Raw genomic sequence first — 140,705 nt, 5'->3', positions numbered from 1 at the left:
CCAGCTGGAACTACTGCAACCTTTTGAAAGTGAACCAGCAGATGGAAGATCTTTCTTTCTCTCACGCTCACTATAACTTGACCTTTCAAATAAATAAATTCTTAAAAGTGTAATCAGGTGCTAGAAAGTGCTACATTTAACAGGAAAGATGTCAAAGAGAGGGATGAATGGATTTGTTCTGTATTTTATGAAGAAGACCATCATAAATGTCTCAAATTGCTTTTTTTTTTCCTATTGTACAGGACAACATGAGGCAGCTGCCAGTCTTGGAGCCTGGAGACAAGCCCAGGAAAGCAACATGGTAAGGAAGGATTCAGACGTGAAAATCTGACTTTCTAATTTATAAGTAGTTTCCTAACAGATCTGATCATAAATGAAAAAATAGGGATGAAACTGTGGCATTCGGTAATTAAAACCCAACTGTCTAAGAAGGTCTTCGGAGGAAGGGGGTGGTCATTTTCACAGAGCAGATATTGATTTTATTAAAATCCTCTTATTAGGAGAGTAAGGCACTGGCCAGCTGCCAGCCTTAGCTCCAACACTGACTTTCCCTCAAGCTGCGACTCGTTTTTAAGATTGTTTAGGGAGTCGGATTTGGCTGAAGCTGGCTTCACTGGTGGCTCGTTTGACCAAACTTCATTCAGCACCCCACGCGTGTCTGTCAGGCAGCTGCTCTGTGGGGTCTAGGGGTCCAAAGGCAGCCAGGCCTGGGTGGTGTCAGCTGCAGAAGAGCAGGTAACGGTGATGAGGGGGTCTGTACTGCAGCCGGGCACAGAGAAGGCTGCTGGGGGAGGGCACCTTTGCCTTGACCTTGAGGTAGATCCTCCCACTTCGGTGATCCGTCCAGTGCTAGGCTGAAGTACATTGTAATCATGGCGTTTCCTAGTGTTAGGACCCTTCTGTGCTTCCTTGTTGGTCTTAGGATAAAAGCAGACTCCTCAAGCAGGGCTCTGCAGAATCCATTCCTGCCCATCTTTCCAGCTGCAAACCTTGTTCCTCATGTGGTTGTTCTTCTCCCCATCCTTTCCCACGTTGTGCAGCTGCCCCACTTGGGACCTGCTTGTGCTGATCCTGCTGCCTGCGCCAAGCACTCACAAAGTCAATATACAGAGAGGAAGATCTTCCATCTGATGATTCACTCCCCAACTGGGCTTGAAGTGTTTTCTCAAGGAATATTCAGAATAACTTTTCAGAATGGAAAGACCCAGATCCTTATTTGATTTTTTTTCCGCAAAAACCCTGGCTTTGGATTTTTAAAAAAGATTTATTTATTTTTATTGGAAGGGCAGATATTCAGAGAGCAGGAGAACAGAGAGGAAGATGTTCCATCCAATGGTTCACTCCCCAAGCGGCCGCAACAGCTGGAGCTGAGCCTATCCGAAGCCAGGCGCCTCTTCCAGGTCTCCTATGCGGATACAGGGTCCCAAAGCTTTGGGCCGTCCTCGACTGCTTTCCCAGGTCACAAGCAGGGAGCGGGATGGGAACCGGAGCTGCTGGGATTAGAAACAGTGACCACATGGGATCCTGGTGCTTTCAAGGCGAGGACTTTAACCACTACGCTATCGTGCTGGGCCCATGGTTTTGGTTTCTCATAGGGTAAACTCTGTGAATACTCTAGAAAGGCTCTTAAAACTAGCAAATTCAGGAGAATCTGTCAGCTGACAGGAGCACTGTGGCTGTAGGTTTCTATAAATGCACATCAAGCTGTCCCCACCATTGGCTGGATCTCTTCCTGCACGCCTGCGAGGCCGCATCTCACATCCACTTTCAGGATAAGAACTGTATCTATTCTCATTTGTGAAAATGAGGAAATTGAAGTTCACAAAGGTTCCCACACTGGAGAGTACCTGAGCTAGGATTTAAACGAACTCTGAAGTCACAAACCACGGTCCTTGCCACCACCTTGTGCTTGGGCATACCAGTCACTACTGCTGGTTGTGTTTCTCAGACTAGCAGGTAGCACAGCAGCCCAGTGACGCCACGGAAGATGAAAGTGTGACAGAGCTGGCAAGTCGAGAGCTGGGAGCTCAGGGCAGGTGCTGCCCCCAGGATCATGGAGGTGCTACTCGGCTGTATGCAGTGGGAGACTGTTCATTGTCACCACTTCTTAGGAATGGAAAGAACGCGCTGTTTGTTCTCTGCTCAGGTACACCTTGACTCCGTCCGGAGAGATCCCCTGTGCTCGAGTTGGCCACAGCTGCTCATATTTACCTCCTGTTGGTGGTGACAAGAGGGGGAAGATCTTCATTGTTGGGGGAGCAAATCCAAGCAGAAGCTTCTCGGATGTGCACACCATGGATCTGGGTAAGCCCTGAGGCTGTGGGGCACAGCTGGCTTTGTGCATGGACCGTGACATCAGCATTTCTAAGCATGAGAGTTCAGGCAGGGCAGCAAATTTATTCCTCTATAAAACAGTACCAAGCGGGCCTGGCATAGTAGCCTAGTGGCTAAAGCCTCACCTTGCACACGCCGGAATCCCATATGAACATGTCCCAGCTGCTCCAGTTTCCTGCTTGTAGCCTGGTAAAGCAATCAAGGATGGCCCAAAGCCTTGGGACCCTGTACCCGCGTGGGAGACCCGGAAGAAGCCACTGGCTCCTGGCTTCACAACAGCTCAATTGCAGCTGTTGTGGCCACTTGGGGAGTGAGCCAATGAATAAAAGATCATTCTCTCTGTCTCTCCTTCTCTCTGTAAAGCTGACTTTCCAATAGTAAATAAATAAATATATCTTTAAAAAAAATTGCTATGGACAGGTCCCAAAGATCTCTGCAAGCCCCTGGCACACATCTACCTGATAAATGCCCCCCTGTCTTAGGAAGAAAATCCTTATGGAGGCCTGACCATCCAGCCATCCATCGAAGAAATAGTTCTCTAGGAAAATGTAAATAGAGCCAGTTAACCACCAAGTTCTCAATGTCGCGCATCTTCATAATTGCTTATCATTTCCACCACCTCTACCGCAGTGTGGGGCTATTTCTTAGACTTAGAATATCCTGACTTGAAACCCATTGTCCAAGGTGTTTTCCATGCCTAGCCAGGTAGTCTCATTTTTTTGTTTGTCTATTTGTTTTTATTGGAAAGTCAGATATACAGAGAAGAGGGGAGACAGAAATGAAAACCCTCTACCCACTGATTCATTCCCCAAGTGGCTGCAATGGCCAGAGCTGAATCAATCTGAATCATCGGACGGAAGATCTTCCTCTCTGTCTCTTCTCCTCTCTGTGTATCTGACTTTGTTATAAAAATAAATAAATATTTTTTTAAAAAAGTAATAAAGCAAATGTGCAGGAGCTTAATTCTGGAAGTAGTTTGTACTTGTACTGATCATATACAGCAATAAGAGGCCTTCATGTCTAATTGCACAGTAATAATTCTTTGGAGCTGAGCTGCCACCTGTGTTCGGGGCTCTCATTCTCCGATGTGCCAATGTGCCATTGTCCCCTCGAGTCCTGTCTGGGCTTTTGAGTGCCTGCTCTCTGCACCAGGAGATCCAAGGCAAGTTAAACCCCTCCCAGTGTTCAAGTTGCTCACTGCTTAGCGCAGTTACGTGTCTATTACAACCCATTCCTGACTTCGTAATCCCAGCCAAACTGTCTAAGTCGTCCATCATCTGGGCCTCAGCGTCCTGTCACGCGGGCATGATAATTTGCTTCACTTGGCATCCGTACTCTAGCAACGTGGTCCCCAACAGTCCTAGCTAAGTGGTTTACTAAAGTAAAATAAGCGATAGATGGCCAGAGTTTGGCCTAGCAGTTGGGATGCCAGCTGAGACACCCACATCCTATACCAGAGCAACCTGGGTTTAAATTTCAGCTCCAAAAATTAAAAATTCTCACTTCTTCCAGTGCCCCTGGGAGGCAGTGCCGATGGCTGCAGTAACTGAGGCACTGCCACCTGTGTAACAGACCTGGGTTAAGCTCCCCAGGCTCCTGGTTGAGCCCGGCCCGGCCCGAGCTGCTGTGGGCGTTTGGGGGAGTGAAGAAGGGAGGAATTCTCTAATGCTTGTCCCTTCTTCCTTCTCTCTTCTCTGTCTCTACCTCTCTCTCCTCCCTCTCCTCTGTTTCTGCCTGTGTTTCTCTCCGTCTCAAATAATATCATTTCTAATAAGTATCAATTCTGTGAACTTGTTTTAGTCAGAATTCATTTATTCTGGAAAACAGCAATCCACTTAAGCCAGCGATGAAAAGAGGAATGACACAGCTACAGGAATGTTTGACAGAAGTCAGGGGCAGAGAGCCAGCACATCCCTGGGAGGGCGTACAGGCAGTGGATCGTGATCGGCCCATTTTGAGTCAGGTGGCTACTTCTGGTGTCAAGTAGGATCTTCCCAGGTGATTGGGAGGATGGAGGAAGTTTCCATAGAGGGTTTGTGGACGAGGTCAGCAGTGCCCTGAAGCGTCTGATGCCAAACTTTTTGGGGCTTGACATTGTTATTTCAAAGTGACATGGTGGCTATTCCTGTGGGCTCTTGGCATGTCTCTCCACAAGTTGTCAATCTGGAGACACAGTTAGCAGCCTCCAATCTAAGGACTGGTGACCTGTTTTCTAGGTGCACACCGATGGGCCCGGGCCCGCTTGGAGGGCCTTCTGGCCCGGTATGAGCACGCCAGCTTCACTCCCTCCTGCTCCCCTCACAGCATCTGGGTGTTCGGAGGTGCCAACCAGTCAGGCAATCGGAACTGTGTGCAAGTCCTGAACCCTGGTAAGTAGCCCAACATTACTTTATTTACATACATACATAAAGCCAGTGATAATTATAGTATATTTGGATTAATTGCACTGATTAATCCATTTAACTCTACCTACCTCATAGATAACAGGAATTCTAACTTACAGTGAAATCTGAAAATAATAAAGTTGTAGTTTTTTTTTTCCAAGTAACATACACAATTATCAACTCCTTAAGTGTCAAAGCTGGAGAAGATTTCAGAAACCAGCTCTGCTACATAGACAAGCTTGTGGAGAGGGGAGGTGACAGAGCGCATCCAGAGCCCAGATCATCCAGATCTCCAGTGGGGACACTTAGACCCCCTAGAGGACGTTAGGCCTTACCTAGAAACACTTCTGGTTATCGCAGTGCGTGTAGAGAGTGCCTCTTGATCTAATGGGTAGAACCAGATATGTTGCTGTATGTCCTAAAATGCCCAGCTGGTGCATTTGGGCCCCGGCATCACAGTGGGCATGGGTTTTGACAGGTGTGGGCTCCTCTGAATGGGGCATAGGCGAAGCCCATCAGCAAAACAGGATAGAATTCAGAGAGCACAAAGTCCTCTGAAAGCAACTTGAACATCCTTCTTTTATGTTCAACATTTTTAAAAGATGTTTTGTTTGTTTTTCTTGAAAGGCAGCCGTACAAAGAGGGGAGAGAAAGAGACCTTCCATTCTCTGGCTCACTGCTCACATGGCCACAATCACTGGAGCTGGGCTAGTCAGAAGCCAGGAGGCAGGAGCTTCTTCTGAGTCTCCCACATGGGTGCAGGCACCCAAGGACTTGTGCCATCTTCCACTGCTTTCCTAGGCCATTAGCAGGGAGCTGGCTCAGAAGTGGAACAGCAGGACTCGAACTGGTACCTGTATAGGAGGCCAGCGCCACAGGCTAAAGCTTGGCTGGCTATACCACCACACCAGCACTGTACCTTATTCTTGATTGTACTTGTGGCTCTGGAAAATTTTGGTCTGTCTGGGAAATTCTAAGTACCACCCTCCCTGCTTGACATTTGTGCATGTGAATATGGGATTAGGAGTTGAAAAGTGACCCCCTCCAGCTCAAGAGTCAAGATCTTAGCTGGATGTCCATCTTCTCTCAAATCAGAAAGCAGGTCTTGGACCACACCGGAAGTGACAAGTCTGCCCCCATCTCCGCGCACATTCCACACCTCCTCGGCCGCCATCGGGAGCCGGCTCTACGTCTTTGGGGGAGGAGAGAGAGGATCCCAACCCGTGCAGGACGTCAGGCTGCACGTGTTTGACGCAAGTATGGACTGAGGGTCTCACTTCGAGGCCTCACTGGTGTGTCCGTTAGCTACAAACTTCTTCCCACCACAAACCTTGTACAAACACAGTTGAGACAGTCACATTAGAAAATGTACAGAGTACACTTTGTACAGGAACAGTCGTCCTTTTAACCTGTCCGTGCTGGTCCCAAGACAGATGGACACAGAGAATAATCCCTGCCATCTCATTTCCGACTTCCTTAAGTATTGGTCAAACATGTTTCTAAATATATGCCTATATATGAGTTTTCTGATTTTTAAAAAAAATTACACAAAAGTTTTTAGACCACACACAAAGAATCCAATTGTAAACAGCCACACAGGGTTGTGTGGCTTCCTCTTGGGGCACAGGGTTAGTAGATATTAATTACATGTGTAAACTGCGAACTCCGATGGCCTGACCACACACCAGATCTGACAATGCATTGTGCTGCTTCAGACCAATAAGAGCTTAAGGCTCTGGGTCTTGGTCTGCTGGTTTGTAAAATGAAGTTTATAATAGTCTTTATCACACAGAGTTGTAAAGTTTCATTGAGATAATAGGATATTCTGCATATCGTACTGCCTGGCACATTGGAAATACCTAATAAGTATTAACTGCTAATATTACCACTTCCTCATACATCAAGTCAGGACCGATACACATGCAAAGCGGCCTCTGTGGGTGCTCCTCCTGCAGCCATTCCCCTACAGATGTACTTTTGGCTGACCTTGGATTCATGTTGCTGAGCACTTATAAGAGTCACAAATATTTAAGCAGAATAGATGTTAAGAAGTGCAATTACTGAGTTGAAACGGTGCAAACATTGAATGACATACTTTTAAAAAACTATTTTGTCTTATTTGAAAGGCGAACTGACAGGGAGAGGGCTCTTCCATGTGCTGTTGCACTCGGCAAATGGCCACAGTGTCCGGAATGGAGCTGATCGGAAGCTGGGAACCAGGGGCTCCTTCACGTCTCCCATGTGGTTCTAGGAGCCCAAACACCTATGCTATCCTTTACTGCTTTCCCAGGCCAAAGGAGGGAGCTGGCTGGGAGGGGAGCAGCTGGGACACAAATCAGCGTTCATACAGGATGCTGGCACTGTAGGCAGCTTGACCCATTACATCACTACACTGACCTTGGCATTATCTTACAAAGCAGTTCATTTTTTTTTTTTTTTTAATAATATTGCTTTTTGGGCAAGTGCCCACATGGGATCCTGGTGCTTGAAGAGGGGATTAGCCAATTGAGTCTTCACAACGGGACCTGATTTTTGTCTTAATTTTTTGCAATCATGTGTTTTATTTCATTTTTACATACTTTATTTTATAATTGACTGCTTTCCCAGGCCACAAGTAGGGAGCTGGATGGAAAATGGGGTTGCTGGGACTAGAACTGGCGCCCATATGTGATCCTGTTGTGTGCAAGGCGAGGACTTTAGCCATTGGGCTACCTCACTGGGCCCAAAATTTTCTCAATATTATCTCAATATTTCATTCATACTCATTATATTTTTTGGTACTCTCTGTATATATTAATTACCACTTTTTTTTTTTTTTTGGCAAATGGAAAAAGAGGCACCTCAATGCATTGTTGGTGGGAGAGGAAATTAGTGGAACCATTATGGAAGATCGTGTAGAGATTTCTCAGAAATCTGAAAATAGATCTACCATGTGACCCAGCCATCCCACTCCTGGGAATGTATCCAACGGAAATCAAATCAGCATTTCAGAGTTATCTGTACCCCCGTGTTTATTATAGTAGCTCATGTCACAATAACCAAGAGACGAAATCAGATGCCCACTAACTGATGACCAGATAAAGGAATTTTAGTGTAAATGAAGAATGTACTACTACTCACCCTTTGAAAAAGAATAAAATCTTGTCTTCCACAACAGAATGGCTGCAGTCGGAGACCAGTCTGATTAGTGAACTTTAACTGCAGGGCAAAGGCTGGCTTCCTGATGCCAAGTAGAATGGGCGTGTTAAATTGGTGGGTTCTGCAGCTCTGAAAACCTGCAGGCAGAGCTGGACAGGCTGGTGAGGGAGGGAGCCTGGGCGAGGTTGGTAAGTTGGGGGTGAATGACTTCCTAGTCTCCACCTGCTTGTCGCATTGCCGCTTCCCAGGAGGTGACAAGAGCCCTGTGTGTGTTTCCCATCTCCTTGCTTTCCTAGACGCTCTGACATGGTCACAGCCAGAGACCTTTGGAAGTCCTCCTTCCCCACGGCATGGTCATGTTATGGTGGCAGCGGGAACAAAGCTCTTCATCCACGGAGGCCTGGCCGGGGAGACGTTCTACAGCGATCTCCACTGCATCGATACAGGTAAGTCAGGAGGACGGCACAGGCCTGTGAGTGTGAAATGCTTGGGAATGGATTTGAAAGGCCCTTGATCTTGCCTGCAGGTGACTTGGCCAGCTCGTAGAATCTTCACTAGATTCTGCCAAGTTTTTTTTTTTTTTAAGATTTATTTATTTTTATTGCAAAGTCAGATATACAGAGAGGAGGAAAGACAGACAGGAAGATCTTCCATCTGTTGGTTAACTCCCCAAGTGACCGCAACGGCTGGAGCTGAGCTGATCCAAAGCCAGGAGCCAGGAACTTCCTCCAGGTCTCCCACGTGGGTGCAGGGTCCCAAGGCTTTAGGCCATCCTTGACTGCTTTTCCAGGCCACAAGTAGGGAGCTGGATGGAAAGTGGAGCTGCTGGGGTTAGAATTGGCGCCCATATGGGATCCCAGCCCATTGAAGGAAAAGACTTTAGCTGCTAGGCCACTACACCAGGCCCTGTTTGTTTTTGTTTGTTTGTTTTTCTTAATATTAACATATTTTTATTGGAAAGGCAGACATACAGAAAGAAGAAGAGACAGAGAGAAAGATTTTCTATCTGCTGGTTCACTCCCCATGTGGCTGCAACAGGCACAGCTGAGCTGATTCAAAGTCAAGAGCCAGAAGCTTCTTCTGGGTCTCCCACACGGGTGCAGGGTCCCAAGACTTTGGGCCATCCTCTACTTCCCTCCCAGGCCGCAAGTGGGGGCTGGATGGGGAGTGGAGCTGCCAGGACACGAACTGCTGCCCATATGGGATCCCGGGCATGCAAAGCGAGGCTTTAGCCACTAGACTATCACGCTGGGCCCATTCTACCAAGTTCTACTAATGAGCAAGAACAGGGGTGAATGGGCACTGCTGAGTACTTACTGTGGCCTTAGGTGTTTACCGTCTTTTATCCCTCTGACAACCATGCCCTCTTGTTGCTATGTTGTCTGCTGTGCTTTTGTGTTCCCCAACTGGATTTCTTTAGCCAGTAGCCCCTGAGGGGCCTGGATTGGTGCAGTGTGGATCAGGAGGTGGGTTTGCAGCACTGGCACATAAGGAGTGCATGAGAATTGTCTTTGGGCATGTGAAGGGCCTGTGTGCCATGAAGTGTTGGGTTCTTTCTGGATTGTTCTCTTGGGCCATGTGCTGCCTTAGGGCCGGGACTTTGTCTCTGGTCTCCCAGTCTCTTTCCAGCGCTTAGCACAGTGACTGGTAATGAGCACACTCCTGGTCATGTGTGGTCACATGGACAATGGAACGTGTTTCCTGGTGGCTCCGGGCCGCTCGAATTGGAGCAATGGGCAGAAGGCACAGGAACGCTGATGCACAGGAGGCTGCCTTGCCAACCCCGCGTGTTCTGACCGGGTGACATCTGAAGCCAGGGGACCTTGCATTGGCTAGAATTTTGGCCTGACTGGTTCTCGCCTCCTAGCCTGAGTTGCTGGGTCCCTGCTTTGCAATCACAGATGGAAGCCATCTTCACAGAACCAGGCAGCCCGATTAGAGAGAAAGAGAGTAAGATAATAGGAAAGATAACTAAAAAAATTATTTATTTATTTATTTGAAAGATGGCAAGAGCAGGGTAGAGCTCTGTGTCTGCCATCCACTGGCTTCCTCCCAAACATGCCCGTCACAGCCAGCGCTGGATCAGGCTGAAAGAGAGGAGCTCCATCCGGGTCTCCTAGGGGTGGCAGGGACCCAAGCGCTTGGGCCATCATCAGCTGCCTCCCTTGATACACATTAGCAGGGACTTGGACTTGAACAGCATTTATTTTATTTAGAATAAATCTTTTATAAAAATTAAAAAGCAGTGGAGCAGCCAGGGCTGAGATCTGCTCTCTGATGGAGGATGCTGAGGGAGACAATACCAGCTTCCCAATGTTCATTTTCTTTAAAAGATTTTTTTATTGGAAAGTCAGATATACAGAAACAAGGAGAGGCAGAGAGGAAGATCTTCCGTGCGTTGATTCATTCCCCAAGTGGCTGCCATGGCTAGAACTGAACCAATTTTTAAGCTTCTTCTGGGTCTCCCATGCAGGTACAGGGTCCTAAAGCTTTGGGCCATCCTTGGCTGCTTTCCCAGGCCACAAGCAGGGAGCTGGATGGGAAGCAGGGATACTGGGATACGAACTGGTGCCCTTATGGGATCATGACGTGTGCAAGGCAAGGACTTTAGCACTAGGCTATGGCACTGGGCCCCCAATGTTCATTTTTTAAGAACAAAATACTTTCCTCTCTCTCTCTCTTTTTTTGCTTTTATTGGAAAGGCATATTTACGGAGAGAAGGAGAAACAGGAAGATCTTCCATCTGCTAGTTCACTCCCCAAATGGCCACAACAGCCAGTTGAGCCAATCCAAAACCAGGAGTCTTCCACATGGGGCATTAAGTTTTAAGCCATCCTCCACTGCTTTCTCAGGCCTCAATCAGGGAGCTAGATGGAAAGCAGAGTAGAGCCACGCAAACCGGTGCCCATGTGGAATGCTGGCACTTGGAGACAGAGGATTAACCAGTTGAGTCGTTACACTGGCCCAAATACTTTTCTCTTATGCTGAGAAACTGCTTTGCTTTTTTTCTACCTATACAAGTGGTTCTCTAAACCTTTAAAGTCTATTGATATCCTGCCTTATTTAAATGCTTGTTTGAATGGGGCCAGTGCAGTGGCATAAAGGGATAAGCCACTGCTTATAGCACCGGCATAGCTTAGGTTGTGTCCCAGCTACTCCACTTCTGATCTAGCTCCCTGCTTATGACCTGGGAAAGCAGTGCAGCATGGCCCAAGTGCTTGGATCTCTATACCTACATGGGAGACATCAAAAGAAGCTCCTGGCTCCTGGCTTCTGGCTTCAGATCAGCTCAGTTTCAGCCATCACAACCATTTTGGGAGTGAATCAGCAGATGGAAGATCTTTGTCTCTCCTTCTCTATATATAACTCTGCCTTTCCAATCATAAATAAATATTAGGAAAAAAAAATTGCTTGTGACAGGCTTTTGGCCTAGCAGTTACAGATGCCCACGTGCCATGTTGGAGTTCCTGGGTCCGACCCCTGCCTGCCCCTCGTGCCTGCAGGATTCCTGCCAATGCACACCCTAGTAGGCAGCAGATCGCTTCAGTAATTAGGTTCTCATCGGGCACAAGGGAGACCCGGGTTGAACTCCCAAGTCTGCTTTGACTGTTAGAGGCATTTGGGAAGTTAGCCAGCAGAAATGACAGCTCTGTCTTTATCTATCCACCTGTCATGTATTTTAAAAAGAAGCACAAAAAGAAAAATCAAAAACGTCTCCAAAACGTGCTTACAGCTGAGGGGCAGGTTCGGAGGCCACGCAGTTCCGCAGCAGCAGACCTGGGGTTTAGCTTCCACGCCGAGTACACGTCACGCCCTGCCACTCCCAAGCTGTGGATGAGCGCATCCGTCTGTCTAGGCCTGCTTGCTCGTCCCCAGGAAGGGGTAGCAGCGGACGTAACGGCACTTTTGAAATGGCTGTCTTAAAAGCTGACAGTATGAAACACACACCCCCTTACCTCTCTGTGGGCAGTTGAGGAACAGTTGAAGATGAAGGCCACCCTAAAACAGGATCGCGTTTCCGTGTACCCTGGAGACCACCTGCAGCAGTCACCTGGATCACCAAGCCTCTTCCTACCCGGGTAATCCACGCGCACACTACACCCTGTTCTATTACATCTCACCGTCCTTAGTGACTGTCAGTGTGATGTGTTTGTAACGGTGGTCGGATCAATCTGAAACCACACTGTAGCCCACTTGTGTCAAGACGCGTCTTCTCTCGGCAGGTGACATGAAGTGGCAGCAGCTGAGTCCCACGGGGGCTGCGCCCGTGGGCTGCGCCGCCCACTCCGCTGTAGCCGTGGGGAAGCACCTGTATGTCTTTGGAGGGATGACTCCCACAGGAGCACTGGACACGATGTACCAGTATCACATAGGTGAGTTGGGGACCCTCAGCCCCTTTCAATACCGGAATGTTTCTTATAAACTGACACCGTGCCTTGGTTTTGATTTGACTCTTCTGTGTAAATCCCAGGGGATGCTTAGCTCCGGCCGTTTTGGCCACTTGACAAGTGAACCAGCACACAAAAAAAATCTGTCTCCCCTTCTCTGTGTATCCAATTAAAAAAAAAAAATCTTACAAAAAGTCCAAGGGATGGCACTGAACTTGTAGGAAATGACTTCTTTCAAGCAGTAACTATATTAGTAGGCTTGTTCATTGTATTGGCTGAGCATTTCTGGGAATTTCTCGACATGAACTGAACAGGGCCTTTTTTCCTGCCCGACACAGAAAATCAACACTGGACCTTGCTGAAGTTTGATGCTTTCCTCCCCGCCGGGCGGCTGGACCATTCCATGTGTGTCATCCCATGGCCGGTGTCTCGTGCTTCTGAGAAGGAAGACTCAGGTTCTGTGGGTGTGAGCTGTGAGGCCGAGGGGCCCACCGCCGGTGACAAAGGACTGACCTGCCGTGATGACGCACATGAGGAAAGTCAGAGCGACATGTGGCTCTGTTTTGTGTTTGGTGGGATGAACACAGAAGGGGAAATTTATAATGATTGTATTGTGACTCTAGTTGACTAATAAAACTCAGGTTTGTTTTTTTAAGTTTTATTCATTTTGATTGGAAAGGAGCGTAGGTGGGATGCAGACCCAGGCATTGCATGGTGGGTCATGACCGTCCCCAGTGGCATTTTTAGCATTGTGCCAAGTGCCTGCCCTGGATCTAATGGGCTTAAAAAGGGAGAAGACTTCAGGATCTTGAAGTTTTTCCCTTCTTTGATAAGGAAAGTGCTTGCACAGGTAAGAAATATTAGCTTGCTTCATCTGTCTATCTACTTATTTTTAAACAAGACATTTTATTGGTAAGGCAGATATACAGAGGAGACAGAGAAAGAACTTGTTTGCTGACTCACTTTCCAAGTGGCCACAATGGCCAGAGCTGAGCCCATCCAAAGCCTACAGCTGGGAGCTTCTTCAGGGTCTCCCGCACAGGTGCAGGGTCCCAAGGCCTTGGGCTGTCCTCAACTGCTTTTCCAGGCCACAAGCAGGGAGCTGGATGGGAAGTGGAGCTGCCAGGATAGGATCCGGTACCCATATGGGATTCCGGCAAGGTGAGGTCTTGAGCTGCCAGGCTACCATGCTGGGCCCCCCCCCATTGTTTTTAAAGATTTATTTGAAGGATGGGGGCCGGCGGTGACACAGTTGTCTTAAATTCTGCCGGTTCACTCCTGAAATGAGTATAATAGTCAGGGCTGGGTCAGGCTGAAGCAGGAAGCCTGGAACGTGATCCAGGTTTCCCACATGGTGAGCAGGAGCCTACCAGGCATTGGGTCATGCCTGCTCCTTTCCCAAGTGCGTTAGCAGGGAGCTGGACTGGAAATGCAGCCACTGGGACTCACATACATGGGCTCCGGTACTGCAGCTGGTGGCTTCACCCACTGTGCCACAGCAGCCCCCAAAATCACTTACCCACAAAACATTATCTTTTGCACTACTAATTCACATGGCTCTCAGCTACGGAGGTACATGAACAAAAGAAGTGGGTAGCCAAGTGCAAGGGTTTTACCAGTATGAGCTAGACAAGCGACTTGCAGCTGTTAATGAAAGGCAGCAGACCTTTTCAAGGCCGTGGGGATCCCCTGGATCCCCATCAACTGCATCCCTAGGGCACACAGCATTGCAGGTTCATTTTAGTACCTGTCCTGGGTCTAAACTGCATACCTGCTGTACTGTATTCCACAGAGGCAGGTATTGGGCAGTGCAGCCAGACCGCAAAGACAAGGGCAGGATCGGGCCCAAGGTCTGTGACCACCCCTCGCAAATCCATAGCCATACAGGTCTACCCCTGGGCAGAATTCCTAAAGAGCCTGCCCTGTACTGGTGGCCAGCATTCACCTAAGCCATTCCGTTCCTCAGAAACTCTACCCAATCTCAAACCTGTCTTGACAAAATGTAGTCCAAGTGTAAATCCAGGAAACTACAAAGCTATAATAAAAATACTAAAGCTATAATAATAAAAAATCCAAAAGGAAGTAGGGTTTTCCAAGCAGGTGTAAGAGCCTAGGGCGTTCTGAAATGGCCCTTGCCTAGACAGGCTGTGGGTGAGCCCGTCCCATGCTTAGAGGAAGGGCAGGCACAGTCCAGGAAAAGCAAGGGCTGAATGGAACCTCTCCCAACATCCCAAGTATCCCCCCAGCCTAAGTTTTAGTTACTTCCTGAAAATAAACCATCTAATGAGAAAGCTCCTCACAAAAATTAGACCAGTGTAAATAACAAACATTTATTGGTGTCACTTATGGTAGAAAAAAGTTCCTACACCATATGCACATGACCCAGTTGTTAAATAGAACATTTCCAGGTGAACACGCCCCCTAACCAAAATGTTAAGATAGCCAATTCCTTTTGTCCCCCCACCCCATGATGTGTGAGCAACTGCTAATGAAAAGCAGTAAACAGCCACTTGGGCTATAGCATTTTCAACTCCACTCTGAGGTGAAGATTCCAATTACATTCGAGACTTAAGTTCTCTCAATTTTCTCCTAACAAAAGTTCCTGAGTCCAGTATTTACAATGTACAGCGTCAGCAGATCAGCATCTACAATTCATCCTTTTCTGTTGTATCCTCGTCACCAGTTGGAGGAGGGCCTGCGCTTCCATAGAGTTTGCTGATAATTGGCTGAACAATTTCTTCTAGTTCCTTCTTTTTAGCTTTGAAGTCTTCAATGTCAGCATCTTGGTGGCTTTCCAGCCATTCAATCTTCTCCTCCACGGCTTTTTCCATGGTCTCCTTGTCTTCAGAGGAAAGTTTGCCACCCAGCTTTTCTTTGTCTCCGATCTGGTTCTTCAGCGAGTAGGCGTAGCTTTCCAGCTCGTTTCTGGTGTCGATGCGCTCCTTGAGCTTTTTGTCTTCTTCAGCGAACTTCTCGGCATCGTTGACCATCCTTTCGATCTCCTCGGGGGTCAGGCGATTCTGGTCATTGGTAATTGTAATCTTATTCTTGTTCCCTGTACCCTTGTCTTCAGCTGTCACACGCAGAATACCGTTCACGTCGATCTCGAAGGTAACTTCGATCTGCGGCACGCCACGGGGAGCAGGAGGAATTCCAGTCAGATCGAATGTGCCCAGGAGGTGATTGTCTTTGGTTAGCGGTCGTTCACCTGGAAGTGCACACAGAACCTGTCAGTGACTCACTCACTCACACACACACACACACACACACACAGAGCGCATCCTGGACCCTGCGTGTCAGTCAGAGCCTAGAGTGACAGGGCACTTTGTCAAGCTGAAAGAGACTGATACATCATTAACTCAGTCGCAGCTACTTTCCATCATGAGAAACCCTTTTCTTGTCCTATATTCTAGAAGCTGGCACTGAAGTCATTTTTAATGGGAGAGTGCTAAACAGCTAGATAAGTGCTGACAATGAAACTCAAGAGTGGTCAAATATTCTCCAAATCTAAAAAGTAGCAGTTACTGGGGGGAAAAAAAAGGCAGTTAATTCATTCCTTGGCCATTGTAAGAGTGAGCACTAAATAGGGGATACTTAAAACAATGCAGGCAATTACCTTCATAGACCTTGATTGTGACAGTTGGCTGGTTGTCGGAAGCGGTAGAAAAGATCTGAGACTTCTTGGTGGGCACTACAGTGTTCCTTGGAATCAGTTTGGTCATGACACCTCCCACAGTCTCAATGCCAAGGGTAAGAGGACACACATCGAGCAGCACCAGATCCCCTGCAAAGACAAACAATTCCAGGGATGTATGCAGTGCCTACCACACCTCTCCACATGCTCTGCCATCTGGGTGTCAGGATAAGTTCTGGGCACAGGCCATCTTGGGGGCAGTAAATGAGATTACGTGCCGAGGACTCAGACTGCCCAGGCCCTGCTTCATGGCACTCTAGCAGTGTGACCTTGCTGCCAGCCTTCCTCCCCATCAAGCCAGGGAAGCACTGCTGGGGATGCCAGTGACCTACCTGTGTCCTGATCGCCAGACAGCACTCCAGCCTGCACAGCAGCACCGTACGCCACGGCCTCATCAGGGTTGATGCCACGCGATGGCTCCTTGCCATTGAAGAACTCTTTAACCAGCTGCTGAATCTTTGGAATTCGAGTAGAACCACCAACGAGCACAATTTCATCAATGTCAGATTTCTTCAAATCGGAGTCCTCCAACACTTTCTGGACAGGTTTCATGGTAGACCGGAACAGGTCCTAGAATGACAGACAGAGTCAGCGTGCTGCCGGCGAGGCCCACACACTGCCTCAATATTCCTCAAGTCAGAGTCCAAGTGGAACTCATCAGCAAAGCAGAAACCAAGAAACATACCATGTTCAGCTCTTCAAATTTGGCCCGAGTGAGGGTCTCTGAGAAGTCCTCTCCCTCATAAAAGGACTCAATTTCAATTCTTGCTTGATGCTGCGAAGACAGGGCCCGTTTGGCCTTCTCCACCTCCCGCCGGAGCTTCTGCACGGCCCTGTTGTCTTTCCTGACATCTTTGCCAGTCTTCTTTTTGTACAGCTTGATGAAATGCTCCATGACACGCTGGTCGAAGTCTTCTCCGCCCAGGTGAGTGTCTCCATTAGTGGCCACGACTTCAAAGACCCCGTTGTCGATGGTGAGGAGAGACACATCGAAGGTTCCCCCGCCCAGGTCGAACACCAGGATGTTCTTCTCTCCCTCGCGCTTATCCAGGCCGTAAGCAATGGCAGCTGCGGTCCTGTCAGAATCAAAGGGGGAAAGCTCAGGCCAGTTCTCATCTTCCCTGCCTGGCGAGGGGGCCCCAGCCTGGAGTCTCACTTACGGCTCATTGATGATCCTCATGACGTTCAGTCCAGCGATCGTCCCAGCATCTTTGGTTGCCTGACGCTGGGCATCATTGAAGTAAGCGGGCACTGTGACCACGGCATGGGTAACCTACAGGATAAGCGGAGCTAAGTAAGGATGCTTCTCACGTAGCTTAGCCTTTACATGATAGCCAAGCTAGCGCTTTACTATGTAAGCCAATTCTTAGGTAAGTACAACCCATACAATTTCACACACATGGAACACGCCTAGTGTTTTGTCTGACCTACAATAAAAGCCCCCCTCCAGCCTGACCCACATGGGTGACATCCAAATTCCAATCTGAAAATCAAGACATCTCTACATAAATCAATTAATAAGAACAACACACCTAGCACTGATTGAAAAATCCTCACCTTCTTCCCCAGGTAAGCCTCAGCAGTTTCTTTCATCTTGGTGAGAACCATGGCAGAAATTTCTTCAGGAGCAAACGTTTTTGTTTGCCCACCTCCGATATCCACTTGAATGTATGGTTTTGTTTTCTTCTCAACAACCTATTTTAAAGAATATTACCATTTTTACAAACACAGCTAATGCTATTTCAACTGATTTTTTTTAAAGACACTCTTGTCCCTACCGCTGGGTCCCTCAGAGCCAAATATCGACCAACCCACACAGGAAGCCAACTCTTAGGAAGGCATCTCCACTCCCAATCAGCGTCTCCATCCTAAACTATTGTGGGCAGACTTTGTCCTAAACCTTCTAATAGGTTGGAATTATTAAGTTAAAACAATACACGTTACATTCATTCTCCAAGCCCCCTCCCCTCTAATGCTCTGCTCCCTTGGGCCTCCATCTAGAAGATTCCGGGTCAGACCTTGAAGGGCAGGAACTTGATGTCCTGCTGTACCGACGGGTCGTTCCACGTGCGGCCGATGAGCCGCTTGGCGTCGAAGACCGTGTTCTCAGGGTTGGACGTGAGCTGGTTCTTGGCGGCGTCCCCGATGAGCCGCTCCCCTTCGGGGGTGAAGGCCACATACGACGGGGTGATGCGGTTGCCCTGGTCGTTGGCGATGATCTCCACGCGGCCGTTCTTGAACACCCCGACGCTGTGGATTTAAGGGGGAAAAACAGAAAAGCAATGAGCATCGCACGGTCCACGCCAGCTTGGGGGCCCCGCCCCACCCGCCCACACAAAAAGACCCCTCACCAGGAGTAGGTGGTCCCCAGGTCGATGCCCACCACCGTGCCCACGTCCTCCTTCTTGTCCTCCTCCTCGGCCCGTGCTGCACTCAGCAGCAGCAGCACCGCAGCCACCAAGGGGAGCTTCATGTTGCCGGGAGCCAATCGGATCGGTCAGCAGGTGGACAGGCGGGTGTCGCAAGCAATCGAGCCACAGGCCGCAGCACAAAAACGCAAACGAAGAAAACGACCTGAAAAGCGACAGGCACCCCGGGTCAGTAGGAGCCGCCAGCGAGACCCAAGGCCGGCCCGGAAACGTGGGGACCAGGACCGCAGGCCGCGGCGCTTACCTCTCCCGCTGGCAAGAAAAAAAAACAACCACCACGAAGCTTCTGCGTCTCTGCTGTGTCGGCCGGTGTGGACCGCGCCGCCGCCGTGCGGGCTTATATACCCTCCCCCCAGCCCCGTCGTGGAGGACGCTGATTGGCCGGGACGCTGCTCGTGGAGGCCGCTGATTGGGCCAGACCACCAAGCTGGCCACCGCCGATTCGAAGCGGCCTCCTCCGCAACTCACGTCACCCGTACGCCTCCTGGGCGGACTTCTGGGCTGCCGCTTGTTCCTGAAAGTCACCAATGAGAGAGCCACATCCGTCCTGCGCGCTGCCCTGATTGGTTCAGAAGCTGCCTGTCTATCTTGCGAGGGCTCAGTGCCTCAGGCGGTTTCCGCCGGTTGCGGCTGCAGGTCCCGCCTCCACGCTGGGGCGCCGAGGGGCAGGATCCCGGTCCGGCGTCCCGCGTCCCTCGGTGCTGTAGCGCCTAGGTCTCTGCTCGCCTTACACGCTCTGTCCTTGATCCCGAAGGCGGCAGCGCAGGCCTGTCCTCCCGGGGTCTGTCCTGAGCATCCATGCGTCATCACTTCAGAACACCTTTCTCTCCTCTCCGAGGCCAAAACCAGCGCTGGGATGTCCGCGCCTCGAGATCCTGTGTGGCTGGCGACTCCTGGCCTGATCCGGGCCGGTCGGCTTCTCTGGGCTGTGTCTTTTCCCTAGCTTACCGCTCCGCCCGTCTCCGCCCCTGTCCATGTCTTCCCTTTGGAGTTCAGGTGGTCCCGGACCTGCCTCATGCCCGAGAGAGCTGACTTTCTCCCGCCAGGGAACGAGCGTGTCACAGAAACAAAAGTCTTGGTAATGCTTTGCTTGGGCGAAACAGCAAAAACAATAATTAATAGAGGCCACCATTCGTTTCAGGCTTACTATGGTCTAAAGCATTGTTCTTGCAGCTTTTTTGTGTGTCATTATTAGACAATGAGGAGGCATTAAAAACATAGACCAAAAGAGATGAACTAGATACTGCATCGGGGATGGTGAGTGATGGAGTTAGGGTTGATAGGAGGACTGACAAAACTCATGGAGTTTACCCAATGCCCCTAACAACTTTAAGGCAAAACAAATTCATTCATTCATACAGTGTCATGACTCAACAGGCTAATCCTCCACTAGCAAGCACCAGGATCCACAATGGGCACAGGTTCCAGTCCCGGCTGCTTCATTTCCATCCAGCACCCTGCTTATGGCATGGGAAAGCAGTCCAGGACGACCCAAAACCTTGGGAGCTGCACCCACATGTCTGCACCCTGGCTCCTGGCTTCAGATTGGACCAGCTGCAGCCAATGCATTTGGGGAATGAATCAGGAATGGAAATTCTCTGTCTTTCCAATAAATGATTTGTTTTTTGTTTTTTAAATCAACAACTGCTTTTGGAGTCCTTGCTATGAACGAGCCCAAGCCCCAATTAAAAAAAACAGAAGTGATGCTCTCTCAGTGGCAGATGATCCATGCTTTTCTCACTGAACATGGAAATACTGTATCCAAATAGCCCAGGAGACAATTTGCAGTTCTCCAGTAGCTTGAGCCCATGAGTCAGCTCTCAAGAATCTTCCCGTCTCCTGGAATGCCCCTCTGAGGTGGTGCAGGTGACTCAGAGCCGGCTCGGTCCTTACTACAAAGCTTGCATCATGCACGGGGCTTGTCACCCAGCAGCAATCGGAGACTTCATGGGATTGCATCAGAACAGCGTCCGAGGAGACTTTGATCTGCAGCCACTGATGGCTTCCATGCAGCACTGTCTGTTTCCACTGGAGAGCAAAGCTCTCCATCAGCCTCGCCCTGACTGGCAGAGTAACTCCTCCAAGTCTTCCTTTTTCTAGCTCTGGCTAACTTACAAGGAGAACTAAGTATACTGATATAGTGTCTTTCTAAAACTAAGAAGTTAGGGCCCAGCAATGTGGCACCCTGGGTTAACCTGCCAGCGTCCCATATCTGAACATGCCGATTAGAGTCGTGACTGCACTGCTTCTGATGCAGCTCCTTGTCTGAAGACACAGGGAAAGCAGTGGAGAGCAGCCCAGGGGCTTGGCCCACTGCGGCTCCCCTAGGCACCTGGGTAGTTTTCCTGGCTCTTGGCTTCAGCCTGGGTCTTGTGCCCATTTGGGAAGTGAATCAGCAGATGGAAGTGTTCAGCTTCTCTCGCGCTCTCCCTCCTCTTCCACCCACCACAGTTACTCTGCATTTCAAGCAAATAATCTTTAAAACAGTTTTACGTAGACCAATGCTATGTATATTTTGTACTCCAAAGTGACATTGTTTATGCATAATAGCAAAGTACATGGACAAAACTCACTTGGGGGGGCCCGGCGCAATAGCATAATGGTTAAGGTCCTCGCCTTGAATGCGCCAATTCTAATCCCAGCAGCCCCACTTCACATCCAGCTCCATGTCTGTAGTAATGAGCTCAACGACAGCCCAAAGCCATGGGTTCCTGCACCTCTGTGTGGGAGACCCGGAGGAAGCTCCTGGCTCCTGGCTTAGGATTGGCTCAGCTCCAACCATTGTGGAGAAGCGACTGAACCATCAGACAGAAGATCTTCCTCTCTGTCTCTCCTACCCTCTGCATCTCTGACTTTCTGATAAAAATAAATTGAACCTTAAAAAAACACTGACTTGGGAAACATTACATGTTAACATTACATGTTAACCTGCTTGTGGCCTGGGAAGTCAGTCAAAGAGGCCCAAATGCGTGGGACCCTGCACCCGTGTGGAAAACCTGGAAGAAGCTCCTGGCTTCTGGCTTCAGATCAGCTCAGTGCTGGCCATTGCAGCCACTTAAGATGTGAACCAGGGAACACAGGGAACAGAAGATCTTTCTGTCTGACTCAACTTTTCTTTGTAACTCTACCTTTCCAATAAAAATAAATGAACCTTTGTACCTCTTCTTCTTCCTTTTTTTTTTTTTTTTTAAGAGATACACGATTTAGAAACGCAGAGTTACAGAATGATAGAGAGAGATACATCATTGATCCACTGGCTCACTCCCCAAGCAGCTTCAACGGCTGCAGCTGTGCCAATCCAAATCCAGGAGCCAGGAACTTCTGCGTCTCCCACCTGTGTGCAGAGGCCGGGGGATCTGGGCCAGTATCTCTCTCGTTCTCAGGCACATTAGTGTAGGGAGATGGATTGGAAACAAAGCAGCCAGAACTATTTTTTTTAAAGGTTTATTTTGTTTTTATTACAAAGTCAGATATATACAGAGAGGAAGAGAGACAGAGAGGAAGATCTTCCGTCTGATGGCTCACTCCCCAAGGGACTGAAATGGCCAGTGCTACGCTGATCCAAAGCCAGGAGCCAGGAGCTCTTCTGGGTCTCCCACACGGGTGCAGGGTCCCAAAGCTTTGGGCTGTCCTCGACTGCCTTCCCAAGCCACAAGCAGGGAGCTGGATGGGAAGCAGGGCTGCCGGAATCAGAACCGGTGACCATATGGGATCCTGGTGTGTGCAATGCAAGGACTTTAACCACTACGCTATCATGCCCAGCCCCATCATTGCTTTCTGATGATATACACTTTTGGAAATCTAGTGAATTCATTCTAGCCTTTCATTCTGGTTTTAATTTCTCTAACTACTAATAAGAAAATACATTTTAAAACTATTTTTGTTAGTCATTTGGATTTCATTTGTGAAATTACCCATTTCTCTATGGAATATTTTTATTTTGTGACTTATTTTCTAGCCTTAGTAATTTTCAGTTATATATATATGTATATTTTAAGATTTATAAATTTGTGGGCTCTGCACGGTAGCCTAGCGGCTCAAGTACTTGCCTTGCACGTGCCAGTATCCCCCATGGGTGTCGATTCTAATCCTGGCAATGGCACTTCCCAGGCCTGCGTGTGGCCTGAGGAGGCAGTTGAGGATGGCCCAAAGCCTTGAGACCGTGCGCCCGTATGGGAGACTGGAAAGAAGTTCTGGGCTCTAGCTTCGGATCAGCTCAGCTCCAGTTGTTGTGGTCACTTGGGGCATTAATTAAGAGATGGAGGATTTTCCTTTCTGTCTTTTTCTCTAAATATCTGCCTTTCCAATAAAAATAAATAAATCTTAAAAGAATTATATATATATAAAGATGTACTTATCTATTTGAACGACTGAGCAAAGGAGAGGGAGCGACAGAGATCTCCCCTGCACTGGTTCACTCCCCAATTTTGCAGGGTCACACTGAAGCCAGGAGCCTTCACTCCCTTTTCTGGTCCCCACAGGGCTGTCAGAGAACTGGGCACTTTGAGCTTGAACTGCAGCTTCCTGGTGTGCTGGGGCCTAGAGCCAGAGCTGAGCTGCTCTGCAGGGTTTCTGCAAATCCTTTGCAGTTCCTTGGTTTTCCAAAGGTGACCTATTATGTTAAATAGACACACGCCCGCCATCTGAACAGCTACCAACCCAACTACTAGAGTAGCTTCCTTGGGGCAGAACTCCATGGCAAAAGGAGCTTTTGTTCGGACTTATTTGCATTTTGTTATAAGAATTGATTCTTATTTGTTATAAGAATGAATAAGAATGGATTCCTGAACTCACTTGTTTGATTGAAAAGAATTTCAGAAAAACAATGTGGTGAACTAAAATATGGCTTACCTTATCAACTACACAGAATGCTTTAAACATTTGGTTTTGCTGTTTAAACCAGGGCATATTACAATTTAGACGTTTTTGGGCCCGACACTGTGGCCTAGCAGCTAAAGTCCTCACTTTGAACACACTGGGATCCCAAATGGGCTGGCATATGGGCTGCCGGTTCTAATCCTGGCAGCTCCACTTCCCATCCCTCCCTGCTTGTGGCCTGGGAAAGCAGTGAAAAACGGCCAATGCTTTGGGATCCTGCACCCAGGTGGGAGACCTGGAGGATGTTCCTTTCTCCTGGCTCCTGGCTTCTGGTCGGCACACCACCGGCCATTGCGCTCACTTGGGGAGTGAGTCATCGGATGGAAGATCTTCCTCTCTGCCTCTCTTCCTTTCTGTATATCTGACTTTGTAATGAAAATAAAATAAATCTTTTAAAACAATTTAGACATTTTTTATTTAGGAAGGGGCCACAGGATGCTATTTTTTTAAGTCTTTATTTTATTATTATTATTTTTTTAAAGGCAGATATATACAGAGAGGAAGATCTTCCGTCCAATGATTCACTCCCCAAATGACCCAACGGCCGGTGCTGAGCCCATCCAAAGCCAGGAACCCGGAACCAGAAACTTCCTGCAGGTCTCCACACAGGTGCAGGGTCCCAAGGCTTTGGGCCATCCGGGCCACAAGCAGGGAGCTGGATGGGAACTTGAGCTACCGGAATTAGAACTGGCTCCCATATGGGATCCTGGTGCATTTAAGGCTAGGACTTTAGCTGCTAGGCTATTGTGCGGGCCCTATTTTTAAAAAATATTTATTTATTTTTATTGAAAAGTCAGATACACAGAGAGTAGGAAAGGCAGAGAGGAAGAGCTTCGTCCGATGGTTCACTCCCCAAGTGACCACAACGGCTGGAGCTGAGCCAATCTGAAGCCAGTAATCAGGAGTTTTCTGGGTCTCCCATGTGAGTTCGGGGTCCCAATTATCTGCGCTGTCCTAGACTGCTTCCCAGGCCATGAGCAGGGAGCTGGATGAGAAGCAAAGCTGTCTAGATTAGAACCGCGCCCGAATGGGATCCCAGCATGTGCAAGGCAACGACTTTAACCACTAAGTTATCGTGCTGTGCCCTCTATTTTTATTTTTTAAAATTTATTTATTTTTCCCGAGAGACTTCTGTGTTTCCTTTTTGTCATGCATGTGTTGGCTATTCAGTGGTGTTACTTTTTTTCAGGGTGATATACTTTGTTGTCGATGTTGTTGGTATTGTTGTTGATGTGGTTGTTATGAATTGATGTCAATCTGAAACAGTAATATTATTTCAACCCCAAACAACCTGTATCTCATGCAATAAGATATTGTGAAGTAATCAAGGAATCAATAATCAATATGAGTAGACTGCTTCTGATCTACATCAAAGAATTGTAAAATTGTAAGGCTCTAAACAAGATGGAAGAATCCACCATGGGGGGGGAGCGGGTTTTGGGGAGGGGAGGGGGGAATCCCAGTGCCTGTAAAACTGTGTCTCATGATGCAATGTAATAAAATAATAATAATAAAAAAAATTATTTATTTTTTAATGCAAAGTCAGATTTAGAGAGAAGGAGAGGCAGACAATAAAGATCCTCCTTCCTCCGATGGACTCCCCAGTGGCCGCAATGACCGGAGGTTAGCCAAAGGGAAGCCAGAAGCTTCTTCTGGGTCTGCATGCTAGGACAGGATTCCAAAGCTTTGGGCCCTTTTCTGCTGTTCTCCTTGGCCGTAAGAAGGGAGCAGGATGGGAAGTGGAGCAGCTGTGGGACAAGAACCAGTGCCGATATGGGATCGCAGTGCTTGAAAGGTGAAGATTTAGCCAATAAAACTATTGTGCCAGGTCCTGCTCTGAAATTCTGAGACAGAACAGTTTAATGGAAGGTATAGGAGTCTGTAGCACAGACCTCTAATCGTGGTAGAGTATGACTTTTGTGATTATGAATATGTAACTTGATATGCCTGTTGTGTCAAAAAATGTTAGAAGGTGAAGTAGAAAGAAAAGGGCTTCGGGGCCCGACCTGGTAGCCTAGTGGCTAAAGTCCTTGCCTTGCACACCTAGGGATCCCATATGGGTGTCGTTTCTAATTCTAGTGGCCTTGCTTCCCTTCCAGTTCCCTGCTGTGGCCTGAGTAGGTAGTGGAGGACTGCCCAAAGCCTTAGGACCCTGGGCCCATGGAAACCTGTAAGAAGTTCCTGGCTCTTGGCTTTGAATCGGTACAGCTCTTGCCATCGCAGCAGCTTGGGGAGTGAATCAATTGATGGAAGGTCTTCATGTCTCTCCTTCTCTCTCTAATCTGACTTTGCAATTAAAAAAAAAAAAAAAAAAAAAAAAAAGAACTTATCTAGGATCCCACCCAGAGCTAGCTCCTTAGCATAAGCTTATAAAAAAAAAAAAAGTAAGGTCTGGTTCCAGGCTCCTTCCCCGGACTGGCTCAGCACCAGCCTCTTGCGGCCACTTGGGGATTGAATCAAAGGACCAATTGCCTTTCCTCTCTGTCTCTCCTCCTCTCTGTATATCTGACTTTCCAATAAAAATATATAAATAAATAAACCTTAAAAAAAAAAAAGCAAAAGTGTTTCAGAAATGGCTTCTAGTCTTCATCCCATTCACTTAAAAAGTTAAGATGGGCAGTTGCCCAGGACGGCAGCTTGCATTACATGGTTTTAGGGCAGCTGGTATGTGGCTTTTAACGTACACTGCAAAAAGCAGCTTCGCATGGTTGAATTTTTGTTTGTGGTTTTGCTTTTTGTGTGTTTGATGATTTGAGACCCCGCATATTAGTTGACTGGTCTGAAACGAACCCCTGTAGGGGCTGGGTTTTCTTTAGCCTGGTTGGAGGGCTGCTCCTCAGTAGCCTTAAGCAATACTTGACAGAGAACTTGGCTCAGATTGGGCTTATTAAAATCAACACATCCGAATTTAAAAGAAGCACCATTAAATGCTTAGCCTTTACAGGTGGTGGAAACAAAAATTAATATTTTAAAACTTTAAATATCCACTATTGCCTTGGAAATCTGGGCTGGCTCCTCAGACAGGGAGGATCCCAGGAGAAAAGTTGGATCACCCAACTGTCTCATCGTGTCACCATCAGCATCAAAAGCAATGTCTTCTTCGAGGTTGTCAGGCTCCAATCAGATGACTGATACCTTGTTTGGCAGACTCCACAAACTGTGGGACCCAGCACCACCTCATTCCCCACCAGAAGCCAGGGAGCACCTTGGCCTCAGCACAGCCCGGTCAGCACAAGGAAGAGATTTAGAACCAGCTAAAAATGGAAGCTTGGATGTTGTGGCTGACAGGGTTACCTGCGGTTGGACAGAGCCTCCCTCCCTCTCTCCTCCAAGGCCAAGGGCATTTTATTCAAGGCCATCTGCTCTGTCACTGCTCAGTGCCCCAACCCAGCCCCTCCTCAGCTTCTGGTCTTCACTCAAGTTCATGTAGGACCAATGTTCTTAGAAAGAGATCTAAAAAAATTATCCATCAAAAGTATCATTTTGTAAACAAAACTGCCGTTTTCTATTCTTCATATGAACTCTTTCTATTGTGTTGGTCTAACAAGGCACTATTTTAAAATGTTTTCTTAAAAATTTTTTTCTCCCATAGCACTTAAAAGATTTTGTAAAGACTTTGATATAAAGATTTTGTAATAAAATGGCCTAAGGGCTCTTTCTTCCCCCAGCATTACTATTTTTTTAAAAAAGATTTATTAATTTTTTTTTAATTGGAAAGGCAGATAGATATACAGAGAGGAGAAGAGACAGAAAGGTCTCCATTCGATGGTTCACTCCCCAAGCGGCTGCAACGACTGGAGCTGAGCCAACCCAAAGCGGGAGCTCTTCTGGATCTCCTGGCACCCATATGGGATCCCAGGGGTGGCAAGGCGAGGAAGGCGAGAATTTAGCCACTAGCTAAAGTCCTCTCCTTGAACGTGCCGGGATCGCACATGGGTGCTGGTTCTAGTCCCGACAGCTCCACTCCCCATCTAGCTCCCTGCTTGTGGCCTGGGAAAGCAGTCGAGAACAACCCAAAGCCTTGGGACCCTGCACCTGCGTGGGAGACCTGGAGGAGGTTCCTGGTTCCTGGCTTCAGATCGGCTCAGCTCTGGCCACTGTGGTCACTTGGGGAATGAATCATCAGACGGAAGATCTTCCTCTCTGTGCCTCCTGCTCTCTGTATATCTGACTTTGTGATAAAAAAATAAAATACATCTTTTTTAAAAAGAGAATGGCAGATTTACAGAGAGAGGAGAGACAGAGAATGTTGTTGTACCTGCTATGTCACTGCCCAAAGGGCAACAATGACTGGGACTGGACCAGGCCTAAGCCAGGAGCCAAGACATTTTTCTGGGTCCCCCATTTGGGGTAGGAAACCAAGTATTTGGACCATCCTATGCTGCTTTCTCAGGCACATTAGCAGGAAAGGAACTGGAGTAGTTGGCACCCATGCGTGATGCCAGTGCTAGAGTGGAGGCTTCACCTACTACCTCCCAGCGCTGGCTCCTAAGATGCTTCTTAGGACACTCACGACCCGTGCACAATGGCTGAGTCAAGGTCCAGCCCTGGTCCTCCTTCTAGCTCCCTGCTAGTGCACACTCTGGAAGGCAGATGGTGCCTGCAGCAGCTGGGGCTTTGCCATCATGACATGGATTGAGATCCTGGCACTCAGTTTTGCCTTGGCTCACCCCCAGCTGTCACACGCATTAGGGGAATGAACCAAAGGATGAAAGCCATGTCTCTGTTTCAAATAAATAAAATAAATACAAAGATAATAATAAAACAATAAAAAGTTACATTTTATACACTATGCTAGTGAGACTGTTGAGTTCCCTGTCTTCAGGCAATAGGATTTATTGACTTGAATAGATCTTCACCTCTTGAATTTACTTTCCTCTGTGTGAAATTTGGTGAGACTGGTAGCCACTTCATGCTCTGTAAGCATCACTGTTGGGCTCCAGATTTGTCATAACAGGCTTGTATTCCATAAGCAGAAAGACTGAAAACAGCCTGTCCTTCAAAGTTGTGCATTTGAATTTTTTTTAAAGATTCGTTTGAATGGCAGAATTATAGGAGAGATGGAGAAAAATGTGTTTCACGTGCCAGTTCACTCGCCAAGTGGTCCTGACAGTCACGAGTTGGCCAGGCTGAAACCATGAGTCAGGAACTCCACCCAGGCCTTCCACCTGCAGGCGCCTGCACCATCTTCTGTTACTTTCTGAGAGGCACTAGCAGGAAGCTGGATCGGAAGTGAAGCAGCCAGGACTTGAACTAGTGATAACACGGGATTCCAGTGCTGGTTCCACAGCATCGACCCCTCAAAATTCTTCATTTGCAGGTAATGCAATTGGGCTTAGAACAATCAATTGACAATTCCACTTCTCTCTCTTCAAAGATTTACTTACTGAATTTATTTAATTTTTTTGAATATGTAATTATTATGTGAAAGGCGGAGTTTCAGAGAGGAGAGACAGAGAGATCATCCAACTGCTGGTTTACTTCACAAATGGCTGCAACTGCCAGAGCTGGGCCCGTTGCAAGCTGGAAGCCAGGAGCTTGTTTCAGGTTTTCCATGGGGGTGCAAGGACCTAAATGCTTGAGCCGTCCTTTGTGGTGTCTCAGCGCATAAGCAGGCAGCTAGGTTGGAAATGGAACAGCCAGTACACAAACTGACGCCTCTGTGGGATGTTGGCACCAAAGGTGGAGATTTAGCCTACTATGCCATGGCATTAGCCTCTATCTAATTATTTAGACTATAATATTCACTCATTTTTAAAAAAGATGTATTTAGTTGTATAGGAAAGTCAGATTTACATAGAGAAGGAGAGACAGAGAGAAAGATCCCCCATCCACTGGTTCACTCCTGATATGTGATCTTGGCACATGCAAGGTGAAGACTTTAGCCACTAGGCTACTGTGCCAGGTCCCCCTATCTATTTATTTAAAAACAGAATAACAGAGAGAGAGAGAGAGAGAGAGAAAAGATAAGAGTGCACTTGCCATCCACAGGTTCATTCTCTTTTTATTTTTCTTCTTCTTTTTAATATATTTTTGACAATCTTTACATAGTTAACTAGGGTAAAAAGGTTCAAGAGCTACAGGAAAGTGGATAAGAGTATTATTTCCATATTGTTTCCTTCACGTATCTGAGGTAAAGGGGGATATTGAGAGAGAAGCCCCACCCCACAGGTTCATTCTCAAATGGCCAAATGGGCCAGGCCAAACCTAGAAGCCCAGAACTTCACATCTAGGTCTCTTGTGTGGTTGCATGGGCACAAGCCCTTGGGCCATCTTCTGCTGCCTTCCCAGGTGAGTTAGCAGGGAGCTGGATCAGAAGTGGAGAAGCCAGGGCTTGAACCGGTATGCATATGGGACACCGGCATTGCAGGGGGTGGCTTAACCCAGTGTGCATCCTCCAATTCTTTCTTAACTTAGCAAAAATAATATTCTCTCACGGTCCTGACTTGTGACTCCTGCAGCTTTCCCACCCCCTTTCCTGCCCTACGTTGCAGACCGTTTAGAGCATGCCATGTTTCAGAACACACTGTCAATGTGTCCACTTTTCTCAGGCTAGGTCCTTCCTCAGCGAGCCGCAAAGGGCCTCTCCTGTGTTGAAACCCAGCCAGCTGACATCTCCCCGGGGTCACCTCCTCCCTGAGGTCACGGCCTCAAGGTCATGAAGCCTCCTTCTCTGGCTCTCTTACAGTGCTTTGTGCCCTGGCTTGTTCCGGCTCCTCAGCTCTGGAAGTTTCTTTCCGCCCTAGTCGGTAACATTTATTGCACTTCTGGGCTGGTGGCCATGAAGCACAGCTGATAAATAATTGTTAACTGCACTGAATTCTTGAAACAGTTGGGCGGCAGCATGGCGGCAGTAACACCTGACCAGCTACCGGAAAATGCGATTGGGGTAATAAAATGAAGCAACACATAGAAAGCAAATTCTGGCCTTTTTTTTTTTTTTTTTTTAAAATCTTTTCTTATTTAAAGACTCATTTATTTTTGTTGGAAAGTTAAATATACAGAGAGGAAAATCGTTTGTCTGTTGATTCACTCCCCAAGTGGCTGCAACGCCAGGTGCTGTGCCAATCAGAAGCCAGGAGCCACGAACCTCTTCTGAGTCTCCCACTCAGGTGCAGGGTCCCAAGGCTTTAGGCTGCCCTCGACTGCTTTCCCAGGCCACAGGCAGGGAGCTGGATGGGAAGCAGGGCTCCTGGGATTAGAACTGGCAGCCCATATGTCAAGTTCAAGAGAGGACATTAGCTGCTAGGCTACCGTGCCCCATCTAGTCATTTCTAAAAGGGCCCTACCAAGGAGGGTGAGATGGTGGAAAGCTTCTGATGAGAGCCAATAGCAGGGGAAAATAATTACTACTACTTTTGTAAAATAAAAAACAAATCCAGGGAGAGTGGTATGGTGGCTCCACTAACAGAACTGGCATCGCTTTTGCATGCTGACTCATGTCCCGGCTGCTCCACTTCCCTTCCAGCTCCCTGCCAATGCCCCGAGAAAGAAGTGTAGGATGACCCAACTCCTTGGGATCTTGTACTATATGGGAGACCCTGAGGAAGCCTCTGGCTCTTAGCTTCAGATCGACTCAGCTCTGGCCATTGGGCTCACTTAGAGAGAGAGAAGCAGCAGATGGAAGATCTTTCACGCTCTGTCTCTCCTCTCTGTAAACCTCCCTTTCAAAGAAAAAAAAAGAAAGAAAGAAAAAACATTGTTGCCTGGAAGCATCCTGCCATAGGAGGGCACAGTCACCGTGAGGACTTGCTAAGCTTTAGAGCTTGTCCAACAGACTGCCGCCTGGACTCAGGACTTTAACGTGAGTTTAGAGAAACTTGAATCACCCAAGCAGCAAACCCGGCCGGCCGGCTGTGCCAGGGCGGGAGCTGGCCTTGAGACTGTCTACAACTGCTCAGGGCTGTCTCAAAAGGCTGTCTCCAGTCACCTGACTGGTCCCGAGCAAGCCATACTGGCTCCCATGGAGACGCCCGGCGGGGTTCCGACAGTGACAGGCGGCCTCCACCCAGACGCGCGGGCACTGCACAGAAAGGGCGGGGAGCCTGGTGAGAGGAGCCAGTGTCACGGGCCGGCAGCCCGGCAGCAGCTCCGGAAGGCGGAGGGTCACTTCACACACACACACACCGCCCCGACGCGGAAGCCAGGGCCCACGCCTGGCCAGCACGCTAGCGGAAGGCCGTTGGCGAGCCCTCACACGGCCGCCCCACGGCCGCCAGCAGCGCGGGCGCCGGACCTCCGATCCCAGGGGCCCCCGCGGCGCCGCGCACGCGCGCTGGCGTGGCAGCAGCGCCGCCGCAGGACGCAGGAGAGGCCGACCCGCGAGTGGCGGCGGCGGCGGCGGCGTTTCGCGGCCGGACTGACGGCTCCGCGGCCGAGCGCTTGTCGGGCGGACACCTCGGGCCTCACTGCTCGGCAGGCGCCCCTGGGTGAGTCCCTGTCCCGGGTTAACCCGCGGGACGCGCGGCGCTCCCTGCCCATCGGGGCAGGCTCCGCTCCGGCCTAGGGCCGCAGCCGAGCGCCTGACGGGGCTGGCCGCCCGCGGCCCCTGCTGACCCCGAGGGGCAAAGGAAGGGGCTTCTGCAGACCCTTCCGTCCCGTATCGGGCGACGAGAGTGTCCCGGAGGTGGAAGGGGACACTCGGAGGCGAGGACCGGAGGAGAGCGCAGGGGGGACCCGGGGCCGCCCGGGCGGGTGGACGGGCGGGAGGGAGGGACGCGTGGGGGATGGGATGGGCAGGGGCCGAGGACCGCGCGCGGGCAGGCTTGGGGGCGCCGGAGCCATCCCCCCAGAAGCTGGGGAGGCGAGTCCCGGCGGCCAGAAGGAGCTGGACCGCGGCCTCGTGAATCTTGACGAGCTGGAGCCGCAGGTCTGGGGTTTGGGGGGAGGGCACCCCACCTGGCCCCGACGCTCACACTGGGCTTGGCAACTTCTCACTGGCTGGCCGGTGGATCGCATCCCTTCTGCTTCCACGTTCCCAGACAGGCACAATCGTAGTGTGGGTGCTGTAGCCTGCCCACCCCGGAAAGAAATAGGGTTTGGCTTGAGAGTCAGGTGACAGCTTAGATCTAATTTGGGTGTTTTCATCGCTGGTTTTGGAGCCGCTTTTCAACCACGGAGGGTTTTTTTTTGTGTGTTTGTTTTTTGTTGCTGTTGTGTTTAGCCTAAATTCCTCAGTGGACAGAATCTGAAGGGTCTTTTAAGATGTGTGTGTGTGTGTGTGTGTGTATGTAAGCAGTAAATTATTGCTGGCTGGAATGTTTGATGAACTTTGAATTTGTGCTGTTGTTAGGCACATCTCTTACTGTAACCACTTAAAAAAAATCACTTTGCAAATAGTTCAGGTTAATTGATTCCTTTGGTAATCCCAGGGATGCCTGCGATGCCCATGGCACAAAAAAAAAAGAGTAGGGACTCCTGAGATGGGTTTTAGCTTTTGGCACCAGCAGGGCTGCGTCGAAGAAGGATCCTTGCATCTCTAGATGACCAAGAAGGCAGGGCAGGAGGGATGATCAGGTTGGTGAGGGAGATTTGGCTGAGAGCAGAGTCGTTTTGAAAATTTCTTTCTTTTTTATTGTAAAGTCAGATTTACAGAGAGGAGAGGCAGAAAGGAAGACCTTCCATGCGCTGGTTCACTCTCCAAGTGGCCACAACGGCCAGAGCTCAGCCGATCCAAAGCCAGGAGCCCAGAGCCTCTTCTGGGTTTCCCATGTGCGGGTGGGTGCAGGCTTTGGACCCGCCTGTTTTCCCAGGCCACAGGCAGGGGGCTGGGTGGGAAGCGGGACAACCGGGACACAAACTGGCACCTGTGTGGGATCCCTGTGCATACAAGGGGGACTCCAGCCACTAGGCTACTGTGCCGGGCCCCAGGAGAGTTGTTTTTCACAGCTAGAATAGAGCAGGGCCGCTTCAGTCAGGCCTCGGGGTAATCAGCAAAGTCATGGGGAAGAAAGGGAAGTGAGTGTTTTGGCGACAGAGTTTTACTAAAGGCCCCTCCTAAGCTGGTTCTAAGGGCTTGAAGTACCCCAGTCTTGTGTAAGCTGGGAAATGTCTGTGCTTGCAGGCCAGGCGTCTGGTGGGAAGGTGGGGGGCGGGGTTCTGTCTTGGGTTGACAAGCAGCAGGATCATTCTTCAGCTGTCCTCCTCCTGTGTGACAGGAAGGACACCCACAGACTCCGGGAGCAGGGCGCAGAGCCGCTGGCTCCCCAGGGTGCTGGTGCAGGTGCCCACAGTGCTGCTGCGGCCACCCAGGTTGTCTCGAGGGCAGAGGAATCTGCATAAAGTACCTGAGATTTTTTAACCCGTCTGTGAAGTAAAAGCAACAACAGAAAACAGCTGCCACACACTTTTCCTGGAAACAAAAATAAAGGGTGAATATGAAAAGGTGAAAGCAGTTGTTTGACAAAACAGGAAACTGGTGTTGGAGCAGTTTATTTTGTGAGCTTTGCCTTTTTTTTTTTTATCTTGGAAAGTCGGATATACAGAGAGGAGGAGGGGAAGATCTTCCATCCGCGGATTCACTCCCCAAGTGACCACAATGGCTGGAGCTGAGCTGTTCCAAAACAAGGAGCCAGGAGCCTCTTCTAGGTCTCCCACGCGGGTGCAGGGTTCCAAGGCTTTGGGCCGTCCTCGACTGCTTTCCCAGGCCACAAGCAGGGAGCTGGATGGAAAGTGGGGCCACTGGGATTAGAATAGGTGCCTATATTGGCTCCTGGTGTGTGCAAGGAAAGGGCTTTAGCCACTAGGCTACCACGCTGGGCCAGAGCAGTTTATTCTGATTGAACACGCCATGCAACTGTGTGGAAGAGGTGTTTCTGCTTGCTCTGTTCCCTGACCGGCGTCCTGTGCCATTCTTTGCTCTGTGTCCTTTATCTTCATTATGGAACAAATCCTTCTTGTGTTAGTTCTGTGTGTATTTGAGTTGTGAAAATCTTTTTGTTTACTGTTTGGCCGTCGGCTCTGTAAGCATAGGGACTGTGTCTTTACTGCTCGGCAGTAGGGTGCTCAGTGAGTATTTGTTAAATAAGTGAGTTAATTGATAATTTTTTTATTTCTATGTACAAAGTATATCTATTATAAAATTATTTTAAAAGGTTTTTTTTTTTTTTTTGAGATTTGTTTGTTTCATAGGCAGAGTGATGGAGAGAGAGGGAGAGACAGAGAGCGTGAGTTCAATCTTTATGCATTGGCCAACTCCTCGAATGGTGGTCAGCTCTAGGTCTGGACCCGGACAAAGCCGGGAGGCAGAGGCCCAAGCACTCAGGTCATCTTCCTTCGCAGGTGCATTAGTGGGAAAGTGGATCGAAAGTGGAGTAGCCTTTGGGCTGGCGTTGTGGTATAGTAGGTTAAGCTACCACATGAAATACCAGTGTTCCATATGGGCACTAGTTTGAGTCTTGGCTGCTCCACTTCTGATCTAGCTTACTGCTTATGGTTTGGGAAAGCAGCAGAAGATAACCCAAGTGCTTGGACCCCTGCGCATGCGTGGGAGACCAAGAAGAGCTTCTGGCTTCAGCCTAGCCCAGTGCTGGCTGTTGGGACCATCTGGATAGTGAACCAACAGATGGAAGATTTTTTTTTCTCTCTCTCTCTCCCTCTCTCTCTTTTATGCTAATTTTAAAATAAATACATAAGATGAAAAAAAAGCCAGTGGAATAATAAGACTTAAGCTGGCACTGCTATAAGGTATGCTGGTATTGTCTGGCTCTGTCTATATATATATATAAAAGATTTATTTATTTTTTTTAATTGGAAAGGCAGATATACAGAGAGGAAGAGCAATAGAGAGGAAGCTTTTCTGTCCAATGATTCACTCCCCAAGTGGCTGCAATGGCTGGAGCTAAGCCAGTCCGGAGCCAGGAGCTCCTCCAGGTCTCCCACGCGGGTATAGGGTCCCAAGGCTTTGGGCCGTCCTCGACTGTCTTCCCAGGCCACAAGCAGGGAGCTGGATGGGAAGGGGGCCGCTGGGATTAGAACAGCACCCATATGGGATCCCGGCGCATGGAAGGCAAGGACCTTAACCATTATGCTATCATGCCAGGCCCCATTTATGTTTTTTAAAGATTCATTTATTTTTATTGGAGTCATGTTTATAGAAAGAAGAAGGGGAGACAGGAAGATCTGCCATCCACTGGTTTACTCCCCAAGTGACTGCAACAGCTGCAACTGAGCTGATCTAATGCCAGGAGCCAGGAGCTTTTTCTGGGTTTCCCACCTGAGTGCAGGGTCCCATGGCTTTGGGCTGTCCTCTGCTGCTTTCCTAGTTCATAAGCAGGGAGCTGGATGGGAAGTGGAGCAGCCAGGACACAAACTGGTGCCCATATAGGATCCTGATGCTTGAAGGGGAAGGATCAGCCATCAGACCGGGCCCTGTTCATATTTTTAAATTATGAAAATAATATGCATGCTAAGCTGAAACTAAATTTTTGTATCTTACATATATATATATATATTTTTAAGATTTATTTATTTATTGGAAAGTCAGATATACAGAGAGGAAGAGAGACAGAGAGGAAGATCTTCCATCCGATGATTCACTCCCCAAGGGAGCGCAACAGCCGATGCTATGCCGATCCGAAGCCAGGATCCAGGAACTTCTTCCGGGTCTCCCACACGGGTGCAGGGTCCCCAAGGCTTTGGGCTGTCCTTGACTGCTTTCCCAGGCCACAAGCAGGGAGCTGGATGGGAAGTGGCGCTGCCAGGATTAGAACCGGTGCCCGTATGGGATCCCGGGCGTGTTCAAGTTGAGGACTTTAGCCTCTAGGCCATGCCGCTGGGCCCGTATCTTATATTTTTAATTTTAAAGATTTATGTAATTGAAAGAGTGACAGAGAAGGAGAGACAGAGGCGTTCCATATACTGTTTGTTTCCTAGATGGCTGCAACAGCCATTTCTGGGTCAGGCAAAAGCCAGAGGCAGGCACTCCTTTGTGGTCCCCCACTAGAATAGCTGTGTGTGGTCCATCTTCTGCTTTCCCAGGGAGCTGCATCAGAGGTGAAATAGTGGGTCCTGAACCAGCAGTCAGTTATGGGATGCTGACCTTACAAGTGATAGCTTAAAGTGCTGTGCCCCAACATCGACCCTATGTCATATATATGTATATATATATAAAATTTATTTTTATTGGAAAGGCAGATATACGGAGAGGAAGAGAAATAGAGAGGAAGATCTTCCATCTGATGATTCATTCCCCAAGTGACCTCAATGGCCTGAGGTGAGCTGATCCAAAGCCAGGAGCCAGAAGCGTCTATCCAGGTCTCCCACACGGGTGCAGGGTCCCAAGGCTTTGGGCTGTCATCAACTGCTTTCCCAGGCCAGAGGCAGGGAGCTGAATCGGAAGTGGAGCTGCCGGGATTAGAACTGGCACCCCTATGGGGTCCTGGCATGTGCAAGGTGGGACTTTAGCGCCTGGGTTACCATGCCGGGCCCTAAAAAAATTTTTTTTAAGTGTTGTAAGAAATATTCTGGGAAGTGATCATTTTTATTATTTCTTAAGAGTTCCAGTTTCTTAATAGAAGTGTTCGTGTGGAAAGGTAAAGGAGGTGTGGGGTGCAGATACTGTTCCGTGTGGACGTGGGGAGGTCTGTGGAGTGCTGTGTGTGTGGGGAGACAGCATTTGAGCTGCACCTCAGGCCTGGATGTGATTGGCTGTTGGACAAGGGCTCCCATTCCAGGTGACAGCTTGAAGATAGTCTTGGACAGAAAATTTGTAAATTGATTGACAGAACATTCCGGTTTCTAAGGTATTTACTGTGTGAAAGGGAAATATGGGAACAAAACTAATAAAGGTGGACTTGTTGAACAATTGCTGGGCAATCTGGACCACACAGCCTCTCCTCACCATTATAACTAGTTCGTTGCCTTAGAACCTTTTCTGAACACCTTACAGTGTCTCGTTTACGGGGAACCGCAAGTCAGAATACTGTTTTTTTTTTAAGATTTATTTATTTTTATTTGAAAGGCAAATTTTACGGAGAGGAGAGTTAGAAAATGTCTTCTTTCCACTGGTCCACTCCCCAGATGGTCAAAGCTGAGCCGATGTGAAGCCAGGAGTTTTTTCCAGTCTCCTATGTAGGTTCGGGGTCCCAAGCTTTGGGTCATCCTCTGCTAATTTCCCAGGCCATAAGCAGGGAGCTGGATGAGAAGTGGAGCAGCTCTGACATGAACCAGTGCCCATGTGGGATGTTGGTGCATCCATCCGAGAGCAGAGGATTAATGTGCTGTGCCACCACACAGGCCCTGGTCAGTCTACTGAACCAGAGAGATAGTAAGAGAGTTTGTCAAGAACTAAACAAATTTACGTTTGTGTTTCCTGCTGCAGTATGACCTGGCTTTTCGGGACCTCTTCCCTCATCTGTGTAACGGAGGTGCTAGAACCCCAGCACACGGCATCTCGCTCTTCCCCGTGGGACGCGTTCCGGACTTCTAAACAAGCCTGTCCTTGCAGTGCCCTGAGCACTGTCACAGTGCTGTGCCTTGGCACCAGTGCTCGCTGGCCGGGGCAGGTCGGAGCTGCTCCCCAGTCCCGGCACTTATCCCGGGGAGAGGACCTGCCTTCTGGGGACTGTGACCCTGGAGAGCGACTCCTTGTCGGTCCAGCTCTGTAAAGCTAATAGACTTCAATTAAATTAATTTGCTTGAAAATTACCTTTAATGTGTTTAGAAATCTTTAAGAGCGAAGTTAGATACATTAGTAGTTGCACAACATTCACTTTATTCTTTCTCTTTTAGGGTGGGTGTTTTGGAGACAGTTCATTGCATATTCTAGGAATCTCAAAGGTAATGTATTTGTTTTCAAGCTTGGTGTAAGTTTAATTTCTCTTTCTTTGGGAAGATTAGTACTTGAAATAAATTCTCAAGTACTTAATTATTTTTTTCTTCAACTTTGTGAAGCAGAAAGCTTTTTTGTGACCTATGGTATTTCATTTTTTGGAGTTAATTTTTTCTTAGGCAAGGTGGATTTCAGTTGCATATCTTAACATTAGAACTGTTTAATCTTGTGTTTGTGTAGTTATTACTTTAACTCCGTAAGTAATCTTTACCAAGATGCTTCACTGTAAAGGAACGTGGCCAGTACTGCCCGTGTTGTAGTCTAGGAGTTTTAGGCGTCAAGCCATCAATTAAAATAGTTTTCTTTATGCTTACCCGTATTTCCTCATTTTGATTGGTGAGATTAGAGAAATTTCAGGTTGTCTTGCAAATTTCAAAATACATTATGATTTTGTAATAGAAATTTCAGGCCTATTAGCTTTTATCCCTAAGCTGAAGCTGTTTTGAACTCTGCAGTGCTATGGTCAGAGGAGGAGGTGAGTGTCGATTTTCAGCCTCTCATTTGATAAATGGAAGTGAATGGCTGAATAAATACATGAAAGAGAACGGTCGCGTACTTTGCAGGGAGTTCTGGACAGTGTTTTCAAGTTTGAAGATGAGTTGATAAGAAAAATATAGCTTAAATTCAGTCTGCGTGTATACTTTCTCTGAAGCCATTGTTAAAATGTCGCCTGGCTCTCAGCGTGGTGTCCCCACTGCGGAAACGGGCCTGGGCCCGAGGCCTCGCAGGCTCTCAGGTGCTCGCTTGGTCTCGTTCCTGTGCTGGAGGTGGTGGGAACCATCTGGAAAAATGTGCTCAGTTATTTTTTGTTCCTAATTTGTCTTACTGATTATTTCCCTGTAATTAAATTAATTAATTAATTATTAATATTTATTAATCATTTGGAAGGATTAAGCCATAGTTTTTCTGTTGGAAAATTTAAAAATCAAGAAAGTTAATCAATGTATGTCAGCCTTTTTCCAAGATCAGAGTGAGGTAGTATCCAAACCATTTTTTTTTTCAAAGATTTATTTTTATTGGAAAGGCAGATATACAGAGAAGAGGAGAGACAGAGAGAAAGATCTTTTGTCCCATGGTTCACCAAGCGGGCTCAACAACTGGAGCTGAGCCAATCTGAAGCCAGAGCCTCTTCTGGGTCTCCCATGTGGGTACAGGGTTCCAAAGCTTTTGGCCGTCCTCGGCTGCCTTCCCAGGCCACAAGCAGGGAGCTGGATGGGAAGTGGAGCTGCCGGGATTAGAACCGGCGCCCATATGGGATCCCAGTGCGTTCAAGGCGAGGACCTTAACCACTATGCTATCGCTCTGGGCCCTATACAAATCATTTTAATTTGACCAAATACTTACTTTTTTAAAAAAAGATTTATTTTTATTATTATTATTTTTTTTATTGGAAAGGCAGATATACAGAGAGGAGAGACAGAGAGGAAGATCTTCCGTCCGATGATTCACTCCCCAAGTGAGCGCAACGGCCGATGCTATGCCAATCCGAAGCCAGGAGCCTCTTCTGGGTCTCCCACGTGGGTGCAGGGTCCCAAAGCTTTGGGCTGTCCTCAACTGCTTTCCTGGGCCACAGGCAGGGAGCTGGAAGGGATGCAGGGCTGCCAGGATTAGAACCGGCGCCCATATGGGATCCCAGGCGTGCAAGGCGAGGACCTTAACCACTTGCGCCACCGCGCTGGGCCCCAAATACTTACTTTTTTTTTTTTTTTAAAGATTTATTTTTATTATTTTTTAATTGGAAAGGCGGATATACAGAGAGGAGAGACAGAGAGGAAGATCTTCCGTCCGATGATTCACTCCCCAAGTGAGCGCAACGGGCCGATACTATGCTGATCTGAAGCCAGGAGCCTCTTCTGGGTCTCCCACGCGGGTGCAGGTTCCCAAAGTCTTGGGCCGTCCTCTGCTGCTTTCCCGGGCCACAGGCAGGGAGCTGGAAGGGAAGCGGGGCTGCCGGGATTAGAAGCGGGGCTGCCGGGATTAGAACCGGCGCCCATATGGGATCCCGGGCGTGCAAGGCGAGGACCTTTAACCACTTGCGCCACCGCGCCGGGCCCACCAAATACTTACTTTTAAGAATTATCCTAACTAGACCCAACTTAGTTCTTAATCCACTCTGTCTCCTGGACACAAAACCAGAGTTGCCAGGACACAAACCAGCACCCATAAGGGATGCTGGTACCACAGGGTGGAGGATTAGCTTGGTGCAGCACTGGGCAGACCCCAACAGAATGCCTTGTAATATTCATAATTTAAAGTTGTGACAGGTCCATTTCTATTCTTTCTTTCTCTTTTGTTTTCTTCTCTCTCCTTCCCTTCCTTCCTTCCTTTTTTCCTCCCTCCATCCCTTCCTCCTTCCCTCCCTCCCTCCTTCCTTCCCTTCCTCCCCCCTCCCTCTCTCCCTTTTTTCCTTCCTTCCTGCCTGCCTGCCTGCCTGCCTGCGCTAACAGAGAGAGGGCAAGACAGAAAGATCTTCGGTCTGCCGATTCACTCAGTGCCAGCAGCCGGGGTTGGACCAGGCCAAAGCCAGGCACCAGGAGCCCTGTGCGCACCTCCCACGCATGTGGAGCTCTCCAAGTGCTTTGATCATTGTTGCACCTCAGGCATGTCAGACAAAGCTGGGTCCAAGCAGAGGTGGCTGGGCCCTCCTCTGTGACTTGGTGGGGGAAGCTGCAACCTGTAGCACTTCATCCTTAGTGGGCATGGGCTCGAGACCCAACTGCCTCATTTCTCATCCTGCTTTCTGCCCACAGATCTGGAAAAGCTGCTGGAGATGGCCTAAGTCCTGGGGCTTCTGCCACTCCCTTGGGAAAGCTGAATGGTGTTCCGGGCTCCTGGCTTTGGTCTGGTCAAGCCCTAGCTGTGAAGGTCGGCTTGGGAGTGAACCAGCAGATAGAGTATCCCTTTCTCTGTAAGTGCCTTCCGAATAAATAAGTGGCTTTTGTGTTTTCTTTTTCATTTCTTCACCCATGCGTTGGCTATTCAGTGGCGCGCTTTTTGACTCCATGGTGTTGTAAATTTTTTGTTTTAACTTCATGCCTGTGTGTGGGCAGTGATGCCTTCCTCTTAGGTGGCTATGAGGGCTCTGGATTGTCAGTTGTTTTGCTTATCTTGGTTTCAGAGCCGACATTGTAGTGAGGAGTCATTTGAGACCGCTGAATCAGAGATTAAATGGTTATTTAATTTCAGAGTAATAAAATTATTGGAGGTTCATCTAATTGTGAAAGTTTCTCATACACATTTCTAATGGAGTGAATATTTTGTGTCATTTATGTCCTCTGGGTAATGAAGTAGTGAGATTTTTTTTTTGTTTTAAAGATTTATTTATTTTTCTTGGAAAGGCAGAGGAGATACAGAGAAAAGGGTCTTCCATCCGCTAGTTCACTGCTCAAATGGCTGCAACAGCCAGAGCTGAGCTGATCCTAAGCCGGGAGCTTCTTCCGGGTCTCCCACACGGGTGCAAGGTCCCCAAGGCTTTGGGCCGTCCTCGACTGCTTTCCCAGGCCACAAGCAGGGAGCTGGATGGGAAGTGGAGGAGCTGAGATACAAACTGGCACCCGTATGGGGTCCTGGTGCATGCAAGGTGAGGACTTTGGCCACTAGGCTATTGCGCAGCGTCCTGAAATCAGATTCTTATTCCGTAAAAAGCTGGAGTGTTTTTGAAAGTGTTTTCATTTTTTCCTGCTTCAGAGATTTTGAGTCCTAGCAGTCTTAGTGTTTATGGTAGCTATTTCCTCTGGAGTCCGTAATGTGCTTTGTAGAACAGATTTCACTGGGTCAGGATCTGCTTCCCCTCCTGTTCTGCATGGAGTAGCTGTGCCTGCTTATCAGGAGCTGGCAGACTTGCTCTGTGTAGGCTGGATAGTAAACGTTTTAGGTGGGTGGAAAATAGGGCTTGTTTAGTTCTGTGGTCCTCGGCTGCAGATGTGTAAACAGCTGAGCCTGGCCATGTTGCAGGAACACAGACAGGGAGCTGGGCTGGAGGGGAGCACCTTGGATGAACTGGTGCCTAGATGGGTGGAGTATTAGCATGTTCAGCGACTGCACTGCTCAGGCTGTTTTCTTGTTAGCATAAGATATACACATTAAAGACAAAAATGTAAAACATCTCTAGATTAGAGGTATGGATAACCAGTCACTGAAGAGTTCAGTTAGATTTTATCACTGGAGCAGTCTGTGTCATTAGGAAGGCTTTACTGATCCATGCCTTGGGAATCAGAACAAGTGTGTAATATAGGGCCTGCTGTAAATAACACATTGAAACATAACAATGGGGGCCGTTGCAGTGGTGCAGCAGGCTAATCCTCTACTCTGTGGGTGCTGGCATCCCATATAGGCACCAGTTCAGGTCCCAGCTGCTCTGTTAGCATGCAGCTCTCTGCTTATGGCCTGGAAAGGTGGAAGAGAATTGTTAAGTCCTTGAACCCCTGTACCCCTATGGGAGACCTAGCAAAAGCTCCTGGTTTCTGGCTTTGTATCAGCTCAGCTTTGGCTGTTGCTGTTTGGTGAGTGAACTAGCAAATGGAAGACCTTCTCTCTTCTGTGTCTCCTCCTTTCTGTAAAATCTGCCTTTCCAATAAAAATAAATAATCTTTTAAATTAATTAATTAATTAATTTTATTGGCAAGTCAGGTATACAGAGAGGAATGCAGACAGAGAGGAAGGTCTTCCGTCCGATGATTCACTTCCCAAGTGGATGTAACGGCTGGAGCTGAGCCTAACCGAAGCTAGGAGCCAGAAACTTCTGGGTCTCCCACACGGGTGCAGGGTCCCAAAGCTTTGGGCCGTCCTTGACTGCTTTCCCAGGCCACAGGCAGGAAGCTGGATGGGAAGTGGGGCCGCCGGGATTAGAACCAGCGCCCGTGTGGAATCCCAGTGTGCTCAGGGTGAGGACTTTAGCTGCTAGGCCATTGTGCCATGCCCAAAATAAAAAAAAAGAAAAAGAAAAAGAAAAAAAAAAAACGCATTGGCTGTAGCTGGAGGTTTTGTGTATTGCACAAAACAGGAATTGAGGGACCTTGTGCAGCAGCCTAGTGGCTAAGGTCCTTGCCTTGCATATGCCAGGATCCAATATGGGCATTGGTTCATGTCCTGGCTGCTCCACTTCCCTTCCAGCTCTCTGCCTGCGGTCTTGGAGGGCAGTGGATGATGGCCCAAAGCCTTTGGACCGTGCATACACATGGGTGATCTGGAAGAAGCTCCTGTCTCCTGTCTTTGGATTAACTCAGCTGCAATCATTTCAGCCACTTGGGGATGAGCCTTTCTCCCTTTCTGTCTCTCCTCTCTAAATCTGACTTTCAAAAAAAGAATCTGAAAAAAATATAGTTTACGTAGTTGAGAGAGGGATGCATATATGTGTGGGTCTCTCTCTTTTTTTAAAGATTTATTTATTTATGTTGCAATGTCAGATATATACAGAGGAGGAGAGACTGAGAGGAAGATCTTCTGTCCGATGACTCACTCCCCAAGTGACCGCAACAGCTGGTGCTGTGCCGATCTGAAGACAGGAGCCAGGAATCTCCTCCAGGTCTCCCATGCAGGTGCAGGGTCCCAAGGCTTTGGGCCGTCCTCGACTGCTTTCCCAGGCCACAAGCAGGGAGTTGGATGGCAAGTGGAGCAGCCGGGATTAGAACTGGTGCCCATATGGGATCCCGGCGCGTTCAGGGCTAAGACTTTAGCCACTAGGCTTCACTGCCGGGCCCCAATGTGGGTCTGTAATTTGGATGGGGAGGGTCAACTTAAGAAGGCAGGTGAACAAAAATTTTGAATTTTTTTCATGTATCCACAGGAGGAAAAGGAAGGGGTGCTCCTTGCTGTCAGACTATATCGGCCCTCAGTGGTGGGGGATGGTCATTTGATGATTCCTGGAAGACACTAATGTGGGGAAGAATATTCCAAGTGTGTTACTTGAATGGTTTTGATAGTTCTGAAACATTGTCAGCTTCGTTGTACTAGGGTTGAGAAAATTTTTTCAAACTCTGGCTGGCCAAGTCCACCTTAGTGCATCCAAAGGCCCAGGAACTTGTTGCAAGCTCGGCTGGGAGTCGTCCAAGCTGTTCTGTTTTCATCCTCTAACGGGGCGTTTGCTGTCCTCCCGGCCTGTAGGAGCTGGCTGTCATCTTGTGTGTGCATCTGGGCGCTCTGCGCTGCACAGGCCTCAGCAGGTGAGACGGCGCAGTCCCAGTGCATGTTTTTGCTTTTATTTTAGAGAGATGAACTGTTTTAAAGGCAGAGCAACAGAATAGGAGAGACAGAGACTAGGGGATTGTCAGCCATTGGTTCACACTCTAACTGGCCCCAGCAGGCAGGTCTGGGGCAAGCTAAAGCCAGCGGGGACAGGGGGCAGACGCGCAACTGGTTGGGCCATTTTCTGCTTCCTTCCCAGGCACATTTAGCAGGAAGCTAGCTTGGGAGCAGAGTAGCTGCGACTTGAACTGGCAGCCTGATGTGGCACGCTGGTGTTGTAATGGCAGCTTAGCCCCTTGCACCACAGCGCTGGGCCTGCGCATTGTTTTGAGGTTAGGAATCTGCCATGACAGAAAAAGGACTATCTGAAATAATTGCTAGTTTTAGGATGGAAATCATTGTGTTCTCTTTTGAAGATTGCTCAGTCTTTGGGGACTGGACGCTGGTTTGGCTGCTGTGTACTTGCGCTTCCTTGCGCTTCTGGTTTCACAGATGACCAAGCTTTATGAGGACAGAGGTTCTATCTGTTGTAGTTTGTGGTGTGTGATCAATGCTGGCGTTATGAAAACATTTCATAATATATTAGTTGATCTGACCTGAATCGGAAAAGGTAGCTTTTTTTTTCCCTTTTATGATTCACTTGTTTTTACTTGAAAGAGTTATGGAGAGAGAAATGGAGAAACAGGGGCAGATCTTTCATCCGTTGTGCATTCCTGAGATGGTTGCATGGGCTGGAGCTGAGCCAGTCCGAAGTCAGGAGCCAGGAGTTTATTCTGGGTCTCCAATGCGGGTGCAGGGGCATAAGACCCAGGTCATGCTCCTAGGCTTGCCCCAGGCCACAGTCAGGAGCTGCATCAGAAGCGGGGCAGCTGGCACTAGAGCCGGCGTCCGTGTCGGATTCCTGCATCCAAGGGGGAGGATTAAGCCTGCTGTGGCCATGTCAGCCCTGCCTTTTTTTTTGTTGTTGTTGTTAATATTTATATATTTCTTGAAAGGTATGGCTACAGAGAGGGAGAAACAGAGAGATTGTCTACCTGCTAGCTCGTTCCCCATGTGGATCCAATGGCCAAAACTGGTCCAAGCTGATGCCAGGAACTTAGAGCTTTGTCAGGGTCTTGCACCTAGATTGGAGGTTGAACAGCTGGGACTGATCCTTGTGCCCGTATGGGATGCCGGTGTTGCAGTATTGCTTTCTCTACCATGCTGCCATACTGGTCTCCAAGTGTACAGTTTTTTGGTTAAGATTTATTTATTTTTGTTATAAAGCCAGATTTACAGAGAGGAGAGACAGAAAGATCTGTCTGCTGGTTCATTCCCCAAGCGGCTGCGATGGCTGGAGCTGAGGCATTCCGAAGCCAGGAACCTGGAGCTTCTCCAGGTCTCTCACTTGGGTGCAGGGTCCCAAGACATTGGGCCATCTTAGACTGCTTTCTCAGGCCACAGCAGAGAGCTGGATGGGACGCGGGGCTGCTGGAACACGAACTGATACTCATATGGGATCCTGGTGTGTGCAAGGCAAGGACTTTAGACACTAGGCTACCTCGCCAGACCCAAAAATAAATAAATCTTAAAAAAAGATAAGTGTACGCACTAGGTTTTGTTCTTTTTTTTTTTTTTTAAATAATCCTGGTGCTTTTATAAGGCACAAAATAATTCACATGCTTTGTCCACATTTTATGGGTTAAAAAATCCGCAAGAGGTTCAGAGGAAATGATAAGCTCAGCGCAACAGAACTGGCTGATGAGGCACATGAGCTTTTAAGAACCCATTTCAGGTCAGTTTTCCTTCAGGGTTACGGTGCTCCTAATCAGGCGACTCGGGCGGTGATTCCACTCTTAGCCTGTGAACTAGAGCCCCCTAGTGGACAGCGGCGTTCCCCGGTGGAAATGCAAAGTCATCCTTGTGTTCCCTGTAGACTTTTAGTTAGTAAGGAAATTGGTCCAATTATACAAGTTTTGAATGTTTACAGATCCTTTTGTGATCAATTCAGTAGAAAATCAACTTGTGAAGGAGAAATATTGGTAACTTTGTAAGTTTTCATTTTAACTTTTTAGCTGAAAGCAAATTGAGGGGCCCAATTGCAGGATCTTGAGACTAAACAGCTTTGTGCAGTTCTCAGAGGAATTGATAAGTAACAAAAAAGTGATTTTTGAAACTAATTGAAGTCAGGTTAGATGGTAATATCTGGAAAATTTCTATTCATTAGTAATCCATAAAATAAAGAGAACTCAGAAACTTGAAATAAGAAATTGAAATTGATAAAACCATTTCTTTTTTTTAAGATTTATTTATTTTTATTGGAAAGTCAGACATACAGAGAGGAGGAGAGACAGAGAGGAAGATCTTCTATCCGATGACTCACTCCCCAAGTGAGCGCAATGGCTGGTGCTGCGCTGATCCGAAGCTGGGAACCAGGAACCTCTTCCCGGTCTCCCACACAGGTGCAGGGTCCCAAGGCTTTGGGTCGTCCTTGACTGCTTTCCCAGGCCACAAGCAGGGAGCTGGAAGGGAAGAGGAGCTGCCGGGATTAGAACCGGCGGCCATATGGGATCCTGGCGCGTTTAAGGCGAGGGCACTAGCTGCTAGGCCACAGTGCCGCCACCGGGCCCAGTGTTTAAATTTTTAATGAAATATCTATTTGTAATTTACTGACTATCAAGACATACAGCATTATGTTCTGTAATCTGTGTCACGTGTGTTTTTGTTGACATAAAACATTGTGGTCTGGCAGGCTGTCTAGGTTTTGAGGACATAACTTGAGTAATATTTTAAACTCTGTGTGCTTTCTGTGTCTGTTTAGATACTAGATAATCAATACTTTAAAAAAATTTCCCTTATTTCTTTTGGCAAACGCTCATTCAGGTCTTGTGTGAACCAGGCCTTCTCCGGGCCCTAAAATGCAGTTGCATGAACAAAGCTGAAAAGCCTTGGCCCTGGTGGCATTTACTCCTTTCTGGGGAAATGCCATAAATTATGATACATATGCATGTATGTAACTAACACATGTTTTCCTTGTGTCCTGGCTGCCCCACTTCCCATCCAGCTCCCTGCTAAGGTTCCTGGGAGTGCATTAGACAATGGCCCAAGGACGTGGAACCCTGCACCCATGTGGGAGACCAGGAAGAGGCTCCTTGCTCCTGGCTTCGGATAGACTCAGCTCTGACTGTTGTAGCCATTTGGTAGTGAACCCACAGATGGAAGATCTTTCTGTTTCTCTCTTTCTGTAAATCTGCGTTTCCAACTAAAATAAATAGATCTTTAAAAAATAGAAAAATGGAAATAAAAGATAGTTTTAGTAGTCAAAGTGTGGCGTGGGGTAGGTCAAACCACAGCTTGCCAAGCTGGCATCCCCTGTGAGCACCAGTTCAAGTCCCACCTACTTCACTTCCCGTCCAGCTTCCTGCCTGGACTGTGCAAATGCTGGCCCAAGTGGGAGCTGGGTGGAGTCTGACAGTCCTGGCTTTGGCTTTGCCCTAGCCATTGCAGCCGTTTGAAAAATGAACAAGTGGATGGCAGACCGATCTCTCTCTGTCTCTCCCTTCCTTCTTCCTTCTCTTCAACTTTGCCTTTCAGATAAATAAATCTTTAAAAATTAGTAATTTTGGGGCCGGGCGCGGTGGCACAAGTGGGTAAAAGGTCCTCGCCTTGCACGCCCGGGATTCCATATGGGCGCCGGTTCTAATCCCGGCAGCCCCGCTTCCCTTCCAGCTCCCTGCCTGTGGCCTGGGAAAGCAGTCGAGGACGGCCCAGGGCCTTGGGAACCTGCACCCACGTGGGAGACCCGGAAGAGGCTCCTGGCTTCGGATCAGCATAGTATCAGCCCGTTGCGCTCACTTGGGGAGTGAATCATCGGACGGAAGATCTTCCTCTCTGTCTCTCCTCTCTGTATATCCGCCTTTCCAATGAAAAAATAATAAAAATAAATCTTTAAAAAAAAAATTAGTAATTTTGGCACAAAAGTTTCAAATGTATATTTATGAAAGAATCTTCAAAAAGTTGATAGAAAGTTGATTAAAAAATTATTCCATTTTCTTTTTTTAATTTTCTTTTTAGTATTGTTTACACAGTTAAGAATTTATTCTGTTGGGCCTGGCAGCATGGCCTAGCGGCTAAAGTCCTCGCCTTGAATGCGCCAGGATCCCATATGGGTACCAATTCTAATCCTGGCAGCTCCTCTTCCCATCCAGCTCCCTGCTTGTGGCCTGGGAAAGCAGTCGAGGACGGCCCAAAGCCTTGGGAACCTGCTGGGACAGCAGTTGAGGACGGCCCAATGCTTTGGGACCCTGCACCCGTGTGGGATACCCAGAAGAGGTTTCTGGTTCCCGGCTTCAGTTCAGCGCAGCACTGGCCGTTGCGCTCACTTGGGGAGTGAGTAATTGGACAGAAGATCTTTCTCTGTCTCTCCTCCGCTCTGTGTATCTGACTTTGTAATAAAAATAAATAAACCTTTAAAAAAAAAGAATTTATTCTGTTTTCCACAGACTTAAAAAGTTTCACTGTATTTATTTATCTGAGAAAGGAGAGAGGCAGATGGAGCTGGCAGCCTTTGGTCTGCTCCCTGAGTGCCTGTAGCAGGCAGGGGTCAGTGAAGCCAGGAGCCAGGTGTCCCTGAGAATGGATGAGCGCTGCTGACGACCACGGTGGCGGGAAGCTGGAGTCCGGCTGCAGCCAGGACTCGCACGCTGCACCGTGATGTGGCTTGAGGCTGTCTGGGTCACTAGGCTCAACTGCCTCCTCCCTGAAGTGCTCGCAGTGTGCTAGATAAGGGCAAACTTCCTTAACAGAGCAGACGAGGGACAAGGAAGCTATATTTTCTGTTTGAGAACAGCCATTCAGCAGAGACCTGAATGCAGAGAAACCTTGCTGGGGTCTCAACAAGTGTGGACTACAGGCAGGCGTGCTTGGCCTGCTCAAGCAACTGCTAGGAGGCAGCTGTGTCAGGAGCCGTGTGAACCACAGAAGAATGCTGGGATGTGGAGTTGAGAAGTAGCCAGGGTAGATGGTGTGGGACCCGCCCACTTCATCTGGGTGTGAAATAAAGCTTTGGGCTTTCCCAGTGGGAGAATGAAGTCACCTGACTTAGAGTTTAAGGTTTGCTCCATGATGTGAGAAGATCAGACACAGGAACAAAGCAGGGAGATGATTGGGGCATGATGGATACCAGTGATGCTGGTGGGCTAGTGATGGAAGGGCAGAATAGTCAGAGTTGAGATGTATTTTGAAGGTAGAATCAAAAGGCCGTTGCCTGTGTTATAAGCGAGTATGCGTATAGTCAGCGATAATCCCAGGGTTACTGAATGGACACTGGGCATGAAGTGCTTACAGTGGCTCTCAGACCGGTGGCCTTATTGGCAACATTTTTCTTCTCTTTGCTTATCTTTATTTACCTGGTTGTCTACATGGGCTGTGTAATATTTCTGCAATAAAATAAATTCATGAATTATTTTAAAATTAGAGCTAGCAATGTCACTATATTAATTTTTTCTGTGTTGTCTCCTTTTGGTTTTTGAAAAGAATTTAAATGATGTGGGCCCAGCACGGTGGCCTAGCGGCTAAAGTCCTAGCCTTGAACGCGCTGGGATCCCATATGCTCGCTGGTTCTAATCCTGGCATCCTGCTCCCTGCTTGTGGCCTGGGAAAGCAGTCGAGGACGGCCCAGAGCTTTGGGACCCCGCACCCGCGTAGGAGACCTGGAGGAGCTCCTGGCTTCAGATTGGCTCAGCTCCAGCCGTTGCAGCTGCTTGGGGAGTGAACCATCAAATGGAAGATCTTCCTCTCTGTCTCTCCTATCTGTATATCTGACTTTCCAATGAAAATAAAAGAAATCTTAAAAAAAAAAAGAATTTAAATGATGTAAACTCTTAAAATGTGTTTTCTTCCTTGTAGTGATTAGCCATCGCTGTTCCTTTTCGGCATTTGAAGATGGTGAAGCTAGATATTCACACACTGGCCCATCACCTCAAGCAGGAGCGTTTGTATGTAAACTCTGAAAAACAGCTCATCCAGAGGCTCAATGCGGATGTTCTCAAAACAGCAGAGAGGTTGTATCGGACAGCATGGATTGCAAAGCAACAGAGAATTAATTTGGATCGACTTATCATAACCAGGTAAATTTTGTGCATTGCTGTGAATGAGTGTGATTCAAACAAAGTGCATAGCTTAAATGGTTAGGCTCAAGCTCTCAGCTCTGTGGCCATTTCATGACATTTGTTTCAGAGTTACTGTGAGTGGTATATTTATTGCTCAGTTTAGGTGTGTCTAGTGTATAGGACAGTGGCATATAGTGAGTTAGGATAGTTTAAATTAATAAAATTGAATCTTTGGAATACAGAGTTTATTTTGTTTATTAATGTAAACATTATTACAGAAATGTGTAACTTAGGCATTAACATTTTATACCCTACCAATTAGGTTTTGGGTTTTTTTTTTTAAAGATTTATATATTTTTTTTATTGTAAAGTCAGATATACATAGAGTAGGAGAGACAGAGGGAGATCTTCCGTCCGATGATTTACTCCCCAAGTGAGCGCAATGGCTGGTGCTGCACCAATCCTAAACCAGGAGCCAGGAACTTCTTTCAGCATCTCCCAGTCAGGTGCAGGGTCTCAAGGCTTTGGGCCATCCTCAACTGCTTTCCCAGGCCACAAGCAGGGAGCTGGATGGGAAGAGGAGCTACTGGGATTAGAATCGGTGTCCATATGGAATCCCGGTGCATTCAGGGCGAGGACTTTAGCCTCTAGGCCATGGTGCTGGGCCCTGGTTTGTTTTTTGGGTTTAGTTGAAAGACTGAGTAATAGAGAAACAGGGAGCGTTTGAGAGCAATGGAGAGAGAGTCAAGTTAAGTTTTTTATATCTGCTGGTTTACTTCCCAGTAGCCAGGTCTGAGCCAGGAACCAGAAACTCCATCCTCTTCTCCCTCATCAGTGTCAGGCACCCACGTTAGAGGAGCTCCTCCTGCCTTTCCAGGCGTATTAGCAGGAAGCTGGAACTGACAGTGGGCTAAGGGATGCCAGTATTGCATCACAGAGGTACCTAACCTGATGGAATACAACCTCATTCCTTTGCATTTCTAGGTTTGTCTCATACAGTTGCTGTTGATCTAAAATACATATATTTTAACGATTTACTTATTTTTTTATTGGAAAGTCAGATTTACAGAGAGCAAACACAGAATGATTTTTCATTCACTGGTTCACTCCCCAAGTGGCCACAACAGCCAGAGCTGGGCCAGTCTGAAGCCAGGAGCTTCGTCCTGGTCTTCCAACGGGTGCAGGGTCCCAAGGCTTTGAGCCGTCCTCAGCTGCTTTCCCAGACCACAAGCAAGGAGCTGGATGGGAATTGGAGCCGCCAGGATACGAGCTGGCACCCATGTGGGATCCTGGTGCTGATCTAAAATATTTTAGCAATTCAAAGTGATCTCATTACTATATCTGTAATTAATCCATATTTCCTGTATACTTTGTGATATTGCTATTGATAGTGTTATGTATATATTGGCTCTTTCTTTGAAAAAAATATTTTTTAATTTTTAGTGCTGAAGCCTCCCCTGCTGAGTGTTGCCAACATGCCAAGATTTTGGAAGACACACAGTTTGTTGATGGATACAAGCAGTTGGGATTTCAGGAAACTGCTTATGGAGAGTTCTTGAGCCGCTTAAGGGAAAATCCTCGTCTGATTGCCTCATCGTTGGTTGCTGGAGAGAAACTTAACCAGGAGAACACACAGAGTGTCATTTACACCGTATTTACCTCCCTGTACGGCAACTGCATTATGCAGGAAGATGAAAGCTACCTCCTTCAGGTTTTGCGATACTTGATTGAATTTGAACTTAAAGAAAGTGACAACCCCAGACGCCTTCTGAGAAGAGGAACTTGTGCCTTCAGCATCTTATTTAAACTTTTTTCTGAAGGACTCTTTTCTGCCAAACTTTTCCTCACAGCTACTCTACACGAGCCAATCATGCAGCTGCTTGTTGAAGATGAGGATCACTTGGAGACTGACCCCAACAAGCTAATTGAGAGGTTCTCTCCATCCCAGCAGGAGAAACTCTTTGGGGAGAAAGGCTCAGATAGATTCAGGCAGAAGGTTCAGGAGATGGTGGATTCTAATGAGGCCAAGCTGGTGGCTTTGGTGAACAAGTTTATTGGTTATCTCAAACAGAACACGTACTGCTTTCCCCACAGTCTGAGGTGGATCGTGTCCCAGATGTACAAAACGCTGTCCTGTGTGGATAGGTTGGAAGTAGGGGAGGTCAGGGCCATGTGCACTGACCTCCTGCTGGCTTGCTTCATTTGCCCTGCTGTTGTCAACCCCGAGCAGTACGGCATCATTTCTGACGCTCCCATCAATGAGGTGGCACGCTTCAATCTGATGCAGGTATGCTGGGGCTGCTCGAGGGATTAGTGCTAAGGGTGGATAAGGGTGGTTGACACTATGAAAGTATGATGACAGCACTTCGTGAGTGGTTTTTTTTTTTTTTTTTTTTTTAAGATTTACTTATTTGAAAGGCAGGTTTTTACAGAGAGAACAAGAGAAGGCCTTCCATCTACTGGCTCACTTCTCAGGTGGCTGCAATGGCCACATCTGGGAACCCAGAGCCTCTTTCGCGTCTCCCTTATGGGTGCAGGATCCCGAGGCCTTGGACCATACTATGTTGCTCTCCCAGACCATAAGCGGAGAGCTGGATCAGAAGGGGAGCAGCCAGGAAATGAACTGGTGTCCTCATGGGACGCTGGGGCCACAGGGTGGAAGATAAGCTTACTGTGCCAACTCCTTATCACTGTTTTCTTCAAACTCTCCTAAATATTTGTGTTATTCTGACTTAAAAAAAGCAATCATATTACAGTTTCAAAATACTGTAGTCATAAAACTTTTTAAAGATTTATTTATTTTTATTGGAAAGGCAGATATATAGAGAGAAGAGAGAAAGGAATATCTTCTGTCTGATGGTTCACTCCGCAAGTGAGCACAACAGCCAGAGCTGAGCCAATCTGAAGCCAGGAGCCTCTTCCAGGTCCCCCATGTGGGTGCAGGGTCCCAAAGCTTTGGACTGTCCTCGATTGCTTTCCCAGGCCACAAGCAGGGAGCTGGATGGGAAGTGGAGCTGCCAGGATTAGAACTGGCACCCATATGGGATCCTGGTGCGTTCAAGGCGAGGACTTTAGCCGCTAGGCCACGCCACTGGGCCCAACATTTTGTTTTTACATGGAATTTTTCACACTTTAATTTGTATAGTTGATTAGATTTTCTAAATGAATCAACCATCCTGCTTTTTCAAAATGCAAAATAAGATGACTTTTTTTTATATTTCCCTTTGTAGTAAAGCCTGAGCTGAACAAATAGGTTATAACTAATTGTTATTTAGTTTTAGTGACTAAGCATGTTTTTGTTGCATGCTTACATATTGGCTATGTTGTCTCAGATAATGTACTAAATTAGGTTTCTAAAGTCCTGGAATTCTGAAACTCTCTTAGAACTAAGAGTTTGAGAAAGAGGATTTTGTACATTTTCTTAATTGTCTGAACTCCTGAAATTACATAATTTTTTTCTTTGGGGAATTTAAAAATCATATCCCTCAGAGTAAAATCTATAGTGAAAGGCACCATGCAATGGCTCAGGAGCTAAATCCTCGCCTTGTACACACAAAATCCCCCATATCCTGGCTGCTCCAGTGCGCATCCAGCTCCCTGCTTGTGGCCTGGGGACGCAGTCAAGGACGGCCCAAAGCCTTGGAACTCTGTACCTGCGTAGGAGACCCAGAAGAAGGTCCTGGCTCCTGGCTCCTGGCTCCTGGCTTCTGATCAGCTCAGCTCTGACCATTATGGCCAATTGGGGCAGTGAAGCAGCAGCAGATGGAAGATCTTTTTGTCTCTCCTTCTCTAAGTAGATGTGACTTTCCAATAAAAATGAATAAATCTTCCAAAAAAAATCTGTAGTGAAGCAATTAGGTTTATTTAGAATAAATTATTTCTGAATGAGTTCTCTTAAGTAGTAAGCTTTTTTTCATTATCGATTTTCTTTAAATTTTCATGTTAGAGATTGAATCATTTATTTTCAAGATGATTAAAAAGGGGAGTTGGTCCTAGATGCTGAACTGATGCTGCTCCAGTGCTGACGTTGACGTGAGGCCCGCAGGCAGTGGCTTCACACTTCACTGCTGGCTGTGTGAAATCTGTTCCGTGAATATGTCCTATAGGAATTGTTTGCTTTTAAATCTAAGGGGAAAAAGAGTGCTTGTTAAACCTAAAGAGAAAAGTACCTTAAAAAATGAATTTTAGTAATTGTTATTTGAAGGGCAGAGAGAGCTGTAGACAGAGATCTCCTGTCTGTCAGTTTGCTCCCTGTGTGTCTGCAGCAGCACGGTGTGAGCCAGGCTGAGGGCACGAGTCTTGCACGGGTAGCAGGGACCCAGGTGCTGAGCCGCCCCCTTCCTTCCAGGCTGCACGCTAGCAGGGCCCTGGGACTGGAATTGATGGGAAGCTGGGGGTCCAACATAGGCATTTCTGATTTGGAAAGCAGGTGGCGGTCTTTTATTTTTTAAGGTTTTATTTTAAAAGCAAGGCAGTGTAGTGAAAAGGAGACGCAGAGAGAGAGACCTTCCATTCACTGGTTCATTCTTCAGATGGCTGCAGCAGCCAGGTCTGGGCCAAGCCAGTGTCAGCAGCTCTAGTTGGGTCTTCTACAGTGGGTACTTTTCCAGGCATGTTAGCAGGGAGCTGAATCAAAAGCAGAGCAGGGCCTGGCAGCGTGGCCTAGTGGCTAAAGTCCTTGACTTGAACGCGCCTGGATCTCATATGGGCACTGGTTCTAATCCCGGCAGCTCCACTTCTCGTCCAGCTCCCTGCTTGTGGCTGGGAAAGCAGTCAAGGACGGCCCAAAGCTTTGGGACCCTGCACCCGTGTGGGAGACCTGGAAGAAGTTCCTGGATCCTGGCTTCAGACCGGCATAGCATCGGCCGTTGCGCTCACTTGGGGAGTGAATCATCAGACGGAAGATCTTCCTCTCTGTCTCTCCTCCTCTCTGTATATCTGACTTTCCAATACATAAATAAATTGAAAAGAAAAAAAGCAACTAAGACTTGACTTGGCACTTTGATATCAAATGCCAGCACTGCAGTGCACTTAATGTACTCTGTCATAGTGCTGGTCGCACGAGCTCCATCGTAATCATTTACAAAATCCTTACCCCAGGAAGGTACTTGATATTAACTCAAAGTAGTTTTGTAAGTGAGTCAGCTTAAAATAATAAACATATAAAATACGTATAAATATATATGAGAACAATAAAAAAACAAAAATTTAATATAAAGTAAATTAGCAATAAGTATGTTTAATATATTTTAGGAAAATGAGAGGTGTATTTTCTACTTTGTTTCTGTAACTGTTAAAGTAGTGATCTGTATAATACATGTAGGTAATGTGCACATTTTACGGGCTCTCGTCTGGCGCGCCTGTTCCTATGCGAGGGTTTTGAGAGTTGTACCGCAGTGCACAGCCAGTGTTGTCTTTGTTGGCTTTGGCTTGCAGGTTGGCCGCCTGTTGCAGCAGTTAGCCATGACTGGCTCCGAAGAGGGAGATCCCCGGACAAAAAGCAGCCTTGGTAAATTTGACAAAGTAAGCCTGGACCCTGTGTCATGGGAAGCTCATTTACAGTTGATTGAATGCAGCTATCGGGTCTCATCCTTCAGCGAGGAGTGCACTTGTGTTCCTTGTAATTTGCTACAACATTGGATAAGGTTTTGATGGAAGATGTCATTAAAGATCACCGACTCACTGGTAGAGAATTATTGAGGAGGTAGCTTTGTGATGAGAAAGTTCTAGGATTCCTTTATTTGAAAATGTTTCCTAAAAATTAAATTGGAATGACTCAAGGATAATTGTACAATTTTCAGTATGTTTTATAAGTTGCTCATTTGGCTTAGTTAAATATAAATCACACTTCAAGTAAGTTGTATATTCAATTTGACTTAAAATGCAAAGGTTCTGTGGTGAGATCTCCAGTCCGCCTCTCATGTCTGGCCTTCTGTTCCCTCCTTGGGCTCAGCAGTCCTGCGTGTCCTCTAGAGGTCACACGGACGCGGGCAGAGCTTGGCATCTTTTCCCACGCGCCCCATCCTGCCCCTTCAGAAGGGGTAGCGTAGTATATGTAATGTTTCGTGTTATGATTGCTTTACTTATGAGTGTATCTTGCCAATATTTCTATGTCAAGTAAAGGTTTATTTTTTAAAATGTTGGGCTTGGAATAATTCCTGAGAAGTCTGGCCCTTTGCGTTTCTCTCCGCCTTGGAGGGAGGTGTCTCACTGTGACCTCCCCGTCTTGACAGGGCTGTGTTGCTGCTTTCCTGGATGTCGTGATCGGGGGCCGGGCAGTGGAGACACCGCCGATGTCCTCCGTGAACCTTCTGGAAGGCTTAAGCAGAACTGTGGTGTACATCACCTACAGTCAACTTCTAACTCTGGTAATGGCTTTTCTTCATTAATGCAGATTTCTCCTGTGTCTTTTAACTAAGCATGAGCAGAGTTCTCTGAGAGTGTGGTGTAAGGAATATAAATGACACTTGAAATTGATTTCACTAGCTAAAGGAAAACTTGATTTTCATTTTGCCAGGTGAATTTTATGAAGAGTGTGATGTCTGGAGACCAGCTGAGAGAAGATAGAATGGCTCTGGACAACTTACTGGCAAATTTACCCCAGGCCAAACCGGGAAAAAGCAGCAGTTTAGAAATGACTCCCTACAACACTGCTCAGCTGTCGCCAGCAACCACTCCCGCCAACAGGAAGAACCGGTTACCGATAGGTAAAGCGAATCTCTCACCAGGGCTTTTCCTGAACTGTGATACTTTTTTAGCATTTGCTGTTGTTCTGTGTTTTGGATTATTGTTTTAATTACTCAGAAAAGTCTTTTAGTGTTTACTATTGGTATTTCAGTATTTAAAATTATGCCAGGAAGGTGAAAGTTTATCATAAGACTTTAGCTTTAACCTCAACACACTTTTCAAAATTAATTTAAATTATGAAAGCTATAGTATACTTTAAATTTTTACATCCTTTTCTTCGGGAAAATGTTGAAAAGAAAATGTAATTTATTATAAGTAATAAGTTTTTGAATTATATAACCTTTTATAAAGTTCTAAATAGTAAATATAATTTCATTAATAAAGTAGAAAATGATAACTACTGTTTATTATTATTTTTAAACATTTTTTTTAATTGGAAAGTCAGATTTACAGAGAGACAGGAAGAAAGATCTTCCATCCTCTAATTCATTCCCCAAGCGGTGCAGTGGGTGGAGCTGAGCCGATCTAATGGGGGGGGCGGTCCTTTATTGCTTTACCAGGCCACAAGCAAGGAGCAGCATGGAAAGTGGGGCTGCCAGGATTAGAACCATCGCCCATATGGGATCCTGGAACGTGCAAGGCAAGGACTTTAGCCATTAGGCTACCGTGCCAGTCCATATTTGCTATGGTTTTTCAAAGAAAGATTTATTTATTTTTACTGGAAGGGCAGATCAGATTTATAGAGAGAAGGAGAGACAGAGAAAGATCTCTCTGCTGGTTCAATCCAAGTGGCTGCAATGAGTGGAACTGAGCTGATCCTAAGCCAGGATCCAGGAACTTCTGAGTCTCCAAGGCGGGCTCAGAGTCCCAAGGCCTTGGGCCGTCCTCGACTGCTTTCCCAGGCCATAAGCAGGGAGCTGGATGGGAAGTGGAGCTGACAGGACTAGAACTGGCGCCCATATGTGATCTTGCTGTGGATGCAAGGGGAGGATTTAGCCACTGAGCCATTGTGTAGGGCCATATTTCTTACCTTTTAATATGTGCCAGTTGTTCAGAGGCTTAGGTTTTTTTTTTTTTTTTTTTTAATGCTTCAACCACCCAGGACAGCACTTAACAGCCATTGCTGCTTGGGATTCCTCAACCACCAATCCTACTGCTCAGAGCACGCTAGCATCTCCATTTGGTGGGTAGTGGGATGTTCTTATAGAACATTTACTGAAGAAGCAGTTTGCTTTAAGTATGATCCATATGCATGTTGCTTTTGCTTTAGGTAGATTGCTATGTGAAATTTGATTACTCGTATTTTTTAGGTTATAAAGTTTATTACTTAATATCCATAGATCTGTTTATGAAGTTGTGCTTTAGCTCACAGATCAGCAAAAGATAATAGGGCCAGCTAATAAATATGTGAATGGGTCTGTTTTAGACTTTTAGAAGTTATGCTTTCTGAATTTTTAGACAAAAGAAATTAATAAATCTACAAAAGAGAGGATGATTATATTTCTGCTTCTTTCTGTCATCAAGGGGGTCAGCTTTCTCTCAAAGTAAAGTTGAAAGATTTTAACTACACAGAATATTTTTGTTTCATGTAGGTGCTTTTTAAAATTATTTTTGCATTGCAATAGAATTTATGTTCAGTATTCTGTTTACACTTGTATTTTCGTAAGAAAATGGAAACTTCTCAAAAGACTGAAACTCATATAGAAATTGTTACAAGCTATCTGAATCTTTCAGTGACCCAAAATTCTTGGGTCTCACCTATAGGATGGATTATTTTATTTTGTTATTTTTTGTTTGTTTGTTTAAGATTTGTTTATTTTTATTGCAAAGTCAGTTATACAGAGAGAAGGAGAAACAGAGAGGATGATCTTCTGTCTGATGATTCACTCCCCAAGTGACAGCAATGGCCAGAACTGTGCTGATCCAAAGCCAAGAGCTCTTCCGGGTCTCCCTCATAGGTGCAGGGTCCCAAGGCTTTGGTCTGTTCTCGATTGCTTTCCCAGGCCACAAGCAGAGAACTGGATGGGAAGTGGGGTCACTGGCATTAGAATTGGCGCCCATATGGGATCCCAGTGTGCTCAATGCAAGGACTTTAGCCGCTAGGCCACTGCACTGGTCTTAGGATGCATTCTTTTATTTAAAAAAATGTATATATTCACTTGAATACTTGTTTAGACCCAGGAAACACTTGAAAAAATGAATTGTTTACTAAAGAAGAATTTATTCACAAAACAGAAAGAGCTTCATTAAAAAAAGTATATTAATTTGAAAGGCAGGGATAGAGAAAAGGGTAGGAGAGATCTTTGATTCACTAGTCACTCCCCGTATGGCCACAACAGCCTGTAGACAAGCTGAAAGCAGAGGCTAGGACTCCACGTGGGTCTCCCATGTGATGGCAGCAACCTAAGCCTGGGAGCATCCACTGAGCCTCCCGGCATGCACATTAGCAGGAAGCTGAATTGAAAGTGAGGATGGGCCCAGTGCCAGGCACTTAGATGTGAGATGTGGGCATCTCAGACGGGAGCTTCACCTGCTGGCACACAGTACTGCCTTGGGATCTTGTGTTTTCTTTCATTTTTGAAGATTTACTTATTTATTTGAGAGAGTTAAAGAGTGAGAGGGAAGAACACAGGGAGAGAGCAAAGAGAAAGGTATTTCTTTCATCTGTTGGTTCACTTCCCAGATGACTGTAGTAGCCCAGGCTGAACAGACAGAAGCCAGGTGCTTGGAACTTGCTTTAGGTCACTCATGTGGGTGATAGGAGCCCAAACACTTGGGTCATCTTCTACTGCTTTCCCATGCTACTAACAGGGAGCTACATGAGTCATTAACAAATAAAAAAGAAGGTGGAGCAGCTTGAACATGAACTGGAACCCATATGTGATACCAGCACTGTAGGGTGACCTTACCAGCTACCACAGTACCAGCTCCTCATTTAATTTATTTAAATTGTTTTTTTAAGATTTGTATGATTGAAAGGCAGAGTGACAGAGGTAGAGAGGGAGCCTTACAGAAACTGGCTCATGTTCCATATGCCAGCATTCCTAAGCACATTACCAGGAAGCTGGATCAGAAATGGAGTAACTAGGGCTCAAATGGGCACTCTAGAATAGGATTCCAGTGTCCCAAGTGGCAGTTTAACCCACTCTGCCATAGTGCTTGTCCCCAAATCTCCTTTAAGATACTAGGGAAACTGGGGCCCAGTGTGGTAGCCTATGGCTAAAGTCCTTGCCTTGCACACTGGGATTCCATATGGGCACTGGTTCATGTCCTAGCGGCTCTACTTCCCTTCTAGCTCTCTGCTTGTGGCCTGGGAAAGCAGGCCGATCCGAAGCCAGGAGCCTCTTCCGGGTCTCCCACGCAGGTGCAGGTTCCCAAGGTTTTGGGCCGTCCTCGACTGCCCTCCCAGGCCACAGGCAGGGAGCTGGAAGGGAAACGGGGCTGCCGGGATTAGAACTGGCGCCCACATGGGATCCCAGGCGTGCAAGGCGAGGACCCTCAACCACTTGCGCCACCGCGCCGGGCCCGGGGATTGCATTTTTAAAAGTGACCCCGAATATGCATTTTGCCCCAGTGAGTTAAACTGCGGCTTGGAATACCCGTCTCATATCAGAGTGCCAGTTTGAGTCCTGGTTACTTTACGTCCAGTCAAATTCCTGCTAGTGAACCTGGGATAATGGCGGGCCCAAGTGGTTGGGTTCTTGTTCCGCATGTGTGAGACCTGGGCGGAGTTCCTGGCTCTTGGCCTCAGCCTTGCCCAGTGCTGGGCACTGCAAGCATTTGCGGAGTAAACTAGTGGGTAGAAGGGCTATCCCTCCCTCTACCTCCTTCTCTTCCTATTTGTCACTATGCCTTACGGCCCAAAGCTTTGGGACCCTGCAGAGGTCACTTAGGGAGTGAATCATCGGACGGAAGATCTTCCTCTGTCTCTCCTCTCTGTATATCTGCCTTTCCGATAAAAAAAATAATAAAAATAAATCTTTAAAAAAATAAATCTTTAAAAAGATAAATCTTTAAAAAAAATAATTCAATCTCTTTAAAAAAAAAAAAGCAGAAAAACATTACTGGTTTTATCAACAGTTGTCTAGTGAATGTGTAGGAAGCCTGTATCACTGAAGGCATCTTCTAAGAAAAAGTTAAGGTATTTTAAAATGGGGACTAAGATAATACTGTTTTATAACCCTAATTTTGAGGTGCTTGAGATGTGTTTGCTGTCCTGCACATGTGACCCTTATCCATGTGTCACTTTTGTCAAGTAGATGTGGGTCTTGGTGATTATCAGTATTTTTTTAAATAAGATTATTTATTTATTTGAAAGGCAGGCTTACAGAGAGGGAGAGGGAGCTTCCATCCGCTGGTTCACCCTTCAGATGTGTGCAAAGGCCAGACCTGGGCCAGGCTGCAGCCAGGAGCCTTCTGCTGCTCTCATGTGGATGCAGGGCCCAGGGAATAAGGACTTCTGCTGGTGCTTTCCCAGGCTCATTAGCAGGGAGCTGGCTTGGGCATGGAGCAGCCCGTATGATGCGGGCCTCACAGGTGGCATGTCTACCTGATACACCACAGTGTTGGCCCCAATGATCTTGTTTGAAAATCTGTGTTGTCTGCATTAGTCATTAATAGTTACTGAGAGGATTATGTTTCTGGTTTTGCTTTGTTTGTGTTTTTGTGCTTGTACAAATATTCTGCAGTAATGGAAAGTAACATTTTCTACTTTGTTATTTTTATAATTTTCTTTCTTTAAATTATTTTATTTCAAATTTTTTATCAGCTACTCGGAGCAGAAGCCGTACTAACATGCTAATGGACCTACATATGGACCACGAGGGATCATCTCAAGAAACCATCCAGGAGATCCAGCCAGAGGAGGTGTTGGTTATTTCCTTAGGGACAAGCCCCCAGCTCACTCCAGGAATGATGTCAGAGAATGAGGTATGAATGTCCTGGTACATGCAACTTATACCCATGATTATTAAGAAATTTAGATTATTTTCCTTAAAATAGTGGTCCTTTGCTTCTGTAAGTCAGTATTCATGTCTTGGTTTGATCAGGGCAGATTTGATATCTTGTGAGATTTCCTGATTCTTAGATGATGCTTTCTTGTTGTGTCCACACATGGTAGAAGGACTAAGCAGGCTTGCTTGGGCCTGATTATTTTTACAAAAGAGATTTATTTATTTTAACGTGAGAGAGAGAAAGAGATCTTTCATCTGCTGGTTCACTCCCCAAATGGCCTCAATGGTTGGAGCTGGGCCAGTCTTAAGCCAGGAGCCTCTTCTGGGTGTTCCACATGGTGCAGCGGACTAAATACTCAGACTTTCCCAGGCCATTGGCAGGGAGTTAGAGTGAAGTGGAACCCCCTGGATTCCAGCAGACTAGAACCAGCATCCGTATTGGATGCCAACATCGCAGGTGGTACTTTTACCTGCTATACCACAATGGTTGCCTCTCACTTGAATCATTTATGAAAGTACTAATCTGGGCCCAGCCATGAAATGTCGGTTAAGGTCCTCGCCTTGAACGCTCCGGGATTCCAAGTGGGTGCCAGTTCTAATCCCGGCAGCTCCACTTCTCGTCCAGCTCCCTGCTTGTGGCTGGGAAAGCAGTCAAGGACGGCCCAAAGCTTTGGGACCCTGCACCTGTGTGGGATACCCAGAAAGAAGTTCCTGGATCCTGGCTTCGGATTGGCATAGCATCGGCCGTTGCGCTCACTTGGGGAGTGAATCATCGGACGGAAGATCTTCCTCTCTATCTCTCCTCCTCTCTGTATATCTGACTTTGTGATAAAAAATAAATAAGTCTTTAAAAAAAAAAGTACTAATTCCTCCCGTGAGTTCCCCCATCTGCTGACTCATTCCCCAAGAGACTACAATGGCTAGAGCTGAGACAATCTGAAGCCAGGAGACAGGAGCTTCCTCTGGGTCTCCAATGCAGGTGCAGGGTCCTGCAGGGTCCCAAGGCACTGGGCTGTCCCTGACTGCCTTCCCAGGCCACAAGCAGGGAGCTAGATAGGAAGCGGGGCTGCCCAGACCAGGACTGGCAGCCCATATGGGATCCTGGGCATATGCAAGGCGAAGGCTTTAGCTTCTAAGCTATCATGCTGGGCCCGATATATGTGTTTTAAGATTTATTTATTTATTTATTTAAAAGAGTTTCAGAAAGGGATAAGAGGAGATCTTCCATCTGATGATTCATTCTCCAAGTGGCCATAATAGCCACCCAGAAGGAATCTGAAGCTTCTTCTGGGTCTCACCCATGGGTGCAGGGCCCCAAGTACTTGAGCCATCTTTAGCTGCTTTCATAGGTGCACGAACAGGGAGCTGGATTGGAAATAGAGCTGTCTGAACTCAAGCCAGCACCCACGTGGGATGCTGGCATTTCAGGGGTGAGTCTACCTGCTACACTGCAGTGCAGCCCCTAAGATGCTTGTAAACAGAAACGGTGCAATCGAATCAGAGGCAGGAGACATATTGACCATGCAGGCCAGAATCCCTTACAGGTTGTGACCTCCTGAAACAGAAGCAGCATCTCACATTCAATAGTGAATGTTGTTCAAGAAAACTCACTACTGGCCTCCGAAGAAGAAGCCCATCATAACTGTAATAAAGTGATGGTGGTGGTTGATAAAAATGCATTTTGGATTGGCATGACTGGTTGGAAAGAGGACTGTCCAGTTCTAGAATTCATTTCTCAACATAAAAAATGAGTAAACCATAAAGTACTGTCAGAATTGAGTTTTTTGGAACTTTACAATTAACAACAAACTTGTCATAGTAACTGAATTTTATTGAGGGTCCAAGTTCTTGGGTTCTTGTCACCCAGGTGGAAGACCCAGATGGAGTTCTGGGCTTATATTTGGTCTAGCCTCAGCTATTGTGGTCATCTGAGGAGTGAACCAGCAGATGAAAGATCTGATTCTCTCACTCTAACTCTGTCTACTAAATAATTAACTAAATACATAGGTAAGGCTTAAACAAAAGCAGTCTTGGGACTGGCATGTTGACATATCAGGTTAATCCTTCGTTTGAAGCACAAGTATCCCGTACGGGCACTGGTTTGTGTCCTGGCTGTTCCACTTGCCAGTCCAGCTCCTTGCTTATGGCCTGGGAAAGCAGTGGGAGTGGCCTACCTTGGTGCATCAACAGGAGCTGGGTCACAAGTAGAAAAGCTGCAATTTGAATCAGTGCTTGTATGGGATGCCAGCATTACAGATGGCAGCTTAACCCTCACTTCAAATAAACTATTTTTACTCAGAAGGCTTAGGGAGTCACAGACAAAAAGCTCACGAAGAAACCAAGATGGCAAGTTTTCAGTGATTAGAGGATAATTGTAAAGAAATAGAATTATAGGACTGAGTCCTGTAGAAATCGGGTTGGAAAGTACAGCAGCTGGAATAAAATTCAGTTGCATTGTCCGCTCTCGACTTTGAGCAAGCAGAAGAGCCAGTGATCTTGAAGATGATTAAATTGAGATTATTGCCTATTGGGAACAGAAAGACTAGAAGAAACAAATGTTGCATTCTTCTAGGAGATACAGCTATTTTGAATGTATTTGACCTAAAAGCCCAAAGTATGTAGCATAACTGACAGAATTAAAGGGACATATACATAGTTGTAGAAATATAGTTGGTGAATTCAGTACTCTGCTTTCTATAATGGAAAGAGCAACTAGGCCATAAGACTAATGCAGGGTTGGGCCTGGTGCCGTAGCTTAGCGCCGAAATTCCTCGCCTTGAACATACCTGGAGGAAGCTCCTGGCTCCCAGCTTTAGACCAGCTCAACTAGGCCTGTTGTGGGCATTTGAGGGGTAAACCAGCAGATGTAAGATCTTTCTCTGTCACTCTTTCTCTGTTATTCTGCTTTTTAAATAAAAAATAAGTGAACTTTTCTATTAAAAGAAGAATTTAAATAAGTATCTGCTTTGATTTGTGTTTTTTACCAGTAATGTTTGAGTTGTGATCAAGCACAATGGACATTTTGTGTTTCAGGTCCTAAACATGCAACTTTCGGATGGAGGACACGGAGATGTCCCTGTTGATGAAAACAAGCTCCACGGTAAACCTGATAAAACCTTGCGCTTTTCCCTCTGCAGTGATAATCTGGAAGGAATATCTGAAGGTGAAGGGTTACTTCATTCAAGGAGTTGTGTGATTCAAGTAATATTTTGTTTTGTGTTCTTTAAAGGAGCCTTATAAATTATAATTATACCGTCTGGGCCTCTCACTGAGGAAAGTAATGAAGTTCTCTAATGATGTGAACAGTTGGCTGTAAAGATTGTTTCCCAGAGTAAATTGTGAGCGTTCTGTAAAATCGAGAATATGTAACTTTTCTTGTAGACTTAGAATTACAGACTTTGTTTCTCCAGTATTAATATATGCCAAATTTTACAGAGCTCCTTTAGAGGGATATAATGCATGTATAAATGGGAAAAATAGTATATTAGTATTTCAGGATGCTGTATATGATTTCAGTGTCCTTTTTAAAAAGATTTGTTGTATCATTTGAAACGCAGAGCTCTGGGAGGTGAGGGGTGGGGGTGGGAGAGATTGATCTCTCCAGTGGCCACAGTGGCCAGGGCGGGACCAGGCTAAAGGGAGGAGCGTCTCCCCCGTTTCCTTGGGGGTGCAGGGCCCGAGCATTTCCTCCATCCCCTGCTGAATTCTCAGGCACGTTAGCAGGGAACAGCCAGGTCAGAAACCAATACCCACGTGGGACGTCGGTGTCAGAGAGGTGTCTTTACTCATTATGCCACAACACTGGGCACCGTGTCTTGTATTTTTTTATTCACATACACATATCTTTATGAAACGATATAATGCAAATAGGAACAAAAGGGAAAATGAAAGGCTAAGACTGTGACGAGTTTTTTTGAGAGCTTTGCTTGTTTTCATCTACTTGAATGACAGAGAAAACGTGAGAGTAAGGGAGAGTCCGTCTGCTGAATCATTCCCCAAATGCCAACAGCAGCTAGGACTGTATGAAGTCTGGAACACTACATCAGTCTGAATTTCCCACAGCAGTCAGGGGCAAGCCTGGCTAAAGCTAGGGGTTAAGTACTTACACCAGCTGCCGCATTAGCAGGAAGCTGGACCGGAAGCCTAGCACCTGAGACTTGAGCTGGTACCTGGATGCGTTCCTGGCATCGCCCTCACTGTGCCAGCACTGGCCTCTACAGCGCCCACATGGGCATTCAAGGAGAGGACTAGACCACCACGCCGGGCCCTACATTTTTGTTTTTTAATGGCTGCCTTTAGCTCTAAATAATTGCTGGCTCAGAGGGCATGCACATTTTTAAAGTATAAATGCTGCATTGAAAGGACTTTAATTAGTTTTTAGTCTCTTACTAAGGCTCAAAAACTTGAGTGATAGCTCTTAAGTATTTTAAAAGGATGTCTCCATTACATATATTTCTCCAGGTCCTTCAAATCGCTCCAACTCGGTATCCTCTCTAGATCTGGAAGCCGAGTCTGTGTCAGAGCTTGGCGCGGGGCCTTCTGGGAGCAACGGTGTTGAAGCTCTACAGCTGTTGGAGCATGAGCAAGGTAACGTGAGGTCCAACTCAGTTCCAGATGTTTGCTTGATTGCAGGATAAACGGTATTTGTATCTAAGTTGTTCAGTTAAGATGATTATGTAGGGACCATTAAATCTAACCTTTATTCATGATTCTTTCAGTTCTTAGAAGTGTTTATGTCAGTTTAGGTTTAAATTACGTAGAATAAATGAATTACTTTAAATGCTGTTTTATTTGGTGTTTCAGCTCTGTAGTATTTAAGGAACAGAATGATAAATAGTCAAGGAACTTAGAAAAGGTTTAAAATGGTACACAGATAGTTAAATGTATTAAACAATGCTTTGGCAGTTCTGAGATACATGTGGTTGAAAGGGTAGAGCGTAAGTTTAAAGGAGGAAGCTAACAGTTTTAGTTCGGCAGATACTGCAGTTGGCAGAAATTGGAGTCAGGTTGTTCTGAGAGAAGGATGAGCATGAGTACGTTCAAGAGCTTGCAGACCGCAGGGAAACAGATGAAGCAGGGATTGAAGAGAGGGTGAGTCCCTGTCGTTGAAAAAAGGAAACTGTGCTTCAGTATTAACGCAGAAGCTGTGTGCGTAGTCGGGGGTGCGTGACGGGGAGGGTGATAGTTTGTGCTTCAAGGAGACTCATCTGGGAAACTTAGGGCAGAGGCCCTCAGCTAGGTTAGGGCAGTGGTTCTTTCTTTTTTAAACGATTCATTTTTTTTTTTTATTTTTTAAGTGAAACAACACCCATTTTCTTTATTCAGCATCACATATTGAATGTATATGACCACAGCCCAAACCTTGTTTTTTATTTTATCTAATACTATATATACCACAAAATACAGATACTATTATAAAAATCTAAAGAAGGAATACTCATAGCTTTTCCAAACTATTCCATTATAAACATTCCTGCTTTTTAAAAAATTATGCATATATATTTTTAAATTTTGCTTTTTATTTTTTACGATGTTTACATAGCTGACCAAGGTGGGAAGGGTCAAGGCTGAGGGCAGAATGGGTAAGACGATTGTTTCCGACAATGATTCTTAAACTTTAGCATAAGAATTACCAGGGAGCTTTTAAAAATTCCATTCTCCAAGCCTCACATCTAGAAATCCTTGATCAGACCTTTTTAGAGAGGCAAAGACTGTGTTACTTTTGCAGTCTCTGTAATTTAACCAAGAGTCACACTATGTTTTCCTGCCTTGATTGTCAGTGTTTGAAGTAGTCTTAAATAAGAGAAACCTAAAGGAATATAATCCTAGAACAAAAACCAGATGTGCATTACCTGTTAACAAGCCTTCTGAGTGAAAATGGGTGTGCAATGCTAGGTTGGGAAATTGTCTATAAAGGGAGAAAACTCTAGAATGCAGTGAGGAGTCATTCATGTCAACTGAAAATCATTTCTAGTATGGTTTATCAGTTAATAATTGACATCATAATGCTGTGTAACAGAGTCCCCCATTTCCCCCCCACCACACACACACATTTAATGTTGCTCTTATGTTTATGGGTCAGCTGGTGGGTGGTTGATTTTGACTGGGCTTATTGTGCATTTATGGCCACCAGTGGTCAGGTAGGGATCTCTGCTGTTCTTAAGTAAGGGGTCAGCATGGCCAACTCATTCAGCAGCCGACTCATTCAGCAAAGTCTTGGAGGGTACTTCATGCTTATTTATGGGAAAATGTGTAACTTGAAGTTCAAAGCAAGGTTGTTCAAGGTGGATGATAGCCTTGCGGCCATTTTAAAATGCTTAATTTTGTTTCTGATAGCAACAACACAGGATAATCTTGATGATAAACTAAGGAAATTTGAAATTCGTGACATGATGGGACTAACAGATGATAGAGACATATCAGAGACAGTGAGTGAGACGTGGAGTACAGATGTTTTGGGAAGTGACTTCGATCCAAACATTGATGAAGATCGCTTGCAGGAAATTGCAGGTAACTATTCAGTGTCTCTGGAAAAGTTCTACTGTATGATTTCTACCCAGACTTTGATGAGAGGGAGTGTGAGTGCTTCGTCACACGTGGTTTGTGTTGGACTCGTTAGTACTCTTTGCTAAGTGTACAGAACAAGGCATTTGGGTTTTTTCTTCAGTTAAAAATAGTAGTGTTTTTTATCTCCACATTTTATTTCCCTGGGTCCCCTAAAAGAGGAAGAATCCGTATGTTTTGAATTAGCTTTTCATCAATTCTTGTGTGTAGGGCATGTGTTGTTTTTAGTCTGCGGTTAGTATATTCTCCTTTTGAGGCTAAACACTTTAAGATGAAAATTGTTACAGATTATAGCCATAAAACCTCATTGGAATAATACATATTGAAATGTAAAAAGAGAGATGTTCAGAGGCTGATGTGGCATAGCTGGCAATGGCCTGACGGCTAAAGTCCTCGCCTTGCATGCACCGGGATCCCATATGGGCGCCGGTTCTAATCCCGGTGGCCCCACTTCCCATCCAGCTCCCTGCTTGTGGCCTGGGAAAGCAGTTGAGGACGGCCCAAAGCTTTGGGACCCTGCACCTGCATGGGAGGATTGGAAGAGGCTCTGGGCGCCTGGTTTTGAATAGGCACAGCACCGGCCATTGTGGCCACTTGGGGAGTGAATCAGTAGATGGAAGATCTTCCTCTCTGTCTCTCCTCTCTGTATACCTGATTTTCCAAAAAAAAAAAATCTTAACCCACCCCCCCTAAAAAAAGCCTTGCTGTGTATGGTGCTGGCATCCCATATTGGTGCCAGTTCTTGTCCCAGCTGGATCCCTACTGATGTCTTAGGAGAGGCAGAAGAGGACGATCCACATAGTGCAAGGTGTTTTTGTTTTGTTTTTTATGAGATGTATATATTTTTACCTGCTTTGGCCAGAATTGAGTTGATCTGAAGCCAGGAGCATCCTCTAGGTCTCCCACAAGGGTACAGGGTCCCAAGGCTTTGGGCCATCCTCCACTGCTTTCTCAGGCCAAAAGCAGGGAGCTGGATGGGAAGTGGGGCTGCCGGGACTAAAACCAGCACCCATACGGGATCCTTGCCCATTGAAGGTGAGGACTTTAGCTGCTAGGCCATTGTGCCAGGCCCAAATTCTGCTTTTGATAGATTTAGACAGAAGTAGCATTTTGAATATATTTTAACATAGGCATGTGATAATGTTTAACCCTTTTTTATTTGTATTTTTAAGTAGTGTTAATGGACTTTTTTTTCTTAAAGATTTATTTATTTGAAAGAGTTAAGAGAGAATTTTTCAGGCCCAGCACTGTAGCCTAATGGCTAGGGTCCTCGCTTTGAGTGTGCTGGGATTGCATGAATGAGCCAGTTTTAGTCCGGGTGGCCCCATTTCCTGTCCCACTCCCTGCTTGTGGCCTGGGAAAATAGTTGAGGATGGCCCAGAGCCTTGAGAGTCTGCACCTGCATGGGAAACCTGGAGGAGGCTCTGGGTTCTTGGCTTCAGACTGGCTCAGCTTCAGCCGTTGCGGTCGCTTGAGGGGTGGATCATCAGATAGAGGATCTTCCTCTGTCTCTCCTCTCTGTGTGTCTGACTTTCAAGAAGAAAAAAAAAAATCTTTCTCCCTCTGGTTCATCGCCCAAATGTCTGCAGCAGTTGAGACTGGACCAGACCTAAACTCGGGAACCTTGTATCTCTTGTGGTTACATTTCTTTAAATGTTTTCAATCCTTGTGGACTATATATTGTAGAAAGATGCTAAGGATACTTGTAAAACTTGCTGAAAAACCAAGACAAGAGCTATGATTGACATGACTTGCTCTAATTGTGCGTGATGTTTGTGGAGTCAGTTTCTGTCTGGAAGGAGGGCATACTGTTGGGACCAAAGGGCGTGTGTTCTCAGCAGGTGCTTGATCTAAGTTATTCCTTGGCTTGTTTCTTGAGGGTAAAGGGAAGTTGCTAGCCTAGTGTTTGGTTTAACTTTTGTCTGCTGTTCTTTCCAGTGGATCTTTGTGAACCCTTTGCTCCTCCTCCCAACAGGTACAGCGGCAGAGAATATGTTGGGCAGTTTGCTTTGCCTCCCGGGCTCAGGGCCTGTGCTCCTGGACCCCTGCACTGGTTCTACCATTTCAGAGACCACCAGTGAAGCCTGGAGTGTCGAGGTATTGCCAAGTGACTCAGGTTCGTATGCTGCTGTTGTTGGTACCTTTTCCAGTGTAAGGTATCCTAGTGTCTGGTACACGTACCTGGTTAAAGCATATCACATTGCTAAGAAATTCTAAGGGAAAATCAGTTAAACATTTTCTGCCCATTAAGAAAAGAAAGACAGCATTGCATGGCTGGTGCTTTCTGACCCTGTGCTTGGTTGTTATGTATTTATTTATTTGTTTGAGGAAGTAGATCTTTTGATACCATAGTTTTTAAATTTGTTTGTTTTAAAGATTTATTTGTTTATATTGCAAAGGCACCTTTACAGTGAAAACAGTAGACAAAGATCTTCTGTTCTCTGGTTCACTTCACAAGTGGCCACAGTGGCCAGAACTGAGCCAATCTGCAGCCAGGATCCAGTGCAGGGTCCCAAGGACTTGGGCCATCCTCGACAGCTTTCCCAGGCCACAGTGAGCTGGATGGGAAGTGGAGCAGCCAGGACAGGAACCAGTTCCCACATGGGGTTCTGGTGCTTGCAAGGCAAGGATGTTAGCCACTAACCCTTGCCCTGGGCCTCGGTTGTTATTTATAACTCATGGGGTTTGTGTAGGTCATTCAGTTTAGTATTTCCCACTAATTCATCCTGGACTAAGAGTGACAGCATTGCTCAAACATTGAATCTTTCACTGTCTTATGTCCTTGTTTAAATTTATTCCAGGGGAGAATTTGTCCTTTTTAGAAGATGTTTAATGTATTTTGAAATATGTGGAAATTGAGACTATAGTGCTGAAGGTCCCTGGGTCGGGGATACTATGAATATTATGAATATGTGTAAATCTTGTATTTATCTCATATATTGCATTTCTGCAGTTCTCCTTTTTTTTTTTTCTGATTGTGAAATCAAATCTTGGTCCTTTACATATCAACTACCAGAATATGAATATTAAGTAAATATATCTGCATTACATTGTATCTAATTTACCTAGGAATAATTGGGAGATCCTGTTCTATGTTGTATAATGTGCTAATTTTGGCTGGAGATAAGTGGGAAGGGTAGTAGGGATTACCTGACCATCTGTTGAGTAACTTTAGCAATTTTTAGGAAACTGTTGATTTAATGCTAAGCTGTTCCGGACTCTCTTGTCCAGTTTGTGTGTTAGCTAACAGCACACTTGATGAGATTACAGATATGGAACCGATTTTCATCTGTGCACAGTGAACTGGCCTATACTGGGATGAAGCTTTCATTTATGCCTTGGGGACATTGTTTATCTGCATCACCAAAGCTGAAAGGTGGCCTGTCACTAGAATGACTAATGGGAGACCTCCCTCTTCTGTTTAGAGGCCCCGGACCTTAAGCAGGAGGAGCGGCTGCAGGAACTGGAGAGCTGTTCCGGACTGGGCAGCACATCGGATGAGACCGATGTCAGGGAGGTCAGTTCGCGCCCCAGCACACCAGGCCTCAGTGTTGTGTCCGGTATGTGTGTCTCCTTCTAAGGAATGGGGATTTGAAGGTGTCGTCACTCCGCCTTCCCACTCCCCATTTGTAAGCATAAGACATGTGTTTTATTTAACATCTGGTTAACTTCTAGGAAATAAAATTACTTTGTGGCACTTTAAGTCTTTGGAAAGGTCATGGTAGTTTTGTAGAGCCTGTTGAAGTACTGGGGAAATAGTCCCTCTGTAACTCTGTATTCTTAAGTAGCCGCTACTGCTGTATGTGAGTAGCACGGGGTTCTGGTTATGTTGTATAAGGCGAGGTCGGCATGTGCTAGCAATGCTGTAATGATGAAGGATGTAATATGAAATAATCAACGTATATAGCACATAGATGTAAAATTTGAGAGCACTTAAGTTTCTCCAAATTTCATACATTTTTAAAATAGTTATTGTCGTCTTGCTGTTTAGTTTTTCTCCTGTTGTTTTGTTTTGTTTTTTTAAAGGCATAAGCGCAACCTCTGAAGATATTCCCAATAAGACTGAAGACCTGAGATCTGAATGCAGCTCTGATTTTGGGGGCAAAGATTCCGTCACTAGCCCTGACATGGATGAAATAACTCATGGTGAGAAAGGGAGATAAGAATATTTTTAAGATCTATTTATTTTTATTGCAAAGTCAGATCTACAGAGAGGAGGAGAGACAGAGAGGAAGGTCTTCCATCCAATGATTCACTTCCCAAGCGACCACAAGGGCCGCAGCTGAGCCAGTTTGAAGCCAGGATCTAGGAGCTTCTTCCAGGTATCCCACACAGGTGCAAGGTTCCAAGGTTTGGGCCATCCTCAACTGCTTTCTCAGGCCACAAGCAGGGAGCTGGATGGGAAGCAGGGCAGCTGGGATTAGAACCGGTGCTCATATGGGATCCCGGTGCATTCAAGGTGAGGACTTTAACCACTATGCTAGTGTGCTGGGCCTAGATAGGAATAATTTTAAAAATGATTATATCCATGGTTAAAACTCGCAGCCTTTCATTGTTGGTGGTAATATATCAATTGATATATAGCACTTTGGGGCATCAGTTGTGGTAAGTATTTAAGGTATTGAATTTCACATTCTATATTTGGTTCAGTTCCCTTATGAACAGTAAGTGACAAGGAAATTATTCTGTGTACAGAGGAGAAAGTCTTCTAAACAAAGATGATGTCCATAACGTTTAAACTATAGGTAGGATGTGGGAAACAACTTCAGAATTGAAAAATGCAGGCCCAGCCGCTGCCCTAGTGGCTACAGTCTTTGCCTTGCACACCTGGGATCCCATGTGGTGTTCTGGCTGTTCCAGTTCCCTTCCAGCTCCCTGGCCCAAGGATGGCCCAAGGCCTTGGAACCTGCACCCAAGTCTAGACTGGGAAGAAGCTCCTGGCTTCGGATTGGCTTAGCTTCAGCTGTTGTGGCCACTAGGGGAATGAACCAGCAGGCAAATGGAAGATTGGAAGATCTTTCTGTCTGTCCTCTCTTTTCTCTGTATCTCTGCCTTTCCAGTAAAAATAAATATATTTTTTAAAAAATGCAGTGACTGAATTTTCATGGACCCAATTAGAATTTATGCAACTATTTTTTAATACCATGAAGTATGTGAAATGACTTGGAGAAATACCTAGAGCATACTATTATGTGGAAAATTTATTTTCTAGAAATTCATGTACAGGATAAAAGGAAGTTAAAAATGACATGCATGGGAATGAGTTGGAAAGAAGAAGTGGCTTTATGTGGGCAGCGGTTTTGTAGCTAGCTTTTCTTTTACCTTTTTTTTTTTTTTTTAATAAACTAAGGTTTGTTTTAATGTTTAGCACTTGGGACATTTTGAGCTAGATCATTCTTTGTAGTGGTACTGTCCTGTGCGTTACATGATGGTTAGCAGCTCCTCTGGCCTCACCGGTAGCGTGCTGTCCCACCACCGCGAGCTTTTTGCAATAAAAGTCTCTTGACATCACCAAATCATCATTAGTGAGGTAAAAGAGCTGCCAGTTGAGAACTGCCGGTCCATATGAGGAGTCCTGAAAGGTTGTCTCTGGACCACTGAGGGTTTTTAAGACCCTCCTGAGGTGGGGGGAGTGCAAAGGCAAAGCTGTTTTCTTTCTTTTTTTTTTTTTTTTTTAATTTTTTATTTTTAGAACAAAGTCAGACATACAGAGAGGAGGAGATACAGAGAGGAAGATCTTCCTTCCGATGGTTCAAGCTCCAAGTGACTGCAACAGCTGGTGCTGAGCCAATCCAAAACCAGGAGCCAGGAACTTCCTCCAGGTCTCGCACTTGGAATCAGGGTCCCAAGGCTTTGGGCCATCTTCTACTGCTTTCTCAGGCCACAAGCAGGGAGCTGATGGGAAGTAGAGCTGCCGGGATTAGAACTGGCGCCATGTGGAATCCCAGTGCTTTCAAGTTGAGAACTTTAGCTGCTGGGGCACCATGCTGGGCCCTGCAGACTTTTGTCATCTATTTCTTGGTTTCTAGACTTGAACATGAAGCAGAGAGGGAAGGCCAAAGCTGTTTTCATCAGAGCAAAGGGTGGCTTCCTTTTCCTCTGTGTTGACACTTGCACATGGAATGCGCAAGCAGAGATGGGTCAGGCGTGCTTGACCTTAGGAGGGGCAAGGACACTGGGCAGTACGAGCAGTCATTGCATTCTTCTCTCTCAATTAAAAAAAATATATTTCACTTTATGACTGTCCTTATGAAACAGCAAAAATTATTTTGTCATATCTGGATCCTTGAATCCACATATATTTGCGTATTTAAAAGATTTTTTTATTTGGCAAGGCAGATGTATGGAGAGAGAAGGAGAGATGCAGAGCTGTTCTACCCACTGATTGACTCCCCAAATGGTCGCAATTGCCAGAGCTGGGCTGGTTGGAAACTGAGGTGCAGGAGCTTCTTCTGGATTGCAACATGTGAACAGGGGTCCAAGCACTTTTGTCATCTTCCACTGCTTTCCCAGGCCATTAGCAGTGAGCTGGGTCAGAATTGGAGTGAGCCAGCAACACAGGCAGTGACTTTACATGCCATGGTGGTGACCCTTGGTTTGAAATTTTGAGCTTTTTTATTTATACCCCCTTGGTGGATCCTGTTGTCTTTATTTTTGGTGTGGTAGGAGATGATGCTCAGGGAAGCCTCAGCCTTTTGAAGAAATGCAGTGGTTTAGATCATGTGGCTCTGCGCTCTACGTTGTCCATCATTTAATCTGGCCATTTAAAGTAATAGGAGCAGCACCACGGTGGAGCAGGTTAAGCTTCCCGCCAGGATCTCATGGGTACCCAATCAAGTTCTGGCTGCTCCACTTCTGGTCCAGTTCCCTGATAATGACCTGACAAAGTTTGGGCCTCTGCATCCATTTAGGAGACCTTGAAAAAGTTCTTGGCTCCTGCCTTTGGAGCAGCCCAACTCTGCCCTTGTAGCCATTTGGGGAGTAAGCCAATAGATGGAAGATCTTTGTCTCTCCTTTCTGATGCTTTGACTTTCAAGTAAAAATGAATCAATGTTTTTTATTTTAAAATGTTTATTTGAAAATCAGGGTTATAGAGAGATGGGGAAATAGATCTTCCATCCGCTGGGTCACTCCACAAGTGGCCACAACAGCCAGAACTGAATCAGTGCAAATCCTGGAGCAAGGAGTCTCAAGCCTCCTCTGGTCTCCTGAATGGGAGCAGGGACGCGAGAACTTGAACCACTCTGCTGTCTTCCCAGGCCTTAAGTAGAGAGCTGAATCTGGAAGTGGAGCAGCTGCAACATGAATTGACACCCAAATGGGATGCTGCTGTCACAGGTGGAGAGGCTTAGCTTACTATGCTTTGACACTGGCCCAAAATAAGGAAATCTTTTTTTTTAAAAAAGGGTAATGGATGTGTCATGTTAGACCACTAAGAGTAATGGAAATCCATTCATGAAAACAGACACAACTATAAAGTGAATTTCAAATGGTTAGAATCTAATATTTATTAGTTGCAATTTTTTTCTGTATGCTCCTGAAGTTCTGATTTGAAAAAAAAAAGGACCATTGTCAAAGCATCCTGGAAACCCTTATACTGTGTCAGCACCTTGGCCGGCTGGTTTGTGCTGGTCTGACGGTCTGCCCCTGGTTGCAGGTGCCCACCAGCTGACCTCCCCGCCTTCTCAGTCCGAGTCTCTGCTCGCCATGTTCGATCCACTGTCCTCACAGGAAGGTAAGCTCGGGACATGGGCTGGCGCCTCTCGCTGCAGAGCGAAGACACTAGAAACCCTTGGTCGCCACTAGCAACATGTTTTCTCAGGGACAAAATGGTTTCTGTTGTACTGCAGGAGCTTCTGCCGTGGTCAGGCCAAAGGTTCACTACGCTAGGCCGTCCCACCCTCCACCAGACCCTCCTATTCTGGAAGGCGCCGTGGGAGGAAATGAGGCCCGACTGCCCAGTTTGGTCTCCCACGTCCTAACCGCCGCTGAGATGGAGGCCTTCAGGCAGAGGCACTCCTACCCGGAGAGGCTGGTGCGCAGCAGGAGCTCGGATATCGTGTCCTCTGTCCGGCGCCCCATGAGTGATCCCGGCTGGAACCGCCGTGCCGGGAACGAAGAGCGGGAGCTCCCTGCAGGTGCAGCCAGTGGTGCTACTTGTTTGGTGGCTGCACCTCACTCGTCGTCCTCTTCCCCGAGCAAGGACTCCTCAAGAGGAGAGGTAGGAGACCCAGGCTCTGCAGGATTTGCTGAGTCGGTTGACCTCGATCTGGCTGGCTGGTTCTCTTGATAGTTGAAGAGAATATGAAATATTAAGCCTAAGAATGGACCATAGTCCTTATTTGAAATGATTTGTTAGTCTGCAGTACCCAGGATTGTAGTGCGCAGGAAACCTAGGTAGGTGATGTTGTGTGGCAGTCCTGTCTTACATTTTTCTGACACTTTTGCAAGCAGTTTCATATCTAATTGTATTAAAACCTCACAGTATCTCTCTGAGGTGGCTAGATGTGGTATTTTTATTGTGAGACAAGCATGAATTTACAAGCAAGTTGAAACTGCACCTATGAAAAAAAGAACATTGTCCCACAATTTGAGAGTAGGTTACCACCTTGAGCCAACCCCCCCACCCACTGAATGCCATGTTTCATGCCAGCTCCTTCCCTATCGGTCCTAGCTCAGTCTTTGGTGTTAGGAGACGAACACTGAAAACTATTGCTGAACTCACATGACACTCTAAAGTCCTCACTGGTTCTTGGTAACAATCTATGGTAAGAACATTTCATTCATAACTGCACAGATTTTAGTTGTCATGTTTTCTTTCATTCTGGAAAGGTTCCCCAGTTTTTCCTTGACTTCCATGGACCTTGACTTTTAAAGTTGCAGTAATTGTTTAGATTCCCTCAGTTTAGGTTTATTGGATGATTCCTCGTCGTTAAATGTGTGTTATCTGGCTCTGGCAGGAGCATCCCTAACACGACTGTTCACTGTGTCCTGACTTAGCACACTCCTTCATCCATTACTGTGATTTTCATGAGCTCGCTCGTGAAGCTGTTGTCTGCAAGGCTTCTGCACGGTGCATTCCTCCTTGTCCCTGTGGAAGAAGTGTTTTATGCAAAAGCTCTTTGAGAATACGTAACTGCCCTGCCCAGCAGGTTCTGAGCATCATTCCTGGCCTGCTGGCTCCTAGCCTCTCTCCTGTGAATGATGCTTTCCAGCATAAAGTGCTACATGCTTACCTTAACCTTTTTCTGTCCTAGTGCTGGAATTAACCTTTTCCTCAAATAATCTAGTTTTATTATTTTTTTTAAGTGAAAAAAAAAATAGCTTTATAAATGGAGTTCTGGGAACAGCAGTCCCTGCTGCTTAAACTGCCGTGTAGACAGGCATGTGTGCCCGCACTCACCGTGCGCCTGTGACCTCTTGGCACACGGCGACAGTTGTGAGCTCACACACACCCAGGTCTCATCGAGAAGGGGCAGCGTGTTTCCTTTTCTGTACTCATGAGCTCATGTCTCACGTAGCAACAAACCTGCTTTCATGATTCTTCATGATGTCATTTGATCTGTTTCCCTCAGGGAATTATTTTTTTTTAAGATTTTTTAATTTATTTTGATTGGAAAGGCAGATATATACAGAGAGGAAGAGAGACAGAGAGGAAGATCTTCCATTTTCTGGTTCACTCCTCAAGTAGCCACAATGGCTGGAGTTTAGCCAATCCAAAGTCAGGAGTCCAGAGCTTCTCCCTGGTTTCCCATGTGGGTGCAGGGTCCCAAAGCTTTGGGCCATCCTCCACTGCTTTCCCAGGCTACAAGCAGGGAGCTGGATGGGAAGCTGGGCTTCTGGCATTAGAACTGGCACCCATATGGGGTCCCAGCGTGTTCAAGGCAGGACTATGCTATTGCACTGGGCCCAGGGAATGATTTTCTTTTTTTCTTTTTTCTTTTTTTTTTTTAAGATTTGTTTATTTTTATTGGAAAGTCAGATGCACATAGAGGAGGAGAGACGGAGAAGATTTCCCATCTGATGGTTCACTCCCCAAGTGAGTGCAATGGCCGGTGCTGTGCCGATCCAAAGCCGGGAGCCAGGAACCTCCTCCAGGTCTCCCACGCAGGTGCAGAGTCCCAAGGCTTTAGGCCATCCTTGCCTGCTTTCCCAGGCCACAGGCAGAGAGCTGGATGGGAAATGGAGTTGCCGGGATTAGAACTGGCGCCCATATAGGATCCCAGCGCGTTCAGGACGAGGACTTTAGCTGCTAGGCCACGCCGCTGGGCTTGGGGGTGATTTTCTTATCCCCATTACTAACTTTTCCCTGTCACAGGTACTTTCAGCTTCCTGCTTGGGTTCTGATCTGTTAACAGGTATGCCAGCGAGGAAGGTATTTTTAGTCCTAGATTTGTAGACAAAACAGGTAGAAGTTGGATGATTTGTCCGCAGTTAGATGGTCAGCTGACGTGGGGATCACAGCTCCGGCCCTTACCATATGGTCTCCGTGGTAACTTGGTAACAGTGGCACTCAGAACACAAGTAATTAGTCAGATCTGGTTTTCACTCTCAGCCGTGCCACAAACCGGTGAAGAGAGGCAGAAAACCCTGTTTGGTCTCATGCTTCTGCCCTCTAAAAAGTGCGTCATAATGGGGCCTGTCTCCCAAGGCCACTGTGAGGGCCAGTGAGGGAGTGTGCAGCCCTTATGCTCGGGTTTGGCACACAGTTCACAGAACCTCAGTCGTATTATTAGCACTGTTGTTACATCATTGCTGCTCTAGAGTTGGTTTGCATTGTGTTTCCTTATTCCGTGTGTAGTTTCTGAGTGTCTGTCCCTGCCAGGCTTGGTACAGGTTACTGCTAAGACAGCACTTACCCTCAGGTGCTCAAGCACAAACTGGCCTGGTTCTTGAAAGTGTGTTTCTATGTCACAGAACCGCTTCCGTGGTAGTAAGAACAGTTTTGCTTTAAGGCAAATTAAGATTGGCTTTTGTATTTCACAGATGTATTGAAATATTTTTCCTAGTAATTTGTCCTGCTTCCCAACTCCAAATAAAGCATGAAACTTTTTCTACAGACTGAAGAACGCAAAGATAGCGATGATGAGAAATCAGACAGGAACAGACCTTGGTGGAGAAAGCGTTTTGTTTCAGCTATGCCTAAAGGTAATTTTATGCAATATTAAAGTGTGGTGTTAGTGACAAGAAGCAAGGCCCGGATCTCTGAGAGGGCCCTTGTTGCAGCCCTCTGGAAGGCTTGCAGGGCCTCAGGGGCTAGTTGCATTGAGGTCTCACTCTTAAGCTTTAGAAGCATCCTTATTCTTTGCAAAGAGGGGGTCACTGTTTTATAAATGTAATCGTGTTGCTCAGTGTTGGTAACTTCATAAGCCGTTGAAGCTGAACATAGAGGACATTGACCTAGGAATTGCTATTATTTATTATAGGAAGATGGGATGCAATTTGTAATTATATATTGAAAATTCCATCCTTACATTCTTATAATAAATTTAAGCTTTTTATGTGTGTTCATTGAGAATGTTTGTACTCTAAATATTAGTGTTTATTTTGGAAGACTGTGTAAAACTGGTTGGGCTTTTGGCTGAATTGCCTGGCATCATTTGATTGGCAAAGGTCCCTCTTCCTGAAGGGAGAGATCGTCCCAGAGGGAAGCTAAAGACTTCTTCTGCTGGCCTCTTCCCAGGAGCTGAGAGAGCCACTCAGCGCCACGCTCCAGCTGCTCGACACAGAGTAGTTGAGGCTAGTAGCCTTGAGCGTGTTGTGAGCAGAGACTTAAGAGGCAGTGGCTTTGTTATAGTCCCACTGGATTCCTGGTGAATCATTCTTGGCCGATGACTTCAAAGCAGAATCTGAGAGCTTCTGTAAGAACCCTCAGCGCTATTTTAAGAACAATTATCAAGAAGTGCTTAGGATTTCTTAGCTCTTAAACTTTTCAGCCTCCTTTCAGTTAGAAATGTTGGCACACCAGTTAACTTCCAAGTAGTGCAGTATGTTATGTGTCACACTACTGACTTTATTTAATTTCCAGCTCCTATACCATTTAGAAAGAAAGAAAAACAAGAAAAAGACAAAGATGATCTGGGGCCTGACAGATTCTCAGCACTCACAGGTTTGTAGACCCCTGGGCTTCCTGGCTCCTTCATTCCCAGAGCACATATTTCATAACACTTTTTCTTGGGTGCCATAAGCGTTGCCTTTTCAGGAGGGTGTGTCTGTGTGTGTACTGTGGGGAGTGTGTTGTAGTGCCGGGTTTCCCATGGGTGGCCACAGTGCATCTGAGTGTACTCTTCCTGCAGACTGCCATCACCATCATCATCCTCATCATCATTACTTCATCTCCCACCTAAGAGGTCCCAAACCTCTCAGGCACACACTGTAACTCGCCCTCTAGTGGGATGATGGCAGATTAGCTTTTAGGATAGTGTGATGATGGTTCTAAAGCTATGCATGTTGCATCTTTGGACCATTGATTAAATAGTTTCCCCTAATATTGATCATAGAATGCTAAACTTATTTCCATCTGTAGTTTGATCTGGTTTATTGAGGATCACAGTAGAATTCTATTTTATGTAATCGTGTGTGTGTGTGTGTGTGTGTGTGTGTGTAATATATTTGTCTGAACAATACTGTAAATACCCGGATGGATATTTGGTGCAGCAGGTAGTCCCTCTTGGGTTCCTGTATCCCATTTCCAGGCCTGACCCCACCTCTGCTGCAGCTCCTTGACACTGAAGCTCTGGCAGGCAGCACATGGTGGCTTAAGTAGCTAGGTTCCTGCTGCCTACAAGGCACACCCACTCTGTGCTCAGGCTCCTGCTGTCATCCTGCTAGGCTTCCGGCTATGGCAGGCGTGGAAGGGGATCTGCAGAGAGAACAGACAGGCAGATAGCAGATCTCTTTCTCCAGCTCCATACATAAACAAATATTAACAAAAGTTTTTTTAAAAAACCTTACTTTTTCCATGACTTTAACCATTTTAACATTGCTGTCTGACCCAAGGAAAATACAACTATGAATTAGTTTCTAACCATACTTACATTTGTATTTCCAAGTTTCTTTTTGGCATGTTAGAAATGAACATCTTCAAAGAGTCTGAGAAGTAATGTTCAGTTTGATAACTGTGGATTGTCTCCAATGGTTATAGAGGACCTAGAGGGAATTGCATTTCTCACCTCTTTTCTTGTTTTGATTTTAAATATTATCCTAATGTCCTACCAAGTAAAAAAGATGATTTTAAAAATTAACAGTGATATAAGTTTTAAAAAGAATATCCTTAAAAATTTTGGCATAGAGCATATGGAATCCTATTTTAATGCATGTTGTCTAATACCTACTTCTATGTATTTATGTATGTTCTATGTCCTCGCATATTATATTCCTTCCTACTCTGCTTTGTCTGATAGAGAAACTTCTGTGGAATAGTGGGTTTTAAACAGCAGCAAATGTGTGTACAGGCCAGAGTTTTCTGCTACGAGCAGCCACGCCTGTCCTAACCGATTAACGGATCAAGTGGTGACCATCTGACCCATGCCAGGCATGGTGCTAAGTGCTGTGGGTAGGAAACCAAGTCCCACGTGACCTGGGTTTATTGGGACTTTCCAGCTTGATTGGAGAGAGTTGGGAAGAAATTGTCATTATGGAAAGGAATTTACTGTATTCATATGTTCAGAATGCTAAGGTTTATAATGCACTACACTTTTAAAAAAAGAGATTTATTTTATTTATTTGGAAGGCAGAGTCACAGAGAGACAGAGATGGAGATCTTCTATCTTGTCAGTTCGCTCCCCAAATGTTTGCGATGGCTGGAAATGCATCAGAAGATGGTCCAGTGCTTCCCCAGGGGGGCTGGGAGGAACCCCCGGCTCTCGGCTTGTCCGGCCCCACCCTGGCTGTCGTGGCAATCTGGGGAATGAACTAGTGATGGAGGTGACCGTACACCTCTCCCTGTCTCCAGTTCTAGCTTTCAAATAAATGGATTCTATTTTTAAAAATTTTTAACAGTCTGCTTGTTTTCTAAACTTGCTATCTAAACTGCAATGTTTTTCATGTTCTCTTCTAATCTTTTTCCATATTTGCACATTGCTTTTTTATGATTGAATTGGATTGTGTCTGTAACAGTTTGTATTCTTACCACATGTTATTTTAGAAGCCCTCTCTCAATTTATGGTAGACATAATGGATTTTTTTTAAGATTTATTTATTTTCTTTTTCTTCTTTTTTTTTTTTTTAAGATTTATTTTATTTTTATTACTAAGTCAGATATACAGAGAGGAGGAGAGAGAGAGAGGAAGTGGAGCTGCCGGGATTAGAACCGGCAACCGTATGGGATCCTGGTGCATTCAAGGTCAGAACCTTAGCCACCAGGCCACGCTGCCAGGCCCGATTTATTTATTTTCATTGCAAAGTCAGATCTACAGAGAGGAGGAGAAACAGAGGAAAATCTTCTGTCCAATGATTCACTCCCCAAGTGACCGCAACAGCTGGTGCTTTGCCAATCCAAAGCCAGGAGCCAGGAACCTCCTCCAGGTCTCCCACACGGGTGCAGGGTCCCAATGCTCTGGGCCATCCCTGACTGCTTTCCCAAGCCACACACAGGGAGCTGGATGGGAAATGGAGCTACCGGGATTAGAACTGGCGCCCATATGGTGTCCCAGTGCATTCAAGGTAAGGAGTTTAGCCGCTAGGCCACAGCGCTGGGCCCAACATAATGGAATTTTTTTTTAAGATTTATTTTTATTATTTATTTATTGGAAAGGCAGATATACAGAGAGGAGAGACAGAGAGGAAGATCTTCCGTCCGATGATTCACTCCCCAAGAGAGCGCAATGGCTGATACTATGCTGGTCCGAAGCCAGGAGCCTCTTCTGGGTCTCCCACGCGGGTGCAGGGTCCCAAAGCTTTGGGCCGTCCTTGACTGCTTTCCCGGGCCACAAGCAGGGAGCTGGATGGGAAGCGGGGCTGCCAGGATAGAACCGGCGGCCATATGGGATCCCGGGCGTGCAAGGTGAGGACCTTAACCACTGTGCCATCGCGCCGGGCCCCATAATGGATTTTTAAAATACTTTCATTTAGGTATAAAGTGGTATATCATATAATTCTGTAGTGTAAGCATTCTGTCCATTTTTTCACTATGAAAATAATGCCCACCAAAAATAATAGTAATGCCCACGTCCTTGCATGTGAGCGTTTTTTTGTTCTGTTTTTAAAATTAAGTTCTTGGGATGAAATTTTGGGGACTGGTGTTGATAGAAATAAAGTTTATAAAGAACATTAGGGCTGTCACTGTGTTTAGCCCAATTGTATACTTTTTTTTTTCAGTATTCTTTGCAGTGCTCAAAAATGAGAACCAAAAAAATGCTCTCACTCCAAAATAGGATTGTGTTATGATAAGGGTTTTATCAGTTCACAGTTTCATTTTTAAATGTCATTAAAGAAAAATTATTGAATCTTTTGGGAAATGCTCTCTACATAGTTATTACCATTTTGTGGATGAAAGAATGCCTGAGAGCTTGCAACAGGATTTCTCTAGGGAACTGCTGAAAGAATTTCCCTGTAGCATTGATGACTTGGGATAATCCTATAAAGTTATTTGGTAATGAGTTAGTCCATGCAAGGTGCTTAGCAAGGTCCTGGCATGTGGTAAGTGCTCGTAAAGTTAGCTGCTACTAACTCACATGCTTATATAATTACTTACATAATTGAGTGACCTTTTCTTTTTAATGTGGTGTTAGAATGTTTGAAAAAGGGGAACCTGCATTTATGATTGCCTGTAGGCCTAGATGTATCTTAGAAAATGGCACATCATTGCAAGACTTTATCCTGGACATTTGTGTAGAGCTTTGCTTTGACAACCAGTGACTTCATGGCTGCATCTTGGACTCCAGAAAAGCCTTCTTGGTGGGCTGACCTCATTCTGTTGACAGTTCTATTAACAGATCGTGCCCCAGATGTGGCATGCCTCCCACGTGCACTTCCAGCGCTCCCCAAAAGCTCTAGATTCTCTTGGAGTGCCTCTGACACCACTACCTGTGCAAGCAGGTGCTTTATTCCAGAAGTAGCACTCTGATAAGGATATATACCATTTTCAAGTATAAGATAGAGAACAACTCATGAAGGAAGAATGAAGAAAGGCATTTTTGTCATTTTTGAAACGAGTTTGTTTGAAAAAGGTTTTTTTCCTCCTTGAACACAAAGATGTCTTAATAAATGAAGTCTTTGTATAACACACATTGTTGGAAATTGTGTTAGCATGAATTACTCGTAACGGTGATTTGAATATACTCACTCGAGAAACTCATCATCCATTCTGTCTGCACTGGGCTCTTTGATGCTGTCCTGCAGAATTCTGATGATGAGGGGAGCTGACTCCTGCCAGTGTTCTGCTTGGGCAAGGCTCCCAGGCCTAGGAGTGGGATGAGCAGGCAGCTGCATGGTGCCTCTTAGCGTTGAGATATGTGCTCTTCTTAAGTCTTACCTCCTAATCCGCCTTTGGGATTCTGTTACTGGTGTCATACTAACATCAGGCTTGTGCAAGCAGAGAGCTGATCTCACCCTCCTCTCCCCACAGATGATTCCAGCCCTAGGCTAAATGCTCAAGCTCAGGTCGCTGAGGACATCTTGGACAAATACAGAAATGCCATTAAACGGACCAGCCCCAGTGAAGGAGTAAACTATGAAAGTACAGGTGAGAATTCATGGTGAAGATTGGAATAGGAACCAAAAAAAAAAGATTTATTTATTTTTATTGAAAAGTCAAATTGGGCCCGGCGCAGTGGCGCAAGTGGTTAAGGTCCTCGTCTTGCACGCCCGGGATCCCTTGTGGCCGCCGGTTCTATCCCGGCAGCCCCGCTTCCCTTCCAGCTCCCTGCTTGTGGCCCGGGAAGGCAGTCGAGGACAGCCCAAAGCTTTGGGACCCTGCACCCGCGTGGGAGACCCAGAAGAGGCTCCTGGCTTCGGATCGGCATAGCATCGGCCGTTGCGCTCACTTGGGGAGTGAATCATTGGACGGAAGATCTTCCTCTCTGTCTCTCCTCTCTGTATATCCGCCTTTCTAATAAAAACATAATAAAAATAAATCTTTAAAAAAAAAAGAAAAAAATTTTACAGAGAAAAGGAGAGAGAGAGAAAGTTCTTCTACCCACTGGTTCACTCCCCAAATGATCACAATGGCTGGAGCCGAGCCAATCCAAAGCCAGGAGTCTAGAGCTTCCTGCAGGTCTCCCATGTGGGTGCAGGGTCTCAGGCCTTGGTCCATCCTCTACTATTTCCCGTACTACCAGCAGGAAGCAGGAAGGGAATTAGAGCAGCTGGAACACAAACTGGCGCCCATGTGGGATCCCTGCACGTGCAAGGTGACGAGTTAGCCACTAGGGTACCGTGCTGAGTCTCTGAATAGTAACTCTTAAGTCACAGTGAGAAAGGTAGTCTAACTTCAATAACCCTTAAAAAGAAAGGGAAGCTAACAATCAGTTTATCTCAGAATTGCAGACTATAACCAGGCCAGTCCTCTTGTGAGCTGGAGGAAATGAACATGTGCTTTCCAAACCATCTGTGTGTCTGCTCGGTCTATGTGTGCTTGGGGTCGCCTGGGAGGCTCTCAGGATGGGTTAACATTCACTGTTGATTACTGTGTAGTTTTTAAAGGATTCTACTTTCCTAATTGTGAAATTCTTGGTAGCTGTCAGAAAAATAGTAATATAGTCCCCTTGATAAATTAAGCTGAAAACAAAATAGATAAAAGTTTATGTGGTGCACTGTGTTTGTGCTTGTATGTGCATATGGTATCTTTCAGAAGAATGTCCAACAAACTGGTAACACAGGTTGGGTTTTGTTTAGAGGTTATGGGTGATGGCGAAAGTGCACACGACTCTCCTCGGGATGAGACACTCCAGAACATCTCTGCCGATGACCTCCCCGACTCAGCGAGCCAAGCGGCACACCCGCAGGAGTCTGCTTTCTCTTACAGGTGCTTCTTTTATGGGATTTGAACTTTGCCCTTACCATTGCTGTAGGGGAAAAAATACTGATTTCAAGTGATTGAAATAGAGTCATTCAATACATGTTAAAATAGAAGGATAAGAGTGATGTTAACTGGGATGACTTTGCTTCAGTAGTGGGAGTGCTGTATCAATGTCTTGATGGCATTTAAGAAACTCACATGCTCACAGGAACCACAGAACCAGTTTTCATTAAATCAGTTGCAGTTCCCCTGCCAGCCTGGGCAAGAAATGCTGGGCAAGAGCCCAGGGGGTTCAGCGGCAGGGTCAACACAGGGTGTGGTTTAACTCACTGCTTCTGTGGAAACTAGAGCCTTTCATTTAACATTCTCTTTCTTCTGCAAGTTTCTCTCTCTGCTTTTCTTTTTAAGTTTTATTTATTTATTTGAAAGGATGTCAGAGAGACAGAGTTAGAGATCTTCCACCTCCTGGTTCATTTCCCACAAATCACTAGGCCAAAGGCAGGACGTCAGAACTTGGTGCAGGTCTCCTCCATTGGTGGCTGGAGCCCAGTTTCCTGGACCATCACCTGCAAGCCCTCAGGTGCTTTAGCAGGAAGCTGGAGCCAGGAGCATAGGTGGGATGCAGACCAGGCACTGCACGGTGGGTCATGACCGTCCCCAGTGGCATTTTTAGCATTGTGCCAAGTGCCTGCCCTGGATCTAATGGGCTTAAGAAGGGAGAAGACTTCAGGATCTTGAAGTTTTTCCCTTCTTTGATAAGGAAAGTGCTTGCACAGGTAAGAAATATTAGCTTGCTTCATCTGTCTATCTACTTATTTATTTCTAAACAAGACTTATTTATTTTTATTGGTAAGGCAGATATACAGAGAGGAGAAACAGAAAGAACTTCTGTTTGCTGATTCACTTTCCAAGTGGCCACAATGGCCAGAGCTGAGCCCATCCAAAGCCTACAGCTGGGAGCTTCTTCTGGGTCTCCCGTACAGGTGCAGGGTCCCAAGGCTTTGGGCCGTCCTTCACTGCTCTCCCAGGCCACAAGCAGGGAGCTGGATGGGAAGCGGAGACTCCGGGATTAGAACTGGCACCCATGTGGGATCCCAGCATGTGCAAAGCAAGGACTTTAGCCGCTATGCTGTCCCACCAGGCCCAGTTTTATTTTTGTTTTTATTTTATCTTTATGTTGAGGATGATCCAGAGGACAGAAGATATTTGTCTCTGCTTCTTCTCTCTGTAAATATCGTCTGTCCTCTGGTTCACTTCCCAGCACAATGGCCAGAGCTGAGCCGATCTGAAGCCAGGAGCCAGGAGATTCTGGGTCTCTCACATGGGTGCAGGGTCACAAGATTTTGGGCCATCCTCAACTGCTTTCCTGGGCTACAAGTAGGGAGCAGGATGAGAAGTGAAGCAGCTGAGATACAAGCCAGTGCCCCTGTAGAATCGCAGAGTTTGTAAGGCAAAGATTTAGCCACTAGGCCATCGTACTGGACCCAGAAATACTAGTTAGAAAGTACTGACTGTTTCTTATGGACCTAGGAAATTACCTCTCTTTTTCTCATGTAACTCATTATTCTGGAAGTTTTCTTTTTTTTTTTTTTTTTTTAAGATTTATTTATTTTATTTGAAAGAGAGAGATAAGGAGAGACACACGCAAAGAGAGAGAGAGAGCAAGAGAGAGTGAGAGAGGCAAGCGAGAACGCTTCTATCCAATGGTTTGACTCCCAAATGGCTTCGTTTGCCAGAGCTGGACTGTTCTGAAGCCAGGAACTCCCCTGGGAGTGCAGGGGCCCAAGGCCTTGGGCCATCTTCCCCACTGCTTTCCCAGGCCATTAACAGGGAGCTAGATTGTAAGCAGAGGTATTGAATTTTGAACTGGCGCCCACATGGGATGCCAGTGCCACAGGCTAAGGTTTAACCTGTTGTGCCACCCATGCTAACACCTGTGGAGAATTTCTTTTTTTGTCTTTCTTTCTTTCTTTCTTTCTTCCTTTCTTTCGACTCGGGTGCAGTCCATCTCTCTCTTTTTAAAAGATTTATTTATTTTTCTTGGAAAGGCAGATATACAGAAAGGAAGAGAGACAGAGAGGAAGATCTTCTGTCCGATGGTTCACTCCCCAAACAGCCACAACAGCTGGAGCTGAGCCAATCCGAAGCCAGGAGCTCCTCCAGGTCTCCCACACTGGTGCGGTGTCCTAAGGCTTTGGGCTGTCCTTGACTGCTTTCCCAGGCCAGAGGCAGGGAGTTGGATGAGAAGCGGGGCTGCCAGGATTAGAACCAGCGCCCATATGGGATCCTAGAACGTGCAAGGCAAGGATTTTAACCACTATACTTTTGTGCCGGTACCTTTTTAAAAAAAAAAATTTTTTTTTTTTTAATTTCTGTTGCAAAGTTAAATGTACAGAGGGAAGGAGAAACAAAGAGGAAGATCCTCTGTCCGATGGTTCACTCCCCAAGCGGCCGCAACGGCTGGAGCTGAGCCAATCCGAAGCTAAGAGCCAGGAGCTCTTTCTGGTCTCCCACGTGTGTGTAGGGTCCCAAGGCTTTGAGCTGTCCTCGACTGCTTTCCCAGGTCACAAGCAGGGAGCTGGAAGGGAAGCGGGGATGCTGGGATTAGAACTGACGACATATGGGATCCTGGCATGTTCAGGGTGAGGATTTTAACCACTATGCTGTCGTGCTGGGCCCTGCATTGTCCATTTTACACGAATCAATAGAGAAAGATTGAGAATTTGTCAGAGGCAGTGAACTAAAGACAGCCGGAGCAGGCAGCCTCGGCCTCCTTCAGGCATGCGGACCCCTCTTTGTGGAAGCTAGGCTTGAACAGTGAAGCAGAGAGGGGACAGGGCCTTGTAATCTGGGAAGCTTGCAGAGGTCTCCTGGCATAGGGAGTTGTCTTTTCGTGGGACCACACTTGTGCTGTTGGAGGTGAAAATGCAGCCATTTGGGGCTCAGCACTAAACACCGGGGAGGCTTGGCAGGCACAGAGCCTGCCTTGTGGCAGAGAGCTGTAAAGGGCAGTCTTGATTTTGGTGCCGGGCTGATTTTCATAACCTGCTTTCCTTGTCTCCCAGTGACCGCTGTACTGAGAGAGGCCAACAGGACAAGCTGTGTAACGGATTCTGGTGATGGGGCAGTGCCCTGTCTGAGCACTGCTGCCACCGTTCCCTGTGGGTAGTTAGGAAGCTTCCTCTTTCAAATGAGGTGTCAGTAAGTCAGAATTGTCTTTTTAAAAATAGCTGCAAGAAACATCTGAGTCCTGAGGAGCAGACCAATCTATGAATCTATGTAGCAGTATTTGTAAATGTGACTCTACCTGGATAAAAAAATAAACGGGCTTTTTACTTATTTTTTTCAGAGATGCAAAAAAGAAACTGAGGCTTGCTCTTTGCTCTGCGGATTCTGTTGCCTTCCCAGTGCTGACCCATTCGAGGAATGGTTTGCCAGACCACACAGACCCTGAAGGCAAGCTACAATGAAAAACTGTTCTCCCATGCGTATAACTGAACCTTTGAAATAGCTGGTAGTCAGCTGCTTAAACTGTCTAGACATTCCGTGTAGCTCAACAGTGTTAGTGTCACTTAAGGGCATTTTGATTAGTGAAGGTAAATTAGTAAATTAGAAATTTATTTAAGAAATTTCTAATTGGGAGTGGCACTATAACTTTATTCACTTGATAGTAAAGAAAAATAAGCATCTTAAATGCTGGGTGAGGTGACATAAACCTTATATAAGCCTCTGGAAACTCTGAATAGCAAAATTCTTATTCTTTTTTTTTTAGATAATGAAATCGTATGCTTCTTGAAGGTTCAAATAGCTGAAGCAATTAATTTACAAGATAAGAACTTAATGGCCCAGCTTCAGGAAACGATGCGCTGTGTGTGCCGTTTCGATAACAGGACGTGCAGGAAGCTGCTGGCCTCCATCGCTGAGGACTATAGGTAATAACTCCTTTGGTTTGTAGAAGCCAGTCCTCATTCTTGGCTCTAAGCTGTATGAAATGATTCTAGGCTTATTACAAAGTACTGTGACTGTGTTTACCTAGGTGTGGATTTCTAAACAACGTGTTTGGGTAGTCTAGAAGTGTGGTTCTAAGTGAGCAACTTAAACTGACAGAGAAGTCTAGTTCATTTCGGCTTTTCACTGAAGCAGATAAAGGGGTGTGTTTATATTTTGAGGCCAGCATATAAGAAGGGTAGTATTTTCCTTCCCCCGCCCCCCCAGAGATTTATTTATTTATTAAAAGGCAGTTACAGTGAGAGAGAAAAATCTTCCCTCTACTGGTTCACTCCCTAAATAGCCCCAACATCCAGGAGTGGGCCAGGCCAAAGCCAGGAACCTTGAGCTTCTTGTAGGTTTTCCATGTGGGTGTAGGGCCCAGGCATTGGGGTCGTCTTCTGCTTTCTCAGGTGCAGCAGCAGGGAGCTGGGTTGGAAGTGGAAAGGCAGCAGCTTTACCTACTAGACCACAGTGCCAGCCCTCTTTTCCTATTGGTTTTAAGGAGGACAGGAAAGGTTGCTTTTCTTACCAGAGGCAAGAATTGTCTTGGCACATACCACCCTTTGGCTGCTGACAGTCCTTGCAGTGTTACAGATGACTGTAGCTGGGATGTTTGAGGCATAAGGACACCTGGTCTAAGACCCTTGCTCTAATGAACTATATGTACATTGAGACTAATGCACATTGAGGCTACAAGTGAGTGAATGTTGAAACTGACCTTGTGGAATGTAACTTGCATTTTTTGTCATTCTAATCACTGGCAGTCCGTTTTCTCCTAAGTATGAGGTCCTACCAGCATAGAGGCGGTGATCCACATGAAACAGGCCAGGTGTGTGGAGGACTTAGTAACATTTAGCGAGTTTAGTAGCTAAGTGTTCAGCCTGAATGGATGGTAATCCTCACAGACATGCAGAATGCTTCTTTTTCCTTCTTTATTTCCTTGTGTCTATTTGAGAGGCAGAAGAGGGACAGCCCTCATCCACTGGTTCACTTCCCACATGCTTACATTGGCCAGCACTGTGTCTGACCAAAACAGGGAGCCAGGAACTCGGTCCACATCTCCTGCTGGGTGACAGAGACCCAGGTACCTGAGCCGTTGCCTGTTGCCTCTCATAGTTGTGGGCTAGGATGCAGGGGTCTAAGCACTAAGCTAGATGCCCACTCCTGTTTCTTGAGCTGGCAGCAGAGTTAGGCCCCAGAAGAGTTGTCTGCAGACTGAGACACCAGCATGTGAAAATGAAGGCTGTGGCATACTTTCTTATTTTAAAAAGTGAGGACTGTGTATAGGTGATGTCCTGCAAAGTGTTTTTCTTTTTAGGAAAAGAGCACCATACATCGCTTACCTCACTCGCTGTCGGCAAGGTCTGCAGACCACGCAGGCTCACCTTGAAAGGCTCCTGCAAAGGGTCTTGCGAGATAAAGAGGTCGCCAATCGGTACTTTACCACTGTCTGTGTGAGGTTGCTGCTTGAGAGCAAAGAAAAGAAGATTAGGGAATTCATCCAAGGTAATCACGTATTTTCAAATTAAACGTGTCTTCAAGCTCCTGTTATTGGGTAATGGTGTCATGCTCTAGAGTTTGTTCAGGACTTGCATGCTTTAAAGTAACTTTTTAAATGTCTACTTGTTTCATGGATTCTTTGTCATTCAACTTTGATGTCAAATCACTTAATTGCATTTTCCTTCTGGGTTGAAATACCTAATTTGTTTATTTGTAAAAAAAGATTTATTTCACCAGCGTGGTAGCCTAATGGCTAACGTCCACGCCTTGCATGCACCAAGAACCCTTATAGGCGCCAGTTCATGTCCCAACCGTCCTGCTTCCCATCCAGCTCCCTGCTTGTGGCCTGGGAAAGCAGTTTAGGATGGCCCAAAGCCTTGTGACCCTGCACCCACGTGGGAGACTTGGAAGAGGTTCCTGGCTCCTGGCTTCAGATCAGCACATCTCCACCTGTTGTGGCAACTTGGAGAGTGAATCAGTGAGCAGTTCTTTCTCTCTGATTCTTCTCTCTGTAGATCTGACTTTCCAATAAAAATGAGTAAATCTTAAACGATTGATTCCATGTTATTTATTTATTTATTTATTTATTTATTTTTACAATAAGTCAGATCTATAGAGAGAAGGAGAGACAAAAATCTTTCACCTGCTGGTTCACTTCCTATTGTGGCCACAGTGGCTGGGCTGATCCAAAGCCAGGGGAGGAACTTCTTCCAGGTCTCCCACGCGGGTGCAGGGTCCCAAGGCTTTGGGCCGTCCCCGACTGCTTTGCCAGGCCACGAACAGGGAACTGGATGGGAAGTGGAGCATCCAGGACATGAGTCAGATCCTATTTGTTTTGTTTGAAAGGTAGAGTTACTGAGAGAGGGACAGACCGACAGTGGTCTTGAACCTGCTGACTCATTTCACCACAAGGTTGCAGTGGAGGGGCTGGGCCAGATTGAGGCCAGAAGTCTGGAACTCCGGGTCTCTCACATGGATGTTAAGGCCAAGGCACTTGGGCCGTCATCTGCTGCCTTTGCAGGCGTATTAGCAGAGAGCTGGATCAGAAATGGAGCAGAACTCAAATGAGTCTGTTTTTTTTAGATTTATTTGTTTTTATTGGAAAGGTGGATATACAGAATGGAGGAGAGACAGAGAGGAAGACCTTCCATCTAATGATTCATTCCCCAAGTGACCGCAACGGCCAGTACTGTGCTGATCCGAAACCGGGAGCCAGGAGCTCTTCCGAGTCTCCCATGTGGGTGCAAGTCTCAAAGCCTTGGGCCATCCTCGCCTGCTTTCCCAGTCCACAAGCAGGGAGTTGGATGGGAAGCAGAGCCACTGAGATTAGAACTGGTGTCCATATGGGATCCCGGCTTATGCAAGGCGGGGACTTTAACCACTATGCTATCATGCCGGGCGCCTCAAATGAGTCTTTACGTGAGAAGCTGGTGTCATAGGCAGCAGCTTAACACAGTGTATCACAATGCTGGCCCCAATAATTTATTTTGAAATTGAAGAGATTAGGGGGCTAATGCCGTGGGATATGGGTAAGGAAGCAGCTGGAATTCCAGTCAGTGACCATATGGGATGCTAGTTACACAGGTGGTAGTTTAACCCACTATACCACAAATCTGTCCCTGATTAATCATTTTATGTGTGTGTATGTGTTTATGTATGTATGTGTAAGTATGTATAAACAAACATCTGTGTGTGAATAGCATTTCTAAATTTCTTACTTTTTACTGATTTTAACAATTTGGCTGCATAGTCTTCTAAAATAAACCTCACTCAGATACTTTGGCTTTGAAATCATGGTGTCCGTCTCGCCAGTGACTGTTCCACGACCGGACCTCATGCAGCAGTGGCATGGGAAGCAGTGTGGTGCTGGGCTCTGTGTGCCACCCTGATAACCAAAGTGCTGAAGGGCGTGGAACCGCCAGGCCCAGGGGTGGGTCACACTCTAAGCAGGACTGAGCAGAACAGCTCAAGATTTTAGAGCTTAGAGTGGTGTACTATTTGAGATTCATGCATTATGTATTTCCGGAATTTTATATTTAATATTTTCAGATCTCAAGTAACAAAGGATGGAATGCAAAATCTTAATTAAGGGAGGACTGTCATTTAAAAAAAAAATTATTCAGATAGTGTGTTTTAAAAATTACTGTTTTGCATTGGAGACTTTCAGAAACTGACAGCCGCTGATGATAAAACTGCTCAGGTGGGGGACTTCCTGCAGTTCCTGTATGGGGCCATGGCCCAGGATGCCATCTGGCAGAACGCAAGCGAAGAGCAGCTGCAGGACGCCCAGCTCGCCATTGAACGGAGCGTCATGAATCGGATTTTCAAGCTGGCTTTCTACCCTAACCAGGACGGAGACATACTTCGTGACCAGTAAGTGCAGCTCTGTTCAGTGCTTTTGTTTGCTCTGTGTGAGGTGTCTCCGGCAGCCTCGTGTTTGGGTTAACTAGCCCTGTGATCCCATACCGCCGAATACTAGGAGCTGCGTCAGTTGGCACATTTCATTCAGCTGGCTTGCTAGGTCAGGAGGCATGAGGGAACCCTGTTAGCAGGGGTGTGGGCAGTTCCACTGGAAGCAGAATGAATTGGTATGGTCTTTTGGAAAGCGCTGTTGTTTGTTTTAAGGAAATATCTCATTAAAGTTTTGTTTTAAGCTTTATGTATTCATCTAAAGGCAGAGTTAGATCTTCCACTTGCAGGTTCACTTTCCAAATGGCCACAGAACCCAGGGCTGGGCCAGGTGAAAGCTGGTAGCCAGGAGCTCCAGCTTGGTCTCCCACATGGGTACAGGAGCCCAAGCATGTGCTCCATTTTCCTCTGCTTTCCCAGGTACATTAGCATGAAGCTGATCCAAAGAGGAACAGCTCAAACTCAAAATAGTGCCCCTTTGCGATGCCAGCATCCCTGGCAGTAACTTTACCTGCTGTGCCACAGTGCTGGTCCCTGTCCTTCAGCTCTTGGCTCAAACCTCATTTTCTTGGGAAGCCTTTCCTGACAAGCATAGATTCTCTCAGACCCAGATACCTTCTTCTAAATTAAATTAATTAAAAAAATTTTTTGATGATCTTTACATGGTTGATTAGGACACAAAGGGTCAAGGGCTACAGGAAAGTGGCTAAGACCATTATTTTCACACTCTCTATTTTCCTTCCTATATTTGGGTTAAGAAAGGAGATAAAGGGAGAAGCTATACCCAGCCTTCCACCCTTCCCAGAGTTCCCAATGTGGGGCATGCTCGGCGGGCACGCTTAAGTGGTTTTAATAGTTCAACATTCTGAATTGCTACCAGTCTCGCCATTCCAAGCACAGTGAAATCTCTCCAGAAACCACTGCTGACATTGTCCACCTTAGAGCGATCCAGTTGGGAGAAACCTCATCTGAGGTGATCCCAGACCTGACTCTTGTGTGTGCTTGCCAATATAGGGTCCAGCACAGTCTGTCGCCCCAATCAGCCTATGCACACACTGGTGGTTACAGTTACTGGGTCAGTTCTGTCTCCAGCCTTGTCCTCTCTGCAAACCAATGGGTATTGCAACCCAGCCCAGTCCTTCCCACCACACACTTGGCCACATCAACCAGTGGAAGCTGCAGCTTAGTTGGGATAACCCACAGTAACTCCTGCCGGCCTGCCCCCTGCCCTTGTTCCCATGTTTGGCAATATGTACAGCAGTGTGGTCCAGTCTGTCCCACACATCCCATTCAGCTCTCTTGCATGTCAGTGAGCATTGAAGCCTAATTCAACCCAACCAGCCCCACTATCTAATCCATACTGGTGCTGGCTGCCACTCTCAGTCCAATCATGCCTGCCCCTAGTCCTGATTTCCATGTTCACTAATGGGAGTAGCATCCAAGAGGGAGGTACACTGTTTACCTAATGGATGTACTCACACTCCCAGAGCTTGCACTCTCTAGGTGGTTCTGGAGTTTAACTTAACAGATTAGCCCCCAGTGCCAGCATCTACGAACTGATCCTGCAGCAAAGCCCCCACCCACACCCACTCTGGCTTATGCATGCACCAGTAGGAATGGTCAACCCAGTCTGGCTTGCCCCCAATCCAGTTCACATGTAGTCCTGCAAATGTTGTACCCCTGCCCAGCGTGGTTTGCTGCCACACGCAGCGCTCACGCTCACCAGTGGGCGTAGTGGTCTAGCAAGGGAGCCCCAGGCAGCAACCCCCTACTGTGCTTGCTCCCTATCCCCCGAGTCTCACATGTGCTGATTGAGCACTGTGGCCCATTCTGGCATGGCTTGCCTCGCCTCGGCATTTGCACTGGGTTCTGTAGCCTATCCCAGCCTGGCCTATTCCCAGTTACAGCTCATGATAGTTGGGCTACAGCCTAACCCAGCCTAGCCCAGCCCAGCCCAGACAGCTCCCAGTCCCGACCCTAATATAAACTGGCTGGTATTGCCACCCTACCTGGCCTGACCCACGCACCATTCTCAGTCTCGGATTTGCCAGCAGATGATACGAACTGGACTAGCCTGGCTCACCCGAGACCTGACCCAAATGTGTGCCAGTGGGTATCATTGCTTGGCCTGGTCTGGGCTGCTCCCTGTCTTGGTTCTTGCGCTCACCTGCAGGGACTGTGTCCCAACAGAGTTGCCAAGCTCCTACATTAGAACCTCTCCCAATGCCAGATCTTGCTTAAACAAGTGGGTCCATGGGCCAGCCTAGCTTAGTCCACCTTCTGTCCTAGCAAGAATAGTGGCCTTTCCTGACCAGCCTTCACCTTTCCAGTTCTTATTGTTGGGTGCTACAGCCCAGCCTAGCCTGATCCACACCCTAGACACAGCTCATGCACGACTCAGCAGGGACAGAGACCTAGCCCAGACCATCCTACACCCATCCTGGTTCTCACGAACTCCATTGGGTGCTGGAATCTAGCCCAGCTTTGCACACCCCAGACCCAGTCCACACCCATGCCAAGGAACACTGCGGCCATGTCCAGACCAGATCGCAGCCCCCACTCTGTTCCTCACACACACCAGTGGGAACCACAACCCAGCCAGATCGTCCCCTTTGCTCCCCAATGAGGCCTGTTCCCAGCTATAGATGTTGCATGTGTTAATTGTTGCTCTGACCCAACTTAGCATAGTCTCTCACCTATCTTGGCCTTTGTTTTGGATGCTACAGCCTGGCGTGACCCAGCCAGACCCTAGTCCCAGCTCTCGGCTGGTGCTAGAACTTGGCCCTGCTCAGTCTGCTCCCATCCATGGCTCTTGCGAGTTAGCAGGTATACTAGCCTAGCCCAGGATGACCTGCACTCCAGCCTGATATCTGCACTTGTCAGTGGGCTAAGGCTAGACACCTGGTTTTTTTTTCTCTAATTATTTTATTTTGATAATCGTTACATGGTTGATTAGGGCACAAAGGGTCAAGGGCTACAGGAAAGTGGGTATGACCATTGTCTCCACATCATCATCATCATTATTGTTATTTCTGTATCTGGGGTAAGGAGGGAGAGATAAAGGGAGAAGCTATACCCAGCCTTCCACCCATCCCAGCTCCCCAGTTCGGGGCATGCTCGGAGGGCACTGCTCAAGTGGTTTTGATAGTTCAGCAGTTTTGAATTGCTACCAGTCTTGCCATTCTAAGCATGATGAAATCTCTCCAGAATCCATTGGCTGACATTGTCCACCTTAGAGTCTCTGTTTGCCCAGATTTTCACTGTCAACACATGGCTGGGGTAGATGATCGATTTCTTCTGTCCTCTGTTGTGACACGGGATGTCCTCTGCAGGCTCCAGCGTACTGCCATATCCTCCATGTGCACCTGGATATGCTATCCAATGCTCTGTCTGAGCCACTGAGGAGGCTCAGCTTTGACACATGCACTCCGTGGTCAGATCATGGAACCTGCTCCTCTCTTCATGGTTGGAGTTTTGAGATCAGCAGTTCAGTTGGAGGGATCCCCAAAGAAACTTCATCTGAGGGAATCCCAGACCTGATTCTTGTGTGAATTTGCCAAATCAGGGTCCAGCACAGTCTGACGCCCCAGTCGGTTTTTGCACATGCTTGTGGTTGCAATTGCTGGGTCAGTTCTTTTTCCAGCCTTGTCTTCTACTCAAACCAATGGGTATTGCAATCCAGCCTGATTCTGCCCAGCGTACAATCGGCCCTCACACAAACTGGTGGTAGCTGCAGCCTAATTGGAGAGACCCGCAGTAACCCTCACCAGGCCTGCCCCGTGCCCTGGTTCCCGTGCTTGCCAGTATGTACAACAGACTGATCCAGTCTGTCCCACACATCCCATTCAGCTCTCATTCATGTCAATGGGCATTGAAGCCTAGTTCAACCCAGCCAGCCCCACTATCCAGCCCACACACATGTTGGTGGGTGCTGTTCTGTCCAGCCACCGCTGCCCCAGTCTTGGTTTTCATGCTCTCCAGTGAGAGTGGCAACCCAAGAGGGAGGTGCCCACTATTTCCCTCCAGGGCCCACTCCCACATCATGCACTCTCCAGGTGGTTCTGGAGTTTAACTTGACAGAATTAGCCCCCAGTGCCAGCATTTGCCAGCTGATGCTGTGGCAAAGCGCAAGCAACCCTCACCCACTCTGGCTTGTGTATGCACCAGTAGGAACAGTCAGCCTAGCTTGTCTTTTCCCAGATCTAGCTCACATGAGGCCCACAGGTGTTGCAGCACTGCTTGGTCTGGTCTGCCCCCATCTCAGCTCACACTCTCCGGGGGGAGTGGCGGTCCAGCAGGGGAGCCCTCCACATTCCCCCCTGCTGGCTCTGCCCCCTCTCTGGATCTCATGTGTGCTGCTTGGATACTGCAGCCCAATCTAGGCCAGACACCTTTTAAAAAAGTATTTGCCATTTTTTTAACTTTTTATTAAATATTATTTACCTATATTTAAAGATTTGATTAGGATTATATCTAAATTTAAATTTAAGGGCCTAGCATTCTAGCCTAGTGGCTAAAGTTCTCACCTTGCACGCACCAGGATCCCATGTAGGCATCAGTTCATCTCCCAGCTGCTCCACTTCCCTTCTAGCTCCCTGCCTGTGGCCCGGGAAAGCAGTCGAGGACGGCCCAAAGCCTTGGGACCCTGAACCCGTGTTGGAGATCTGGAACAAGCTCCTGGCTGCAGCCTTTGAATTGGCACAGCTCCAGCTATTATAGCTGCTCAGGGAGTGAATCAGCTGGCAGAAGTTCTCTCTGTGTCTCTCCTTCTCAGTGCAAATCTGCATTTCCAATTAAAAAAAAAAGAAATCTTTTTTTTTTTTTAAAGTATAAATTTAAGTCAGGAAATAAAAACGAGACAAAAACACCAATAGGTAGGGCTAAGAAATGTCAAGAAAGCTGTATAAGAATATATTTTTTGGTGAGGAAGTTTACAAAAGGAATTGATTTTTTGTGTTTTTTTCAAATAATAAATTCATTTTATTTTTGATGATGTTCACATAGCTAAGGATGCATGCCCATGTGGATGAGACCTTTGTTTCCAATTTTCGTTTTCTTCTTCCTGTATTTGCATTAGTACCCAGGGATGGGGAATGGGCGCCTGATGTAATCCCAGGGTTCCCTGATGTGGATCCTGCTCCAAGGGTACTGCTTAAGTGGTTTTGATAGTTTGAGATGCTGCTTTGTTGTTTAAAGGTTGAGGAAATCCTTCCAAGTTCCATTGGCTGACATAGTCCACCTGAGCATCTCCAGTCGCCCAGATACTCGCAATCAGTGCCTGGCTGGGAGAGTTGCCCAACTTGCTGTGCCCTGTATTTGTTGACTTTGTTTTCTGAAGTGTGTTTACATGTGTTTTGGGGGTGTTTTCAGGGTCCTTCACGAGCATATCCAGAGGTTGTCTAAAGTCGTGACTGCCAATCACCGAGCTCTTCAGATCCCAGAGGTAAGGCAGGCTCTGGGGGTCGTGTGACAGGAGCAGACGGCTGTGTGCCAGAGCATCTCCAAGTTCCTGCTTCTTCAGGGAGCTGGGATGTGATGCTATAATCCTCAGGTTCTTCAAGGTGCTTTGCTTCGGGGGACCAGAAAGCCTGCAGTGCAGAACCTTTCACCGAGGCCCACTGGGACTCAGCTGGGGCGTGTGGTCCCCTGTCCTGCAGTCCTGGCCACAGTCACCAGCAGAGCTAGGGGAAGGGCTGGCACGCTGCACAGTGTTAGAACTACTGTCCCAGGGTTGGGGTTCAGTGTGACCCCAGAGTCCCTGTTAACTCTGTCATCTGTTACAAAATAACAAAGCAGAAAATTTTCAGGAATTTTAACTATTTATTTGTTTTTTGTTTTAGTTAAAATCTCTACTAATAAACATTAATTTATATAAGATTCTTAGTTGTCTGGTTTTAGAATTGCTGCAACAGTGTTATATATGATTTTTTAGAAGTCTTTTGGAGCCCTCGTTTGGTGCAGCTATGACAGCGCTGCCTGGAGCACCTCCGTCCAGCACAGAGTGCCCTGTGTTTGCGTCCCAGCTCTGCAGCCTGCGGCGTAGCTGGCCAGGCAGCGGGCTGATCAAGGTCCACGGCCTGACTTCAGTTCCTGGCGTCCAGCTTTATCCGCCTTGCCCATCACTGGCTGATACAGGCTTTGAACCAACAAATAGGAAATCTCTGTCTTCTCTGTTTGTTTCCTACTTTTGTGTGTCTGTACCTTTCAAATAAAATAACTACATGGATGCATACCAAAAAAAAAAATGGATGTATTTGAGAGGCAAGAGATGGCTAAGGCAAGGAAGTGAGCCTCTATCCCCTGGTTCACTACACAATACATCTGCCATGTCTACTGTGGCTGAAACCAGCTTCTGAGAACCCAGGGTCTGCGTGAGCAGGAAGCTGGAGCCGGGAGCCTGAGCCGGGAGCGAGAGCTGGGGATCGATCAGGCCAGGGACTTGGGTATGGACAGAAACATCTGAACTGCTGAACTGGGCGCCTGCCCCTACACTTTCGGTTACATTTTTCAGTAGCTTTTTTTTTTTTTTTTTTTAAGTGTATGTGCCTTTAGAATCAGCTGCAAAATATAGATTTATTTTAGCTATTAAGGAAGATAATTGAAATTTTGTGAATTCTAGATTCTGTGTTACTGGATATTATTGGATACATGAGTTGCTGTATTTTAAAATGTAAAATTTTTAAGCGTGAAAGTCAAAAAGCTTCCATCTTTGATGGAGCAGAAGGAACTGATGAGGGAAAGCCCCTCCCCGCCCTCGGACTCAGCTGCTGGATGCGGGATCTGTTGTCTTGGTGTAGGTCTACCTGCGGGAGGCGCCGTGGCCGTCGGCGCAGTCCGAGATCCGGACCATCAGTGCGTACAAGACGCCTCGCGACAAGGTGCAGTGTATCCTGCGCATGTGCTCCACCATCATGAACCTGCTGAGCCTGGCCAACGAGGACTCTGTGCCCGGAGCTGACGACTTTGTACCTGTGCTGGTGTTCGTGCTCATCAAGGTGAGCCCCGCCTGGCGCCTGTGAGGACCCGTGTGCGTGCCAAGCAGGGTGGCATGCAGCTTGGCAGGAGGTGGGGCACCTGGGCTTTCGCCAAGGTCCAAGCTCTGTGTCATCCAGAAGGAAGGTGTTGGGGTTTGCACAGAAAGGATGGAAGCCACTATATTCCTGAACGAATGTTTTGGTTTTTAAATTGATGCCTGGTTGGGGCCCAGTGTGTGACTTGAATGGGTAGATGTGGGCAGGCTCCTGCACTGCTTCTTCCCTCCCATGCAGTTCTCTGTAGCGCTCGTCACACACAGCACGAAATTCAGCAGTCCTCTCCTGTTAGCCTTTTTATTCTGTAATTGTAAATTATCTCAAGAAATATGACATCTCTTCTTTTTTGACCTTAAAAATACTAAGTTTTTTTGTAAATGATTTATTTCAGAAATCTTGAAGCAAGTGTGTGGTTTGGGTGCACCTCGCCACACCAGCGCTAAGTCACTCATGGGTTCAGCAGTCCCCGCCCAGCTCTTGGTGTCTGCAGCACCTCGGATTCCTAAGACTTGTGGCAGCCATGTAGCCTCAGCTCTTGGTGTGCCCCGTGGACGCCCTGGGCTTGCGCACAGCTCCTCCTCCAGCCCCAGACTGCAGCTTCCCTCCTTGGGATCTTCCTGGTCCGGGTGCAAAGCCAGTTGATGCTGATTTTAAGGAGAGGCCTGTTAGCTTTTCTTCCCTAGCTGTTAGCAGGCAGCATCCTTTATTGCCACGTGAAAAAGGTGACAAATTCAAAGTTCGCTGATAACTCTGGGAACAGATGGGATGTTGTTGTTTGGTAATCTCTGTCCATCCTCAGCTGATTTTGCCCACTTCCCAGCTGTAACGGAATCTGCCAACAGTATTCATTTCCTTGTCTAACATCCATTCTGGAATCCTGGGACGTCAGACTACTGAAGTTAGTTTAGCGCTCCTTGGAATCAGTGGCAGTTGCAGGATAGGGATTTTTAGGAAATACAGGGAAGTTAGCTCCTGGATTGCATTTTCCAGTATACTGTTGCTACTGACAGTGTCTAAAAGTTTGAAATTACTTCCAAAGATTACCTTTTGGGCTGGTATCTTTCACAGCAAGTGTTTGAAGAACACTGAAAATGGTTTTGGCGAAACTATGTATGTCTCTGTAACTGGCCCTCTCCCTTTTGCTCTGCTCCAGGCCAATCCGCCCTGTTTGTTGTCCACCGTCCAGTACATCAGTAGCTTCTATGCCAGCTGTCTGTCTGGGGAGGAGTCCTACTGGTGGATGCAGTTCACAGCAGCAGTGGAGTTCATCAAAACCATCGATGACCGCAAGTGAGCGAGACCAAGGCCCCCCCGGGTGGACTGCTAGCTGGCCACAGGTCTCTGAACAGATGAGCCAGCTGCCTGGAGGCTGTGGATGGCTCTGTATAGAACTGTACAGCATTCAGACATTTTAAAATAGATCTTTACTAAACAGATTAATGGGCTAACAAGCAAGTTCTACTTTCTTTGGGCTCTTTTCCTTTCTGGGTTGCATATTTTCTTTTATTACCCCATGTAGAAAATACTGCTGCAAAAAGGGACCACTTTTTTGGGTATTTTGAAGTATTTTTAAAAACACAATCTCCTAGAAAATCCCTGGACCTCCATTCATGAATACGTGTCCTTTTATCTTAGAACAATGCACCTCTTTTATGATGCCGTCTACCTGATATGCGTCCAGTGGGAGCAGAGTGCCAGCTACACTAGGACTGTAGTACAGTTGTTAGTGGCACTGTCCAGGAGTCCACTCACCTCAGTTGAGAAGCTAAGAAAGAAATGTAAATGTAATATATATTTATATTTGATGTGCCATGGACATCTCAGATACTAATAAACAGGGAATATTGTTGATGGTAGGTTGTGACATACCCTCTTGTGAAATGGTTTCCTCGACAAAATTTAAGCTGAGCTTAAAAGCAAGGAACAAAAATACAGAGATACTATTTATTAGCACAGAATACAGTTTATTGAACTTTCTAGGTGTGGAATTTGGTCCCTGTGCAGGGCTGCCTTTAGTGAGGAAAAGACAGGAGGACATGACATGGACACATCTCACTAGGGCCGCGTCTAAGCCCGCACACAGGAAGTGGCCGCTGCAGTGACCACACAGTGCTTCCTGGGGCGCGTCTCATCTGAAGCCCTAACTATGCTGTAGGAACCCTGACAGAGCTCCTGACACGCCTTTAATCGTCACGTGTTTTCGATGATTATTCACATTGAATGCACAGACCAGGAATTCAGTGAATGTCATTTTTTTAAAAACGAATTTGTATTGTCTGATCTAGTGATACAAGTTTTACTAGTGATAAACTATTTTAATCAACATACTCTTCTTATGGGGAAAAAAAGTCTCTATTTTGGCAGGTTTCTATGCCTTTATTTCCTTCTTCTGAAGTGTGTGTTTCAATAGTTTGGTTTGGGTTGCGTATGGATTATTAATCAGGAGTGGGCTTTGGCGCCTGAGCCGGTGGCCAGGGCAACACCGTGCAGCCTCTGTGAGTATGAGCTGTGCAGGTAGGCCGCGCTAGGCTCGCCTCACTTGCCGTGCTGCCCCGCATGGTCAGCTTCATCTGTAACGCAGAGGCCTGGCTGCTGCAGCCCTCGTCCCTGGCAGCGTCTCTGACATTTTCCAGGGGAGCCGGGGCAGGCGGTCTCAAGTGGGTGAAGGCAGAGGCTGTTTGTCCCTGAGGCCTAAAGAAGCTGGGTTTGCTTTTATGCCTCCAACCCTTCTCATTTATTTAAAAATACCAAAATAATACATTGCATAGGAGTGTGGGCTGTGGTTTCTGTCTTTTAGGGAGAGATCAAACATGAACCGTACTACAGGATGTCCCTCTACTGTGAGGAAATCTGCACAGGATGGTGACGCTGGATGGGCTGCAGCTGGCACTTACCAGCTGGTAGAAACAAAACCCCATTGATAACTGAGAGCTAGGTTAACTGAAGCCATTTACTTCAACACCGAGTCAATAAACGTTCAATCAGCAGTAGACTTTGGATAGTTAAATGTACTGTTACGGGATTTAACTTGTAAATCAATGAGAGATTTTTGTTTTCTCCACAAGGGTTGCTAACTATATTAAATGTTACCATTGTGGAAATAAATGCAGATATGGACACTGCAGCAGGACTGTTTTGTGTGGAAAAGAAGGTGTGGATGTGGGTTGGGGGACTATCCCAGGGGCAGGAGAGCCGGCTGCTGCAGGGCCCAAGCCAGTGGTAAGGACAGAATGGATGGCCCCTGCTGGCTTGGTGCTGGCAGAACCAGGCCCTGCTGTGCCAAGGGCAGTTGCGGTTCCCCTTGGAAGCCCTGGTAGAGCCAGGGTGGCCTTAGCCGCCGTGCGGAGGATGTAGCGGGGGAGGCGGGGAGGGAGCTTTTCTTGCTCTTTGAGAAAAAAGGAATAGCTGTCGCTGGGTGTTTCTTACATGTCCAGGCCCTGTCCCATGGGAAGGCTCCATGCAGAGGCCCGTGGCCACCGGGATCGTGTGGCCCTCACCAGCCAGTGGGGAGAGGGTGGGTTAGCGCACTAGAATCTTGTCAACCTCTCTAAGGAAAAGGAAAATCAGAGATGTCCTTATAAAGTTATTTTTTTTAGTAAAAATCCCTGTAAACACTTTCTGTCTCCTGCCTTAGAGAAAATCTCTACCACAGAAACTGCTTTCCCCTTAAAAACTTGCTTGTGAAAGCCTTCTCTCTCTTTTTTTTTTTTTGTTTAGTGTGTTTTATGTTTTTTTAAAGATTTATTTATTTTTATTGGAAAGCCGGATATACAGAGAGGAGAGACAGTCTGTATATCTGTATATCCGTCTTTGCAATAAAAATCAATAAATCTTGGGCCCGGTGTGGTAGCCTAGTGGCTAAAGTCCTTGTCTTCAACACACTGGGATCCCATATGGGCACCAATCCAGTGGCCCCACTTCCCATCCAGTTCCCTGCTTGTGGCCCGGCAAAGCAGTCGAGGATGGCCCAAGGCCTTGGGACCCTGCACCCATGTGGGAGACCTGGAGGAAGTTCCTGGCTCTTGGCTTCAGATCATTGCATCACTGTCTGTTGCGGTCACTTGGGGAGTGAATCATTGGATGGAAAATCCCTCTGTCTCTCCTCCTCTCTGTATATCTGACTTTCCAATAAAATAAATAATCTTTTAAAAAATAATTGCTTGTTACAGTTTAGGATGTAGTTTACCCAAAGGTTAGGGTTCCTAAGAATAGCCTTATTGCCCTTGAGAACCCTCTGCAAAATGAAGAGAGTTTAGGGATGTGATGGAGCCGACGTGCCCGCAGCCCAACTCCAGGGGCACAGGTGATGTCCCAAGATACGGAGGGCAGGGCCCCGTGCCTCCCACTCTTAGCCTCTTGTTGAGCTGCTTCTGTCTTGTCTTTGTCATCACTGACCTGCAACGAATTCATGCTTGCCTTTTCATTGGAACAACCTTATGTGTATGTTTAAGGTTTATTTATTTTTATTGGAAAGTCAGATTTACAGAGTGAAGGAGAGAAAGATCTTCCATCTGCTGGTTCACTCCCCAAGTAGCTTCAGTGGCTGGTGCTGAGCTGATCCAAACCAGGAGCCAGGAGCTTCCTCCAGGTCTCCTATGTGGGTGTAGGGCCCCAAGGCCTTGGGCCGTCCTTGACTGCTTTCCCAGGCTACGAGCAGCGAGCTAGATGGGAAGTGGAGCAGCTGGGATACGAACTGGCGCTCACATGGGATTCTAGGCATGCAGGGCGAAGATTTAGCCACTAGGCTATTGTGCCAGGCCCCTCGTGTTTGCGTAGTTTGGCCCGGGGAGGAACTCAAGGGATCAAGGAGATGGCAGCTCACTTCCTGATTGGTCCCTGAATTCAGTAGCTGTTCATCAGCCTTGGTATTGCTGAGGCCTCCATGCATCCCTTCAGCGGAGGAAGTCACTGTTAGACTCCCTTACCTCCAGCTGTTGGGAAGCTGCCATCCCCAGGCTCTGTGCATTCATTCAGAAGAGAGCTTGTCTAGGGCCCAGTTCTCATCCCCTCCACATTAACATGAATTGGTTGCTCACTTGATGGACCTGTGTCTGTTGAACTCCTGTTGGCTTTGTAACCCGGGACCCTGTAGCCTTTCCCTGGAGGATGCAGAGCTGCTGACAGCGCTTAGCTAGACCTGCCCACCTGCTGCTGTACCAGGAACAGGAAGCGAGGCCCCAAATGTTTCTGGGCTGTATATGTGTCTGCTGCCTAAAGAGTGCAGTCTGAGTGAAGAGCTTCTGCTTCCGTCATTTCATTCCTGGACAACCTCTTCCATCAGCCTAGACTCTGGGAAAACTGTATATTGACTGGAAAGTTTTGTGGATGTGGCAATCTAGGAAGAATCTTCTACATTTTCAGCTAAGATGGAAATCACCATCAGTTTGAAGTCACTGGACCGGTTGTAGGCAATGAACTTGAAAAACGGTAACCTTACTCCTTTGAACCATCTTGGAATTGAGCGTGTCACTGTTGCAGAGCGGGAAATGACATGGCTCGTAGCCGACGTGATTTTCTAAATGGTGCATTTTCACCTCAGCTTTCTGTAGGCCTCCTAGTCCCTAGTTGTGGCAGAACCTTGATAACAGACCTGTTGCTGGACATCGGTGCTGATGGAGCTCAACGCTCATTCCTGGGGTCTGAGCTGACCCATCCTGACCAATCTATAAACCATCATCCCCCAAACTTCCCTGCTAAGAATTATCTGTATTCTTGTAGGCATATCCAAATCCATGAGTGATAGAAACAGGAACTTTTATACACAAATTCTTGAGGGAGCTTGAGAATAGTGGGAGAGCTGGTGAACCAGCAGCCCCTCCTGCCGGGCACCTGAAGAAGCTCAAAAACGTCAAAGCCATGTGCCCACTCCCTCCCCATGGAGTCGGTTTGTAGGGTAGGTCATGAAAGGGTACATTCCTAGCAGGCGCCCATCTTTAGCTTGCAAAGATTTGCAACCCTTTATGAAAGCATCCAACGCTCGCTTTGACATCATTTTTACCTTTAAAGAAATTTTTATAGATTTATTTGTTTGAAAGGCAGAGTTATAGAAGGAGAGATCTTCCATTTGCTGATTCACTCCCTAACTGGTTGAAACTTCCAGGCCTGGGCCAGGCTGAAGGGCTGAGCATAGAAATCCATCCATCTCCCTTAATATGGCTCAAGGACTTGGGCCATCTTTCACTGCTTTCCCTGGTATATTAGCAGGGAGCTGGATTGGAAATGAAACAGCCAAACTTGAAGCAGTGCCAATATGGGATGCTGGCATTCAGGTGATATGCCACAATGCTGGCCCCAAGTCAGACCTTAAGTTGCTGGTTTACTTCCCAAATGACTGCAACAACTAGGGGTGCGTCAAGCTGAAGCCAGGAGCCAGAACTTCCTTCTGGGTCACTCCTGTGGGTATCAGGAACCCAAGTACTGGAGTTGGCACCTGCTGCCTGTAAGGGAGTGCATTAGCAGGAAGCTGGTTTGGAAGTAGAGAAGGGAGGGCTCAAAGCAGGTGCTCCAATATGGGATGTGGCTGGGTATCTCAAGGGACATGGTAACGGCCATGCCAAATGCCTATCCCTGTTGTTTCTCTGTGGTCAGCATCTGCCTGATCGTGCAGCACTTTCTCACCTTAACCTCTCTTCATATCTGCTGCATCTTGGTGCTCCACAATAAACCCAAATTTCTGTACCAAGAAAACAAGCTCAGCTCGCCTCACTTCCTTTGTGTAAGCTCTTAAGATGGCTCTTCTGTTACGGATGTATTTGTGTCTCTTCATCATGGGTGAAAGAACTGTAGCCCCAGGCCTCTGATGGTCCCTGGCTCCTCAGGGCCAGTCCAGCTCCCGTCTCTTGGTTCTGCTCCCCATGGGCAGTATGTGCACCCTGCTCCTGGCTGGCTTGGTGTATGTGTTTATTTGACCTCTTTGTGGCTCACCTGCATCTCCGGTGCCAGCAATGTGGTGCTCCGTACATGGAAGTGATTGGTGACATAGGGGAGACTGGCAGCTGCTGCTTGGGACCGGCAGGTGAGAGGGGAGCAGTGGGTGGAGAGTGTACTGCCACCTCAGGGTTCTCCACAACGAGACTGGGCCACACTCAGGAGCCTGGGTCACTGTGCCACCCACCGCAAAACCCCAGGGTGTAGGACCCATCCAAGCATCTGAAGACAGCTCTGTCAGTAACCAGAGCCGAGGTGATAACTGCTTTAGGGGCGTCTCCTGCCTGGGGCTGAATGGAGGGGCTTCAGAAAGTCTGTGAGCTGTATGTGTGTAAGAAAAATGTGCATGGGTTGTACCAAAATATGTGTGTTTTGCTTTTGTTTTCCCATGGACCACCGGAAGCACCCTTATCACCCTGGTCCCTAGTTTTGTCATACCTATACCCCAATCCCTGAACAAACTGCACTGTGGGCACACCTTGATCAGGGGGTGTGGCCACAGCAAAGCAACACTACAGAACCTGCTCCCTGAGCACATGTGCCACATGTGGGTTTCCTGGATTGGCATCTGCCGTGGGCTGGCAGTACCCTTCTGAAGGAGGTTACATGGATCCATGGCCCCTGCTTGGCCAAAAGGGCCCTGGCTGAGCGTAGGATCCCCCCTTTCCTGCCTGGTTATGAGTCACAGTCGCAGTGGAGCTATGCTGGAAACTCCTCCCTAAATTGCCTACTGGGCACACCTCCCGTGCCCCAGCCTCTCTCGGGCCAATCCCTGTGTTGCTGCATCAGAAGCATCACTCCTGTGGTCGCCTGCACCCCTGGCTGCCTCCCACACCTTCCTCTCAGAGCCCCTTCTCTGTCCTTAGGATGATTGAGTCCCATCAGGCTTCTGTTGATGTCTCACTGCTGGGGTGTCAGCTGCTTGTCTTCCTTCTTGTAGCTCCGCTGCCGGAGTCCAGCTCAGCCAAGTTCGGAACTCGTGAAGGGTGCGTGGAGTAGGTGTAGAGAGAAAAATGGACCACTACAATTTCATGATCATAATGGACAATGAAGGAGGCTGTCCCTTTATTTATACAGAAGCAGTCACAAACTCTGGCACAGGCTTTTGCTGTCATGGTCAAGTGGGTGTTTTCAAGGATAATTCTGCCCTTTGTTTCACCTAAAAGTTCTCAGTCGGTAACACATCCCTATTACAATCCTCATTCTACAACTTATCTTTTTTTTAAGGTTTATTTTTATTGGAAAGTCAGATACACAAAAAGGAGGAGACAGAGAGGAAGACCCTCCGTCTGATGACCCAATCCCCAAGTGGCCACAATGGCCAGAACTGCGCCAATCTGAGGCCAAGAGCCAGGAGCTTCTTCCGGGTCTCCCACACCCATGCAGTCCCCAGGCTTTGGGCCGTCCTCGACTGCTTTCCCAGGCCACAAGCAGGGAGCTGGATGGGAAGTGGAGCTGCCGGGATTAGAACTGGCGCCCATATGGGATCCCAGTGTGTTCAAGGTGAGAACTTTGGCCACTAGGCTACCATGCCAGGCCCTGCAACTTAATCTTCAATCAGTTAAGGGAGCAAATGCATCTCAAAAAAGAGGGGGAACCTAAAGATCAAGGATGGTCAAATGGAGGCAGCAGAGACAGAGACAGCATCAATTGTAAAAGGGCCCTTTGGCAAAGCCAACTCCACAGCGGCAAACAATGCCTGAATAGATTACAGAACTCTCAGTGGGCTGGACCTGTGTTCATGCAAAGCGGGGTGGAACTACCTTCAAGTGGTTGTAGAGATATCCTCTGGGCCCTGCCTTGCAGTGGGAAATTCCTTGCAGCACTGCCTGCTATGGAACAGTTCTCTTCACACCTTCTTGTCCCCCACATCCACTGCCAGGACCCCAGCACTCCTCCTGATCCACCCCCCCCCCCCCACACAAATGCTGCGCTCCGCCTGTTGCCTTGACCTCCTTGCTGCTCAGAGCTGTCTGCAGGCCTTCGCCAGCCTCTGCAGAGTTCCTGGATCCTATCACTGAATGCTTGCACATTAAGTGGACCAGGGCAGATGGTAGCCCCTCAGTGCGAGGATTCCTCTTTCCCTCCCAGATCCACTCCTGCAGGGACAGTGGGTGATCCAGGTCGTGAGCCCTACCAGCTGTAGACCCCTTTCCCTGCCACTCCTGTGGCATGTGGCTCTCCTCAGCCCAGACCTAAACAGTAAAGGGACTCCCTGCAGGTCAGGCCAGGGGCCATGGGCACTAGCACCAGGCCATGTGGTGCTCAGATTGGAAACATCTGGGCATATGGCTGGACACACACCACACGCTGGGTCTGGCTTTTGTCCCTCCCCGTGGGCTGGGTGCCAGGGTCCACTGGAGAACTGGAGTGGCTCCTACTGAGCCACGTGGGACTAAATAAGCAGGAAGATGGTGCGCAGGGCCAAGTCGAGGGTGGTGGGTGTGCTGCTCCCGCACCTGCTGGCACCCACCGCGCACAGGGCAGGGACAGAGGCTGCCAGGTCACACTTGATGGCCCCCACCCCTGCTGGCACTGCTGAGCGCACTCCTTAGGTGGCAGACTGGAAAGGGGGGTCCGCTGGTGGGAGAGGTTCTACAGAAACCTCACATGGCCAGGCTTCTGAATCCACCCACTGTCCCCTGGGTTCCCTGCCAGGCCGCTGCTTTGCCGCTTCTTGGGTGACATCTTGTGGCCAAAGACAGGCAGCAGCCATTGGTTGAAAAAGCTGCTGAGCCAACAGCTGAAGATGGTATGAATGCCCAGCAGGGTGGACAGCGCTGGGTCAAGAGGCAGCCCCAGCCCCCTTGCCTGAGAGCTAGATGAACCCCCCAAATACCACCATGCCTCACATTAGACACAAATGCACCACTTTCCCTCTTATTTTAGCATAGGTTTTGATATCCATGCAGTTTCTTATAATTTACATTTCCATGAACTTCCAGAAGATCTTGGGGCAGAGAGGGGCGCAGCTGTGCCAAGTGTATGAGATCCTTCCTCACTGTCCACACCCTGGTGCTTGCTTCCCCTTGTGCTGGGGGCCCTCGAGGGCAGCACCAGATATCCGCAGTGAGCACTGTACCCAGCATGGAGATGGGAATCCTGGCAGGCCTCAGCAGGTGGGAGTGACTGGCACTCACAGCTCAGCTCAACCACTCCGGATCAAGGCCCCAGCCAGGACTCTGAGGGGTTTGGGGTAGGGACCGTGGCCACCTCCTAGGGAGAGAGGGGGTTCCCTGCAAAGCAGCGGGCCAGGCAGAATACCAAACAAGACTGCCAAGGCAGAGGAACTGATGCGATGGTGCTTCCAGGCTCTGACACGGGGAGTGGCAGCTGAGCCCAGAATACTGCCTCTGATGGTGCCCCCGCCCCCAGCCCTGAGCAGGGGAGTATGAGCAGCAGCCACACAGTCAGTTTGGACACTGGGCAAAGTGGCTGGACAGGCCAAGTGCAGAACGCAGGGTGGCCAAATGCTGGCCAGAGTTGGCAGATTCAAGCTGTGGCCTCAGGTTCCCCGAAGCTGCCGCAGACAGACCACAGCTCTGCTCCCCAGTGAGCTGTTAGCGACCACGGCCTCCCCTGCTACGCGTACTGATGAACACAGGCCGACTGCACCGCCGGGAGACCCTGCCCTCCCCTCGGGAGCAGAAGTTTGCTGAGTGCACCAGCGACGGCAGCGGATGGCAGGGGGCACGTTTAACTCACTTCAGGTGCTCGCCGAGCATCCGGCAACGCAGCAGCTCATTACAAATCATGCCTGTTTATTCATTAAACAGGGCCTGGGGGAAGCTCAGAGAGGCAGCCCTGTCTTCACTTCATTCAATTTGCAGTCTGTGATTAAACAGAGCGCAGCTGCCAGACTCCAGAAAGGGATCCGAAATCCTGCCTTCTCTCCGCTCCATACTGACCTGCCCTCCAGCCATCTCCAACCTTCAGCTGCCCATGACTCTGGGTAAGTCTTTTCACCAGCCGGTGCCTCAGTTTTCTCATCTGTGAAATGGGATCATTTGACAGATGGTTGGAACCCCCTGAAAGAAAAGATTCGGGGAAATGTTGGGGCCTCGGGCACAGCTGGGGTGTCGCTAAGAAGAGGAGTCAGGACCTCCAGACCACCCAAGGTCAGGAAGAGCTGCTTCCCCCCAACTGGGGGAAAGAGAGGAAGGTGGCATGTAGATTGGTACCCAGCGGCTGCTGCCGAGTGCTGCCTCACCCGCCTGGGATGTCCACTTGTTTGTAGAGATTTATTTATTTGAAAGATAGAGTTGCAGACAGAGGGAGAGAAATTTTCCATTGGCTGGGCCATGAAGCCCAGGAGCCTGGGGCTTCATCTGGGTCTCCCAGGTGGGTACCAGGGCCCCAGACACTCGGGCCATCCTCCATTACTTTTCCAGGTGTGTTAGCAAGCAGCTGGATGGGAAGTAGAACAGCTGGGACTCAAACTGGCACCTATAGAGAATGTTGGCACTGTAGGCAAAGTCTTAACCTACTATGCCATGATGCCAGCCCGAAAGAAGGGGTTATTTCGTGGGGCCCAGCCTCATGGGGCGTGGAGAAGCTCAGGGCCAGACCTCCACGCCTCAGCCGAACTTGCCTGTGTGGCTGGCAGACGTCAAGGAGGTGAGCCACACACGGCCTACAGCACCCGGCAGGCCCGCCCAGGGAGTACTTCTGTCACAGGGTTGGCATCCAGGCTAGCCCCTCATCCTTCCTGCCAGTCAGTGACCAGAGCCAGCAGCCAGCATCACACCAAGGCACAGAAAATCCCGCAAGCACTTGCCAAATGACCTTGAACTCAGGCCGCCTTCCTGCCCTGCTAACCAAGGGGCTCTTCCTCTGCTCCTCGCCCAACCCCGATATCCCTTGTGAGGCACCCCATTTCCCATGGCTCCCTGCGGGGAGCCTGATGGGTTCTGAGCCGGGTTGCATGCCCCCTGCGGTTTCTAAAACATACAAATCATTCTGGCTGCACTTGTGTGTTTCATTACAGGGAATGCACGTTTGAAAACAACAGAGGGTTTGGCTGAGAGCGGCACGCCGCTTTTATTGCATCTATCTCCAAATCTGCCATTAGGCCCGTCCCCCCGGTGTTATTGACCTTGATTCTCTCTCATTTGCATCCTGCATTTTTCATCCTTTGGAATATGGTGTTTTGGGACTTCTCCATCATTAAGTGGATTTACAGCAATTTCCCTGTGTGTTTTCTCCAAGGGATTCTGTTATGAGATGCACATTAAATCTCCATTAATACCTCATTATCCGACTGATAAGATTACCATGATAATGAGGCAGAAATTCTAATTGTTTCACTTCTTATTGTGCCTGCCATTTAATCCCTTCCTCTACCTGGAAGTTGGTCATGAGCAAGCGAGCGGATGGGCACCGGGCTGAAAAAGCCTTTTCCAATTGGCCGAGCTGAGGCTGGATCCACAGCGACTGCCGAGGGGCGGGGTGGAGGGCGTGGACCCGCGTTGCCTTTCATTTCCTGCTGGGCAAAAAGTTACAGGGGTGGAAAGCCAAGGCGGAGAACCCTGGTTGGACTTGGAGAGCCCTTTGGCTGAGTCTCACACATGCAGGCACACGTGTACGCAGATGTACACACAACACTCACTCCCAATTGCCCAAGCAGTTCTGTCACTGGACCTCGTGTAACTCCCACCTCCCACACACCTTCCAGAACATTCCCAGCTCCTGCACCCTCTGTGAACCTGCCTTCAAGATTGATGAGCCCATCGGATAAAGTCCAAGGCACTGGGCCAGAGGACACGGGATGGCCAGGGAGGGAAGGGGCGTCTTCCTGCAAGAGTCTCTGCCAGGGCCTTCTGTGGGGGTGGGCAGGGTGGGTGGCTCCCACCAGGGCATCCCTGGCTCCCCAGGTATTCATCTGCTACAGTTCAGATCCCTCCATCTGCTATGGGGCGGGCATGAAGAGCTGTCTCCGGGAAGCGCCCCTTGCATGTGGCTAGCTGAGCAGAAGGCACGGCCCCTCCCTCAGCTCCCCCAAGACGCTTGGGTGGTGCCGTGGGGTAGGGGCGCTTAGGCTGTCACAGCTGAGGGTCCATGCTGGGAAGCAGCATACTGGGGCCCCATCCTTCAGGGTTGTGGAGGCCAGGTGCAACCTGCCAGGTAGGAAGCTGGCTTGGACTCGCACCCTGGCACTGGCTGCCCTGATACTGGACGGCTTGCTGGGGGGTGGAGCGGGAGTGGAGTGCAGCCAGGGAGCGCTGGGGTGTCTTCACCCAGTGGAGCAGGCTTTTTATGCACTTTAAGAGGATGACCATCAAGAACTGCTGATTTCCCAGTAGCCTTTGTGCTCGTTTGCTGGGCCATCATCAGGATTCCAGAAGTTTCTTTGCAGGCTGGAAGGCTGGAGTTGGAAAGTGAGATGTTCACACGGCTGCACTTCCTTCGGGCCTTGAGGGAAGTGCCTGTCCTTGCCTGTCCACCCCCACTCCAGCTTTGGTGGCAGCTGTGGTCTGTGGCACCTCCCCCCAGTCTCGACCACCCCACCCCTGGCCATCTTACCCTGTGGCTCTCTGCTCTCTTGAGCATGATGCTTGTCAGATGGCCTTATCGGAAGCACAGGAAGTTCTTCCTTCCCACTGGGGCTGTCTCCCCTGCAACCCGTGCTCAGGGTGTTACCATGGCTTCTAGGGGACATTCGTCGCACCTCCCGAAGGGCCTTCATGCATTGTGCATCATGGGAGAAAAGGAGAGAGAGCTTCCAGCCCCTGGTTCACTCCTCAGATGCCTGTAACAACCAGGGCTTGCCAGGTGGGAATCAGGAACCAGAAACTCTGTTCAGGTCTCCCACGGCAGGTGGCAGGGACCCAAGACTTCAAGTTCATCTGCTGCCTGTCAGATGCATCGGCTGGGAGCTTGGAGGTGGGTACGGGGTAGGAACTTGGAAGTAATCAGTATCCAAGTAGAGTGGAGTAGCCCAAGCACTGGCCCACTGCACCCAACAGCCGCCACAGTAATTGCCTTTCAGGGGAAACAACAAAATCACTTCAATGGAATCAATCCCCACTCGGCTTGGGCTGCCTGCTCCGCGCTCCCTGCCCACAGGCCCAGGTCAGCCAGGGCCGAGCAGCTGCCCACAGGCCCAGGTCAGCCAGGGCCGAGCAGTTGCCCACAGGCCCAGGTCAGCCAGGGCCGAGCAGTTGCCCACAGGCCCAGGTCAGCCAGGGCCGAGCAGTTGCCCACAGGCCCAGGTCAGCCAGGGCCGAGCAGTTGCCCACAGGCCCAGGTCAGCCAGGGCCGAGCAGCTGGGACCTGGTGCTGCCAATGGATGGAAGATCTCTATGTAACTCACTCTCTTCCTGTCTCTCCCTCGTTCTCTCTTTGACTTTCAAGTAAAATAAATAAATCTTTGGAATAAACAATTAAAACTTCCCTCTAGCCCACTACTTAATCCTTTTCATTTTCTTTTTTTCCCCCTAAAGATTAATTTATTTAATTAATTGGAAAGGTAGATTTACAGAGAAAAGGCGATACAGAGAAGATCTTCCATCTGCTGGTTCACTCTCCAAGTAGCCCCAACAGCCAGAGCTGGTCCAATCCAAAGCCAGGAGTCAGAAGCTTCTTCCAGATCTCCCATGTGGGTGCAGGGTCTCAAGGCTTTGGGCCATCTCTATCGCCTTTCCAGGCCACAAGCAGGGAGCTGGATAGGAAGTGGAACAGCTGAGACTTGAACCCATGCTCATATGGGACGGCAGAACTGCACATAGAGGCTTAACATGCTCCATCACAGTGCCGGCTGCTGCCTGTCCCTCTAAGCTGGTTGTGATTTAGGTTTCCTTAATTATGAGTGATGGTGAACATCTCATTTGCTTGTTTTCCACACGTGTATTTTTGCTTTTGAATAGTATCTGTTAATGTTCAAATTAGGCTGTTTGGGTTTTCTGATCATTGACTTATGGGAGTTTTCCAAATATTCTTGCTATTAACCTGTTATCAGAATATGATTTGCAGATGGCTCCCCCTCCCATCTGAGAGATTGGGTTTTCATTTAAAAAGTGTTTATTTCTTGGAAGGCAGAGAAGCAGAGATGGATGGCGAGAGATAGATGACAGGTGGTTGACAGGCAGGTGGCTCTCTGCTGATTCACTTCCCAGATAAACAGCACTCAGAACTGGACCAGCAGTCTGGGCGGGAGGCCACCTTGGTCTCCCACGTGGGTGGCGGGGAGCCAGCCAGCCACTGAGCATCACCTGCTGCCTCCCAGCATGCAATAGCAGGAAGCCGCATCGGACTGGCACTCCCGCGAGGGGGTGGCTCTCCCGGTCAGCACTTTAACTGCCACACCGGACGCCCAGCCCGGTTCACTTTCACCATCATTTTCTTTAATGCACACGTTTTAATTTTGATAAAAATCTTGACTTATCGCTTCCATCTTATGTTGTTTTTCTTTTTGAAAGGCAGGAAAGTGGGGGAGGGGAGGGGGAGAAATCTGCCTGCTGATTCACTCCCACGTGTCTGAAGCAGAAGCCTGGAGCTCCTCCTGGGGCTCCCGGTGGGTCCAGGGTGTCGCATGCTTGGCCTATTTTCTGTTACTTTCTGAGGAGTGTCAGCAGGGAGTGTCTGGGAAGTGGAGCAGCTGGGACCAGAGCCAATATTCATACAAGAGGCTGGCCTGGGCACTGCAGCCAGTGGCTTAACCCATTGTGTCCCAACATCCACCCCGCCTGCACTTTTTTTTTTTTTTTAGATTTATTTATTTTTATTGGAAAGTCAGGTATACAGAGAGGAGAAGAGACAGAGAGGAAGATCTTCCGTCCGATGACCCACTCCCTGAGTGACCACAATGGCTGGAGCTGAGCTGATCCAAAGCCAGGAACCAGGCACCTCTCCCAGGTCTCCCACGCGGGTGCAGGGTCCCAAGGCATTGGGCCTTCCTCGACTGCTTTCCCAGGCCATAAGCAGGGAGCTGGATGGGAAGTGGGGCCACTGGAATTAGATTACTTTATAGTTTCAGGTTTTACATTTATGTCCACAAGCTTCTTAAGTCTGTTGTTTGGTGTGTTTTTGAGTTTTATAAACTTCACAGCCATTGTAATCTCAAATATTTCTTCCATCTCATTCTCCTTTTCTAGGGTTCCAGTCACACAGCTCTTCGACAGATCAGCATCCTCCAGCGTGTGCTGGTCTGTTCTGCTGATTCTTCTCTTTCAGCTTCAGCCTGGAATTTTCTGTCTCCTGAAGTTCAGATCCACTGATTCTCTGCTGCAGATGAACCTGTGGGAGCCGTTCTCTTTTAGGATGCCATTCATTTCTAGCAGTTTTCTTTTATTCTTTTTTTAAAAAATATATTTTTATTTTGAATTTTGAATTTTGTGGTACAAGTTCATATGGGCTAGGATACCCCTAAACTCCCACTCCCCAACAGATTTTCTCCATTTGACTACACTGGTGTAGTCCTTCATAAGGAATCATAATTCTATCAGTGTACCCCGACATTATTGGTACAGACAGTGTCGGACAATCCAGCATCCCATTGTACACATGGCCAACAGTTTCATTGGGAATCCATCTTTCGTCTGGAAGCAGGGATGCACGGTCCATTTCCTTTTATTCCTTTTTTCTGCTTTCTGTCCCTGGGATGATGTTCCCCCACTGTTCATGCATGTTGTTCTCCACTCTGAAAGGCACTCCTTTCTGAGCCTTTTACAGAATGGTCATCGTTGCTTCACACTCCTGAACTCGGATGCTCCTCAGAATGCAAGGCACTTGCGTCCTGATGAGTTCATTGTGAGGTACCAACAGCAGGAGCTGACATGGCAGCTAGTCTCCCGTGCTAACAAACACGAGGGCATCATGATGCTCGGTTGTCTACGCTAGTGTGTCGCATATCACCAAATTAGGGAAAGATCAAAACTCAGAATGTGGCTGATGGTCTTGGCCAAGTGCCCATCATGGTCACACTACAATCATGTTGGAAAATTGCAGGTTGAAACAACAGTCTGAGTTGGGGAGTGTCTGTGGCTCCAGAATCTGGGTCATATTCAAGTCTGAATCTGTTGACCGTTTCTGTTCTCCGAAAGCAGGTGTGTCAGCAATTGCTTATATGCGTATGCACAAGGATGTATATGTGTGCGGATACCTGTGTGTGTGTGTGCATGTGCATGTGTATGTGTTCATATGTACACTATGTTGAGTGTATACATGTGTATGGTCTTTGTCTCTGTGTTTCTCATGACTTTGCTTGAGCTCTATAACTCTGGTGTAGGAAGGAGAGACAGAGCGGGTAGCAAAACCCCTGGAAATGCTAGCATCTGTCTCTTCGTTGGGACTGGAGGTGAGCTGGGTCTCTCTGTGTGCATTGCCCTAGGGGACCTGACCTCCCAGGGGGTCCCTCAACACTGGCTCCACCCTCAGCCTTGGGGTTTCCCTCTGCACTTGCACCTCACAGTCTTACTTCCTGTTCCTGACCATTCTTGTTTGCTCCTCGGTGCTGCTGCGCCCCCTGACCCGGGGGAGTGGGGTTCCCCAGTGTTCTGGTTCAGGTTTGGTTTTAGGCAGGTGCTGGGGGGATGACCCACCTCTCCCCCAGCGGCTGGCCGCATTCTGCAGGCTGTATTTCCGTCCTCCCTCCAAGGCTAGGAGTGGGGTTTTTTCCCCCTCTCTCTTGTCTTTTCATCTTTCCTTCTATTTCTCCTCCTCCTCCCCTCTCTTTTTCTTTCGGAGATTTATTTGAAAAGCAGAATTACAGAGAGGGAGAGGATCTTCCATCTGTTGATTCACCTTCCCTGAATAGCCAAAACGACCGTGGCAGGTTAAAACAGCAGCCTGGAATGCCACCTGGGTCCCTCACGAGGATGGCAGGAGCCCAGGCACTTGGGTCATCTTCTGCTACCTTCCCAGGTGGATTCACGGGGAGCAGGATAGGAGTGCAACAGCCGGACTTGAACCTGTGGGATGCTAGCTTTGCAGGTGTCAGCTGAGGCCACTGCGCCCTCACGCTCGCCCCAAAAGTGCTTTCTGTTTGATTCTCTCACCTGCCTCATCAGCTGCTCATGGCTCTTGCTCTGCCTTGGAGAGAGCAGAAATTGAGTTGCCAAGTGGGGAGCCTGGGAAGGTTCCCCTGGGGCTTTAGCCCTGCCTGGCCTAGGTGCTGGCCTGAGCCCCTGTGCGCAGTGGGGCGGGAGCTTGGACAGAGCCTGGGCGTGGTGAGCGCCCTTGCCCTGTGTCTACAGCCTCCGGGGAGTCCCTGCCTCACGGCAGCTCATCGCCCAGCAGAGAAGGCTGTCCACACCGTGAGCTGCTGTCCCTGTCTGTACCAGTTCCAGTTTCATGTTCCTGTTGTCTTGGGGTGGGGGAGGACCTCTTGGTGCATTGCCCCTTGGTGGAAGGCAAGAGAGCAAGTCGCTTTCCATCAACCCGGTATAGCCATGGCTGCTGCGCTGGGGCGTGCATCTATAGGGCACACTTTTTTGGGGGGTGAGGTGCAGCTGAGTTGTTGCCATCAGCTCGAGCTGTGGCTCCAGGTGCCATGGGTTCACGCAGGCAGGAGCTGGGAGCAGCACTCCTGATGGGCAGCCATCAGAACACCAGGGATGGCACCGTGTGACTTCTGAGGCTGGACCCCACTCGCCAGCTCATCTGACATGGATCCCTGAGCTACCACCACACTAGGCAGCCAGTCAGGAGTCCCAGTGTAGTCCCGTGTTCCAGCACCAGCGAGAGAAGCTGCTTGCTCCACCCCACCCCCCACCCCAAGCCCCAAGCAGCTCCTGAGTGGCTGAGCAGCATTGGGGACCTTAGCTGATTCCACAAGGAGCAGAAGTGCCTGCTGAGCTGTCCCGGACAGAAGAACCTGCTGGGGTTTGCTAAGCAGCAGTGGCCACCAGATTGGGCGACTGTGGGACTTTGGGCCAGGCCAAACAGCTGGTCATTTTTCCAGTGCAGAGTCACTGTGGTAAATGGCCTTATGTCTATTGGGGATTAAGAGGAAGGATTGTTTTATTTGTGATTTATTTTCACCTTATCTGAAAGGTAAAGAGAAGAGAACTCCTCCATCCACCGGCTCACTCCCCAGATCAGGCTTGGCTGAGCCGGCTCGAGCCAGGAGCCTGGAGCTCCGTTGTCTCCTACACACAGTGTGCTTGAGCCTTCCCCGCTGCCCCCACGTGCTCTGGAGCAGGAAGCTGGAGCAGAACTCCAACCACGCACCCAAGAGGCACCTCCAGCCCTATCCCAGACGCCTGGCCCTAGAAGAACGGGCAGCATCCACTCAGAGCCGCAGTTTTTCTCCAGGGCGTCTAGCCACCCATGTCACTGGAGGGGCTCTGGGTCTATGTGCATGGCCTTTGGGTTCTGGAAGGACTCATCCTGTTCTCCAGTGTGGGGCTCTAAGGACAGCCAGGGTCCAGGTTTCAATAAATGAACCAGACCAAGATCTGTTGTTGTAACGAATCCTGCACCTCAGCTCGGTGTGACCCATCGCTGCATTGGGCAGACCCAGCCTGCTGGTCTCGCCATCGTGAAAGGACATTCCTAGTGTCCATGGTCATGGGCACTCCCAGAAAGCTTAGGTGGCAGTGTCTAGCCAAATAGGAAGCATCCTCAAGGGTATCACTTTTTTTTTTTTTTTTTTTAAGATTTATTTGTTGGACCTGGTGCGGTGGCCTAGTGGCTAAAGTCCTTGCCTTGCATGTGCCAGGATCCCATATGAGCGCCAATTCTGATCTTGGCAGCCCCACTTCCCATCCAGCTCCCTGCTTGTGGCCTGGGAAAGCAGTCGAGGACGGCCGAAAGCCTTGGGACCCTGTACCCATGTGGGAGACCCAGAGGAAGTTCCTGGTTCCTGGCTTCAGATTGGCACAACTCCAGCCATTGCGGTCACTTGGGGAGTGAATCATTGGGTGGAAGATCTTCTCTGTCTCTTCTCCTCTCTGTATATATGCCTTTCTTATTTGTTTATTTGAAAGGCAGAATTACAGAGAGAGAGAGAGAAAAGAAATCTTCCATCTGTTGGCTCACTCCCCAAGCGGTCACAAAGGCCAGAGCTGAGCTGATCTGAAGCCAGGAGCTTCTTCAAGTTTTCCCACGCGGGTGCAGGGACTCAGGGACTTGGACCGTCCTCTACTGCTTTCCCAGGCCACAAGCAGGGAGCTGGATGGGAAGTGGAGCAGAAAGGACATGAACCGGCTCCCAGGTGGGGATACTAGCATCACACAGCAGCTTTACTCCCTGTGCCACAGTGCTGGCCCTATGATGCTTTGAACCTAATCCCCTAAGCCTTGCACAAGGTCTTGGGCCTTGCTGTGACAGCGGTAGTGAGAGGTGGCCAGATCTTGAGGAAGACCCTGCATACGCCTGCCAGGGCATCCTTTGGGGGCCTTGTGAACACACGGCTGTCTCTGGCCTGGCCCTGGCAGGGGGGCTGGGAGCTCAAGCATCGACTCTGTTCCTCCCTCGAGTCCCGAGGGATGGCCCAACCACCCCATGCTGCTGCTATCTCTACTTCCCCTGACAAGGGACACTTCACTCCAGGTGACCAGCACCCTGCTGCAGTTGTGCGTTGCCAGTGTCCCCTGAGCCCTGATCCGGGCACCTTCCCACCCTGAAGCCCTCTCGGCTTGGAGCCAGCTGCCAGGTCTACCCTTAGGGGTCTCCTGCTACTCACAGTAACTGGTCCATGAGGCCGACCCACTGGGGGTCCAATGACACACAAATTTATTGAGACATTAGGGGCTAGGACATCTCTACCGAGGCTGTCTTGCTGCTGGATGGGATGGGGGGTGGTAGGGGTCCTGGAGACTGGTGGCTGGTGTTTCTATGGGTGCTTCGCGGGGTTTTGGAGGGGACCTGGGGCCACCATCGGTCAGCAGGTGGATGCAGAGTGGAAAAGGCACCACAGGCTGGAGCTCCGGGGTCATTGGCTTGGCTTGTCACCTGAAATGTGACCACTGTCACTTTCAGAGAATAAAGGTCGCTACTTCCTCCCCACTCCACCCCAGTTTCAAAGGTTCACAAGAACCACGCAGAAAAACCTTGTAGGAGCCGCACGCCCCAGCCGAGCCCGTCCACATCTGTCCCTTTCTGAATGGGTCCCTTCCTGCTCCCCATGGGCCACGCCAGGCGCCTCCATCCCCCTTCCCTGAATGGAAGAATGGATGGACCAGTGACGCCTGCTTGGTTCCGGTCTTGTGCTGGTTGCTAGAGATCCAGAGAGAAGCGTCAGACAGAAAGGAGGCCAGCTGGTGCGCAGGGATGGAGATGGATTCTTGGCAAGAACCATGAGCTGGAAGCTGGGACTGGACAGGGAGGCAGAGGCAACCAGAGCAAATGGTGTGGCCTGTGAGCAGGACTGTGGTCAGGCCTGAGACAGACTCACAGTGAGACCAACTGGAAGGGAGTGTGTTGGGAGTGAGGCCACTGTCACCCAGGACTTCCTGCTGCAGGGAGGCAGGAGCTGGGCAGGAACATGGGAACTTCAACCCCAAGCGGGTAGGACAAAGAGCTGGGCCCGCTGGGACGTGATCAACACCTTAGAGAAAGGCTACAGAGAGCGGCCGGGCACTCCCCACCTCACACTAGCAGGCCTGTGAAGATGGTGCCACCAAGCCCCGGACCAGCCGGCTCCTCGGCCGTGGGACTCCCCAGCATCTACACAGGTGACAAAACATGTCTGTTCCCGGTGAATGATTCAGTTCTGGACACGTGTTACAGCAGCACAGTGAATGAGCGAACAGCAGGGAGCAGCGGCTGGGCTCTGCTCCAACCCCTTCCTTGCACCCACCTCAGTGAGACCCCCAATTCCCAAACACTTCTTTCCAGTGGAAAATTGCAACTCGCGCTCTTGGTAACTGAGCTACAAAAACACAACATGGCTGCAGGCTGCATGCCTGTCCGGACCTTGGGGTCATGATTAGATCATTGCTGCAAAATGATCATGGGCCCACACCCCGACCCCCATGCCGCACCTGATGCCACGATGCCCCCTGTGCCTCCAGACGTCATCAAGGTGTGGCCATGGGTCTTGCGGACCCAGAAGTGCGGGGTTCCCAGGTGGCGCCTTTGGGAGGTGACGAAGGTTGGGTGAAATCTGCAGAGTGGAGCCCCCGCCCTGCCTGGCCTCTCCTGTATTCTAGAGGCTTTGCTAAGAAAAAGAGGGAGTGAAGCCAGAGAGACACCTGTGTGTGGCCCATGATACTGAGCATACCTGGGACCCTGCCATAAGAAGGATGACACTGCCATCCGTGGCCAATGACCTTGGACCTCCAGAATTGTGAAGCAAAATAAACCTTAAGGGAAAAAAAGGATTTGCCATATCTGAAAACCAGAGTTACACACAGAGAGAATATTCCATCTGCTTTTTCACTCCCCAAATGGCTACAACAACCAGAGGTGGGCTGGTCCAGAGCTGGGAGCCAGGAGCTTCTTCCAGGTCTCCCACGAGGGTGCAGGGGCCCAAGCACTTGGGCCGCCCTTCACTGCTTTCCCAAGTGCATTAGCGGGGAGCTGGGTGGGTGTACCACAGCAGGTGCCTGTGTGCAAACATCAGCTTTTCCTCCTGCTGCACAGCGCTGGCCCCTTACCTGTCCGTTTGGCCCAGAGATGCTACAACTGAAATAAGCTGAACAATTGCACAGCAGTGTGCGTGCCAGGGAATCCACGCCGGGTTGGAGCTAGTGATGTTTGTGAATAAAGACTTAGAATCTGCAGAGACGACCACGGGGGGTTGGGGGGCGAGGAGAGCGAAGGGGCGAGGGCTGCAGACCCCGAGCACACAGCTGTATCTGTACATGCAGATTTTGGCTTTCTTTCTTTCTTTGTTTTTTTTTTTTTTTTTTTAAGATTGATTTATTTTTATTGGAAAGTCAGATATACAGAGAGGAGTAGAGACAGAGGAAGATCTTCTGTCTTGTGATTCACTCCTCAAGTGACTGCAATGGCTGGTGCTGTGCTGATCCAAAGCCAGAAGCCAGGAACTTCCTCTGGGTCTCCCACGCGGGTGCAGGGTCCCAAGGCTTTGGGCCGTCCTTGACTGCTTTCCCAGGCCACAAGCAGGGAGCTGGATGGGAAGCAGGACCACTAGGATTAGAACTGGTGCCCATGTGTGATCCTGGCGTGTTCAAAGCAAGGACTTTAGACACTAGGCCACCACACCAGGCCCATGCTTTGGCTCTCATTCTGCACAGGCAGCCTGCGCCCCAGGGTGTGCTCCACCATCATCCACGCGCAGGCAACAGCAGCCCTTCCTGGGATTGCTCTTTCCACTTCTGAATAAGAAAGCAGCAGAAGGCAGCAGGCATCCCCACCCCCCTCCCTCCGCTGTTCCCGTCTGTGACAGGCGTGGACTGAGGCTATCCCGTCTGGGCTCAAGCGGCCAGATCCACTGCTTCTGCACCCTGCAACCTTCGGCAAGTTACACGATCTCTTCGACGCTGGTTTTGTTTTCTTTAAAATGAGGATGATAAGAACACCTGTCTCACACGGTGGCTGCGAGAGTGAAAGAAACAGATGCTTATCAAGAACACAGGACCGAGCTGGCACGTGACAAATCCTGCGTTGTCATTTGTTTCAAAATAAAGCCACACAAACACACACCCCGGCACAGATAATCAGAACACGTCTCCGACCCATCCGAGCAGCATTTATCAGAGCTAGTTAGAATTAAGGATGGAGCCTCACCCAGGAAAGTCTCCCCTGGGAGAGCAGGATGATGTGAGGGGCAGGTGCCTGGAGCTGAGGTCTGGGCACCGTTTGGGACTCTGGCTTCCCCTGTCACACAGCCTGGGGTTCAAGCCCTGGCTTTGCTTCCTGCTGAGCCCAGCTTCTTGTATTCTGCCTCCTCAGAGCCAACAGGCGTTCACCACTCAGGGGAGGCGGAGCTGGAGCGCTAGACTCCTGCCCCAGGCTGGCTGCTCTGAGCATTTGGGAAAATAAACCAGCGGACAGAGGATCTCGCTCTGACTGTGTCTCTGCCCGTCTTCCTTCCTCTTTCTTTTCTTTTCTTTTCTTTCTTTCTTTCTTTCTTTCTTTCTTTCTTTCTTTCTTTCTTTCTTTCTTTCTTTCTTTCTTTCTTTCTTTCTTTCTTTCTTTCTTTCTCTTTCTTTCTTTCTGTCTCTCTCTCTCTTCCTTCCTTCCTCCTTTCCTGATTCATGTATTTCTTTTCAGTGGAAAGGTAGATTCATAGAGACAAGGAGAGAGGAGACAAAGATCTTCCATCTGCTAGTTTACTCCCCAAATGGCCGCAATGGCCCAAGCTGAGCCAATCCGAAGCCAGCAGCTTGTTCTGGGTCTCCCACGCGGGTACAGGGTCCCAAGGCCTTGGAACATCTTCCATGACTTTCCCAGGCCACAAGCAGAGAGCTGGAAGGGAACATGAACCGGTGCCCATATGGGAAGCTGGCACTTGCAGGTAGATTAGCCTGTTGAGCCACTGCACTGGCCCCATATAGAAAGAAATAAATAGAAAATGTTTTTTTAAAATGTGTTATTTAGCGTATTAATTGAATCACCTGAAATTGCTAGCATTCCGCCACTTGTGACTTAGACCGCGGCAGAATGGCTGCTGCAGGGTTTCGGCCCAGCACTCTGCTCTTGTGTCCCAGGCAGGAGTGCTGGGTGCCGAAGAGGCCTGGCGCATCACTGGTGAAGCACCTGGGGCTGCAGGTGTGGGCAATGAGGTGAGAGAAGGGTGGGGCGAGGGCTTGGGTACCCAGGTTGAGGGAGGTTGCATCTTCAGGCCTAACTGTGCCCGCTGGGAGGTGCACCTGGCTGTCAGGAGCACCCCAGCTGTGTCCCTCAGCCAGGACGCCTTGGCCTTGACTCCCACCTTTCAGCAGAAGCCCAGCTTGCCACCACTGGGAGGCCAGGTGGTAATCCTGAGGCACCTGTCAGACGCAGAGGTGTTCGTTCCCATGTGGGCAGCTCTTGGGCTCCCACCTGCACCTTCAGATCTATTCCTGGTGATGCAGGGCCTGCCCTTGGGGGGTTGTTCCTGGCCCAGCCCCCAGCTTCATCCCTGCACGCTGTGGGATGGGAGGGCCTCCAGAGCTCCCGTGGATGCAGCCCCTGACTGGTCGCCGTTGAACTGGAGTGGACCATGTACCCCGTGGTGGCGGTGAGGTCGCCTGACTTGTGAGCAGTGTAAACAGGCCACATGGCTTCCCCTGGATGCTCTCGCCCACCCTCCATCTCGTGATGCTGACTCTAGAATTCAGCCTCCAACCACCGTGGCCTGGGGCCACCACCCAGCCAGGGCCCGGGGCTGGCACCAGCTGCTAACTGTGTGAACCGGCAGCCTTCAGACAGTCCCAACCTTGCAGCCAGGCCCTGGACATCGGGATGCAGGGGTGACTGGTGCGTTCCTCCTGTTTACATTCCTGATCATGCATGCGGCTGCCGTGTTGAGCTTCCGGGGTCGGGGCTGTGTGCCATGAACACATCACAGCTGGTGGCTGCCCCATCTGGCCCACCTGCTGGAGGTGTCTCCTGGGCTTGCCTCCCAGCACTCAGCTCACCTTTGGGCCTGCTTTGGGGGACCCAAGTGTGTCCCTGGAAAGATGTTCGTGGCATGAGGACAGCGGGGGCATGGTGGGAGGGGTGGGGCTCTCACTCTGCAGACGTTCATATAATGCCGGAGGAGGGGCTGCTGGCTGAAGGTCCCCACAGTCTCACCTGGGAGCCGGGGTTGCTGCCCAGCTCTGGCTCCTGGCTCAGCTCCCTGCTGACACAGACCCAGGTATGCATTCATGCTGGTCCGGGAACTGAGCTCCTGCTGCCTGCATGGGAGACCTCACACCGTTCTCAGCAGCCACTGCGAGCAGCTGGGGGACAAGGGAGAACCTCTCGCCCCCATTGTCCGCCTCACCAACAAATAAACTTTAAAATGGTTGAAGTTCCTAATGAGATGTTTTACATGAAAGTCTTTGAGAGGCAGAGAGCTTCCAGGTGCTGGCGCAGTCCCCAGGTGCCTTGCAGGAGCGAGGACTGGGCTGGGCCAGGTCCAAGATGGGAACTCCTGCCAGCTCCTGGCTTCTCATGCCTACCAGACAGCAGCCTAGCTGGGTGGGGTCAGAGAGACAGAGAAACCATCCATCCACTGGTTTACTTCCCAGATGGCAGCCATGACTGGAGCTGGGTCTGAAGGCAGGAGCCTAGAGCCTAATCTAGTCCTAGCTGGCAACTGAAGCAGCCAGGACTAGAACCGGTGCCCATGTTGGATGCTGGCACTGCACGTAGTGGCTTAACTTACTACACCACAGCACTGGGCCCTCTTTTATATCTTTAAACCAAAACCAAAATTTTTAAACTTTTTAAAAAAGATTTATTATTATTATTTTTTATTACAAAGTCAGATATACAGAAAGGAAGATCTTCCGTCCGATGGTTCACTCCCCAAGTGAGCACAACAGCCGGTGCTGTGCTCATCCGGAGCCAGGAACCAGGAGCTCCTTCAGGTCTCCCACATTGGTGCAGGATCCCAAGGCCTTGGGCTGTCCTCGACTGCTTTCGCAGGTCACAAGCAGGGAGCTGGATGGGAAGCAGGACCGCCAGGATTAGAACTGGTGCCCATGTGGGATCCTGGCGCATTCAAGGTGAGGACTTTAGCCGCTAGGCCACCGTGTCGAGTTCTAAAACCAAAAATTTAAAAACAGGGCTGGTACTGTGATATAGCAGATAAATCCATTATTGGTGGTGGCAGTATCCCATATGGGTGCTTGTTCACCCACTTCTGATCCGGCTCCCTGCTTATGGCCTGGGTAGCCAGCAGAGGGTTGCCCAAGTCCTTCTGGAGCCCCAGAAGAAGCCCCTGGTTCCGACCGTCCCATCTCTGGTTCTTGTGACTGCTTGGAGAGTGACCCAGCAGGTCCGTGGATAGAAGACTTGCTTCTCCATGTCCGTCCTTTGCTCTAACTCTGCCTTTCAAAAAATAAAATCTTTTTAAAGTTGCCCTACACGGGGTGAAATAGGCATAACACTTGCAAGTGGAGTGTGTGAAGACCTGGTGGCTCTGGGTCCACTGACACCGCTGTGCAGCCATTGCTTCTGTCTGCTTCTAGAAGCTTCTGGATACTCCGAGCTGAGTGCCCCCCCACGTTCTGCATCTGTGAATTTGTCACTGTCAGCCTTCTTTGTCCTCTCCTCGATTCCACTGGTGTTACGGTCACTCGGGGCTCCCAGCTGCACCAGGGCAGCCAGTGGCCGTGGCCATTCCAGACGCTTTGCTCCGCACCAGCGCCGGGCGCCTCCCAGTCGGCAGAGCCAGAACAGAACTGCCGAGCGTGGGTTAATCAAGATTCAGTCATGTTTCCAAGTTTAAATGGAGCATTTGTTTAATTATGTGTAAGTAGCAATACATTGTGGCCATTATCTAAATCACTATTTTATTTCCTGGATGTGGTTTCATAAAGCAGGGTTTCTGCTCCGGCCTACCATCATTAACAGAGAAGAGTTAATGAATATAAAAGCGTAAAGGCTAATTACACTTTAATTTACAATCATGGGCTCATTTTGGGACCACATGAAATCTGTTTTGAAAACAATTAAAAAGAAAAAAAAAAGCCCCTCTCTTGCCCTGGTAAGTGGAGGGCCCCCGGCCAGGAGCCTGGCTGCGCCTGCCACGTGGCAGGAGCATCGCCTGGCGCCGGGGCTGCCTGGCCCTGGCGCCGGGACCGGGAGGCTGCCGGGGCCAAGGCCGGCGCCCTGCCGCCAGCTCCCCGTGCCTTGGTCCAGCGTCTGCTCTCGGGGCTGCTGCGGGGAGCCCAGTCTGATGGGGTCCCTCTGGGTGGGGGTCTCCCAGTGGGAAGTGGGGGGCGGTGATGATGGGGGCGCTGGGAGGCTCACTGGGCCATCTTCCCATCACCACCAACAGGCACCAGCCGCCTTGTTTTACATATTCATTCCTTGAGACCACCCAGCGGTGGCTCTGGGAACTTGACTTTGGTCTGCAGTGTTTAAGGAAAGCAGGGACTGCACATGAACTTTCTTAGGGGTGATGATGAGGGCAGGTGATGGCAAAGGAGCCCCTTGTCTGGGGTGAAAGGTCATGCCGTGTGCCACTTGCTGAGGGTTGGGGGAGGGGGCGGTGAGGACGCAACAGACAGTGGCTGTTGACTTGGGGTGGAGGGGATCCCGCTGCTCTTTGTAGAATTCTTCTCAACTTTTCAGCGTGAAAACTCCTGTGATATCAGTGGGAGAGGAAAGAGTCCTGGCGACCATGATGAAGAGAGAGAGAGAGATCTTCCCTGTGGGCTGTCTCCCACAGCGGTGGCTGGAGCCCAAGCAGGGGTACCACCTTCCGTTTCCCTTCCCAGACGCATTGGCGGGGAGCCCGGTCAGGAGCAGGACTGGGCCAGGACGCGAACCAGAGCCGATATGGGATGCTGGCGTTACAGGTGGCGATGCAACCCATGGCACCACAGTGCGCACTCGTGCTTGTTAAATACGCTCCTTTCCTCCCAATGGATAAAAGGTCTGTCCAATTACGGTTCCCCCTTCCCAAGATGACTTTATGTGACTGGAATAGTGGAGCCTAGAATAAGAATCAGACACCGAATTAGCCAACAAATCAGTATGCATAAAAAAGATGCCAGAAGTGGCTTGCGCCTGGCCACGTGCACATCTTGTTTCTCTGAAGAGCTGAGCTGCTGCAGGGGAGGGGTGGGCAGCAGGGGAGGGTGGGCAGCAGGGCAGCAGGGCAGGGCGGGCAGCAGGGCAGGGCGGGCAGCAGGGCAGGGCTGCCTTCCCCGTCTGCCCCCTTCACCCCTTTAAATGTGTACTCAGTTGTCAGGCAGCGAGAGGGACAGACAGAGGAAGCTCTTACTTCTCTCTTTTTAAAAAATATTCATCTTTGATGATGTTCACGTACTTGAGCAGCATTCATGCCCTGTGGACCCCCGGCTAGGATGGGAAGGGTCGAGCGTTAGGGGAAAGTGGATGAGACCTTTGTTTCTAGCTTTCTTTTCTTCTCATATCTGGGGGAGGGGTGGGAGAAGGTGGGAAGCCACACCCAGCGCCCTAACTGCAAAAGCTCCCAGCTCTGACTCACTTCCCCAAAAGCCCACCACGTGCAGGGCTGGGCGGGGACCAAGGCTGGGCATGCCCACTCCAGGTCTGTGCCACGGACGTGGCTGCCAGCTGCCGCCTCCCAGGGTACCCGGGAGGAGTCCAGACACTGGGCTGCAGGCTCAGTGTGTTACCCAGCGGGGCCCGGCCACCCAGCTCGGAAGCCCTTATTTGGCAGCTTTGCCCTGGAAGAACAGTATTCCACGGGCTGTCCTTCAGCTGTTGCCTTGCCATAGCCACAGGTGCAGGGAAGGGGTCCTTCTGGCAGTGGCTGGTCTGGTTGTACACAGAGGGCTGCCACGTCCATCCTCGGCAGACGTTGGGCAGGGCTGCTTGGTGCCGCATTGTTTACATTACAAATAAAATCAGATGGAGGGGCAGTGTGGTAGTGCATCAGGCTAACCAACTGCCTACAGTGTCAGCATCCCACAGGGGTGCTGGTTCTAGTCCTGGCTGCTCCACTTCTGGTGCAGCCTCCTGCTGGTGCACCCCCTGGGAGGTGGGAAAGAAAGGAAGGAAGGGAGGGAGGGAGGGAGGGAGGAAGGGAGGGAGGGAGGAAGGAAGGAAGAAAGACCTCCAAAACAGACAACCAACCCGTTTTCCATGAGACAATCCCATGTTGGGTGAAGTCACATCAGTAGTGTAAGAGTAGGTGTGCATGGGCCAGCGTGAGCAAACACCCCACTTCCCCACAGCTCATGCACTGTGCAGGCCATCCTTTCTGGAATCCCACAGGCTACGCTGTCTCCTGTCGTCCTGCCTCCTGTGAGCGGGCTGTCCCTGTCCTGCCAGCCACAGGTGATCGGATGAAATCAGGCCCCAGCAGGAGCCAGGCCAGCCCAGGAACTTGGAGATGGGCTGGTGGTGCCTGGACTCAGGCTGCGAGTCCCGTAGCCGTCAGGGGCGCGTTCTGTCTTGCAGACCCGGGAGGGGGCGCCTTGGGTGCAGCGGGGAGAGGAACAGACACACAGCGGCTCTCCTGGCCCTGGCTCCAGGCCACAGGACTCCTGTGCCAGGATTTATGACAATCCCCTCACCCCACTGCATGGTTAGAGTGACTGGGCATGGCCACCTGCAGCCTAGGTGGGTCCCTCTCACCTTCGCAGATCAAGGACATGTTGCAAGGTCGCCGCTGCAGACAGAGTTCTTCAAGCCCACGCAGCCCCTGCGCCCGGCTTCCTGCCTGTCCAGCTGGGCCCTCCCCAGCCCTGGGCCTGTGGCCCTCTCTGCCCTCTGAGCTGCCTCCATCAAGTGGAAGCAACTGTGTCTAGGCGTTCCTCAGGGTATCTGCACCTCCTAGCAGAGCCTGGCACGGGGATTGCCCAGTGGCTCCAGGGACCCACAGCCTGGAGGAGGCGGGGAGCTGCAGGCAGCTGTGCCTGCCCAGTGCCAGTCAGGGTCCTGCCCTGCTGGCTCTTTCCTGCCCATTAGGACTTCTGATGTGTGTGCAGTGCTGGGTCTGCAGGGCTGCGTGTTTCTGACATATAGCACGCCAGCAGTGCAGCCCTGCTTGCCCCCCGTGGGAGGCCAGCAGGCGGTCCCAACCCCACCGCCAGCAGGAGGGGCCTCGGGAAAGCCCACCGCCAGCAGGTGGGGCCTGGGGAAAACTCAATCAGGTTTCACATTCCGACTGCACCTGCTGAGTGACACTGGGCAAATGACTTCTCTGGGAGCCTCAGTTTTATTATCTATGAAGTGGGCCCAGAGCAGGTGTCTGGTCTGGTGGTTCAGACTCTGGTTAAGGGACTAATGTAGGCAGGCTAGTCCCCCACCCTGTGACGTAGATGCCGTCGGAGTGGGGGTGGTGAACGGATGGGGGGCTCATTCCAGCTCAAAGGGGTTTTCCCCTTTGGGAAGGAAGAATGGGAAAGAGAACAGAGCTGGGCCGGACAGTGCCACTCCTTTCGTTTCTAAAAGTCAGCACGTTCCAGCTGCAGTTTTCCCAACCAAGAGCACGGTTTCTTATGTTCTCCAGCAGTTAGGAGGACCACATCTTCCTCCTGGACCTCCATCAGTCTGATTAATTCCAATCTTCGTTCCTTCTGGGAGGCGGTGGGATCATGCTCCCAGCTTCCGACCCGGGGAGTGTGTGTGCTCTCTCTGTGCCTCTGAAATAGGAGGATAGCAAACTCTGAAGCTGGGACCACTATGCCGCCCCCTCAGGGCTATGGCCAGCTCCCTGCAGCCAAGGCAGCCCTCAGAGATGGCGACAAGAGGTCGCCTTGGCTGCAGACACTGTCTTTGCGGATTTTACTGCCACCACCAGGGACATCGGTGGCCTTAGGGGACTGTGGCATTGACTGGGCACTGGAGTGTGGCACCAGGCCCTGCTGTGGCTAGCCCGACCACCATGGTCACTGCAGACTGGATCTCCCAGGTGACCCAGGTGTGACCTGCAGGGCTTGGGGGCGGGGAGATGCTCCTGGCACAGCCCCCTGGTGCCCAGCAGCGCCCCCTTGGCTAGGCCCGACCACATTGCACACCCGACACAGGTGCCCTCTTCTGGGCTCCTGGGGGAATGGACTGGGCCCTGACCCTGGCACCCAAGGCACATCTGTGCCACCGTGCATGCTGAGCCCAGCTGCAGGATGGTGATGCTGGAGGGCAGTGGGGCCTCTATGAGCTGGGCTGGGGGAAGCCACTGCTGCTGAGCCCACCCCTGCTCCCCTCTCAGCCGTGTCTTCTCCAGAAGCCTTGACTAGAGTTGGCACCCCACACTTTTGCTCCTCGTGGGCAGCCAGGGGCCATCCCTGCACCAGGGGCCACCCTCGCTGAGCCCCTCCCAGGCACAGGGTACAGCGCTATGTGGCCATCCGCCCTGCCTCCTCCTCTAGGCACCCGCCACCTGGGTGCTGCCCCGGGTCAAGGCCCAGGGCTTGTAGCACCCACTCTGGGTGGTCTGGGACACCTCCAGCTGCCGCAGTGTCCTCCACCTTGTCCTGTTGCAAGGTGGAATGAGGGTAAATGTGACATGCGGCTCCCGACAGTGGGATAAGAAAACCACGACCCAACCTGGACCGCACTCAGCTTGGGTCCCCACTCCTCTGGGGTCTGCAGAGTGGGAGTGGCCCGAATGGCCTGTCACAGGCCCTGGGGGCACTGGACCCAGCTGGCCTCTGCGAAGCTCCTCACGCCTCCCAAGGCCTGCTGTGTGCCCCAGCCCATGCAAGCCGTGGGCAGCCTCTGGCCAGGCCCGTCATTAGTGCCACGTCAGGTGAGGACTCGGGCCCATGCTACTGGCCCGACATCCTTGCAGACACATAGCCCTGCCAACCATGGCCCCTTGTGGCTTTGGAAGCTCTCAGCAGTGGTGTTTTGGGAGCACATGGGATGGCATCCTTGGAAGCACCCCTACCCCAACTGCCACCCCTGCTGCTGGCAAGAGGCCCCCTGTCCTGCCCCAGGCCCTCACATCTGGGCGGGGGGAGGCGCAACTCCTCGACCGTTTTTGGTTTGCTGTCCTGGAGCTGCATGGCACAGTTGTCCAGGTTGTGCACTGCACAACCCTAAATACGGCCCATGTCACTGACAAGGGTGATTCTCCGAGGTTGGAGCCATTTTCTGAAAGATAAGAATAACGCAGGAGTAATGGTACCTTTTCCTGACTCCCGCGAAGCCAGGCAGGTCGGCATCATTCCTGTTTTGAGAGAACGATGGCCTGCATTTGCTAAACTATCCATTCTTCAATGTCCAGCACACATGGCTCTCTCCTGGGAAAGTCTATACCCACCCAGGTCTCCCTCTGTCCAGCTGGGAATGCCCTGCCCTTCACCACTCCTTGGCCTTTGCTTCTATCAAAGGAGACTTTCATGGGCACCCTTAAAGGCCCGGACTGGGCTCGAACCAGGAGCTGCATGGAAATATGCCCTGTTGCTGGGAGAGTTGGTGGGACCCTGCCCACTCCCATTTTACAGACAGAAACTTTGTGGCTCCCAACTTTGTGGTGTCCTGGGCCAGGAGGCTGTTTGCACCTGCTGTCCCACCCAATCCCTGACAACTGGGGACCTAGGGAAGGTTGGCCGAGGACCGCTCCTGCCTCCCGGCCCCTGTGCTCATGTCCGCTGCAAGCCACTTCCTGACACGGAGACCGGAGACCGGTCAGAGCTGGGGTGGGAACCGGGATCCGGGCTGAGACTCGCCTGGGGCTGCCTACCCCTGCACAGCCGCCCTCCCCCCGCCCGTGCCCACCCGTGCCCGCCCCTGTCCCTCCCCCTCACAGCCACTTCATCCTTCTGAGATTTATCCCCGGGCTGCGGAGTCCGGGAATAATTTGCTGACAAAGCCCTGTCCCCGGCAGGTGCCTTAATTGGTTTTGTGGAAGCAGGACTGGGAGAAGCTCCTCAGAAGGAAATAGGAGTTATGGCGGCAGGAACTGCTGGGCGTCAGGGAGGGTGGGCAGCTCAGAGGAAGCCATGGGGGCAGGGAGCCCTGGCTCTGTCTGTGGGGCCTCCAGACTTGGCTCAGCGACTCACCCCACAGCCAAAATGGAGATGGCAGGACCATGCGGCCAGAGGCAAGGACACCAGAGCCGGCCCCAAGCTCTGGCCCAAAGGGCGCCTTTGTTTAAAGATTATTATTTTTTAATTGGCAAGTCAGATATACAGAGAAGAGGAGAAACAGAGAGCAAGATCTTGCATTTGATGATTTACTCCCCAAACAGTCGCAATGGCTGGAGCTGCACCAATCCAAAGCAAGGAGCCAGGAGTCTCTTCCAGGTCTCCCGTGCAGATGCAGGGTCCCAAGGCCTCAGGCTGTCCTTGACTGCTTTCTCAGGTCACAAGCAGGGAGCTGGATGGGAAATGGGGCTGCCAGGATTAGAACCGGCGCCCATATAGGATCCTGGTGCATTCAAGGCAAAGACTGCTAGGTTACCACGCCGGGCCCCAACATGCACCTTCTAGACTGACTTTTCCTACCCCGATCTCTCCTCTGAACTCCCCCCAGGCCCAGCCCGGCCTGGGTTCCAAGCGCTGGCTGGAAGGCCCCCCATGGGATTGAGAATGAACCTCCAATCAGGGCTGCACCTCCTGGCAGCGCAGGCTCGGGCAGCCCTTAGCTGGCCTGGCCTCAGTCCCCCCCCCTTTTTTTCTCCCCAAGATTTATTTTTATTGGAAAGGCAGATATACAGAGAGGAGAGACAGAGAGGAAGATCTTCCATCCGCCGATACACTCCCCAATCAGCTGCAACAGCTGGAGCTGCGCTGATCCGAAGCCAGGAACCAGGAGCTTCCTCCAGGTCTCCCACGCGGGTGCAGGGTCCCAAGGCTTTGGGCCGTCCTCCACTGCTTTGCCATGCCACAAGCAGGGAGCTGGAAGGGAAATGGACCCTCTGGGATACGAACCGGTGCCTCTTTGGGGTCCCGGCGTGTGCAAGGGGAGGACTTTAGGCGCTAGGCTACCGCTGGGCCCTGCGGCCTCAGTTCCAATAGCACCATGCCCAGGGCTGCCTGGAGAGAAGCCCCTGGTTGTGCACCCAAGGATGCCCTTGGCGCAGTAGGTGTCAGTTGCCCGCCAGGCACAGGAGGGGCCGGTGGCTGGAGGGCTTGTCCAGACAGACACACAGGCCAGCCTTGGCTTGGCGGTCCATGGCGGCAGGATCCCCAAGGATCTTCCCAGCCTGGGGCTCTGAGCCCCTGCTCTCCGCGGGGATGGAGCGGGCAGAGCCTGACCTTGAAGCGGGGGCCAGGGGCTCCCCGGAGGGCCAGAGGCGTATCACCCCGCATCCCGCCCGGCGCCCCGCATCCCGCCCGGCGCCCCGCATCCCGCCCAGTGTCCCGCCCGGCGCCCCGCATCCCGCCCTGCGCCCCGCATCCCGCCCAGCACCCCGCATCCCGCCCAGCACTCCGCATCCCGCCCGGCGTCCCGCATCCCGCCCGGCGTCCCGCATCCCGCCCAGCACCCCGCATCCCGCCCGGCGTCCCGCATCCCGCCCGGCGTCCCGCATCCCGCCCAGCACCCCGCATCCCGCCCAGCACCCCGCATCCCGCCCGGCGCCCCGCATCCCGCCCGGCACCCCGCATCCCGCCCGGTACCCCGCATCCCGCCCAGTGTCCCGCCCGGCGCCCCGCATCCCGCCCAGCACCCCGCATCCCGCCCGGTACCCCTCATCCCGCCCGGCGCCCCGCATCCCGCCCGGCGCCCCGCATCCCGCCCAGCACCCCGCATCCCGCCCAGCACCCCGCATTCCGCCCGGCGCTCCGCATCCCGCCCGGCGTCCCGCATCCCGCCCGGTACCCCTCATCCCGTCCGGCGGCCCGCATCCCGCCCGGTACCCCTCATCCCGCCCGGCGCCCCGCATCCCGCCCAGCACCCCGCATCCCGCCCAGTACCCCGCATCCCGCCCGGTACCCCTCATCCCGTCCGGCGGCCCGCATCCCGCCCGGTACCCCCCATCCCGTCCGGCGGCCCGCATCCCGCCCGGTACCCCTCATCCCGCCCGGCGCCCCGCATCCCGCCCAGCACCCCGCATCCCGCCCAGTACCCCGCATCCCGCCCGGTACCCCTCATCCCGTCCGGCGGCCCGCATCCCGCCCGGTACGCCTCATCCCGTCCGGCGGCCCGCATCCCGCCCAGTGTCCCGCCCGGCGCCCCGCATCCCGCCCAGTACCCCCCGCTCGGAGGCCCAAACTGGGATCCGGCCCGTAGGTGGCGCCGCGAGGCTGCGCTTGGGGCTCCCCGGCGGGAGCCGCGACCCGGGCCCGGTGTCTTGGCCACTGCCCGCCCCGCGCGCGTCCGTCGCCTCGCGTGACCCGCGCCGGCCAGGGCCAAGGCCCAGACGGACCGGCCCGCGGACGGTTGGGCGGCTCCTGACGCGGCTGCCCCGCAGGGTCCCGCGCTCGGGGCTGTCCCTGCCCGGGGCTCCAGGCGGCCGCGCGTGTGCGCGGGACCCGGCCTCGGCGTGGCGGTCCATGTCCGGGGGGACGGGCCGAGTTCCTGGCCGGGGGTCTCGGGCGCGGCGTGGGGCGGGTGCGCGCCGGCGCGGCCTCCTGGGGCGCGGTTCTTTGTTCTCCGGGTGCGCAGGGGCCCGCGGGGGTCACGGCGCCTCTGCCCAACCACGTCGCGCCCGAGGGCAGCCTGGCCAGCGAGGCGGACGTGACCCCTGTGGGAAGAAAGCGCGTCTGCTCGCGCGGGCGGCTTTGGGGGGCGTCCGCTTTAGTGGACTGCGGGCCTGCGGGAAGCCGTTGTTTGGATCCCCCGCAGATGGCATCTGGAGTGTCCCCGACTCCAGGACCGGGAGAAGGGCTTCAAGGCGCCGGGGAAGGTGGGCGTGCGGTCTCCCAGGGCCTGGATGTATTCCTGGCTCCGGGGGCGGGATCCCACCTGAGCAGGGGCAGTGCCCGCATCAGGGGTCTCCTTTGGGAGCCCCTTTGGGTCCTTGCCAGCTCCCAGCCCACCTGCATTCCCTCCTTCGGGTGCCAGTCTTGGACTGGTGTGCGCTCTCCACTCTGCCATCACTCTCTCCTCCCAGGCTGAGGAGGCTGAGGGTCGCTGGCTGGCCTGCCCAGGCAGATGGCCTGGCTCTGGGGCAGGGGCGGCCCGCTGCTCCCGGGGTCCGGGGGTTGGGTGCGCTCCAGGCCTAACCTCAGCTGGAGCGGGAGGCCCGCAGGCAGGCAGGGGTAGATGGCTTTCCCGGAATCGCAGCTCCTGCTTTCATGGTGTGCTTTAGAATTAATGTCCATTCAAACGGCTTCCGCAGTCACTGGAAGATCAAAGTAAAGCCCGGGCCCGCCCCCACTGCATGCCGAGGGAGGCCGCGGTGTGGGCCTGCTTGCCCGCGCCCAGGAGGGCACCGCGCCCCCGTGCCTTTATTCAGTGCCTGGCATCGGGAGACCCTTGCAGAGACATGGGGGCAGCCCCTGCCGAAGCTCCCCCAAGTGGCTGAGCCTGGCCTGGGAGTGCTGTCCCAGCTCACGGCAGTCTCTGCGATAGATGGACAGTCAGATGACCTCATGGGGGGGGGGGGTACAGCTGGAGGGCGCTGATATCCTGGCAGCCAGACAATGGAACCCCGGGCGCAGGTGGGCCAAGGTCGGGAGGTGCAAGCCGTGTGAGCGGTTCCCATGCCACCTGGGACATGCATGCCAGGTTTGCGTTCCATGCTGCACTGTTGGATTTGAGTTCCGACCTTTTGCCTGATTCTCTGTTTCCAGAGGATGCGAATCCCCCCCCCCCCCCAAGGCAGCTGCGTCCCTGCACCCCAGTGGAAGACTTGGCGGGAGGTCCCGGCTCCTGGCTTCTCTACCAGCGTGGACATTTGGGGAGTAAACCAGCCAGTGAAAGCTCAGCCTTTCACTCTGCTGCTATTAGTAGCCGTGGCATAGAAGGCTAAGCCTCTTCCTATGGTGTCGGCATCCTATGAATCCTGGCTGTTCCACTTCTGATCCAGCTCCTTGCTAATGAGCCTGGGAAAGCAGCAGAGGATGGTTCAGTGCTCGGGCCCCTGCATCCGTGTGGGAGACCCAGATGGATTCTAGGAGTTGGGGCAGTTGGGCTATTGTGGTCCTTTGGGGAGTGAGCCAGTGGGTGGAAGACCTCTTTGTGACTTCTTCCTTGTAATCTTGTAACTCTTTTAATTAAGCCAGTCAATTTTTTTTTTTTGCTTTTATTAGTGAAAAGGCATGGATGTGGGGAGGGTGATGGGCACTCGGCACTTGCCTGTCAAGCTTGGGCTGCTGTGATGTGCAGGGCAGTAAACACTGCCCTGTGTCTCTGTGCCCCATCCATCCTCGGCATACCTGGGATAGTCTAAGGAGACTATCGGGGGCCTTCCCTATGCCACGGAGGGGTGAGATCAGGGGACAGCACAGGTGAGCTCTGACAGGGCCTGCGCTGGTGGTTGGACACGGAGGCCACCTTTTCCCAGCACTGCTTTGCTGTCAGCCCCGGCCCTGGACGTTCCAGTAGGAGCTAGCTGGCTGCCCTGTTACAGGACCCTGCACAGGGACCACAAGTCCTTCACACGGGCCGGGTTTCCAGTGGCTGCTCCCTCTGGGCAGGTGCCTGGAAACAACCCGTGAGCAGCCTGAGGCAGGCCAGGCCACATCTTGCTGCTGCCTGTGAAGTGAACACAAAGGACCAGTAGGATGTCATTGCAGAGTCCCTAAGGGCGTCCGCGGGCTCCTGGCACAGCCCAGACGCCTCTGGGATCTGAGTGCTGTCGGCTACCCGGTGGGGTTCCTGCCTCAGGGGCCCTGTCTGGTCTCACGTGTGGGGGTACTGCCTGGCACTGCCATGGCCCAAAGGTGCAAGCAGCCCCAGGAGCTGGTGAATGGTTGAGGCTGCGTCACACTCCCTAAACTGGCTGTACCAACTATTCTTTTCTTTTAAAAGATTTATTTATTTTTATTGGAAAAGCAGATTTACAGAAAGGAGAGACAGAAAGATCTTCCATCTGCTGGTTCACTCCCCAAATGGCCGCAATGGTCAGAGCTGAGCCAAGCTGATGCCAGGAGCCAGGAACTTCTGAGTCTCCCAAGCAGGTGCAGGGTCCCAAAGCTTTGGCCCATCCTCTGTTGCTTGTCCAGGTGCATTAGTAGGGAGTTGGATGGGAAGCAGAACAGCTGGGACACGTACTGGCGCTCATATAGGATGCTAGCACTTGGAGGTGGAGGATTAACCTATTGAGCCAACAAGCCCTTCCTGTCTGTCGCAGGGGCCCTGTGCCCAGCTTTGTGACTCAGTCTGCATTTCAGGATAGCCAGTGGCAGCAGAAGAGGACAGAGTTGAAGAGTATCTGCCTCTGGCCAGACATGGTGTGCCAGGCCCTAACACCCCTGGCTTGGCTGCAGAAACCCCGGTGAAATCTGCTAGCCCCCTGCATGGCCAGGACTCTGTGGAGGAGGAGCAATTGCCTTGCCCATTTCACAGATGAGGATGCTGAGGCCCGCCCAGTCCTGCAGTAGGTGTGACCGGCTGGTGCCAGGCCTGTTCTGGGTGCCGGCAGTTCCATGGGTCAGAAACAAGCTGGAGTCATGTTCTCCAGTCAGGCTGTGTATCCAGGGGCAGCAGGTGGATGGGAGGCAGAAGGCTGGTGGGGGGCACTGCCCTGTGAGGGGCTGGACAAGGTCAGCCCCGGGGGTCCCCATGTTGTGCCAGCTTGGCAGGTTTCCCAGAGGAGGAGGTGCTGGCACCAGACCAGAAAGGACAGCCCCACTTGGACTCCTGGGGGAAAGCCTGGACCCTGATGTGGACGGGCAAGGGCTGTGCCAGGATCAGGGTCCTGGTTCAAACCGCACCTCGAGGCCATAGTTCATGCGCCCCCGGGGCCTGAGATGACCACAGCTCCTGGAGGTGGTGCTCAGGAGAGAGGTCCAGATCGAGGT

The 140,705-nt window shown here is 49.1% G+C and overlaps 3 protein-coding genes across 10 annotated transcripts in view; 2 read left to right on the top strand and 1 right to left on the bottom strand.

Annotated features, from left to right (window-relative positions):
- The window catches only part of RABEPK (Rab9 effector protein with kelch motifs), a 16,098-nt gene extending 3,199 nt beyond the window's left edge, over positions 1 to 12,899 (top strand). Inside the window, exons 2-8 of the mRNA XM_041004542.1 lie at positions 243 to 301; positions 2,147 to 2,304; positions 4,551 to 4,703; positions 5,814 to 5,975; positions 8,153 to 8,302; positions 12,080 to 12,229; positions 12,583 to 12,899. Of these exons, the coding sequence (XP_040860476.1) occupies positions 249 to 301; positions 2,147 to 2,304; positions 4,551 to 4,703; positions 5,814 to 5,975; positions 8,153 to 8,302; positions 12,080 to 12,229; positions 12,583 to 12,875 (1,119 nt within the window). The 5' untranslated portion in view covers positions 243 to 248 and the 3' untranslated portion in view covers positions 12,876 to 12,899. The remainder of the gene's footprint in view (positions 1 to 242; positions 302 to 2,146; positions 2,305 to 4,550; positions 4,704 to 5,813; positions 5,976 to 8,152; positions 8,303 to 12,079; positions 12,230 to 12,582) is intronic.
- A 1,661-nt stretch (positions 12,900 to 14,560) lies between these two features.
- On the bottom strand, positions 14,561 to 18,688 carry HSPA5 (heat shock protein family A (Hsp70) member 5). Its single transcript, XM_041004468.1, has 9 exons — positions 18,612 to 18,688; positions 18,290 to 18,512; positions 17,957 to 18,188; positions 17,496 to 17,633; positions 17,099 to 17,211; positions 16,624 to 17,014; positions 16,271 to 16,508; positions 15,861 to 16,028; positions 14,561 to 15,452 (listed from the first exon to the last, which is right to left on the bottom strand). The coding sequence occupies exons 2-9, from the start codon at positions 18,409 to 18,411 to the stop codon at positions 14,890 to 14,892; spliced, it is 1,965 nt and encodes a 654-aa protein (XP_040860402.1). The 5' UTR covers positions 18,412 to 18,512; positions 18,612 to 18,688; the 3' UTR covers positions 14,561 to 14,889.
- A 12,737-nt stretch (positions 18,689 to 31,425) lies between these two features.
- GAPVD1 (GTPase activating protein and VPS9 domains 1) lies at positions 31,426 to 104,563 on the top strand. 8 transcript variants are annotated; one of them, XM_040963669.1, is made up of 27 exons: positions 31,427 to 31,674; positions 37,976 to 38,023; positions 50,145 to 50,365; positions 51,791 to 52,634; positions 55,784 to 55,870; positions 56,581 to 56,715; positions 56,865 to 57,054; positions 61,803 to 61,963; positions 65,020 to 65,086; positions 66,448 to 66,573; positions 68,323 to 68,496; positions 70,526 to 70,666; positions 71,976 to 72,110; positions 72,577 to 72,696; positions 76,208 to 76,285; positions 76,401 to 76,771; positions 79,611 to 79,698; positions 80,579 to 80,659; positions 85,118 to 85,234; positions 86,386 to 86,515; positions 89,859 to 89,965; positions 90,282 to 90,441; positions 91,818 to 92,005; positions 94,159 to 94,372; positions 99,779 to 99,851; positions 101,206 to 101,403; positions 102,593 to 104,563. In XM_040963669.1, exons 3-27 carry the CDS (start codon positions 50,181 to 50,183, stop codon positions 102,731 to 102,733), a joined length of 4,311 nt encoding a protein of 1,436 aa, XP_040819603.1. In that variant the 5' UTR covers positions 31,427 to 31,674; positions 37,976 to 38,023; positions 50,145 to 50,180; the 3' UTR covers positions 102,734 to 104,563. The 8 variants fall into 8 exon arrangements, with proteins under 8 accessions (XP_040819607.1, XP_040819608.1, XP_040819603.1 ...); XM_040963668.1 differs by having other exon boundaries at positions 65,020 to 65,149; XM_040963671.1 differs by lacking the exon at positions 80,579 to 80,659.
- The last annotated feature ends 36,142 nt before the right edge of the window (positions 104,564 to 140,705 follow it).

Source organism: Ochotona curzoniae, unplaced genomic scaffold (assembly GCF_017591425.1).
Source record: "Ochotona curzoniae isolate NIBS_2020 unplaced genomic scaffold, NIBS_Ocur_1.0 scaffold_3208, whole genome shotgun sequence".
Taxonomy (NCBI): domain Eukaryota; kingdom Metazoa; phylum Chordata; class Mammalia; order Lagomorpha; family Ochotonidae; genus Ochotona; species Ochotona curzoniae.
The sequence above is the reverse complement of the archived record's forward strand: the minus strand, read 5'-3'. Positions and strand labels throughout refer to the sequence as shown.

Excerpts from the sequence above, each read along its gene's own strand:
- HSPA5 (XM_041004468.1), bottom strand. The coding sequence starts at position 18,411 with ATGAAGCTCCCCTTGGTGGCTGCGGTGCTGCTGCTGCTGAGTGCAGCA. Across the intron at positions 17,212-17,495 it reads AGGCTTACCTGGGGAAGAAG|GTTACCCATGCCGTGGTCAC; the intron begins GTGAGGATTTTT and ends CTTATCCTGTAG. Across the intron at positions 17,015-17,098 it reads ATGAGGATCATCAATGAGCC|GACCGCAGCTGCCATTGCTT; the intron begins GTAAGTGAGACT and ends TGATTCTGACAG.
- GAPVD1 (XM_040963668.1), top strand. The coding sequence starts at position 50,181 with ATGGTGAAGCTAGATATTCACACACTGGCCCATCACCTCAAGCAGGAG. Across the intron at positions 85,235-86,385 it reads AGTAAACTATGAAAGTACAG|AGGTTATGGGTGATGGCGAA; the intron begins GTGAGAATTCAT and ends GGTTTTGTTTAG. Across the intron at positions 90,442-91,817 it reads TCCATCGCTGAGGACTATAG|GAAAAGAGCACCATACATCG; the intron begins GTAATAACTCCT and ends TTTTCTTTTTAG.